Raw genomic sequence first — 101,820 nt, 5'->3', positions numbered from 1 at the left:
ATGCCCGCGATTGTGGCCGTGCTAGGAAACAAGTACCTGCATTTTTTTTAAATCTGCCCACTGGGATGCAAAGTGGGGTGAATGCCTCTCCTGCCCTTCGCCGCTCTGTAGATAGGTGTATACCAGTGGGTGTGCACCTCTGGGACACACCTACAGACCTTATCGGATGTGATACAGTGCGGGTGCAAAAAAGCACACGTGATGTACTGCCGATGGCTGTACATAGGATTTTCTTATGTGCGACGTTCATCGACTCAGATCTGATGCGCACGACTGCACATCAGATTGGCTGTTATACAGGATGCGATTTGGGACCAACCAACCAGTGGCATTCCAGCAGTTGTAAAACATCTCAGTATCCCCTTCCACATTTGTAGGATTCCTTAATAGAAAAACAGGGCATGCTGGGACTTGTAGTTTTAAAACATCTGGAGAGTCACAGGTTGGCTGGGCCTAGTATAAAGAGAAGGGTTGTGGGGGTAATGGGGGAAGGAAGTAGACAGACTTTCGGCATTGCTGGTCTAATCCTAAAATGGTTACTGCGCAGAGAATATACTTTATGGGGTCTATTCAATTACAGTCGGAACCTGCCATTGAAAAGTGACTTTTTTTCGCCTAATCCATGAGTCGACCTATTCGATAAAAATTGAATAGGTCACGAGACCAGGTGGTTTGGCAAAACGCCCACCACTCCGCATGCTTTTGTAAGAAACAGGGCCAAATTTGTCAAGTTTTGGCCCGTTTACGACAATCCTGAGCTCCCCCGCCAGCTCCGCAGGAGGGCTCACAAGCGAGTTGGCACTTGATGTGCCTTTTTTTACATGCCATAATTTGCATGCAATTTAGCACATGTAAGTCTCGGAGCTGCAGGCGGGGGGGGGGGCAGGAGAATTAAAAAAAAAAAAACTTTCAAATGAATGGGCAGCCGCTGATTGGCTAATAGAGCTCTATCTCAGCCAATCAGTGGCTGCCCATTCTTTTGTATGAGTTTCTTAATCTCCTGCCAGGGGCTTCCCCGCTCTGCAGATAAGTATATGCCAGCGGGGGTGCACCGCTGGCACACACCTACAGACCGTATCGGAAGTATATGCCAGCGGGGGTGCACCGCTGGCACACACCTACAGTCTGTATCGGATGTGATACAGCGGGAGTGCTAAAAATCACATGTGATGTACTGCCGATGGCTGTACATAGGAATTTTCTTATGTTCGACCTTTGTGGACTCAGATCCAATGCGCACAGGACCGTGCATCAGATTGGCTGTCAAACTCAATGCGATTTGGGCCGATTTCACCTAATGTCTCAGTGCGATCCACTGAAATTGGGTGAAATCGGGACAAAATTGCATAGTGTATGGAGGGCCTTAAGTCAATGGGGGATATTGACTAAGATTGGAGTTCTATTTCAGATGGTAAACCAATCAGAACAACAGACCATCTTCATAATTGACCCCAATAAGTGCAGTGTTGACTCTTCTTTTTCAATGACTCAGTATGTGGCCCTGTCACCAACTTCTGGGCATTATACTGCCTGATGGCTGCCCATTCTTGCCTAATCAGTGCTCTGAGTTTGCGAAAATTTGTGGGTTTTTGTTTGTAGACCCATCTCATAAGGATGGACCACAAGTTCTAAATAGGATTAAGGTCCAGGGAGTTTCCTGGCTATGGACCCTTTATTACTGGAGACCACAGCTGTGCAAGATTCCTTATATGTGATAAGGTCATTGAAAATAACTTTTCCTGGTAGTCGAAGCGACTTTAATAGTGGATAGACTCACAAGTTTATGCGGTGGTATGAGAACTACGGTGCAATACATTATATTACTTTTACATAGGGTTTATGTTTTCTGGGCGTTTTCTCATATATCTCAAGGATATGGTTAGGGCCATATCCTTACATGCAACTGAGCCACGGAATAAGCTGACGTTATATAATTAACTGGTAATAAAGAAATAGATCATTATTGATCCCATAAAAAGGGGGGGGGGATCAGACAACGGGATGAAAGCTGCATATGGTAAGGGTGTGTGGCCAGACAGACCAGATGGCGAGGTGGAGCCGAGAACAGACTGAGATGAACCTACATAATCTGGATCCCTTTACTAGTACATAATAATTAATTCTGGCTATTATACCTGAGTATAATTCAGCATTCATTCAGACCTATACTAGGTGCAGATCAGTCGTCCAATTATGGCCAGCAATGTGAGCAATTCAGCATGTCTGTATGCAACCACTTTCAGTAACACGCCTAGGCTGCATTTCATCTGATGTTTATTTACCTAGAAATGCCCAACACATTTCTAATACACTTGGTACATGGGTCTGAATCTACAGTAACTCTCTATGAACCCCATCACGAACAAGAATGTGCTGCGTAACTCAGATTCATGCACAGATGAAAAATGACACAAGAAAAACACGCATTGTCCCCTGCATGAAAAACCCACAGCTATTGCTATTTGTAAGCAGTTCTAGCTATCTAGTGAGATTTATTTGATCACTAGCTATAGTATCCAGCATTGCCCAGGTTTAATTGTTCAAGTTATGAAGTTATCAATGAGTTGGATGTAAAGGTGCCCATACACTGAGCCAGTTTGGGCCAATTCCGTGAAATCGACCCAAATCGGCTCAGTTTGATGTCCCCTCAGGACCAATGTGCGGTCCCATGCGCATCGGACCTGAGCCGGTGTCTGACCACCCGACCTGGCACCTCCTTCCCTGTGGGGGGAGCAGGGACGAATGCGATCCATCACAACAAATTGTGATGGATCATATGCGTCCCTGGCGCAGTCCCGGGCGGCTCGCGGGGAATCGGATGAGCGTACACTGCTAGGAGACATCACAGCAGTGTACGGCCACCTCAACTGTCAACATTTTACAAATAATTAGCAGCTCTTCCAACAAACCCATGAGGTGGCTGCCTGATGTCGTTTTTGTTTTTGGGGTGTCGCCTGTAGCCCTAATCCCCAGATGTTGAGTTATGATGGAAAAGAAGATATGCCTATTAGGTGCCCATACATGTTACAACTTTTGTATACTATATTGTATACAATATTGTATACAATAATTGTAAATTGTATGGGCACTTTTAGAGTCTTAGAACAGATTGTGACGTAACTTAGGGACCACACGCCCTAATGAGGGTACTTTGGAGTCCATCTTTGGTAAGCTGCTGGTATTAGCAGTAATCCTAGTTTTTTTCTGAGGATTTGTCTTTTACTAGCATTTGAGGCCTCTGGTTGCAGATCCACTGATGTCTTAGTGCTTGGCTGGGTGTCATGCGTGATGCTGGATCCCAATTTAAACAGCGTTTTAGAAAGTCAATAAAAAGAGCATCTTCACACCCATTTAATGCTGCAAACCAGTCTTTGCTTCCGGGAGCACCACGTATCTTGCCCCTGCGTAGCCTGCTTCTGTTTAGGACTATAGATCCAGAATGTTGTGTTTCAGAGCAGTAACGAGGGTAGCCATTGGAAGTGAAAAAACACCTGGCTTTCTTAGCTCCTTGTAGGATCTTTGGTGGTGGAGACCCAAGAAGTTCCATTATGAGAGCTAGTTGGTCGCTCTCATCCTCTCCAGAGAACAGTGGGTAGCCTGTCAGCAGCTCTGCCAAAATGCAGCCAAAGCTCCACATATCGATTGGCATGCCACAGTCGCTTCTCAGGATGACCTCAGGTGCCCTATAGTAACGGGTCTGAAAGTATGTGAGGACTCTCTGGTGCTTAAAGCAACTTGCTCCAAAGTCAATGACTTTAATTCCACTTTGCCCTGGTTTCTTCAGCATAATGTTTTCTGGTTTTAGATCACCGTGCATGATGTTATTTTTATGAAGAGCCACTAGACACTCTAGGATGGAGCGGGCCAAGTTACGAACTTCATCCATACTAAATCCCTGGAATTTGTTTTTCTCAATAAGGGCATACAAGTCCATGTCCATGAGCTCAAATGTCATGCAGGTGTGATTTCGGAATATGAAACTTTCCAGCATGTGAATTACATTCATGCTTCCAGTCTTGTCCTGCTTCCTTAGATGTTCCAGGATGCTGATCTCTTTTATTGCTTGTTGCTGGCACAGCTTATCTTTGCGGATGATCTTTAGGGCCACGTGCTTCTTGAGTTTGTGGTCAAAAACCTTTGCCACCTGACCAAAGGAACCACTCCCAATAAACTCCAGTATTTCATAGCGATAAGCTACATGGTCGTGGGGTACCAATATATAGCGTCCTTCTTTATCATCGTACCCTCTGTTGTTAGGTGTACCAGCAACTCCATGGCTCTTCTTTGCATTTTGACCCACAAAGTATATCTGAGGGAAGTTTTTAATCTCTTGCACTTCGTAAGCTGTCAGTAGGTGTTTGTATTGCTTCAGTGCTTGCTCAGGACTCAGGTATGTGGTGGCTTTGATGGACTTTGTGGAGCCATACCTGGATTTTGTGGTATCTGAGCACTTCTCCTTCCCTGGCAATGTTTGTAAACGTAATGGTGGTATTTGGGGCCTTAATATTTTCTTCTTTCCATTAGTCAAGCTTGGCTCCGCCGGACGCTGAGCTTTATGCGCTTGATCCTTATTAAAAACATGATGGTGATCTTTTAAAATCTCATGTTTAGGCTTTCCTGCTGTACCATATGAGGTACCAACAAGGAAAAGGTTTTTTCTTTCCATAACTTTTGATAATATTTGTATACTATCTAATCACTTGTCTAGCAACTCTGTCTCCTTTCAATGCTTCAACAAGACTGAGAAGAAATTCTTGCTGATCCTTGTATAAAGGGAATCCTGAAGGTTCCGTCTCTCTATGACATCATTGTGACATCATAAGTGATTGTGATGTCATCTTCCCCACACACGTTAATGTGCAGAAAGTTTTCACCCTATAAAGTTGCTTTAAAATCAATATTCAATACAAAAGCTTGAATATATATATATATATATATATATATATATATATATATATATATATATATATATATTTTGACTTGTTAAGAGGCTTTGATTTTCTTTTCTTAGTGTACAGTACTTTACCTCATGGATATACTATAGGGTATTTTTCTAAGGTCTCCACAATTAACTCTTTCAAAATAAATGTCGCTTATATAATCACACTATAAATATTACTTCTCAATAGAATTCAAAGCATGATTTAAAAAAAAAAAATCCAAAAAGCAACGTGAGGGCCATTCCATGGCAACAAACATTACATTTTTAAAACTTAACAGATCATGGGAAATATATATTTTGCTAGTACAACGAGAAGCACTTGCATCCCCTTCTAACGGAGCTCCCCCGGGTGCCCGCTGCCTCACCGCTGGTCCCCACCTCCCGGCTCCCCCCTCTCCCCCTTAACCCTGCCTGTCTCACTGAAGCAGAGACGGGCAGGGTTCGTGTCCCCCCACGCATGGTAACTGGGACGTGCATGCGTGTGGGACGCTCGCCAGCGGGGCCAATCTGGCGAGCCCCTGCGCTGGCTGAGAGGCACTCTATCTGTACTACTAATTAAAACATGATGTTTTTATTTAGCACCCTCAGGGATAGCACTGCTCCTGATCTATGCAGAGCGTTACTGCCTGCTGTAATACTCTGTTCTCCAGAGATTTCTGCTGGTGTACTGCACTTATGTGCTTGACCATGTCCATTTCCTAGCGTATAAGGCAGGCCTGACCAACCAGTGGCATTCCAGCTGTTGTGAAACATCTCAGTATCCCCTTCCACACTTTCCTTATTAGAAAATCTGGGCATGCTGAAACTTGTAGTTTTACAACATCTGTAGAGTCACAGGGTGGCCAGGCCTGGTATAAAGGGAAGGGTTGTGGGGGTAACGGGGGAAGGAAGTGGACAGACCTTCAGCATTGCAAGTCTAATCCTAAAATGGTTACTGCGCATAGAATATACTTTATGGGGTCTATTTAATTACAGTCTGAACCTGCCATTTGTTGAAAAGCGACTTTTTTTAGCCTAATCCATGATTCAAGCTATTCAATTTTTTTTTCCAGACAGGTCGGAGCATTCTGACGTTTCGGGGAAAATAAATAAAATTGAATAGGTCACGCGGTCATGTGGATTGGCAAAACACCCACCACTCTGCGTGCAGTTGTCGGAAACAGGGCCAAATTCGACAGGTTTTGGCCCGTTTCCAACAATCTTGAGTTCCCCAGCCAGCTTCTCAGGAGGGCTCACAAGCGAGTTGGCACTTGATGTGCCTTTTTTACATACCATAAAATGCATGCAATTTATCATATGTAAGTCTCAGGGAGCTGCAGGCGGGGGGCAGGAGAATTTTAAAAAAAACTCTATCAAATGAATGGGCAGACGCTGACTGGCTAATAGAGCTCTATCTCAGTCAATCATTCTTTTGTATGGGTTTTTTAATCTCCTGCCAGGGGCTTCCCTGCTCTGCAGATAAGTATATGCCAGCGGGGGGCGCACCGCTGGCACACACCTACAGACCGTATCGGATGTGATACAGCGCGAGTGCTAATAATCACATGTGATGTACTGCCGATGGCTGTACATAGGAATTTTCTTATGTTCGACCTTTGTGGACTCAGATCCGATGCGCACAGGACCGTGCATCAGATTGGCTGTCAAACACAATGCGATTTGGGCCGATTTCACCTAATGTCTCAGTGCGATCCACTGAAATTGGGTGAAATCGGGACAAAATTGCATAGTGTATGGAGGGCCTTAAGTCAATGGGGGATATTGACTAAGATTGGAGTTCTATTTCAGATGGTAAACCAATCAGAACAACAGACCATCTTCGTAAATTGACCCCAATAAGTGCAGTGTTGACTCTTCTTCTTCAATGACTCAGTATGTGGCCCTGTCACCAACTTCTGGGCATTATACTGCCTGATGGCTGCCTATTCTTGCCTAATCAGTGCTCTGAGTTTGCGAAAATTTGTGGGTTTTTGTTTGTAGACCCATCTCATAAGGATGGACCACAAGTTCTAAATAAGATTAAGGTCCAGGGAGTTTCCTGGCTATGGACCCTTTATTACTGGAGACCACAGCTGTGTAAGATTCCTTATATGTGATAAGGTCATTGAAAATAACTTTTCCTGGTAGTCAAAGTGACTTTAATAGTGGATAGACTCACAAGTGTATGCGGTGGTATGAGAACTACGGTGCAATACATTATATTACTTTTACATAGGGTTTATGTTTTCTGGGCGTTTTTTCATATATCTTAAGTATATGGTTAGGGCCATATCCTTACATGCAACTGGGCCACGGAATATGCTGACGTTATATAATTAACTGGTAATAAAGAAATAGATCATTATTGATCCCATAAAAAGGGGGGGGGGGATCAGACAAGCGGGATGAAAGCTGCATATGGTAAGGGTGTGTGGCCAGACAGACCAGATGGCGAGGTGGAGCCGAGAACAGACTGAGGTGAACCTACATAATCTGGATCCCTTTACTAGTACATAATAATTAATTGTGGCTATTATACCTAAGTATAATTCAGCATTCATTCAGACCTATGCTAGGTGCAGATCAGTCATCCAATTATGGCCAGCAATGTGAGCAATTCAGCATGTCTGTATGCAACCACTTTCAGTAACATGCCTAGGCTGCATTGCATCTGATTAGCCAACCATGTTTATCTACCTAGAAATGCCCAACACATTTCTAATACACTTGGTACATGGGTCTGAATCTACAGCAACTCTCTATGAACCCCATCATGAACAAGCATGTGCTGCGTAACTCAGATTCATGCACAGATGAAAAATGACACAAGAAAAACACGCATTGTCCCCTGCATGAAAAAAACCCACAGCTATTGCTATTTGTAAGCAGTTCTAGCTATCTAGTGAGATTTATTTGATCACTAGCTATAGTATCCAGCATTGCCCAGGTTTAATTGTTCAAGTTATGAAGTTATCAATGAGTTGGATGTAAAGGTGCCCATACACTGAGCCAGTTTGGGCCAATTCCGTGAAATCGACCCAAATCGGCTCAGTTTGATGTCCCCTCAGGACCGATGTGCGGTCCCATGCGCATCGGACCTGAGCAGGTGTCTGACCACCCGACCTGGCACCTCCTTCCCTGTGGGGGGAGCAGGGACGAATGCGATCCATCACAACAAATTGTGATGGATCATATGCGTCCCTGCCGCAGTCCCGGGCGGCTCGCGGGGAATCGGATGGGCGTACACTGCTAGGAGACATCACAGCAGTGTACGGCCACCTCAACTGTCAACATTTTAAAAATAATTAGCAGCTCTTCCAACACACCCATGAGGTGGCTGCCTGATGTCGTTTTTGTTTTTGGGGTGTCGCCAGTAGCCCTAATCCCCAGATGTTGAGTTATGATGGAAAAGAAGATATGCCTATTAGGTGCCCATACATGTTACAATTTTTGTATACTATATTGTATACAATATTGTATACAATAATTGTAAATTGTATGGGCACTTTTAGAGTCTTAGATCAGATTGTGATGTAAATTAGGGACCACACACCCTAATGAGGGTACTTTGGAGTCCATCTTTGGTAAGCTGCTGGTATTAGCAGTAATCCTAGTTTTTTTCTGAGGATTTGTCTTTTACTAGCATTTTAGGCCTCTGGTTGCAGATCCACTGATGTCTTAGTGCTTGACTGGGGGTCATGCGTGATGCTGGATCCCAATTTAAACAGCGTTTTAGAAAGTCAATAAAAAGAGCATCTTCACACCCATTTAATGCTGCAAACCAGTCTTTGCTTCCGGGAGCACCACGTATCTTGCCCCTGCGTAGCCTGCTTCTGTTTAGGACTATAGATCCAGAATGTTGTGTTTCAGAGCAGTAACGAGGGTAGCCCTTGGAAGTGAAAAAACACCTGGCTTTCTTAGCTCCTTGTAGGATCTTTGGTGGTGGAGACCCAAGAAGTTCCATTATGAGAGCTAATTGGTCGCTCTCATCCTCTCCACAGAACAGTGGGTAGCCTGTCAGCAGCTCTGCCAAAATGCACCCAAAGCTCCACATATCGATTGGCATGCCACAGTCGCTTCTCAGGATGACCTCAGGTGCCCTATAGTAACGGGTCTGAAAGTATGTGAGGACTCTCTGGTGCTTAAAGCAACTTGCTCCAAAGTCAATGACTTTAATTCCACTTTGCCCTGGTTTCTTCAGCATAATGTTTTCTGGTTTTAGATCACAGTGCATGATGTTATTTTTATGAAGAGCCACTAGACACTCTAGGATGGAGCGGGCCAAGTTACGAACTTCATCCATACTAAATCCCTGGAATTTGTTTTTCTCAATAAGGGCATACAAGTCCATGTCCATGAGCTCAAATGTCATGCAGGTGTGATTTCGGAATATAAAACTTTCCAGCATGTGAATTACATTCATGCTTCCAGTCTTGTCCTGCTTCCTTAGATGTTCCAGGATGCTGATCTCTTTTATTGCTTGTTGCTGGCACAGCTTATCTTTGCGGATGATCTTTAGGGCCATGTGCTTCTTGAGTTTGTGGTCAAAAACCTTTGCCACCTGACCAAAGGCACCACTCCCAATAAACTCCAGTATTTCATAACGATAAGCTACATGGTCATGGGGTACCAATATATAGCGTCCTTCTTCATCATCGTACCCTCTGTTGGTAGGTGTACCAGCAACTCCATGGCTCTTCTTTGCATTTTGACCCACAAAGTATATCTGAGGGAAGTTTTTAATCTCTTGCACTTCGTAAGCTGTCAGTAGGTGTTTGTATTGCTTCAGTGCTTGCTCAGGACTCAGGTATGTGGTGGCTTTGATGGACTTTGTGGAGCCATACCTGGATTTTGTGGTATCTGAGCACTTCTCCTTCCCTGGCAATGTTTGTAAACGTAATGGTGGTATTTGGGGCCTTAATATTTTCTTCTTTCCATTAGTCAAGCTTGGCTCCACCGGATGCTGAGCTTTATGCGCTTGATCCTTATTAAAAACATGATGGTGATCTTTTAAAATCTCATGTTTAGGCTTTCCTGCTGTACCATATGAGGTACCAACAAGGAAAAGTTTTTTTCTTTCCATAACTTTTGATAATATTTGTATACTATCTAATCACTTGTCTAGCAACTCTGTCTCCTTTCAATGCTTCAACAAGACTGAGAAGAAATTCTTGCCGATCCTTGTATAATGGGGAATCCTGAAGGTTCCGTCTCTCTATGACATCATTGTGACATCATAAGTGATTGTGATGTCATCTTCCCCACACACATGTTAATGTGATGAACGTCTTCACCCTATAAAGTTGCTTTAAAATCAATATTCAATACAAAAGCTTGACAAAATATATATATTTCATTTGACTTGTTAAGAGGCTTTGATTTTCTTTTCTTAGTGTACAGTACTTTAGCTCATGGATATACTATAGGGTATTTTTCTAAGGTCTCCACAATGAACTCTTTCAAAATAAATGCCGCTTATATAATCACACTATAAATTTTACTTCTCAATAGAATTCAAAGCATGATAAAAAAAAAAAAAATCCAAAAAGCAACAGTACATTGATGCTCTCTGTCAGGCCACTGAGTTACTTTGTGTATAGTATGGTGTGTCATCAGTTGGAAGCTCTTTGTAATGTGTTCTCTTATATAGCTATTTAGCTATTGCACAAATATGCCCTCTGTATTTTTGGTGGTCAATAGGATGTTCTACGTTTTGGGTACAGATAGACTCCTGAGGCCGGGTGATTTATATTTTTCTTTTACACAGATAGGAAACATTTTAACCCCACCTGTTGGTTCCGCTTATAGTGGATTTAGTGCTGTTTAAATTTTACCAGTAACATTTTTTTTCAGTAACATTTAAAATTCCAAACTGCCCCTAACCAAAAATAAATCCTGCAACAAAGAACTGTTATCATCACAAAATGTTTATTTTAAATACATGTGAAGGTAACAAACAGATTTAATCTTTTTCAGATGAAAAATGTGCAAAAACATTCAATGGCATTAAATTCCATAATAACACAACTATAAATCTGCATATAAAAGTTGAAACCAATTTGATCCATAGAAATATATAAATAGCTAAATAAACATTTAGAAAACTTTAACTGCAGTTAATGTTCAGAATGCACTGACCTACACAGACCTCATGCATAAACTGGTCTCAATGTGGAGGCAGCATGGAAGAGTAATTATGATCATCTAGTGAATGGGTCCCTGGAAAGCTAGATGTAGATAGTGGAGGTGAAGGGAAGGACCTCTCTACAGAATCCTCAGGTGTCGTCATCATAGACTCAAACAATAGGTTGACTTTCCTGTGTTGCTCCTCTAAAAGTGACATCAGTCTCACTTGTCCTTGGATGAGACTGTCTACCTTATCCTCCAGTCTGCTGTAACAGGGACAGTGCTTCTCACATTGCTTCAAGTCTGCACAATGACAAAAACCATGACTTAAGGATTGAAAGGTCTGATCTACTTGGGTTGTGCTTCAGCAGCTTCCTGGCAGTTTTGTGATCCATGCATTTAATAAAAGCAAAACCAAGGAGAATCCTACATCAATTCAGACTTTAGAACACAAAAGAACATTGGCTCAATGCAGAAGTATAGAAACCCAGATTTACTTGACTTTAGAACCCTTTGCAAAGCCACCCAATTAGTGAACCTGACTCTGGCAGACTAGTTTGAGTCAATCACTGCAAAGATCACTAGGAATTCCAGCCCTGGGCTGACTAATATGGAGCTATTTAGACTTTATGGCAAGAAGGAGATCACTTCAGCTGGTTGAGACTAGTGACAATTATATTGAAACTAGTAAGCCCGCTCAAAGCAAATGCTTCGAAAGCTAGTCTGCTACCTTGTGATTGCCTTTGTGTTTGTGCATGTGTGAAAAAGAGCTCTAATTTCAGAGACACACAAATGGACACTAAACATATATAGATGATAGTGGGTACCCCACTCCGTTTGTGCACCCTATTTTTCAATACCGGCCTAGGCAAAGAGGCCTGCGGCTGGTTATCATTCTTGAAAAAAAATACCACAGGATATTTTAAAAATATAATTTAATCCATTTTTATATAGATTGTAAACTCCACTGGGGCAGGGACTGATATGAATGTTCAAATATTCTATGATGTGCTGCGGTATATGTATGTGCTATATAATACTTTTAACTAAACAAAGCCTGCACAGATCATAGTGATCAAATCTGATTTGCTTCGCTTAAATGACATTCAAATCCCAGGCAAAATATTGTTTAGACTAGAGATGTGCAGGTTCAGATTTACCTGGATCTCAATACAGGATCTTACTGGTTATCGCTTGTCACATGTTTTGAATCCAAAACACATGACAGCCAATAAGTTCACGTCTTGAGATCCGGGTAAATCTGAACGTGCACATCTTTTGGACACCAAACCCCCCAAGGATGCCCATCGGTTTTGAATTCACAGCACAACTGACGCTTAGTATATTGACCCCAAATTGTTAATTACCTACCAGTCTATAATCTCCCCATGCTAACTACTAGTTCACTACTTTTGTTACCCACATTTTAAAGACTGCAGGAATTATATCCTGTCTTGCCAATAAATAATAAGACACTGCAACAATAACAGTATTGCAACAATAATGGTCAGGTCAGCAATGGTATGAGTAATAGACTGAGCGAGACTCATAAACAGTCTTGAAAAGATACAGTATGTTGAAACAATGCACGGGCAGGGCATATACTATACCATTGGTATGTTCTATACGGTTTATGGAAATTCTGTGGTATTCAAAACAATCAAACAATATATAGAATTGTTTGCAAAGGAGTTTGAATTTTTTTTTAAAGATTGTAGTGGCCGCACCTAGCAGATCAGGGCCTGATTCTCACACCTGTGCGCCGCCCAGCATCCCCTAGCAAGCATGCGAGAGGATGTGTACAAGAACATACCTCCTCGCATGCGGCCGAAGGAGAGACAAGTCATTCGATAATTGCCGACCATCAAATGATTCCCCCCCCATTGCCCCATTGGAAATAACGGACTGTTATTTCCTCCACAGATCGAGAAAAGCAACCACCTGCCTGCGTTCCCAGGGCAATGCCCAGTGCTTTTATGGGGACATCCCCTCCCTCCCCTACCTGTGCGAACACCCCAGTGAGTGTGATACAGGGAGTCTGCACATATACGCACAATCAGAGTTGGGGCCGGATTCAGCCTCTGCCTGTGGTGAATTCTTGTGATTGGCAAAGAACCAAGTAACATTGTATTTGTTCCGATTTTGTAACCTTTTTTCCCACTTGTTACCCTTCTATGACTGTCTGATATTCTCACTAAGCACTATGTACAGGAGAGTGATGGAATCAGACACAGTCGACATGGACACAGATTGAAGTGTACCCATCCCACACTATTTTATTCTCCCACCACGCCCTAGTGCAGGGCTGGGCAACACCGGCCCTCCAGATGTTGATGAACTACACATCCCAGCATGCCTTGCATCAGTTTCAGCATGGCCACATAGCAAAACTAATGCAAAGCATCCTGGGATGTGTAGTTCACTAACATCTGGAGGGCCGGTGTTGCCCAGCCCTGCCCTAGTGGATGGTAGGGCATGAAATACCACCCGCCGGCACATGTCAGCTCAAAAAACTGTGAAAAACACCATGTCGACCTTTTGACTGTCGACCTAGCCCATGTCGACCTAATGCTTGTGTCGACCTAATGACCTGTCCACCTTGACCCATGTCGACCTTGCTGCCTATCGACCCAATGCTTGTCAACCTAGTTGGTGTAGACCTAATGACCATATCCCATATGAGCGGAGTGACCCGGGGTGTGCCCTATGTAGAGTGATGGAATTAGGGACAAGCGGAGTGACAGTAAAGTGATGGCATTGGAGATGAGACAGGTTATTTGGTGTGTGCATTATAGGTATCGGCGGTGGAGTGGCAGCCCGGAGAAGGGGCATTCTTTTGCAGTTCATTACTGCTGAGCTGCCCCTGTCAGCCGGTATCAGTGAAGCAGGAGCAGGCTGCGGCAGCTGAAGAAGGAGATCAGATCACCATAACTCCACCTCCCATTCCCGCAATCTTTATGCTCCCTGCAGCCAACTGCTGATTCTTCTGAAATCTGTATAATCCTCGCGTCAGCACCTGAGATCCTTGTGTCTCCTCCCTTCAAATGATCCGTGGAGAATGTGATACAGCGCTGAAATAAAGTCCAGGTCATTTCTCATTTGATTTCCTCTATATCACTGCTGGTTTCTGGGGCACTGTGTATATAAGAATGCAGCACACCTCACTGAAACTGCAGAATTTGGGATGGAAAGTTTAAAATGACGATAAATCGCCACCTTTAGTGTACCCCTAAAACCAATGAAATTCAATTGAAAACGTAAAATGAATTTTAGTAAAATGTAATACACAAAACCTACATCATGAGAAACCTATGATGCATGGGAAAATGAATGAAGGGGGCCGCTGTGATTGGTTGAGTGTTCCCTTTTACTCTAATGAGAGTGACTGCTCATTTGCATTGGGCTCCCATTCTGTTTGTTTTGTACAGACCGAAGACCACCTATTCCATAGGATTTAATAATATTAATAATAAATGGTTAAACAAGGTTTCAATAAACATGTTTCATACTGTCTCTTTTTTTAAATATTTGCTTAGCAGTTGTACTACAGGTGTCAGCTGGCCCTGTTTGTAAGGTCATGCTGGCACTTGTGGTTCTCCAATGCAGTATATTTTTATGCCGCACTTGTATCAGTGAGCCCATGCACATCAATGAGCCTTAGGCATCCATGACTTTCTCTGTTTCACCGGTTGTCCAACCGATGCTAACCACTGCATACCGGGAACATCCCAAACACCTGCTGCATTGGAGGTGCTCTGACACTGGGGGTTATTCAGGTTCACTCGCAAAGGCAAACTCACTCTCTAATGGACAAAACCATGTGCACTGCACCCATGAGGGGCTGATGTAACATGTGCAGAGAGAGAATTAGATTTGCGTGTTTTATTGTTTCTGTGCAGGGTAAATACTGTCTGCTTTATTTTTTACACTGCAATATAGATATCACGTTGAAGTAAAACCCCACCCAAATCTAACTCTCTGCACATGTTACATCAGCCCCACCTGCAGTGCACATGGTTTTGTCCATGAGAGATTGAATTTGCCTTTGCGAGTAAACCAGAATAACCCCCCACAGTCGTCTAGCTGTCATACTGTCATAGTGTGATTGCAAACATCAACACCTCAAAACACAAGTATCCCATCCCCCAAGAAATATATATATATATATATATATATAGCGTTGCGGGGGGGAGTGCTGCACTCACGGCGTCTTATACAAATAAAATTCAGCAGTCTGATGTACATATATATAAATAAATAAATACCTGAGCCTCTTTGCTTTTCATTCACATCATATTTCTGGAGAGTCTGGAAAATGTAACATTTTTGTAATTAATAGTAAATCAGTTGCTGCTTTTATTGTAGCACATAAATGTCAGTTATTGCTGACTAGCATTATTCATCATGTACTCTTATTATAAGGTTTGGGTATACTGCAGTAAAGCTCAGTTACTTTTCACATGCAAAATGTCTATATATTATACAGTGTGTTTAATATATGTAATGTATAGGTGCAAAAAAATAAGCAAAATAATCACACTCTGGGAACACGCAGGGATTTTTGGAAATTATATGCATGATAATGATATCATGAACAATATTATTGTATACTGTCCTCTAGTGTGTACCCACAATATCATTAACACTGCGCGTGCTACCAGGGCTTTTGCTAGTCTAGCGTCAGGGATTGTTTTTTTTTGCTAAAAATGTATTTTAGGGGTTATTCAGACCTGATCGCAAAGTTGATTTTTTTCTTAAATGGGCAAAACCATGCTGCACTGCAGGTGCAGGTGTAAAAGGTGACAGTATCGTGACTATCGGTATACTATCGGGATGCCAATGTCGGTCTTCTGACCACCAGATCCCAATATCACCATGTTGTCAGTATATCATGGTCTGTTGGTCTAATGTTTATAAACCTTTAATGACCATATTTATGAAAACACTCCCAGCCTTTAAATCCTCTTAAAATGGTACTTTCTGCATAGTTATAGCAATGGTAAATAGCACTGCTTTTAACCAGTTCTGTAAAGCATTAAGTATCAGCGATCTTTCCTGCATTAACTACTAAACTGATCATCAGATCCCTCATTATAGATTTTTGGGGGGCGGTAAAATGGGGACCATTTAAAGTTTTTGAAAAGCTTACATTTTCTAAATATGCTGTCTTAGTACTAATAATGAGTAATATCTCAATCCATTAGATGATTACTAACTACAACAGACGACAGGACCGATTGACAACTAATGAATTGCGTGCACTAACAGAAGCAATGGCCATTTACTTTGGTTCATTGATTTACTGTACCAGAAATTGTGTACATTTTATTGTTTTCATGTATTCAATGCTGTGTTTACTGGCTGATTATTTCATGGTATTCAGTCCATTTGAAATAAAAAGTGTTTTCATTTTCAGCGCAGTAATTCCTGTTTTTTCCCAAATATACGCTGTTAGCTGTTCTGACCATTAGTTCAAATCCAGCCAGAAAAGGATCTGTTCCCCTCCCAGGAGGCTGAACTCTCCTCCCCTCCTTCCGGTCACTATTTCTTGATGGCAGTGCATGTGTAATGAATAAGCCTAAGGACTAGCTAGCACTGCACTGCAGACCAGTGAGGCACACCATCTGTCACCCACATGGAAAAACACAGACACTGGCCCCCACAGAAAAAAAAACCAAGCACCAACAGGCTTATCTGCTAGCAGAACACATGAGAGACATTATGGCAATGCCAACTGTTTTCAATGTGGAGTGCCCCGGTGTGTGAAGTTAAAAAAGCATCTCTGGTACCAGCGGCACACTTGAGAACTGCTTATGGCATACTAAACACTGCTGTCGACTGTATACAGCTGCTTACCCGTGATGCTGTAATGGCATGATGTTACTGATAAAATGGTCTGTTTCTTCATAAACAGGGCCCTAAGACAAAGGGTGGGAAGTATAATAGGAACCTTACCGCTTCAGAAGAAGGACCAGGTCTTGGAGAACCCTTAGATGTGGCTTGATCTGCACATATAGAAATATTTTTATTCCTATGAGATTAGACGGGCAGTAAGGGATAGAGACAGTCACATACAATAGTACTTATGTGGAGTAATAGCCTGCAAGCTGCAGGCTTTGCGAAAAATTTCGGTGAGTCTGTCTTTTTAAAGTGGCAATTATTTAAATGGCAAACCCAGGTTGTCTTTGCCGTTTAAATTATTGCTGCTTTAAAAACACAGGTAGACTTGCCAGAAATCACGCACAGCACAATACACAAGTCCCTATGGATTCCTTTGTATATATTTTTCACCGTTGAAAGGTTTATATACTGTATAAGCTGTATATATTTTTTTAATTAACTTTTTTTTTTCCATCCATTAGTAGGAAGCCCACGTCTTGCCGATCAGATCCACTGTACAGGTCACGAATGTGCATACCCCTTGAGACTGGTGTGGTAAGTGGTGATTTCACTGGCTCCAGGCAAAGATCATCAAAGCAGCTGAATATTCCTATTTTAATGACCGATTGCGGCAATAAGTGATTTTATAAAAATCATATCAAATATGGATTCATTTTAGTAAATAAAGCTAAACCATTACATTACAAATAAATGTATGAATATATGACATTCATGCTAAAAATCTCTATGGGGCCAATTCAGCCCTGATCGCTGGGCTGCGAATTTGCAGCACTGGCGATTATCGGAGGACGGCGCATGCACACGGTCCACAGTGCGCATGGGTGAGCTCTCTGTGCCGATATAGCCAGCTTTGATAAAGTTGTCAGTGGACGACGAAACGTGTCAGGATGCTCTTTTTAAAAGCTCCTGGACTTTTTAGGTTGATATTGTAATCCCCACTAAAACAAGCTCCATTGTGCTCATCCCTGGGCCTTGGTCCAGAAATTTTCCTGCAGTATATTATCAAAATTGGAACACCGCCCCCTGCCTATTGTGGATTACAAATATCGCAACATTGTGGGGATGCCTCTGTAATCTGAGGACTGCATTCACCCTCCAGCGCTGTTTAAATCCTGAAAGGTTTATGGACTCCCTTATTCATCACCACACTCAGATCTATACTGGGGAACTGAGCAATTGATTTTCCATAAAGCTACACAAGAACAAGCAGGACTCCACCAAAATTAAGTATACAGCCTTTAAATGTCCAATTTACAACTAGTTTATTATTGCAAATACAATTGCTGCTATTATTCGTGCATATATATTAATTTGCATATTTTATTTATTTTTTATTGATTTCTTTATAAATATATTTTTTACCAATAAAGATTTACTATTATTGTAATACCTAATATTGATACCTAATACTTTAAGTGCACCACCTTTTTTATATACTTACTTGTACTTGTTTAAGGGAAGTTGACATCCCCCTGTAGGAGCAGCTTGGCACAACACTCCAGTAGGCGCTAGGCGCCTGTTGTATTTTGAGGCTGTTTGGCTAAAAAATACCTGTTTCTTTTTTTTTTTTAACAACAATAACATGCAATGACAGCTGAAACACCCAGAACATGACATGCCGACTTTGGGGACACCCTGAAAAATGGCAGTATGTCATTGTTCTGGGCAATTCAACTGCTAGTATCACTGTGCCTGAACTATGGCACACTAACAGATGGAAGGCCCAGAACAGTGACACTTTCAGGGGTAGATTTATTAAGCTTGGTGAAGTGATAAAGTGTCTGGTCTTTATCACCAGCCAATCAGCTCCTACCTCTCATTTTTTAAACCAAGCCTGTAACTTCACAGTTAGGAGCTGATTGGCCGGGGATAAAGTACCAACCACTTTATCACTTCGCCAAGCTTAATAAATCTGCCCCTCAGTTGAAAGTCTCAGCACAATGATGCAATAACAGTTCGGACACCCTGAAAAATGTCACACTGGCAGTCGGAAGTCACAGAAAAATGGCAGAGATCTCCTAAAACTTGTTAGCTATTGTTTACTATAAAAGGGCAAATGCGTGCAATATGTGTTGTTATTTATTAGCAATAGCTCTATGTCCTTGAGGGAATTTGATTTTCTGCTAGTGTCATCAAACTTACCTTCTTTGCTGTGTGGTAGAGATTTTTTTGCAGACATTATGGGACTTTGAATCTAAAAGAAAGAATATAGCAGTACACTGGTCATAAGTAAAGAATATTTTTCACCTGGGCTAATCACTCCTAGTTCCTCCTCTGCTTGGGTGAATCGTGACAAGTGAAGAGTAGTGGTGGAGCTTGTGTGACAAGGTAGACTCTTATACCATTATACACTGGGAAATGCCTGTCTTGCACAAAGCACAAGGAATTCAGATACGCATTTCAGATTGTGACATTAACACAGTGATTGCAGAGAAGCCTTCCACCACTTTAGAACCATCTGCAAATCTGAGAATGAGTAGTAGTAAAAATAATGTTATAAATTTAGAAATTGATGATGCTACTTTGAAAATGATATAGGATGAGGGGGCAATTCTAATGATTTCTAATGAGGGGCAATTCTAATTATTCTGATTCTAATGAGGATGTTGACGATGAACGTGATGAACAAGAACTTTATAAAATTCCGGAGGTTTGGGTCAAAGTAAGTCAGACACCAGTGACAGAAATTATTGACAGGGATAATGAATTGTCATGCCTGGATAAAATACCAAAAAGGTCAAGTTTTCCATGTGGATTTTTTTTTCCCCACCAAATCCTGACAATATTTGTCAATGTATCTTTTCACTTTGTATAACCAAAGTTCTTCACAATGAGTTCATTCATATTATGTGAATCTGTAAAATTGGAGGTAAACCTACCCCTGCCTTGCGAATGATGGCACCCTTACATATGCACATCCGATGATGTCAGCTGCCCGCCACCGCCATGCCCTCATTACCATGAGAACGCCCATAAAATGCTGGGCGTTCCCATATGCTAAAGGCCCAGTCCGATTTTTCACCAGATACGCATGCACATGCGCAGAAATGCGCATGCGCAATAACAAAACATCGGTCCCCATGCGAACGAGCGCCAGTTGCGAACGGACCTAAATAAGGTCCTATGGTTGTTGTTGGGAATTAATCTTTATCACCAGTAGGGGTAGCCCATACAACAATGTATTGTGAGAAAAATCTCCAGAATGGAAGATTGCCACAATGTATAGTAAGTGTACAGGCTCCTTGTGGCTGCTTGGCTTGGGTACATGTAATTTTGTTCAGTGTATTTTTAGTGTAATGCTTGTTAACACAAATCTTGTACATATTGTGCATTGATATTTGGTTTTACACATACAATTAGACACAGAAATAAATATTTTACGTTTGCAATCTGTGTCCATGACTTATGGTATGTGCTAACCATACATGCTGTAAAAAACTATTTCAAATGGCCACATACCTGCTTTGCAATGTTGCTGAAGTTGAACTGTTTAGCAAGAGCACCTGAAAATTTTGAAAAGCACAGAAACAGATCTAGTCAGACACACAGGAACAGATCTAGTAGACACACAGGAACAGATCTAATAGACACACAGAAAAATAAAGTGCAAGAAAATACTTGACATTAAAAGTCCACAGAAGTCACTCCATTGGCATCAGCAAAGCAACAACGGAAGCATTGCAAAGTATTCCAGAGATTGGCCCTAGCCAGTTACATCATCTGAATATGGCATTAACACAGAGGTTCCCTTAGGGGACCTTAAGAACTGTGTCTGGGAACCTCTGCATTAGCCTATAGGAGACAGAAATGCCAACATCCAATCAGGGCTGAGCCCTGATTGATTGAGGGGAGTCCCAGTAAAGGACGTCACGCCAGTTATATGGCTCCTCTAGTTTGGTGGGTATGGGCCTGGGTTTTTTTTTTTACACCAGGACCCTCTATCAGACAAGCGGACCGAGCCAGCGAGGGAACCAGGCATGGTGGGTATGTATGATTGAGTGTGTGTTTTAGAAAGAAACCAAGATTTAGGGGAGAATTCATGGATTGCAGAAAATTTACTGGTTAAATGGGCTTTTGGGGAATTTTTTGCCAGATGTTTTCTTCTGTAATATGTACCCACTATTGGGCCTAATTCAGCTTCAATTGTAGTTTTGTGAAGACTCACAAAATGACAACTGCAAGATGTAGCATTCCGAGGACTGCCCCGAAAACGCTGCATTGCCTCTGCATTTTTTGCAATGTGACCGCAGTTGAAAGAATCGCACAGTGTGAGCTCCGGGTGTTTGCGCATGCGCAGATATAATAAAATCGCCAAATAGTGATTTTTGATAATCCGTATGTGATGCTGAATTTGGTCCATTGTGTAAAAAGAGAGAGATCTGGGAACTTTCCCAGGATCTATTTGTATATGAAATCACATAAGCCAGAAAACAGAACTTATGGGCCGAATTAGACCTGTCTGAATTCGACCCATGTCCGATGATGGGGGTGTGCGCATGAGCGACTATGCGCATGTGCAAACCCCGGGAGCGAGTTTTTCATTTGCCGGGGCGTTCGCAAAATGAGTGACAACCAGGGGACCATTGCTGGGGTCCGTCCAGCGTTTCATAGGTGTGCCAATGAAAATGAAGGGCACTTCCACACACATCGCCTCGCATCATAGCACGGGTATCCGACGGAGCGGTGGGTGTGCGTTCAGCGGGGAGGCTAGCGAGCAGGTCTGAACGCACACCCACCGCTCCGTAGAATACCCGTGCTATGATGCGAGGGGATGTGTGTGGATGTGTCCTTCATTTTCATTGGCACACCTATGAACCGCTTGACGGACCCGAGCAATGGTCCCCTGGCTGTCACCTATTTTGCGAACGCCCCGTTTGTGTTCTAGAAAAACTGTTACATCAGCATTGCATGTTTTCCAGGATTCCTTAAATGAAATAATGAAAACCACCTGTGGGACTTTTACAATATCAGTAAGTAATGCATACACATGTGATCCAGCAAGGAAATATGGAAAATGTGCACTATTGGTAGGTCCCAGGGACTGAATCTGAGAAGCCGTTCTCTACATACTAGAACATTCAGAGTAGTCTGAGGTGTGACCTGCTTGAAAACATTTCAAAATATGGACACACCTGTTACAAGTTTTGCTGAAATCTCTGATATCTTTTCTGGACTGAGAAAATGTGATGGTTGTGCTTCTTTATCTGTTTCTGGTGCACTGACATCAGGACATATTACAGCTTGAGGTAGATCTTCCAAAGATTCATCATGTATGAGACTCATGGCTGGATGTTCCACATGTACATCTTGTGCAAGAGAGGCTGGGCACGTTCCGGATATGCCAACATGAACATCTTGTGTAAGAGACACTGAACTTGTTCCTGATATGCTGGCATGTACATCTTGTGCAAGAGGAGAGCCCAATGGGCATCTTCCTGATGTGCCACCATATATGTCTTGTGCAAGGGGAGAGCGGGATGGGCATGTTCCCGATATGCCACCATATAAATCTTGTGCAAGAGGAGAGACTGATGGACATGTTTCCAATGTGCCACCTACATCCAGTGCAATAGGAGAACCTGATGGGCACGTTCCTAATGTGCCGCCATATACATCTTGTGCAAGAGGATAGTCGGATGTTTCTGATATGACTTGTCCATTCGGGTTTTTAGTAGATTGTTCATTTAAAACAGCCAGTTGGCGTATTAGCTGTTCAGCAAAAGATGTGCATTCATTACGAAAACTCCCTGACTTTTCATCTCTGCTAATATATTCATTGTAGCCCGTAGGATCTTCATGTAATGGCTTATTAAAGAAATGGTCAGGCATTGTCGCTGATGTACGTTCACCATTAAAAGGTTCTAGAGGCTGTGCCACATACGTGTATTCACCATATGAAGAATTGATAGGTTGTGTGGCTAGTCCACCTTCACCAATGACAGCATCTATAGGTTGTGCTGTTGAACTATTACCATTACAATAAGCTATAGACTGTACAGCTGGTCCATCTAAATTCTGATCGGCACTTGTGGATCCATCAAGTGAACCCTTATGGGATCTGCCATTTGTATTAGAGCGGTTTGGGAACCGGGTGATTAATCGTCTTCTCAGACATGACATAATTTTTGGTTTGTCTGGTTCTTTTCTTATAAAAGGAAAGGGAGTAGTTGAAGAGCCCGCAGGTTGCTCTGCTGATGGTTGTTTTATAACAGGAGAAGTTCTTGAAGGACTCGAAATGACTCTGTCGATGGGAACATTATTGTCAGGCTGCTGTTCTGGATCCACTTCAAGAAGAAATATATGCAAAGGAGCAAGAGATGGTTCTTTGTCTGTGGCTACTGTGCTCGCAGTATCTTCTTCAGCCTGGTCTCCTCTCTGAAAGCAAATGAATTCCAGTAAGAATATTTCTGCATGCCTTAAACCCAAATTTATGGAGTTTAGGAATCTAGATACAGTATGAGCAATACTAAACCTCAATAATTACCTTGGGGGGATGCTAAATGGACCCATACTATATGCTATTTGGGCCAATTTCACAGAGAGACTACTTCCACCCTCCGAGTCGGACCCCTCCCGGCAATGGGGAACAGGGTTGCATCTGAAACATCACAATGTATCGCATGTGATCCTGACGCTGGGGGAAGGTCTTGGGCAGTTAAAGTGGGATTGGATGGTTGTCCATACACTGCTGCAACTTCTTGCAGTAGTGTATGGCCACCTTAATCACTTGTGCGGAACTCACATTAGAAAAGTTTCCAGGCGGTCATTTCTGTGATTTGCATGAGAAATGTAAATAGACAGTCACTCAAATGTAATGTCATTACAAATGTTTACAGGATAAATGCCAAATATAATAGCTGACGAGTTGCAGGTAGCAGCGAGATTGTCAAGATTTACATGGTAGATATGAAGCAGCAATTCCCGCCCCCTGCTGTGTCTTCTCAAAAAAGTTTTTCCTTTTCATTTTTAAATATTGTTTAAATAATTTTAGATAAGTCCTTACTAATTTTAAAGTTTTTACCCTTTGTGCCAACAGCTCTGTGTGCAATGTTCAAAATATCCGCTAAAAATGCCAGCGTTGCTCACATTTGTTATTTGAATTCCAATAAAAAATGTGTAAAAAAGATTATATTTCCTATATAAGGTAAATCACAGGTTATTATGATGAATAAAAATGTTCGCTTGGCACTTTTCACACCAATTTTGACATATTTACTTGGCACTCAAAGGGTTCAAGTTTATTAATTTGATAATATTAGATTACGTGGCATCTAAAAAACATGTTTTTGTTTTGTTTATAAAATTGTCTTGTATATGATTTAAATAGATATCTTTTATCTAATGAAATCATAAAAAATCTACAAATTAGAGATTTGTAGAAAAATATTACCCAGTGAAGTGGTTAAAGGGTATGTTAATGAGACTCATGTCACACACTGTACTGCGATGCACATATTATAACACGCTTGCAGCTCAGAATGATATACAGTGTAATATATAATATAATTGTAATATAATTCTACCATATACCAATATAATTATATGCACCAATCTTGATTATTAAATACCTGTATATATCACAAGATATCATAGTGCGGACATTACGTAATATTTATTGCTAAATGACTGTCTAATCGAATTGCACGTAGATTACACAGACTAGTACAGTGCTGGGACCGAGGGCATCAGACAGCACATGATATTTATCATAAGAGTGATGCATAGTGTATGTTTCGTTACTTGTGTATTATAACGGTGCCCCCGATGTTGGTCGCACAATGTTTTTATCGCATCGCATGCCATACACCCGATGGCATGCGATGCAACGCGATTTTACACCACTATTCAATAAAAAATTGTACAAGCACCCTAATGGGTGCTTACAATGTAAAATGCACCCCCACGCCACCCCCCCACTATAAACGTGAACCCGAAGCGTGGCGAGCGCAGCGAGCCCGCAAGGGGCAGCAGTACGCATCCTATGACCTTTTCATACCCCCACTATCCACGTCGGCGTGGAGTTGATTTTAGATAGTGTGGCGAGCGCAGCGAGCCCAAAGCGTGGCAAGCGCAGCGAGCTCCGCAAGGGGATGCATATACCTGTGAAGTTATGAGCACCCCCTCGCTGCGCTCGCCACACTTTATAAAATCAACTCCACGCCGACGTGGATAGTGGGGGTATGAAAAGGTCGTAGGACGCGTACCGCCGCCGCTCGCCACGCTTCGGGTTCACATTTATAGTGGGGGGTGACGTGGGGGTGCATTTAACATTGTAAGCACCCATTAGGGTGCATTTAACATTGTAAGCACCCATTAGGGTGCTTATACAATTTTTAATCGCATTGTATGGCATTATATGCCATATACAATGCCATACAATTTTAAAATTGTATGCCATTGTACAACATCGTGCGATATCGCATCACATACCATCGTATGCCTTATGGTATGCGATGCGATGGGTGCCGTGATAATACACAAGTACCTATGTTTCTTTTATTTTCTGCATCACTGCACACCTACCTTTCAGGGGACTCTCATTGTGACCAGTCCAGTAGTGACCCCCTGCGCTGGGTGACCAACAGGGGTGAAACCCGGTGCTGGATCACAACAGCAGATCCCCATATTATCCTTCCTTCCCTCCTCAAAGATCGTGTACTCAGGACTCTGCACCCTCACATATTCCGTTCACTGCCCACTGAGGCACACGGGTGGGTAGAAAGCAGGAGCAGAGCCGAGAGAGACTGAGCATCCTTTTGGGGATGCACTCTAATGATCCATCATTTTCTATCCTATCAATCATACTCTGCAAATAATACAGGGGTATATTAAGATAAACACAGGGTAACCAACATTTGAACATTGTGGTACCCCATCTGTGACTACCATCTTTTTTTTGTCCTTTTTTTTAAACAAAATCGTACATACTTTTGTTGGTTTATGTTGTTTATATGTTTGTCACGTATACAATAAATGACAGCTGGGTCAACAAATGACTCACAGGATTAAGTGAATCCTAGATTGAGTTCATTGAGTACTGTGGCTGATACAGCTCCTTCTTATTATTAATATTATTCTATTACATTGTTATGTTACATGAGTATACATACATCATTTGTCTCTACATGTTGTGCCAATTCTTAGATTGAGTGGGTCGAGTCTTAATGTATACCAATAAAATGTATGAATTTAAAAAATTAATTTTGGCAAAAGAAGTGCCCCAGCAAAAAGAGTCATCTTTCTCTCCCCCTTGTTGACATACTGCTATTTATGACTCTAGAGAGCACCACCAACAGAGTCACTATAACTGGCATTTGGGGTACGGATCATTGGATAGACACCAACTAGGTCGACAAGCATTAGGTCAACACCACTAGGTCGACATGGGTTTTCACTTTTTGTTGTCCTGAATGTCAACACAGTCGACATGGACACTGAAATGTAGCACCGCGTCCGCTCGCCATGCTTCAGGCACATTATTTTATTCTCCACACCTCGCTGTAGTGGATGGTAGGGCATGAAATACTGCCTGTCGGCACATGTCGGCTAAAAAATAAATAAAAAACTCATGTCAACCTTTTCACTGTCGACCTAATGCTTGTGTCAACCTTCCAACGATGTCGACCTTAGGAATGTTGACCAATTCATGTGTCAACCTAAGCCATGTCGACCTAATAGGTGTCGACTTAATGATGTATACCTTTTTTCCATTAGCAAGAGTAAAGGAGTCTATGTTACCGCATACAATCAGATGTTCATACCTTCGGGTCAGTGCTCCTCTCTGATACATGCTTCCTGTCCTTTTCTGGAAGTTCATCTATAAAAATGCATGATTAGTGAAAGTACAGTACAAAGGCGTCGATGTAGCAAAGAGAAAAAAAAGTTGGAGAAATGGACAAGTGGAGAAGTATCCCATAGCAACCAATCAGCTCCTACTTAACATTTTAAATAATGTACTTAATACATGTTACCTTGATGAGGACTGGATGCTAAGGCAACTTCCTCACTAGTGCACTTCTCCACTCTTTTCAATACTTAATACATCAACCGCATACTCTACAGGTGCCATCAAGCCCTGTATGCTCTGGCCTGCTAGCACTTGTGGTTCTGACAGGGCAAGCTTGGACCTGTAGTTCTCCAGTGCTGCCAGTTAGGGGGTGGTGCTGACCTGTGCGCTAGGCTGTACACAGGTCTGAATCAGGCCCTTGGTGTGGATTTAAAAGGGACATGTTTACACTAATGACAATCTCAATGCAGATAAGTAGTATGGCTGTCTGGGAATTCCTCACTCTTCATATGGCAGCTCCCACTGTCTCAGGAGACGGACAGGTAAATGTATGCAAGTGCCCCAATATGCCATGTAGATACTTAAGAGATAATTCAGAGACTTTAACATTTAAAGAGGATATTCCAACTTTAGGGTAGTTTCAAAATGTATAACAACTGTTTTCTAAAGTATGCAGTATAAAGTGATATATACAGCATGTACTGCAGTTGATGTCATCTGCAAGCATCAAACAGCCAATGAGAAAGTTTTCTGAAAACTTGAGTCTAAAAACAAAGGTTGGATGCATTTACACAAGAGACGACCCAGGACCTAAGAAAAACCCTGGTACAGAGCAGGGCTGGGGACTCAGGACTTCGACCAGAGTCATTTCTGTTCACATAGAGGAAAAATGGCAAAACCCTGTCTGAAAGGCGCAGTAGGGTTGGGCAATAGCCCAAGTGCTATCAAAATATAACATGTTCTGATATCATAACAAGCAGAACTAAACATGCAATACTGTACTCACTGAGAAGGTAAGTCCCAGATCTTTTTGGACTCAATAAAGATTCGCTTGATTCTGAATTACTACTTGATATGCTGAAAAATAATATTCAGTTATCTTAGTACATAACAGTGTTTCTCACTTTCATTACCTTATTCACGTAAAATGAGAATACCATTATTATTATTATACAGGAAATATATAATTTTTTTCTCAGTGTAAAGATGGAGCGCCTCTCATTCTTGCCGCCAGCCCGCCATCGCAAAGTTTTTGACGATCCTCTTTTCTCCTTGAGCTCCTGTCCGCCAAGTGGCATGTATGCTCACTATGCTATACAAATCGCCACCGCTGGGTGGCTAATGCTCCACCAATCTAGAGGCAGATTGATATACTGTAACGATGGAACCCTGCCATTCGCTGAGCGGAGCGCGTTTACACTACAGGATGAGATGCTTGTGCGTCTCATCCTCATGAACATCGCTGCGAGAAAATGGGCTGTGTAGTGTCACGGTCCCATAGGCAAATAGGCAAATATTAACCTTCACGTTCACGCAGCCGATACTGAATATTTTGAACATTGGGGCATTAAAGTAGTGTAGTAAAACAAAACAATGAGATGCATTAGCGTCCGTGCCCGTGCAGACGCACAGAAAGCTTTATAGGGAGGCAGGATTCTTTGTGTGTTAAATATACAGTAACTGACTCAAACTAATCAAACTCAGGCATACTGTACTTTAATGCAGAGCGGCGCACTTGCAGTATCCACTATACTACACACCTGATAAGAGCGGCCAAAGCTTCCACCCAGATCCATCCTAGCGCCTTTCGACCAAACCAATGAGATGCATTAGCGTCTCATTATAACTTGCCCATAGCAAGCCTTGCCCTCGCCAAGCTGTTCAAATGTATTGTGACGCCTTGCGGGCTGGGCAGCCATGGCGGGCTGGAGGTACAACGTAGGTTGCATGAGCGGCACTACATCTGTATACCAGAAATGAAAGGATTGTTGTTTCTTTCCTAGGGCTGTACTGATGGTGCTAGGCCAAGGACCTTGCAAGGTTGCTGACAATGGTAATTACAAATTTCTTGATTCCCAGCTTCCAATTCCTGCCCCCCCCCCCCCTCTTCCGTCATGCAAGGACCACACCAGGGTGCAGAACTGCCCTGGTACAGCAGCATTCATTTCAGTAACATGACAAAATAACAAGCTCTGCTGTATTATCTATAGCTGTGAGTACAGAAGCCAGAAAGAAGGAAAGCAAAATATTCTGTTGCAGGGTGACAGCTGTGGACTACGAGACAGCTGGTTGTGACTTCTCTCGTCAACCTAGTGTCTACCCTGTACAAAAACTGCACTACATGATGAGTTCATATATCTTCACGATTGCCACTGAATCCTGTGCATAATGCTGGCATCAGTTCTAAGCCCACTGTCAGCATCAATACTGGTCAGCTGGTGATTACAGCAATCAGTGCACTTGTTAATATCCAAGTATATAACACTTACCATCTACGCGGAGATGAATAGAGAGCTTCCTACAAATGTAAAAAAAGAAACACTTTATATTCATACTAAACTCTATACTTGTGACACTTGGGAATTATGAAGCAAGTGGGTGTACTCAGAAATATTAAATCCATAAAACAGGAATTATGAAGCAAGTGGGTGTACTCAGAAATATTAATTCCATAAAACAGGAATTTTTCAAAATTAATTTAGAGGGGAAAAAAAGCAATTACAGACAATCACAGATTGAGTTTTATACATCCATAAGGCTGGGGCCACACACAGGGCCAGCTGTATCAAGCATCAAAAAGTGATAAAGTGGGGAGTGATAACCAGCCAATCCACTCCTGACTGTCATTTGTCAAACACAGACTGTAACATGACATTTAGGAGCTGTTTATCACTCCATTTTATCACTTTTTGAAGCTTGATACATCTGGGTTTTTTTTCTAAATTATTTCATTTTTATTTATTTCAACAAAATTTGATATACAAATTATGTAGTATAAAGACAATTGTACATGTTTGTAAAAATGGCACACAAAGATTAACAATTAAAAAGTGTACACACAGTACAGAGAAATCAGTAAAAGATCAGTTCTTTGCATTGAAACAAAGAGATGGAGCACACAGGGAAGATTATAAATTGAGAAAATTAATCAGTCTTCAAGGATAAAACATAAGACCCAAATAAGTTATAGATAAAAAGACAGATGCACAAATAAATATAGAAGCATGTAAGAGAAAATACAACATATCTACCCTCTCTGTATAAAAGGCCTATAAAAATAATACAGGGGTAAAGGTGAGTATCAGTATAGTGAAAATACATATATATATATATATATATATATCTTAAAGGTAAAACAATAGATTACACCACATTTCAGAGTAGTTAGCAGACAAGTCGCCAGCCAATACCGAAGAATTCCATCTGTCCCATTTCTTAAAATAGTTTGGCAATGCGCCTCTAATTTTTAAGGTCACCTTAAACTATAAAATATTTTATTGACGAGGGCTCTCCAGTGAAAAATATTGGGCGTCTCCTGGGCAAGACGGCCCATAGCGTTCTAGTGGGTCCCATTCAGCAGACTTTCTGAAACTCTTTACTTTATAGAATACATTTTTCTATAAGGACGTCCTGGTCCGTAGGATTTTGCTGGTCTACATTGATATCTTGAAGATATATCCATAAACCTGCTACGTCTGTCTGCACTTGCTCAGACGCTGCCCGGCTTTAGACTTCGAAACTCAAATCCCGGGATTGAAATCCCGGCGTTTTAGAGGCCAAATCTCGGGATCCCCCCGATCCTGGGATTGGCCACCCTAGTCCTGTCCTCAAACAACATATAATCCTGTTTTGCCATCTCCTTATAATTCTAAGACTTATTTAAATTATTTAGGATGACCTCTAAATCCAAATTAAACATCCTGAAATCTTTGACTACTGCACCAGATTCTGCACGGGATAACACCGTGACCTCTTCATCTGACAAAAACCCAAGGGACAGAACTTCATAATCATAATCTAGACTGGTCAGAGACCTAGATCTTTTAACACTTTGAAAAAATTCCTCCTTAGGAACTAAAGACTTCTTGATCCACTCCATTAAATCTGATAATGTATTAGGGGTACAGACAGAATCCTTAACACAAGATACTGTAACAAGTTAACCGGCTGGAAACTGGAAGTGCACCATGGAATGCACAGGCCTCCTGGAACGCGCAGGCGTCCAACGCATTACCTTGTAGCCGCGGCTGCGCCAAATGCCATGCCAATCATCAACAGGGCATGAGGACTGCACTGAGCTCCACACCACCACGGACACCCACATTATTGGTCAACACCACCGGCATAAGTGCACAGAGAGGGGATAGGGTAATGTCGCTGCCGACGTGGCCTCAGCCCCAGGAGCACAACTGGCCTAATATAATAAGCTAACAACAAAAAGAACGAACCACCTGACTAACCTGACTACACACTAGGGAGAAAGGAAACAAGACTGGGAGGAGCGAGGTTATATACCGAGGTGGGCATGAACTTTCCTACCATGAAGTAGGAATAATAAAAATGATAACTTGGTTTCGCCACCTAATCCCAAATAAGTGCTGGCATTGGGGCAAATGGGACTTAATTAGCGAAAGTAAAGCCCAACATGTGAGGCTGCCAATTTAATAGCAGAGGATCCCACGTTTGAGCTGCCTGGAGGACAGGATCGCATGTGATATCGCATGCAATCCTTTTGCATGCGATATATCACATGTGATCCCTGCCAAGCAATCCAACAAATTGCTTTTACAGCAGGTGCAACTCGCAGGTTCCGGTGCAATGTGCATGCTGTCAATTACATGCAATTTGGACTCGTTTCATGCAACTGCCCGTCGCAATCGCAGTAAAAAAGCATAAATTGCAAGTGAATCGCCCTAGTGTATGGGAGCCTTAACTTTAAATATGTGCAACGTCTCCTGGTAAAAAAAATCCAATTTAAAAATGTACTAGGATGTACGGCATTTCATGTAACTTTGTCACCTACAATCCCACTAATTACTGTTCTCTGCTTACTGCCATATTATGGATACAAACAATTATCACATACGTCAGAGGATCAGAACAGCATAGATAGTGGAAAGCAGATAGTGGGAAATGGTCCTGTAAATTACTTATACATAAATAGCAGAACATCACAACCATCAATAATTTATTCACAGGTACATAAAGTAAGTAGATTGTTGATTGTGCATCAATAATAATTTTTGCCATTTACTTACTTTTATTTGTTGAGAAGACGGACTGGATTTCACGGACATTTTTTCTAAAAAATCAGTTGGGAATAAAAAGATTTCATCCATTTTTTATGAATGCACATTGCACAACATGAAACAGTTCTAATCATTATACACCTGATCATTTTCGTATGTAGATCCATTTAATTGCATGATGTTTTCCAATATTCCTTAAAACTGCTGGAAATTGTTGGGGCATGGACATAGTTAAAGTGTAATGCTATGGGGTTTATTCAGAGCTGAGTGCTGTTGTTTGAATTTGCAAGCCAATTGATTATTGAATGACTGTGCATGCATATGGATTGTACCGCGCGTGCGCGAGGCCAAACCGTCAAAAATCAACAATTACTTTTTTCGTATTTGTCTGGCAACTTGACTGACAGGAAGTAACCACCATTTTCTGTGAGTGTCTGGAAAAAACGCAGGCATGCCCAGGTGTTTTCAGGAAGGGGGTGCTGGATGACCGCAGGATTCCGACAGTTATTACACCAATGCCAGAATCTCAACTGTTAAAACCCCGTCAGTCGGGATCCTATTTCACAGGGGCTATTCTCCCTCGTGGAGGTCCACGACCCCCATAGTGGGAGAATAGCATAGGTGGCGACCACAGCAAGCCACCTAGTCTGCAAGGGGCTTTGTTGCGCTTGCCCCACTATCTGAGTCTCAGCAGTCGGGATTCAGACATCGGACTAATGAATTTGGACTCATCGGAATCCTGAGTGGTGGCGCGCTGTACCCCACCCAGCTCCGGCCTCAATCCCCCTGTCTCTTTCACAGAGTTGTGGAAGAGACAGAGTTACGCACACTGGCAGAGACTGGGAAAATCGATGGTGAGTTAGTTGCGTATGGACTTGCTGATGACATGCAATTGGTGATATTTTCGCTAGCCATTCGCAGACTTGAATGGGGTGGGTTTTCACTCTGAGTTGCAACTATCTGCAGGCAGGCCTTTGCAAAGCAGCGATCAGATCTGAATCAGGCCCTAAGATGCCGGCATTTGCTTCGGGTAATTCTCTGCTCTGAAAATCTCACTCCATTCAACTACACAGAGGGCCAGCTGTAATAGCCTCAGAGTAAGGCAGCTATGCGGGATGCCAGCCTAACTTTTTTCTTAAAGGTGCAATCATTTACAATAACTACATTTGTCTGTCAGGCAAGGGGGATATATTAATGATACATTGTGAGGGAAGGGGAGGAATTTATTCATAACAATGAATAACAAAGAAATTCTCTCCCCCATAAACTCAGCCTGATCTGTTAATGGAAATTTGGAATAAAAACCAACCGCCATGTCCTCATTGGTTGCTGCCATCACCAAGTCATGGCTGGTCCTAAGGCTTTGGTGGACAGTACCATGATACCGCTGCATCATGGCAACATGGTTTTTTTCCAGATACAATGTTAGTAGTTTTTGTTTTTTTGCCTTACTTCCCAATCAAAATAAGTCCCATAGAGACAAAACTACTCAAAAATCATAAACCCACCAGCCACACAAAAATGCATATCAGTGAATCCTACACAACATTAGGGTTCTACTACTGTGGTCAGTACATAGGATGCAAAATATAGGTCAGACTAACAGCTACAAACTCCTCATTTCATTACACTTTCATTGTCAGTTACTGGAAAGACAAACTAAAACAACCGTATCAGTGTGCCAGTGAGTGAGTCTGTATCTGGGGTACAGCATACAAGCCTACCGTTTATCATAGTGGCCTGATACCGCTGCAACCACCCCGTTATCACTTTCCTTTTGTATCAATCTGTGACGTTACTGGCACTCAATCTAGAATAGATGTCTCCTCAAGAAGATACAGTAGAAAATTAGGTACTTGTGTAATATCTGGGCGCACGATTTTGTGATTGTATGCCTTACCTTAAGGCATACAATCAGATGCGATGCAACGCGATTTTCGGAAAAAATCGCATGCGATGCGATTCGATTTTGCATAGGATTCAATGTTAACAAGGTCCTGTTCCACTATCCAAGTGGGCATAGAGTTGATTTTATATAGCGTGGCGAGCGCAGCAAACGGACGTGTAATACATTTTAAGTAATCCGCGGCCCCTCGCGGGGCTCGCCACGCTTCGGGCTCGGTGGCTTGCTGCGCTCGCCACGCTATATAAGATGAACTCTATGCCCACTTGGATAGTGGGGACATGAACAGGACCATGTTAACATTGAATCCTATGGAAAATCGCATCGCATGCGATATTGCATGCGATATCGATGCGATTTTCCGACCCGATCTTAAAATCGGGCGCCCAGTTATTACACAAGTACCGAAAATTATATTATATTGCATTTTACTTATTGTGTGGTCTGTCCATACTACATCTATCTGTACATGTGTAGTCCTGTACTAATTGTCACTGACTGCATCATTTTGTTGTTTTATTGTTAAAAAATGGTATTTATCCAAAATAATGTAATACAATAATGTGCTAAACACAATTAAAATAAAAAGTTTGAATCCAAACTAATTTATTTTTTAAATCCACAATGAGTTACTAAATGAAATGCTTACGGCTCTGTGAGATATTGCAGCCATCAAACACAGGTAGATCTGAATCATCAGAATCAGAATAACTTCTCAGCACAGTCTGTCTGCAGAAAGGAGATCATGGTTTGGTATTAGCACTTCTACATTTTCACTGGTTAGTATGGTGGCCTGTGATATAATCATCTATATACTGTATATGTCTAATGTCCGTGTGACTCCTAAACCATCTGTTGGCAGAAAGTGAAACTACAAGCTTCAAGTGGGCTTACTAGTAATACCCTGTTCTCACTGCCGCAAAACCCCGGGTTTTTGCCAGGGCAAGCAGTAATTTCCCGTGTCCTGTCTCAGTGTAAAAGGGTCTTTGTGAAATTCCCAGGTGTTATGCCGGGTTTTTTGCAGGGTTTTTCCTGGATAATACACAGGTGTATGGCAGTGTGAACAGGCTAGACCCGGGTTTTTCTCACAAAATGCAAAAGGGGATTTTTGTAAGAACTTACCGTTCGAATCCCTTTCTCTGATATGGTCCTGGTGACACAGCTCAACACTGGGATGTAGGAGGGTCCGAAGGAGCCAGGCACCTATCCTAAAGCTTTAGAGGGTAGGCTCCTCCCCTACTGCATCCCTGGACTCTTCAGTTCAATCTTTCAAAGCCACTGGAATACATTAACTCAGTACAAACGCCTGCACATATTATATGCACATTTTATAACAGAAACTGTTAACTTTTAACCATTTTAACATGAACATCATGAACTTCTGGCATACTTACTGAGCGTAAGGGAGGGATCGCTGTGTCACCAGGACCATATCAGAGAAAGGGATTCGAACGGTAAGTTCTTACAAAAATCCCTTTTTCTCTTTCAATGGTCCTGGTGACACAGCTCAACACTGGGACGTTCCAGAGCCGGTCCTTTGGGAGGGTACGCTCAGGTCTGCCGCTCTTAGCACTGCTCGCCCGAATGATGCGTCCTCCGACGCGAACTCATGGAATCTATAGAATTTGGCAAAGGTGTGAACAGATGACCAAGTGGCAGCTCTGCAAACCTGCTCAGCTGTGGCCCCATGTCGAACCGCCCAAGAGGTGGCAACTGACCTGGTGGTATGTGCATTAATTCTGGCCGGTACAGGCCTACCCACTTTGGTGTATGCAAAGGCTATCACAGATCGCAACCACCTAGCAATAGTCTGCTTAGATGCAGGCCAACCAATTTTGTGTATGTCATACAATACCAATAATGTGTCAGTCATTCTGACACTCTTTACTCTGTCCACATAGATGCGTAAAGCACGCACAACATCCAAAGTCTTCAACTTGTCCCTTTTCTTAGAACCCTCTGGGGGTTGAAACACAGGTAGAACTATCTCCTGATTTAAATGAAAGGCAGAAACTACCTTTGGTAAAAACTGAGGTACTGTTCTCAAAACAGCCCTGTCATCATGAAAAATTAAGAAGGAAGATTTGCATGACAAAGCTCCCAACTCTGACACTCTTTTAGCAGATGCTACTGCCAACAAAAACACTAGCTTCCACGTGAGAAACTTAAAGTCCGCCGACCTTAAAGGTTCAAATGGTGCCTTCTGAAGGCAATCCAAAACCAGTGACAGATCCCAAGGCGCTACTGGTTGCTTGTATGGGGGTTTCAACCTGGATACCCCTTGTAAAAAGGTTTGAATTTCCGGCAAAATGGCTATCCTTTTTTGAAAGTAGATGGACAAGGCCGAAATCTGCACCTTCAATGACTGAAGGCTTAGGCCCGATGAAAAACCATCTTGTAAGAATTCCAACATTCTTGCTAACTTGAAGTGAGATGTGTGAGCCTTTCGCCTCTCACACCATCTAATGTAAGTCTTCCAGACTCTATAATAATTTGCCGATGATACAGCTTTCCTGGCTTTTATCATAGTCTGCACTACTGCCTCAGAAAACCCTTTCCTTTTCAAAATGGCGGCTTCAATAGCCAGGCCGTCAAAATCAATCGATCGGAATCCAGGTGATTGAATGGGCCTTGTCTTAGCAGATCTGGTCTCAGAGGTAGACGCCATGAGTCCACAGACAACCTCTGAAGTCTCGAGTACCAGGACCTCCTTGGCCAATCTGGGGCCACAAGGATCACCGGAACCTTCTGGTCCTGTATTCTCTTCAAAAGTCTTGCTAACATTGGTACTGGAGGGAATGCATAAAGAAGATCTCCCTGCCATTGAGTAGTCATGGCATCCACTGCCTCCGCTAGTGGATACCTTGTTCTGGAATAGAACCTGGGCACTTGATGATTGAACCTGGATGCCATCAGGTCCACATCCGGAGTTCCCCACTTCAAAGTGATCTGTTGAAACACCTGAGGGTGTAGGCTCCATTCCCCTTCCTTGAGCTCCTCCCTGCTCAGGAAGTCGGCTTCTATATTCTCTACTCCTGGAATGAATATAGCCGATACAGCTGGAACATTTTGTTCCGCCCATAGGAAGATTCTGGACACCTCCCATATAGCCAATTTGCTGCGTGTACCTCCCTGGTGATTTAGATACGCCACAGCTGTGGCATTGTCTGTCTGAATCCTCAAAGGGAGGTTCCGTAACCTGTCTCCCGCCAAGGAAATCACTTTCCAGACGGCTCTCAGCTCCAAGATGTTTATTGGTAATACTGATTCTTCTGTCGTCCACAGGCCCTGCAGCCTGAGATCCAGGACTACTGCCCCCCAGCCCCTTAGGCTGGCGTCGGTAGTTACTACCAACCAGTCCCAGGTCTGTAATGACCGGCCCCACTGAAGGGAATTCACATCTGTCCACCATTTCAAGGAATCTCGAGTGTCCGAAGACAACACTATCATCTCCGACTTCATGGTCAGAGTGTTACCTGACCATGCTGACAAAATGTTCCATTGGAACACCCGAGAATGGAACCTGGCATAATGAAGCGTCTCGAATGACGCCACCATTTTCCCCAGGAGCTTGAGACACCTCCACACTGAGATGCTCCGCGCCCTGAGAATCTCCTGGACTAAGGTGACCAAGTCCCTGGCCTTTACCTCCGGGAGAAATACCCGGTGGAAATGGGTATCTAGTATGACCCCCAAGAATTGGAGCCTCTGTGATGGTATCAACTGAGATTTTTGCAAATTTAAAATCCAGCCGTGAGCTTGTAAAAAAACTGATGGCCTCTGCCAAGTGACTCTGAAGCATGGCTGCTGACATTATTTTGGTGAAAACCCTTGGTGCGGTTGCCAGCCCAAAGGGTAACGCCCGGAATTGTAAATGCAGGTCTCCTATAGCAAACCTCAACAGGGTCTGATGTTCCGGGTGTATAGGAACGTGCAGATATGCGTCCTGGACATCCATGGACGCCAAAAATTCTCCCTGGTCCAAACTCAGGAGTACTGACCGTAAGGACTCCATTTTGAAATGGTCTACCCATAGATGAACATTTAGGGATTTCAAATTTAGTATTGGTCTGAAAGACCCGTCTGGTTTGGGCACCAGGAACAGCGTGGAGTAAAAGCCTTTCTTCCACTCTGCCCTGGGAACCGGAGTAACCACCCCTTTTTCCAAAAGGGAATGAGCTGCTCTCATAAGAGCTGTGCGAAGGAGTGCCTGTTTTGGCAAGGATGTGGGGATGAACCTCTTCGGAGGCGGACCTCTGAAAGGGATTTTGTAACCCTGGGTTATAATATCTAACACCCAGGCATCCTGGCCTAGAGAAGCCCATGCGTCCCTGAAGTGTGTGAGACGCCCCCCCACCTTTATCCCTGTCGGGCACATCCCCTGACAGTCATGCGGAGGGTTTGTCCTCTCCTTTGGAGGCAGGCTTCTTGTGAAAGGAGCCAAACTTGGGCTTTTGTGTCTTGCCCCTAGAGGACTGAAACTTTCCCCTGAAAGACTGTCCTTGAAAGGACGCACCACCTCTAGGGGAGGGCCAAAAGGACGGCCTAAAAGCAGAGAATCTGGACGTCTGCTTTGCTGAGGGAGCCGGCAGAAATGTACTCTTGCCGCCCGTGGCTTGTTTTATAATCTCCTCTAATTCAGTACCAAAAAGTAACTTTCCCTTGAAAGCTAACATCTCTAGGGCCTTCTTGGACTCATTGTCCGCTTCCCAGGCCTTAAGCCAGAGCACTCTCCTGGCATTAATGGAGACTGTGGACACTCTGGTAGCCATTTTAAGAGCTTCCTCCTCTGCTTCCACTGCATACTCTGCAGCAGCTTTAATTTTTTCTGCTAGAAGCAAAGCACCAGGGTCAGCCTGCAGCATGGTGCATAATTCACCAGCCCATTCTATCATGGCCTTAGAGACCCAGGCTGAAGCAATAAGGGGCCGTAGAGTAAATCCCACCCCTTCAAAAATAGCCTTGAGGTTTCCCTCCAGCTTTTTATCCACAGAATCTTTAAAAGCTGCACCGCCCTGTACTGGCAATACCGTAGCTTTGGATAAACGTGCCACTGAAGCATCCACAACAGGCACCTTTTCCCAGAGCTCCGCATGAGACTCTGGCATGGGGTACAGACTAAGGAATCTCTTAGGCATCTGTAGCCTCTTATCCGGGGTTTTCCAAGCCCCTTCCAACAATTCCTGCAACCCCTCATCTGAAGGAAAAGTAACAGCCTCCTTCCGCTGTCGCTTAAAAACACCTTTAACAGGAGTCTTATCCTCCACAGACAGTTTTAAAGCCTGTTTCACAGCTACAATAAGATCCTCTATACCAGCAGAAGAGGTCTCTTCAAAATCCTCACCCTGATCCCAGGGGGTGTCAGTATACGCTCCCTCCTCCTCATCTACCACAGGAGGCATAGCATAAGACCTTTTAGGGGTCCCTGTAACATCAACATCTATTTTGTCCAGTATTTCACTGAACCTGTTGATCCCCTTAGCAGTATCCTGCATCACCTGAATAAGAGCAGGATCTGCCTGGGTAAGAGGCAAGGAGCCAGAAGACTGCTGAGATGATGGCATAGGTCTCTGTGATTCTACCAACACATCACTCTGCCTGTCCAGAAGCTGCACCAAAGCGTTTACTGACCTGCCTAGGGCCCTGGCCCACGCGGGTTCAATCTGCTCTGCCCTATGGGGTTCACTGCCCATGGGTCTCACATCAGCGCAAGTAATACATAAGCCCCCCTTGGCCATCTGCTCAGGGACAAACTTTTGTGTGCAAACATTGCACGCGCTCAGTGCACTAAGGGCTCCCTCCCCCAAAACCACAGCCTGATGCTCAGACATGATGCAAGTGAAAATATATAAATATATACAGTGCAAACAATGTACCAGCGTTTATACAGAGTCAATGCACCCAATCACTTAGCTGTCTGTTGGTTTCAACTGCGGGGAAACGATGCCCAGGAAATCCAACTCACTCTGCCAGGATCAGTAAGCCAGCTCAGCTCCGCTGCAAGCGTTCTGAAAGGCGCCAAAGTCAGAGTGAGGGAAGAGACCAAAAGTCCCTGCTGCTGCGGGGTCCGTGACTTTTGGCGCCAACCACCCCCAGTCAGCCGCTCCCTAGGTAGGATTTCCTAGTTCCAGTGTCTCCCCCTCGACTGGGGACCACTTGGAACATGCCTGTCACAACGCTGCTGTCCTCTCATATAGGAGCTCAGCGTGTAAGCTCCGCATAAAATGGCCGCCGCCATCACAGAGCGCCTGTCCCCCATGATCCCCACCTAAACGTGGAGCCGGTTTCAGGGTACTCCGGAGCCCAGGCAGCCTCTTAATAGAGGCTGTAAGCGCTGCACAGGGAGACCAGACAGCGTCTCCCCTGTGCACAGTGAGCTGACAGGACGCGATTCTGTCAGCTCCTGCTGCGCTAGCAGTGTGAGGATTCACTATGAGAATCCTCACACTGTGCCTACCTAGCTAGGGTGAAAGTTAATAAAACAATAAAAATTCCCTAACTACTCTAATTCTTCGGCTGCTCCCGCAGCCCTTTAGAATAGTACCCACTCCAGTGGGCACCTAACACGAACTGAAGAGTCCAGGGATGCAGTAGGGGAGGAGCCTACCCTCTAAAGCTTTAGGATAGGTGCCTGGCTCCTTCGGACCCTCCTACATCCCAGTGTTGAGCTGTGTCACCAGGACCATTGAAAGAGAAAAAAGCAAGTTCATTGCATTGCTCAAAGCTGCTTTTTAAACAGCCAATCAAAGATACTTTTTAAACATCCAATCAAAGCTGCTCTTAGATGCCACACACTTGATGGCAGGCATATCAGGGGAAGCAGTGTGAACGAGGCAGACACGGGAATTTCCCTGGTCTAAGGTGCAGTATGAATGGGGTCTGTAGAGCTGAGATGCTCTGTGCCCCGCCAAAAACACAGGAACAAAAACCCAGGATTTTGCAGGGGCGGCAATGAGAAAGCAGCATAACTGTATAATTTCCCTTTCACATCAGAGAGCTAGGTCAACACTTTCACATTAAAAGCCCACTATACAGTGGGTGACTCATGTTTAACTCTTACCTGGGTCGAATTGCAGGATTGGTCGACCTGGGTTATAAGCTGTGGCACTTTCACACCGCACCTCAACCCAGGTCCGTCACCAACCCGGCAATAACCCGGGTCTGAGGTGTGAGGTGAAAGGGGTATAAAACACATTTAGGTCACATAATATTCTCATTACTTCCTCTTGCACCTTCAACAAATAACACACTTCCTCAACACACTTCACATGTGGCCTATGGCAACCAATAAGCTGCTCTGTATAATTTTATATTATGCAAATTATAGATGTTACTTCAGTGTTGATTGGTTTCCATGGGCCACTTCTCCTCTGGCTCACTTCTCCTCCCTTGTTACTGCTTTATACAGTACATCTACCCCTCAGTTACTATGATTTCGAGTTGGGGCATCTGCGGGTGATTTTCCTACAGTTGTGGTATTGAGCTTACTTTATATGCTACTACAGCAATACCCCAAAGTTGTGCGATATGGGGCATGGCCTATTTCAGCAAGGCCACGCCCCATTTTCGCCGCTGTGGGGGCATGGCTATTGGCTCTCTGAGCTGCTGGCTATGTCATCTGTCCTCCAAGTACCGGTCCGCGCAATGGTGCATGTAGAAAAAATTTGGATTAGTAGTTCGTATGGTACGCTTTACCTAGAACGGCGCCCATCGCGGGCATCACATGTACATCGCATGCCATTATAATGGCATGCGATGCAACCGATGCGATGCCCGCGATTTTATATAGAAATGCATGTTAAAATGTAAATCGCGTCGCATCGCATGTAAAATCGGGTCAATTGGGCCAGTTAACATTGTTTCCTATGTAAAATCGCGGTAATCGCGACGGTCGCATCGCATGCGATTTTTTTTGGTCGCATGCGATGCGACCGACGCAATTTTTTACCTTGCGAAGCCTAAGATCAAAATCGTGGGCGCCGTTCTAGGTAAAGAGTACCATTCGTATTACTGACTGTGGGACAATGACATTGATAGTAGGGATGTAGCAAGGAAATACAGTATATCACATGGGCAAAATCGAAGTCCATCCTGCTCCTTACCCACCATTTTGTTTTAACTTTTATGGCAAAGAAGATTCATTTGATAAATAAAACAATAGTGGGGAAGATATATACTGTAAGTACAGCATACATAGCAAGTGTTTGAAAAGTGAATACAGACTCTACACATGGAAATTGGTACATACAAGCATCACAATAAGATACCTCCATACTTTCACATGTGGGCTTCATTGAGAGTTGGGTGCATACCAGCGGGTCTCTAGCTGGGGAGCCCCAGGGGGCAGCATGGCCTGGCTCTCTGCTGCCACATCGTCATTACTGCTGGCCTTCCCTACAGGGAGCAGGTGCCCATTACCAAAGCTGGCATCGGGGGGCACCATGCTGCCGCTGCTGCGTGGGCTCTGAGCTATGGGGACACGGAACAGTGAGCTGCGGGGTGAGGGGACAGAGGGTGGAGGGAGCAAGGATTGTGCACTGCATCCCACTGTGTCCTGGCTGGCATGTGCTGCACTGACAGTAGGAGGTCACTGCCGGGTGGCAGCACGCAAATCAGCCTGCTCCGAGTGGCAGCAAGACGCGGAGGGTGCTCACTGCGCATGTGCATGTTCGTGCTGTGTGAACCTGCGCATGCACAGTGAGTGCTCTCCGAGTCATTTGTTATGGCCGTACCGCCACACTTGCACCACTGGATCCGCGGGAGAAGCTGTGTGCAGCCGCGCATGCACACCAGCCCTCCCACGGCCATTTTAAGTTTGGGCAAGCCAGGGCTGGCAGCGGCCATGTCTATGTTTAATGATGGCATAGTGCTGCGGCCCAGCAGGGAGGGTGAGCGGCCGCATTATAACTTATATGAGCCGGACCACCGGGAAAATACCCGGTTTCCCGGCAGGCCAATCCGCCCCTGCCCCAGTCCCATGCTGGATGCAAGCTATCCATCCATCTGAAACAGGCTTCCCTGAGCTGTACACATGAAGATGAACATAAAGCACTCCCACCAGAAAAAGCATGTCCATGGGTCTCACAGACCAGTCACTACCCAGAGACACCTACTTCCTGTTAGTCTGCATTTGCACAAGATGCTCAACATACGCATATACTTGGGACACACTGGGCTGGATAAATTCCAGTGGGAATCCGGCAGCCATGCGGGATGTCAGACAAAGGGGCAGTAATTTACATGGCATGGTTTGGCATTGAAAATAATTGCCCCTTTACAATCCTCAAACTTCATTACGGCATCTGTCACATCCACTGAACTTGCACCGCAATACTTCCGGCCTCATTGTGCCACATATTCGTGCCATGTGTTACGATTTCGATGCATACGTAAGCCGGCTCGATATCGGGACATGTGTCGGTGTTCACAGATGTCTCTATACTCTAACTGCATTTATTACTTTATGGTTGTTAGAACATGAAGACTCACCGAGCGGATGCAGATGGTCCTGGTGCTTCCTAAACATAAACACACATCGATAGTTACTATTATTATGAAGGAACAAAGCCACGGTAGGCTTCAAACCAGACCCAATACCAGGTTTCCACATGCAGGTATAAACACCAGCCACATCTATGACGTTATAAGCTCCACAAGCAGCAACTACAACTCTTGGTGGGTAAATTCATCAAGCAGCGATTTGGTAAAATGGTCATTTGTCACCATTTATTTTGGCAGATAAAATGTCATATTTCTTTAAATCAGTGGTCGCCAACCCAGTAGCTCGCGGTAGCGATCCGGGTGGCCCGACCACTCTGCGCCCGCCTGCCCGTCCCTCCATCACCCGCCGCCTTCCCCTGAGACAGACGCTAGAGGTAATATCACCTCTAGCGCCTGACAGGGTGCACAGCGCTAGGCGCTCCCGGCACTTCTGGGTATCGCTGCAGCGCTATGCTCACTATCAGATGCTAGAGGTGAAATATTACCTCTAGCGTCTGTCCCCCCCGCTCAGCCGCCCGTCCAGTCATCTCTGCTCCCCGGGCACTACGCTTCCCCACATCTACTCTGCTCCCCCCATAGGCTATGGTGCCCGGACACTCCGCTCCCCCGCAGCAAGAGGCGAGAGGCTTAAAGGTTAAAACAGTCGCTGCCCAGACCAGCAGACAGGCATCAATGACAGCTGCTGGGCATCCTCCCTCTGTCAGTGTAAGTGTGTGCAATACATGTTTGGTGTGATGGAGAAGTGCAGGGGGGAAAGAGAGGTGCAAGGGGGACAGGGGCTGAAGGGGTGCAGGGTGGACGGAGATGTGCAAGGGTGATGGGAGTACGGAGAGGTGATGGGGTGACATAGTCGTCCCACCTAGACATGCGGTAATCTGATCAATACTGTATTGTGTTGAAAAATGTCTCTATGGACCATAGAGAAATTTTTCAACACAATGAAGTATTGATTTGATAACACCAGACTCCACAGATATATATCCCCCATGCCACCACAGCGGAAAAAATGGGGGACATGGCCATGCAGGAGTACCACGGTAGTAGGTCATGCCCCCTAATTTCGGGCAGATGTCCCTTCTCTAACTCCAGTGTTGGGAGGCATGTATGCGACATATTGGACATTGCAGTGTGTGGCATATTGTGTCTGGGGCATTGCGGTATGTGGCATAATGTGTTGGGCATTACAGTGGGTGGCATAATGTGTAAAGGGCATTTTTCGTTTATTAGGCAGATTTCTTTTTTTTTTTACTTTAGTAGCTCTTCAGGCGGTTTAGGTACTTGTGAGTTATCCGGGCGTCCGATTTTTAAATCGGGTCGGATCGGGACATCGCATCGCATCGCATGCGACCATCGGATGCGATGCGATGCGATGCGATGCGATGACCCGATTTTTCCATAGGAATCAATGTTAAAATGGACTGAGTCCATTTTAACATGGAATTCAATGGGAAAAAGGGTCCTTTTCATACCCCTACTATCCAAGTGGGCATGGAGTTGGATATAAACCTGTGGCGAGCGTAGCGAGCCACCGAGCCCGAAGCGTGGCGAGCGTAGCGAGCCCCGCGAGGGGACATGGAATACCGTCCCCTCGCGGGGCTCGCTTCGCTCGCCACGCTTCGGGCTCGGTGGCTCGCTACGCTCGCCACAGGTTTATATCCAACTCCATGCCCACTTGGATAGTAGGGGTATGAAAAGGACCCATTTTTCCATAGGAATCATTTTAACATTGATTCCTATGGAAAAATCGGGTCATCGCATCCGATGGTCGCATGCGATGCGATGCGATGCGATGCGATATCGCATCGCATCGCATCTGATTGTATGCCTTAACTTAAGGCATACAATCAAAAAATCGGACGCCCGGATAACTCACAAGTACCGCGGTTTATGTTGTCTCGAGTAGCTCACGTCCCAAAAAAGGTTGGAGACCACTGCTTTAAATTCAAAACTACTGTAATTGTGTGTACATATGGAACAATTCTGGCTATTAATTTTGAATTAATTTTCAAAGTCAAAATTGATAGCAAGTTATGCGGGGTACACACCAGGACGACCGGCTCACGATGCATATTGTGAGCGGGTCGTCAGTGTTTTCTTCCGACCCGCTCACGATGACGCGGGGGGCACGACCCGCTCAGGATGTGCACCGTTGAGGCTACAAAATCCATCAAAACCCACTTAAGAAGCTGCTGGGAAATTCTGCCAAACATAAAAGGGGTTTAGCAGGAAAGGTGGCTGACACTGCACAGCCTAAAGGCTGATGGTGCTAGTCATGTAACTCGAGGCTGGAGCTGCTGGAAGAACCATTAGTGTGAATGGGGCTACTGGTCTGCAATCACTGGTGTTTATTGTGACATACTGACCTCATTATCTTCTGTCATTTGTGTAACAGCTGAACCATTTCCCAGGATGGGTTCCGACCGTATCCTTCTCTTGGGTTTTTGTATGACTCCTGCAAAACAAATCCCCAATATGAATGATGTCATAGAAACCATAACCCAGAAGTTTGTTGGTAAATGAGAAAGTCTGTCTCTCGGAACATAGGTTACTACAATACAAGCACAAACAACACATTGCACTTTGCTATAACACTTGAATAAAAACAAATTATTTATATAACAAAAATACTGTAATTTTTATGTCTCAGCAAGACCCCATAATGAAATATTGTTACAGTCTCATGTGGGGTCCCATAAAAGGAGATGAAGAATAAACTTCCCTCCCTACCATGCATGGTAATAACGGCAACAGCCGGGCAAATTGGTGGACAACTTACCCGTGCTTGGGCATGCACATGACATATGGGGACATTGGAGGACTGGATTTTATTTTATGCTTGCAGCTGTCTTTATGTGCTTGGGCATGCACATGCCATGTGGGGACATATTTCATGTTTGTTAAGGGGATGGACACCATTTTCTTTTCAGAGACAAAATGATGCTCATCCCCTCAACAAACCTGATGTACTCACATGGCATGTGCATGCCCAAACACAGAAAGAAAGCTGCAAGCATAAAATAAGATCCAGTCCTCCAATGTCCCCATATGTCATGTGCATGCCCAAGCACATAAAGAAATCATTAAGCTGCAAGCCGTGCCATTGATAACCTCCACTTCTCCCATTATGTATATTATATTTATAAACTTTCAGGTCTCAGAGGTCACTTACTCTGAGATAGTGGTGGCAGGGATTTGGGGAAGAGGCAGCAGAGGAAAGGCACAACTTTCATATGTAAAAACTCTGAGTCCCCTTCCCGACCTCATTAGAAGCAGGCAGTGGCAGGGGTAGCCGCCCGTGACTCCAGCCACTCACCTGCTCCAAAGAACATATCTCCTGCTGCGCAGCATGCTGGCCACCTCCACATGTTGTTGGTGGGCCGCGGTGGTGTCGTCCTGCCCCCGCACTTTGCAGCGCAAAATGTAAGTGGAGTGACGTCTTGATGTCCGGGCAGCCGCTCATTAAATATGCATGAGGGAGGAGCCGCATCCAAGAAGCAGCAGACAGTGCTCTCCCAGCGGCCGGGATCCCGTACTACATTGCCCAAGATGCCTTGCGCCAGAAGTGACGCGTCGTTCTCCAGAGTCTTTGGCTCTCCCCTGCCCGAGGTCGCAGTGCAGCGTGTGTCCCTGCTCTCCTCAGCAGCAGCACAGATAGGGCACAATGACAAGCGGCTCAGCCGTCAGGCCGCTTGTCATTGTGCTACAGGTTTGAGTGGCGGGCCAGTTGTAAGCCTTTCGCGGGCCGCATCCGGCCTGCGGGCCACCTGTTGCCCACCACTGCAGTAGATTATTGCAGTTCTGAGGTGGCAGTGACTTGCAGTTGGCCATTGCTTTTAGTGGGCTGCCATTTGTGCCATAACAACTTGCCTTTATTTATGTGTGACAGCACATTATGGGGGTTATTCTAAGTGATTCAGTCCCCGTGCAAAACCAATGTATTGCACACGCGCAGACGCATTCCTGCGCATGTGCACATGCAGGGTGCAAGCAGGTACAGCAAATTACATGTTCGCCATCCCACTCGCACCTAGCAGTTCCCAGGGAAATCCAGCGATGGTGCGGGCAGCTGACATCAGTGTGTGTCAGCTTCCCGCATGGGGCGCTCGCAGATCAGAGACACCATAGAGGTGTATGATTGTACATCCATTCGCACCCATACAGGGGATTGCAGCGTGCATGTGGACCAGAATAAGGTCCTATATGTTGACCAGAATAAGGTCCTATATGTATATTTGTCATTATTGCAGATGATTGGTTAATGAGCAGTACTTAGGAAACCACCAGTGGCAGCACTTACACAGTACATACTGGGGAAATGGGCATATTGGTTCCACAAGATACTCTATGAGGATTGTAAATTACCTAAATGTGTGTAGTTCACATTTCATAGCTACAGCTAGTATGTAAGTGTTGCAGCTGATATATATATATATATATATATATATATATATATATATATATATATATATATATATAAAACAGTTGCAAAATCTATATCCATAAAAATACAGCGCCTAAAGGATATCTCACCGGAATCATATTCTGTTTTAATTTTCTTCCTGTACAAAAGAAAAAAAAATATTATAAATCCCAATAAGATACGAAGTTAAAAATGGCTACTGCTTACATTAAACACAGAATCTAGAGGTGCCCATACACTAGTCCGATTTTGGTCCCTAATCGGATGTGTTTAACATCCTGCTTTGGTTCAATGCGAGGTCTGCATTGGACTCAGACTCACTCCCGGCGGTGGCGAATAGGGTCCTGTGTGAAAGAACCACATGCGGGCAGCTCAGGGGGGTCTGATGGCCATACACTGCTACAATACATAGCAGTAGTATATGACCACCTTTACGTTTCATACTCCATGTAATTAGCATAACAGAGTTTAGCAGTCCTAGGGATATATTTACTTAAAGTCGATTTTGGATCAATTTTGTGTGGATGATCTTACAAAAAGGACATTTATTTGGATCCATGGCAAAAACGCCGCCATTCTGACCATCATCGAACATCTGTCCTACATCTGGTAATGCTGCGAGCATATGACAATCAGCCATTTGGTCCCTGGTCAACACTGGTCATATTTGTTAAATCAAATCTAGTGTTTGGGAGCAAATGGTTGATTGTAACTTGCCATTTATAGAATTTAGCAAATGATAAAGAGGGTAATCATCAATTACTAAAGATGTAAATGGGACTAAGGGTCTAATTCAGCTCTTGACAGCAGCATGCTGGACACCCACGATGCTTTCAAAAATATTTTCCAATTGCATTGCTACTATTTGAGCACTTTGCAATACAGTGACTGCATAACGCCAGTAGCCACTTAGCTGCGCAGCCTAGCGGCAAAGGCAGGTGCAGGGCCACCATCATTTGGGTCGCAGCAGCTGCATGTGACATCACACAGCCCGACATGCCTTGACTGGACCATACCCCCAAAACGCGAAGCCGCCGCCCCCGTTGTCTTTCAGACTGGGGTTGCATTTTTCGCAATAAAAAAAACGCAGTTTAAAGGGTCACACATCAAACATGCACAGGATAACAGAATTCACAGATTTTCACTATTCTGGTAACTGTGCTGAATGGGCCCTAAGTTTCATATAAACCAGACAGGAGACATCAGAGAGAACTATATTACAGGTGAGGATTGAGGGGCAGATTTATTAAGCTTGGTGAAGTGATAAAGTGTCTGGTTTTTATCACCAGCCAATCAGCTCCTAACTGTGAAGTTACAGGCTTGGTTTGAAAAATGATAGGCAGAGCTGATTGGCCGTTGATAAAAAAACAGACACTTTATCACTTCACCAAGCTTAATAAATCTGCCCCTGAAAGGTCTACAGTGTCTACACAGTCAATAGGTAAATACCAAAAGGGTATAAAATTGGTTGACAGAGACAAAAGGTCGACATGCACTAGGTAGACACTGACAAAAAAGTCACTAGGTCCACACGAAAAAACTGTCGACAGATGAAAAGGTCAACATGAGTTTTCACAAGTTTTTGGTGTTAATGTTGACACCTGTCGACATGGACTCCCAATTAGTGTAGCGCTTTGCTCGGCATGGCCCGGTGCCTCGTTGCACTTTACAACTGGAAACAGTGACAAATCAATAGGAAGGTCCTATGTAATAAGCTGTTGAAAATCAACCAAGTAGTCTCTGGTAGTAGTGTTATGGGGAGTAAATATGGGGCGATTGTGAGTACATCGTCAAAATTACTTAGTGGGTTTGCCTGAATCGCCCCGTGTGTACACAGCTGCCCCGTAGCGTTGCACTCGCCCGGCCAAATAGACAGTGCAGACAAGAATATTCTTGCTACACTGTATATTTGGCCGCTGCTCCCAGGGCTGGCAGGATGTAGTTATCCATCTCTCTGATGACTTAACTACATCTTGATACACACGGGGCTCAGCCGAAATCACCGGGACGGAGTCTAGTGTACATGGCTTTAGATGTATTTTGTGGATGTGAAGGGGTGTACACACAGTGAGATATTAGATAGTCTAAATCTCCTAGAAGGTTAGCCAAAATCTCCCAGTGTTTCCCCTGCTAGATACCAACGTCAAGGGGTGTACACACGTGCTATAGCTGGGAGATTTTGACTTAGCGATCTTGTTTAGTCAAAATCTCCCTGTTGCTACCGGAGATAAGCCGGCGGCCATCCCCAGCAGCAGCCCGTGTGTACCGCCTAATAAACACTGCAGATCTAGCAGGAATATTCTTGCCTGCAGCGTCTATTTGGCCAGGCAATAGCGAAGCTTCCGGGCCGTGCATCGCAATCGCCCGCTGTGTACACACAGGGCGATTCAGGGACACAATCTAAGCGATTTTGACGATGTAGCCCTGTGTGTACACAGCTTAAGTCAGCATCTCCAACTATAGATAGACTGCGCAGGCAAGGCATTACTCTGCGGATTTGAACTGTCCATTGTTGAGTTTCTTCTGTCTCTTCACAACATTATATGGCATTCTGCTCGTTAGTTTAGTTTGCTTTGTTATTCTGTAAAAAGAAACAAAACAAATGAGAAACAATTAGTGCCTATGACAAAGCCATGGTGAATATTTCAATGTCAATTATTATTCTAACAAACCTTTCACCACTTTCTTGATCACAAAGGGTGTCGAGTACAATATACTGAATGTTTTAACTAAATAATAGGAACGGTATTTTATTTGTGTTACAAGATGCTGATATATATTGTTTTAATGATGCATCTTTCGATACACTGGGATCCCTTTGTGCCAGGGCAGGTGACAGGTGCACGTGTAAGTATACAAGGCACCAAGGGGACATATAACTTGGTTTCACTTTTTTGCCGCTGCGCATGTACGCTGCGAACCTAGGTGCATGCGCAATCGTTCGATAATCGATCGGCTTGTGAAATTGCACAACAGCGGCCTGAATTAGTCCCAATGTCTATTCTTTTGTTTTACCATGAAAAAGAAAAAAAATGTTACCTTCCCATTTTGGTCTTTCCATGTTTCCTTTCTGTGTTTTTTTGCTTGCTTTTCTAAAAAAGGGAAAAAAGGAAAATGTGTTGCATAGGTTCAAATTGTGGCCAATAACAGTAAATATAGATACCAATATGCAAGCGTATCTTCATTTTATTGTAATGTATTAGCAAAGCACATCCAAGAGTGCTAAATATGTTATATATAGATATATATATATCTATATATATATCTATATAACATATGTAGCACTCTTGGATGTGCTTTCACACTACAATATATGCGTGCCTTTGTGTGCGTTGTGATGCAACACCTCAAGGCGTGTGTACTAGGGCGGAGTGAAAAAACTGAAATTGAGAAATTCAAAATCGGCTAGTGTGGGAAAGTTGTGACTTGACCTGAATAAGAAACGTGCAAAAGCATTTTGATCTGATTTAACATCTTCTGTTCTGGCAAGAGGCCTGAAGTTTCAGTTTTTAGGTGAAAATAACGAAACCTATGAAGATGCTCTGATCTAGTTATAATTATGTCAGGATGTCTTAGAGTGGTTCATTAATATACTTTAGCATGGTAAAAAACAGTACGAGCTTGTCCTAGTGCAAAGTGACTGACTGGCGGGAGAAAAAATCCCTAATAATTGACCCATTTTCATGGTCACAATTGTGAATATTGTGTGTTTCCTCCTGAAAGTGTTTATAATAGAAGAAGCACATATACTCTAAATGGAATTTCAGTGACACTGTGTGAAATATAACACTGCATAATGGCCCTTAATCAGACCTGATCGCAGTACAAATTTGTTCTCAAAATGGGCAAAACAAATGCTGCATTGCAGGTGGGGCAGATGTAACGTGCTGAGAGAGTTAAATTTGGGTGGGTGTGTTGAAACTGAAATCTAAATTGCAGTGTAAAAATAATGCAGCCGGTATTTACCCTGCACAGAAACAAAATAACTCAACACAAATCTAAAGGTGACCATACATCTACAGATCGATTGTCAGATCTGGCTGGTTGGAACAAATACCTGGTAATATCTGAATGACAGGTTTTGGCAGTTTTCCAGCATTTCAAAGCAAAGTGCTCTCATCCATTACCAGTATTTTGTTCCAAACAGACAGAACGGACAATAAATCTGTAGATGTATGGCCACATTAACTCCCTCTGCACATGTTACATCTGCCCCACCTGCAGCTGCATTACAGCATATAATTATGCCAAAGATAAGCCAATATATTAACAGTTAAATACATTAAAGTGCATTATGCTGTAATAAGTATTGCTGATCAATCCTACCAAGCAGGGCCATCTTTTTGTATGGGCTTAATGGGCACTTGCCCTGGGGCTCCAGGCGTATAAGGGCTCTATATTGATAGCTGAGGATCCCCTTTTTCCAGGGATACCAGAATTTTGAAAATCGGCCCTGGAGAACTGCAGATATCCAACTTCAAAGCAGCAGTCCACATCCGACCTGTTAATTACAATTTCCAGTCATATTTCTCAGGTTCTCTCTGACACTAGCGGCTTGTCTCTATCATACCCAGAACCAGAGATATCAGCCTTCAAGCAGCCGATCCCTGCTCCAGCTCCAAACGTCTGGTGTAGTTTTATATTTTTGTCAATGGATTGCTCTGGCTCCTGATCTCTGATACCCAAGTTCCCAGCACCTCCTGAAAGTTGGGACTTGGGAAGTTTTTATACTAGGCTAAGAAATCTATTTCCAGATAATGGCGATATTTGCAGTCAAACAAGCTGCCCTTCGACCGGAAAATGACGAATATTAAGCCCACTCCATTATCCAACCGTCCCCTGTGTATAAAACACCCCCTACCTCCCTGGAAGTCATTTACAAGGGACCCTTCATACAGCTCAGTGCCCCCTTCCACACGTTAGTGTTCACCCTCCCACCACCTGTGCAGTAAAGGAGTAATTAGCAGAAGTTACTGCTCCAGGTCCTACATGTTGAATGGAAGATAGAGCACCCCCTGCCACCCGTGGGACATCAAAGCTGCTGCTGATACCACCCCCCACCCCTAGGAGGGGAGAATGGGTAAGGGCCCCAGTGCATTGCTTTGCCCAGGTGCCCACACTGCTGTTAAGACGGCCCTGCTACCTAGAAATGAACACAGTGATTGGCATATATGTACTGCTGGACACCACTCATAGAATGATTAACCTGTTATTTTTTGAATCAATGTTCTTGTTTTTTTTCCCCCTAAACATTAGATGTATTTGTTTATTTATTTCTTTATTTACAGTTTCTTATATGTTTTTCCCTATCACATTGTATGTATTATTTTAACCACACCTTCACCTCCTTACATAGCACTTATGTGCTTCTTATTAACCCCTACTAATTTTCATTTGTGTGCTGCCCTGGAGTAGTCAGCCTGTGCTGGCATATTGTGGGCCCACACCCCAGACCCATACCCAGTGTTAGGGACCCCCAGTGACAGAGATGCCTTGACGTACGGCCTGGGGGCTTAGCCCTTTTTCTGCAGATATATGCAACCAAGATCTCTGTATTATCTGATTATTATTTGTATATTTCTCATTCAGTGTGCAATTGGGATACAAACTGTTTTTTTTTCCTAACCAAAGTTTCTTATATAGCTCAGCAGATTCCGTTGCGCTTTACAATAGTAGACAGTGATAAAACAAACTGGGTAATGACAGACAGACTTGGGGGTTAGAGGGCCCTGCTGCAAGCTTACAATTTATTACATCATAATGCACTTCAACGTATTTAACAGTTAATATATTGCCTTATCTTTGGCATAATTATATGCTGTAATGCAGCCCAATCATGTTCCCAGTATAGGGGATGCAACACTGTTTTTCTGTCAATAAACAGAAGTGATATGTAAAATGATACATTAGACAGTTCACACTGTTACTTGTAATACTTATTGTAACAGTTACTGTTTTTCAATAACAGACTGCAATAGTTATTTCTTATTTATATACACAGGATTGTCTATCTTTGTATATGCACTGCAAATAGAGCAGCATAAATCCAATTTCATGTATTTCAGTGACACTGTGTGAAATATAACACTGCATAGTGGCCCTTAATCAGACCTGATCGCAGTACAAATTTGTTCTCAAAATGGGCAAAAAAATGGTGGACTGCAGGTGGGGCAGATGTAACATGTGCAGAGAGATTTAAGGTGGCCATACATCTACAGATTTATTGTCCGATCTGTCTGGTTGGAACAAAATCCTGGTAAAAGATGAGAGCAAATGACAGTTGACCATTTGCTTTGAAGTGCTGAAAAACTGTCATTCAGATATTACCAGCTGTTTGTTCCAACCGGCCCAATCTGACAATCGATCTGTAGATGTATGGCCACCTTTAGATTTGTGTGAGTTATTTTGTTTCTGTGCAGGGTAAATACTGGCTGCATTATTTTTACACTGTAATTTAGATTTCAGTTTCAACACACCCCACTCAAATGTAAATCTCTCAGTACGTTACATCTGCCCCACCTGCAATGCAGCATTTGTTTTGCCCATTTTGAGAACAAACTTGTACTGGGATCAGCTCTGATTAAGGGCTATTATGCAGTGTTATACACAGTGTCACCGAAATTCCATTTAGAGTATTTGTGCTTCTTCTATTATAAACACGTTCAGGAGAAAACACACAATATTCACAATTGTGACCATGAAAATGGGTCAATTATTAGGGATTTTTTCTCCCGCCAGTCAGTCACTTTGCACTAGGACAATCTCGTACTCTCTTTTACTATGCTAAAGTATATTAATGAACCACTCTAAGGGCGGGATGTATCAACATACATCCCCGCCCTTCGCACGGCAGCTGCCGCGATGCTACCGCATATGTACTAACATATGCGACCAGCATCGGGCTGCGGTAACGGAGACCCCCGCGATACCTGTGATGTGGGCTGCGGGGGTCTCCGTCACCTCCCGGCGGCTGCCAGCGTCCCCCTGCATCTCCTCCTCCCCCCTGAAGCCGGATGTCCTCCCGGCTGTCACACCAGGGGGAGGAGGAGGTTAAAGGAGGACGGGAGGGGGGGCGGCGCGCGAACGACGTACGTCGGGCGGCGAAAGAAGCCCATAGGCTTCTATAGGGTATCGTGGCGATACCCTGGCCTGCGAAAACGGGGCGAATCGGTGATAGTACATAGGAAAATGCGGTAAAACGGGGGTTTTACCGCATTTTCCCTTTAGTACATCCCGCCCTAAGACATCCTAACATAATTTTAACTAGATCAGAGCATCTTCATAGTTTTCGTCATTTTCACCAAAAAAGTGAAACTTCAGGCCTCTTGCCAGAACAGAAGATGTTGACTCAGATCAAAATGCTTTTGCACGTTTCTTATTCAGGTCAAGTCACAACTTTCCCACACTAGCCGATTTTGAATTTCTCAATTTCAGTTTTTTCACTCCGCCCTAGTGTGTACGTCTGAGCATAACCGCAGTTTTACACAATGCAGGCTCCGTGCCCCATGTTTTGGGTCACATCGGCTGCGTGTGATGTCACACAGCCGTTGGCCCATAAAACGATCCTGACATGCCTGCGCTGTCCGGACCGTGCACTCCTGAAGTCGTATGTATGTATATGTCATAAAATAGTCCCTGTTGTGAGTAACTAAATCTACAGTATGTGAGGTGATGTAGGGTGAAACAAAGACAGAATAGGAGGAAAACGCAATTATGTTCAAGTTCTTTAAAGGTACAGCAGCATACCAAGCAACAGGAAGAAACAAGTAGCAAGTACAGGCATATACAACTGGCACACAGCTACAACTCCTGCGGCTAACATGTGGCAATGCCTGAAATGGGATGCTGTTCCACAACCTCTAACCCTCTTTCTTTCCCACCGGAACCCTCTGGCTCTTTCTCTTCATTTGAGCTCACAAATGAAAAGGAAGTTTCCACACTCTTCTTATCCTCCTACTCTACTACCTCTCCCCTTGATCCTATACCTGCACAAGTCAGTTAAGCTCTGTCTCCTGTTCTTATCCCAACCTTAACTAAAATCTGCAATCTCTCTCTTGCTACTGGTACTTTTCCTTCTTTGCTCAAACATGCAGTGATTACTCCCATTCTGAAAAAAACACAATTCTGACACTAATTCTCTCTCTAACTATTGTCCTATCTCTCAGCTCCCATGCCTCTCCAAGCTACTGGAGAGACTTGTCTACTCTCACCTCACACACCCTATTAGACCCGCTTCAGTCAGGCTTTCATTTCCAACACTCCAATGAGACAGCACTGACTAAAGTGGTTAATGATCTGGTAACTGCCAAGTCTAAAGGCCATCACTCACTACTTATTCTTCTAGATCTTTCTGCTGCGTTTGACACTGTTGGTCATACGCTTCTCATATAAACACTACACTCCGTAGGTCTTAATCAGGGCTGGGCAATTGAGGCCCTCCAGATGTTGAGGAACTAGACATCCCAGGATGCTTTGCATTAGTTTTGCTATGTGGCCATGCTGAAACTGATGCAAGGCATGCTGGGATGTGTAGTTCCTCAACATCTGGAGGGCCGCAATTGCCCAGCCCTGGTCTTAATGATACAGCCCTTTCCTGGTTCACATCTTACATATCTGATTGCTCTTTCAGTGTTCACTTCTCTGACTCTACTTCCTCTTCACTACCTCTGTCAGTCATGCAGTGAGTTATGCAAGGCTCAGTCTTAAGTTATCTGTTTTTCTCCATCTATACCTCATGTCTTGTCAAACTCATCAGCTCTTTCGGATTTCAGTATCATTTATATGCAGATGAGAGTTGTCACCAGTGGTTTTGGGCCGAGTCTCTGAATGCCTCTCTGCCATCTTATCTTGGATGTTTTCTCACCACCTCAAACTCAATATTTCCAAAACAGAATTACTTATATTCCCGCCAGCTAAGAACAGTTACCATCCTGATATCTCCATCACCGTTGACAACTCGGCAATCTACCCAACCACACAAACTCATTGCCTAGGGGTCATCCTCGACTCTGACCTGTCCTTTGTTCCCCACATTCAATCTGTCACCAAATCATGTTACATGCATCTAAAAAACATATCTAAAATACGACCCTATCTCACAGAAGACACTACTAAATCTCTTATCCATGCACTCATTATATCCCGCATTGATTATTGCAATAGTCTCCTAACTGGTCTTCCCAAGAACAGACTCTCACCACTGCAATCCATTCTAAATGCTGCTGCTAGGCTGATCTTCCTAGCAAGACGCTCATCATCTGCTGATCCGCTCTGCCAGTCCCTCCATTGGTTGCCTGTATCTCACCGTATTCAATATAAAACCATTCTGCTAGCATATACAGCTATTAACCATACTGCACCAGCATATATCTCTGCACTTTTCACAAAATATCTCCCATCTCCACCACTCCGCTCTGCACAAGATCTGCGTCTCTCTTCTGCACGTATAACCAGCTCCCATTCACTATTACAGGACTTTCATCAGGCTGCTCCCACCCTATGGAATGCCCTTCCATGCACAATAAGACTCTCCACTAGCCTCCAAACTTTCAAGCGTTCCCTAAAAACTCACCTCTTCAGGCAAGCCAATCATATTTAAGTTCCACACGCATAACCCTCTGAGGCACTTACGTATTATATAGCTTCCCTTCTGGACCTACAAGCTATGCTATTACTGGTGCCTGTCCTTGTGTTTCCCTCCTATGTCCCTATAGATTGTAAGCTTGCAGCAGGGCCCTCCTACCTCCAAGTCTGTCTGTTGGTACCCAGTTAGTTTTATCTCTGTTTACAATTGTAAAGCGCAACGGAATCTGCTGCGCTATATAAGAAACTGTGAATAAATAAGGTCGCTCCACAGTTCTACAATCATGAATGCAGGCTCCGGGCCCCATGTTTTGGGTCACAGTGGCTGTGTGTGATATCACGCAGCCGCTGCGGCCGGCCCAGAAAAGCTGTCCAGACCGTGCACTCCTGAAGCAGTGTCAATACCCTGAAAAACACCACCCTTTAGACTTTGGTCAAATTTTCTCGAAGGAGATTGCACCACAAAGCTAAATCAAAGTACTGTACTGACCTAGGTCAATTAGAAACATAGGTTTGTTACATTTGATCCATTGATTTCCCAACAGGCCCCTCTGACTAAAGAACATTGCTGCAGACATAATAATAATAATCATCATCATTTCTCCTACCTGCCATGTCTCTTCCTGAAACTCGTCAGATGTGTCGGATTTAATTCTAGTGTCAAAGTCATCATCCAATTGTTTGTCTGAGGATTAAAAACACATTTTTGTACTTTCAAAATATCTAGATTCAGAGACGGACGCTATGTGACATTTGCGGATGTTAGTGATGATACTTGGTCTGCGCATGCCTCATATTAGCACTGTTAGTGCTGATTATTGATGTTGGAGGAGGTGAAGGTTTACAGGGTTATTCAGATCTGATCTGCAGGCTGGCTGGGTGCTAATTGTTTTAGCACTGGCTGTATAAATGCTGATTGACAGGAAGATGGTACAAAGATAGGACTGGCCCACAAGGGGCAGAACTAGGGGGCGCTCACCAAGAGTGGAGTTTCCTGCAGCTGCTCGATACATGGGACAGTTCCGTAAAAAAGACAATAGAAAAGTTTCACCACTCTAGGTGATAAAGCCAGCTAGAGTGGTGAAACGCGTCACGGAGCTGCTTGGACACCCCTTCCACTTGCAGTCTGAACCAACCCCGGGATGTACCATACCTATTTTCAAACACAGGACTTCCATTAATCACCATCCACCAGCTGTCCATCTGGAAAGCATCCACTGCTCATCAGCATACCAGAATACCATTTTATCCTGTGGATTTACTGTCATTTGTGCCATTTCTGGACCGACCACACAGAGATCTGGTGTTACAATCCTGCCTGAATCCTGTGTATCTGGCCTGTCATTCTGCTATTCACTTCTGTGTATTCCAGCCAGCTACAAACTGACTGAAATCATGTTTCCTAGAGAGACTATGCTTGCTAGTAATTAACACCTGTGGTAGGCTGTGTGAGATCTTCTGCTGCCAATCATGTGTAGTCTGGTTCCCTGTCATAATTGCCCAGCCAATCCCGGCTTCTCAGCCTCCCAGCAATGAGCCTGCAGAACCTTTAGTCATGCAGCTGCCACTGCCCTCCCCCGGAGTGGCCCGGGCATGCCTGCACTTTCCATACCACTCCCAGAAAATGCTGCATCCTGCCCACTCAACATCGCATCTGCACCCATGTCATCATCGCATCGCCACCCCTGTCCGTCGGAACTTAAACTGAGCTTGGCTACATCTGTAAGCAGAATGGTATTAAATGATTACGGGCGGAAAGTTACGACAGTCAGAGCCCTACCCTGTTTTCAGTCTGCTCGCCAGTTTATCGGCAGGTGGAATTCACTGTTTCACCTGTCGAGCTGCGAAAAGGGAGCATATTGGCGTAAACGGGCGTGGATTGTCGAAATCCGGCCGTGAACTCCACAATCCAGTCGAGCCCATTCTGGCAAGCCGCCTCTTCAATGCTGTTGGAAACGACAGCATTGAATAGGTGCCTGTCGCTATTTGCCCTGTCGGAATTACCGGCGGGGATTGAATACCCTCCTAAATATGGAGGCAAGGTACTGGAAGAATGGAATATGAGACATATAAACAGGCAATAGAACTCTAGCAAGCAATAATATTTCATCTACATAGATAGAGTAGTTGGTAGAATGAAATCTATATATAAAACTTACTGTTTGCAACCTTTGCTTGTTCCTTATGCTTTGCACAAAAAGCTCTGTAATAGGACAGGAAACAATTAACATATAAATATGCTAATATCAGTCAAAGTACATGGTGAGATAATTGATGTAGGAACACAAGAAAGAGATTTTAAAAAATGTATGACATTTACAGGACAATTTCAGACACACACTGGTTACCTGTCTTTTCTACCTTAACTGTATGAAAGTGCACATTTATCTAATACCAGATATTTAGGTACTTGTTTCCTAGCACGGCCACACCGATTCTAATCGGGGGCATCGCAGGTAAAAAAATCAAATCGGTCGCATCGCATGCGTGCTAAAAAATCGCATGCGATGGTCCCGACGCGATGCCCCCGATTTCCCATAGGGAACAATGTTAAATGCCTCAATTTACCCAAATGAACAGGGAACAATGTTAAATGGTCCAGAAACCCCCCAAAACACCCCAGAACAGTGAAATGGCCCCCCAAAATTAGTTAACGCCACCCCACGATCAACGTGAACCCGAAGCGTGGCGAGCGCAGCGAGCCCGCGAGGGGCGGCGGTACGCGTCCTCCGACCTTTTCATACCCCCACTATCCACGTCGGCGTGGAGTTGAGAATAGAATAGTGTGGCGAGCGCAGCGAGCCACCGAGCCCGAAGCGTGGCGAGCGCAGCGAGCCCCGCAAGAGGACGCGGATACCTTCACAGTTATACCTGTGAAGGTATCCGCGTCCCCTCGCCACGCTTCGGGCTCGGTGGCTCGCTGCGCTCGCTACACTATTCTATTCTCAACTCCACGCCGACGTGGATAGTGGGGGTATGAAAAGGTCGGAGGACGCGTACCGCCGCCGCTCGCCACGCTTCGGGTTCACGTTGATCGTGGGGTGGCGTTAACTAATTTTGGGGGGCCATTTCACTGTTATGGGGTGTTTTGGGGGGTTTCTGGACCATTTAACATTGTTCCCTGTTGATTTGGGTAAATTGAGCCATTTAACATTGTTCCCTATGGGAAATTGGGGGCATCGCGTCGGGACCATTTAATGCTTATTTAGCCGCATGCGACGCGACCGACGCGATTTTTTAACTTTTCAATGCATTTCAATGGGGAATCGGGTCCATCGCATCGGGGGCCATCGCATACCACTATTAAGGGCACAAGATCAATGCGATTGTGGCCGTGCTAGGAAACAAGTACCGATATTTATAGTACCATCGGTATATATATGTGTACCTGAAATCATTTAATTTGTATGACATAAAAGCTTTGTGTTATTTTTTAAGTATTTTTTGGACATCCTAAACAAACAAAATAACGCAATTCCACATCACTTATAACAGCCTATAAAACAATATCCAAGTATTACAGTTGGGTTATGCCACAGAACACCCGGAATATAAACTGCCCACTAAAGTTGTTGTTAACCATTTATCTGGCTAATATTTTGAACACAGTTTATTATAAATTGTAAATATTAATATTTTTTAATTGTGTGATATGTGGCTCCGACTCTGTGGAACTCTCTTCACTGCATAGTTGGAGAAGCCCCCACTGTAGAATCCTTCAAAAATAAACTCAAGACTTTCCTGCGCTCCCAGGATTTCACTAATATCCACTGCTAAGCTGGTTTTATTTTTTGTGTACTGTAAAGGCAAATATAAAGCACTTTAAGTCCTATCAGGAGAAAAGTGCTATATAAAAATAACATTATAATTAATATTGTTAATTGTCTTTGAGGCTGTGATGTTACTGCGACCAGGGTCTCAGTGCAGGGGACACCACATGCTGCGGAGGCATTTGGGGAAGAAGACATGGAGTATTCAGAAGGGGGGGGTTTGGTCAGCCCCATTTTTTGGCATGTCACAACTGGTTTCATTAGCCCCAGCATTAGACATCCAGAGGGTTACTCAATGGTCAGATACTGGGAGAAGTTGATCCAGTGCTGCGGTCATTCAGTCATGGTTGGGATGAAAGTTACGGGGCATACGCATGGGGCGATTTTTGGCTGTTTGCTAAGCGATTTGTCTAGATTTCTTAGGAAACAGCTAAACATGTCATGGAGTGTCATGGGCAAAAATGTCCATGGCACACCAAGAAATTGGGTTCAATATGTCCTACTTGTTTGGAAATGCTGTTTTTTGCCACCCCCTTCCCCGCCACTGCAGCATGGGGGGGTAATTGGCATACATGGTGTCGCTAACGATACTGTTAGGTCTCTGCAGTACATGAAACCTGACATCGATAGTGACCGCAAGCACGAGCATATTGGGCATACACACTGCACCAAATTAAGAGATATGTTGGTCCAAACAGCCCGGTCATATAACATATCTCTCAGGGTGTACCCAACTTTACAAACTGATTCAACAGTGTATTGACATCAGTGTAGCCTCTATCTCAGGACCATATATATATTATATTATAAAATAAACAATCAATTGTAAGCGTTAAACAAGTGTATACTAAAGCACTTTTACAACTTAAGTGTCAAATTAAAAGTGCCCTTCAAATGTCCCAAAAAATCCCAAACTGGAGTGCTGCACACTGTACTTTGTCCCCTCGTGTGGCCCGCTGCTCTCACCATACTTTGGGCGTGGATTACCCTTGGAAAGAGATATAAATAGTAGGACTCACGGCTGCTCCCAGAGAAACAAACTGGATATTTTGTTAAATAGAACACTAAAGGAGGGGACAGATATAAACGAAAAATCGCATATATTCAGAGAGCGCCACACAATCGGATTTTATCGTAATAAAATTAATTTATTAATAAACCAATGTGTACAGTATAATATACATTGGTTTGCTAATAAATTAATTTTATTACCATAAAATCCGATTGTGTGGCGGATCTTTCTAGTGTGTGGGCATGAAGGGTTAAAATTTTGAACCCATGTAGCATATAAGAATTTGCACGTAGAACTGTTCTCATTATGGTTTTTCTATGGCTACATTACAAGGTCATACTGTAAGCCTAAGCGTGTCTTATCTAAGTTTCTACTACTCCCCCTTTTGTGGTTTCGTATGCAGCGTGCACCTGCATAAACTCCCTTATAATGAAAACCCCCCCTCTCTCACCCATTCTCTTGTGTATAATATCTTGTATGTCTCCTGTTTAATCTGCCCAGCAACTGTTAAACAGCCAATAACAAAGTACCATACATTTGTCCACACCCATGTATCATGTCTTTTAACCTACTGTTAAACTCTTAATAAACCAGAATGTTTCTTGACTCGCCACCGTGTGTTTGGTGTGTAGGGTTAAATCACATTCTCACTGGTACCTAAGGGGCCACCAGGTCGAGGGGCTACACATTTATCCTTACAATTTGAGGGCTTCGTCTGGGATTCAGCCGGCCGTCCCCTCCACGGGATTGCGGCCACCTGCTGAATTTGAGAATCTGAACTCACTCCGTGTTCCGGGAACACGTGACAAGGTAATATTTAAGTCCGGGACTTAATATTACGTAATTGTATGTAAGGAAATTTATGACGCCATAAATGTATCAGGGATACAAGGACCAGGGGTCCACGTCATAAAAAAAGGACCTGGGGTCCACGTAAAGGTAATTCAAGTCCGGGACTTGAGATTACGAAACAGGTATCCGGGATACCGCAATTGAACCAGGGGTTCACAGAGAAAGCCTCCTCGATCTGATCGCCTAAATATATGTATGTACATGTTTGTCTGTTAATGTTGCAACTGTGTATTTGTTTAAACACTCAGTGAACGGATGGTAAGTGCACGTACGCTGAAGTGTTCTGTCTGTCTTACATACAATTGTACTGCATATTTTTGTATTAAGGATACTCAGTGGACGGTTGGTAAGTGTGCGGCCGCTGAGTGTCATTACTGTGTAGAGCGATTCTAAGTAGATTTGCAAATTGATTTGGCTACTGAATGTCATTTTGTTTAAAGTAATTTTAAGTACAATTGCGACTTGACTTGTGACAGATATTATTGTGACCATATTGACTGACATACTGTTATATTATGGGATTATATTAGAGTAAAGAAACAGAATATCCCCCGCTTTTACCAGGAGAGACATGTAAAGAATATGTTGCCCGTGTCTCCCCCACAAGTTACTATTTCATTAACCCTTGAGTAGACAATTTAGCGGGATAGATAGGATAATTAAAAATCGTCCCAAACCAATAATAACACCAATAGGATGTATAATATATTTAAAGAAAGCATGCAAAGGACGCAGCTTTACCCAAGGAGATATGAGACTCATTGTTGATGGTATAATTGACCATTACAATAAATGAGACTGGGAAAAAGTTCCACTTATCAGTGTACCCTCAGTCACACAAACAACTGTAGGTTACCCACTTAATACACAAGAAGGCATAGATGCTATGTGGGATCAACTTGCTGCACATATGAATGAAGTGTTTAAAGCACGCTCATCTCTCCCCATAGCTGTAAGTTGTAAACAGATACAGTGACAAATTTCTGGAAGAGATTCAAGAAGTGCTGGACCGAGGAAGCAGGTCTGCCGCTTCTGCATAATGATAATTTACTTGTTTCCACTTTCATTAATAATCTGCTGCCGATGTATAGCCTCGCTGTGAAGCAGAGTGTTTCAACTTGAACCTCTGATACAGTGAAGGATTTTAAAAAAACATTTGTATGAAAAGGAAGCAGCAGGTTGTTTTGAAGTTAAAAGAAACACTGTCACACCATCACATACCCCGTTCACACGCTTCCAAAATCAAAACAATCCTAGGAGACAGAATAAACCATTCCGTTCTCCTAGAGACAGACTACCTCAGAGGGCTCCTGCGGGACCCCCACCCAACAGGCAGACAAGCTGCTATAACTGTGAAAGGGATAGCCATTGGGCTAGAGACTGTCCGTTCCCTTCAAACAAACCCCGACAGGTCAGTAACCCCATGCAGCCCAGCCAACCCAGACCTAGAGACAACCCCAGATTTCAGATTGACTGGCAGGGACAGACCTTAAAGGGCCATGACATAGAAAAACATGAATTTACTGTAATACCTGACTGCCCAATCAATTTGCTAGGCAGAGATCTTCTCTCTGTGCTAGAAGTCACAATTAGTCCATCAGAAGCAGGAAAGGAAATTGATGTTTCATCACCACACTTGCTCATGACTGACAGTTCTGACCCAAACACAGAATTAGACACTGTAAATCCTCAGACATGGTCAACAGGACCTCAGAGCAATAAACCAATTAATTGTTCCCATTGCACCCACTGTACCTGATATAAACTCACTCATCTCAGCCATCCCTGTAGATGCCGCCTACTTCTCAGTAACTGATTGGAAAAATATATTTTTTAGCATACCTGTGGACACCCAGACACAACTGTTATTTGCATTTTCTTTGAGGCCAGCAGTTAACATGATGCAGGCTGCCACAGGAGTATATTGACTCCCCTGTTGTGTACAGCATCGTGCTCCAAGCCACAACCCCCCTGGCACCCCCCCTATGGTTCAGTCCTGCTACAGTATGCAGATGATCTGCTTATCTATAGTTCAACAAAGGAGGCATGCCGAGAGGATGGTATATCACTGTTAAACTGGCTCTGTGAATGTGGGCACAAAGTGTCAAAAAGCAAAAATGCAATGGTGCAAAAAGAATGTTGATTATTTAGGTTTTGTCTTGACAAAAGGGGAAAGGAAAGTCAGCCCACAACGCATACAGTCTGTACTGGGTCTGGTCCGCCCAGCCACTCAGAAAGAAATGCTGTCTTTTCTGGGAGTGATAAATTATTGCAGACAGTGGATTTCTGACTGTTCCTACTATGATAACATTTTGAGACAAGCCACACTCAATGACAAACCTAAACAGATACAATGGTCACAAGAAATGTTAAATGCATATGAAAGCCTTAAAAATGTATGTTAATGAAAAGTCCGGCATTGACCCTCCCAAACTATGTTCAACCATTTCATTTATATGCAAGGGACAAAATGTAAAACCATGGCGGGTGTGCTGACACAAAAACATGGAGGTAAGCTGCGCCCCGTGGCATTCTTTTCCAAAGTGATGCCGGTGTCGGTCCAAGGTATGCCTGCCTGTCTTCGGGCACTGGCGGCCTGTGCAATGGTAGCTGAGATGGCAACCACACTCACCCTAGGCTCACCCACTGTTCTCCATACCACACATAATGTTGTAGCATTACTTAAAGGGCTACACACACAACATGTCAGCCCAGCGACTTAGTGGATATGAGGTTCTGTTGCTAGGAAGCCCCTCACTCACCATTAAGTATGCAAACGCATCCTCAGGCCCCGCACCCATTCTAAATGCACTTTTAGGACTAAAGGGCTCCCAGGATGACATTCCTGACGATCATGACTGTTCTGCATCAATAGAGTCAGAGACCTCCCCTAGACTTGACATTTCCCCTGTACCAATACCAGGTTCTGACCATGTATTTATGGATGGTTCTTGTAGTAGACCCAATGACTCGACATATCAGGCAGGCTACGCAGTGGTACGCCTCCCAAATGACATTTTAGAAGCGAGACCCATTCCATATCAATCAGCACAAGCTGCAGAACTCATAGCGCTCACAAGAGCTTGCCAAATGTAGAAAGATAAACCTGATCACTGAACTACAAAGCTCAGCATCACAAAAAGACTTGGATGACTGGTTATTTCCAATATTGCAGAAAAATCCTATAACAGGATTGATCTGCAAAGAGGGGAAGCCATGCATACCACAATCAAGCGCCCCATTGTTCATTGCTTACTACCATGGGGTAGGACTTTATAGCAAAAACACCACAGCTATGCTTTTAAACAAAGATTTTTACATCACAGATGCAAAAACGGTTGCACGCATACTAACACAAGAAATCATCCCTAGATGGGGATGCCCGCTGCAAATAGATAGTGACAAAGGAGCTGCATTCACAGCCAAAGTCACACAAGCTTTAGTGAAAGCACTTCAAATAGATTGGAAATTTCACATTCCTTATCATCCCCAAAGTTCAGGAATTGTGGAAAAAATAAATAGGACTTTAAAGGACAAACTTAGGAAAGCAACAGGAGGAACATTTAATAAATGGAAACAAACCCTCCCCATAGTCCTAGCAGAAATTAGAATGACCCCCCCAACAGACTCTGGGTTATTCACCCTTTGAAATTTTAATAGGAAGATTTTTTCCCACACCTTGGGCTAAGAAACCAATGATAGTCCAGGAAGGAGATCTAGAACAGATTAGAGAAGAGTATGTTAGGTCCCTCATCACCAGACTTAGTGAAATTGAACATGGTGTTATTTGTAAAAATCTTTTTAATCCACAGGAATCAACACATCCTTTCCAGGTCGGAGACAAGGTCGTTGTGAAGGTACTCCCTAGGAACAAAGGTCCAGGAGATTTCACCCACGGTCCAGAGACAGAGATCGTAGCAGTAACCAGGACGGCTGTCCTTACAGAAGAGAGTCCAGTGTGGATACACGCATCCAGGGTAAAGAGAATCCCGAGTAACGTCCCGGATAGAGAACAGATCAAGGCGAGGTACTAATGGGGGCAGACAGCCCTAACCTCCTACATGATGGAGAAGACGACTCACCAGCAGATGAGGTCATTCTAGAATTCTGGACGATGGTGGATAACGTATATTATTCTATTGATTCTTGTCTGCCAGATACCTTTGCACAAAAACTGAAGTGGACATGACTGAAAAGGCAGGCGTATACATTTTCTGGTACAATTCTTTCAGCACCGAGGTAGCCGCCTACCAGATAGACTTTTGCACCATTAACCCCTGTGTCTCCAAACGATGGACATAGGGATGTAATAAGAATGGTCACCCAAATGGTATAGAACAGGCCCTTGTTCAATTAGCAATCTATATATTGATTATTCTTACTATTATCTGTATTGTTGTATTTTGCATTATACCATGTTGTAGAAAACTTGCTACCAAAGGTATTGAGAACACTCTTATGTATGAATCCATTGCCCCTGCACACGCAAATTCCCCTGAAGGCTACAAACAATATCTTGCTAAGCACAGAAATAAGGAATTCCGTAAGAAGAATCATATCATCTAAATTCATGATTCTAAGAGGGGATTGAAGGGTTAAAATTTTGAACCCATGTAGCATATAAGAATTTGCACGTAGAACTGTTCTCATTATGGTTTTTCTATGGCTACATTACAAGGTCATACTGTAAGCCTAAGCGTGTCTTATCTAAGTTTCTACTACTCCCCCTTTTGTGGTTTCGTATGCAGCGTGCACCTGCATAAACTCCCTTATAATGAAAACCCCCCTCTCTCACCCATTCTCTTGTGTATAATATCTTGTATGTCTCCTGTTTAATCTGCCCAGCAACTGTTAAACAGCCAATAACAAAGTACCATACATTTGTCCACACCCATGTATCATGTCTTTTAACCTACTGTTAAACTCTTAATAAACCAGAATGTTTCTTGACTCGCCACCGTGTGTTTGGTGTGTAGGGTTAAATCACATTCTCACTGGTACCTAAGGGGCCACCAGGTCGAGGGGCTACACATTTATCCTTACAGGGCACCTTTAGTATTTGTGCACGATTGGTTCTTCTAACCTAAGGCTGTAGTGTTAAGGTGCCCACACACTAGAAAGATCTGCGATCGTAAGATGTGCGCATAAATTAGCCTAGAAATCTTTTTTCCGTCCTGGACAAAAGATTTCAGGCAAGCGTACATCTTTACCAAAGATTTTTCTTAAGATCCCGTGTGCGTTCCTATGGATCTTTTGTTAAATCTTCTGATCTTTTGTGCAGCATGTAAGATCAGAAGATTCAGCTAAAGATCCACGGGAGCGCGCATCGGGCCAAAATCGGCCGATTTTCAACAGATTATCGGTAAACATCAGACGATACATCGGCCGATTTATCGGAAATCAGCCAATCGGCCCAAAAATTGTTCTAGTGTGTGGGCACCTTTAGATACAAGCTTAATTAGCCCTATTGTTTGCGTGTCCTTATCCTCAATGATATCCAGTGAGATGTTTTGAATATCTCTGTGTTTGTTTGTGTGTGTGTGTGTGTGTGTGCGCGCGCTGGTGGTGGGGTGCTAGCTTATTGGACCCATTTGCTTTTATGGGAAAGCCATCACTGCAAATTAATCCCAGCCTCCCCCAGCAGATTGTGTGCAAATCATGGGAGCAACTCTGCAAGGCAGTAGTAGGACACATCTGTGATAAAGAAAGTGTTTGAAATCTAATTGGTTATTCTGATTCACTAGAAAAGGCACAATCACTCTCTAATGGACAAAACCATATGCACTGCAGGTGGGGCAGATGTAACGTGCAGAGAGATTTAGAGTTGGGTGTTTTATTGTTTCTGTGCAGGGTAAATACTGGCTGCTTTATTTTTAAACTGCAATATAGATATCATTTTGAAGTATACCCCCCACCCAAATCTAACTCTCTCTGCACATGTTACATCAGCCCCACCTGCAGTGCACATGGTTTTGTCCATTAGAGAGTGATTGTGCCTTTCCGAGTGAATTAGAATAACTCCCATAATGATATTGGTCGACATTGACAGAAGGTTGACACAAGTTTAAGGTCGATGAATTGAATTTTTCAAGTTTTTTTAAAAAGATTTTTTACTTTACAATCCAAGTGGGATAAGAGTAAGAAAATAATAAAGTGTGGTGAGCGCAGCGATGCACCACGCCCGAAGCATGGCGAGAGCAGCGAGCCACACGAGGGGACAAGGTACACTTATATGGTTTCCATGTCAACATACTGTAGGTTCATGTAAAGTTCTCCATGCTGTCAGTCCCTGGAGAGCTGAATATTAGCTGCAGTGATATGCAGCTGTCATAGATATAAGTAACATGCTGCTCTGTTATGCAAGGGAATCTTTATTAAGAGCAACATAAAGATTAAAAACAACTTTAGCGTGGCGTCCATCTTTATACAGAAGATAGCACAATGTAAGGTTTCAAGTCGGGAAACTAGACACAAGGCAACAAGTGCAGCAGAATTCCTGGAAAATGCAATGTTACAGTAATATGAAGTAACTTACATATATAATTGATTTTTCAGATCTTCAATGCATTTACCGCCTGCATCTTCTACGCATACATAGTGATAGGATTTTTTGCACCTTTTTATGTCACAGCCAATAGATGCTCCATTTGTGTTGCAATGAGAACATTTCTACCATTTGCCATTGGGGGAGGAGAAAAAAATATTAACTGTTATTATTTATACTACATGGAGTGAGAATCAACACAACATAATAAAACAAACAACTCTATAAAACTAAAATAATATAACCATTTGGCACAGTCTCACTCAAAGGGGTCAATTCAATTCAGTGCACTGTGAATAGCAACGGGAGGGAGCCATGTTTAACCTGACTAGTACCGGCACTCTCCAACATTACCATAAACTGATTTGAATAGTTCTGAAAGCTCCTCCCGGCACTATTCACAGCACTCTAAATGGAATCGGCCCCAAAGGAAAAGACTAGTTTGTTTAAGTCAGTTGTGAGGATCCCAATTTTTCACTCAGATCCATTAAACCACCATGCATGTATAATAACTGGGCGGAAAAAATCAACACAAAAAAGCAGTCATGGTATAGAAGTGATACAAGGAGATATGGGGGGAATTCAATCAGGTGACAGTTTGGTCTCGCAAAGGGCAATTCACTGCAAATTCACATTTCGAAATACATATGTAAATCAATCACAAATTATGGCCTCAAAGTACTCCAAAATCAACTACTTAATTATATATTTTGGTGTTAGTACTGCGCTCTGTCACATGAATTCTACAAATGCTTGTAAAATGAAAAGTTTTTATTTTATTTGTGAACATGCAGGTGTTAATTTATTCATTAAATTTCATGAATAAACTTAATACAGTGTACAGCTGGCTGGCTGAGACATTTACTCCATCAAGGTACAGTAAACTCAGCTTTAAAATGTCATTACAACTATACGGTGTCAATTACACAATTACACAATAATCAGTTGGTAATGTTGTCCTGCACAATTATCCGTTCAATTGTCTGTCCAATCAATTGTACAGTGTGTGCACATAAATTGGATGGTTGGTTGTATCAAAAATTTCAATCCCGAATGGTGTATAAATTGTACAAATTCTTTAACCCCTTCCCGACATTTGACGTACATTTACGTCATGGTCGGGAAGTACTTCCCGACACATGGCATAAATGTACGTCATGGATTTAAACTGTCACCGCGTCTATAGACGCGGTGACAGTTTCAACATGTCTGCTGTCCCTGACAGCAGACATGTCCCTGCATGCCCAGGGGGGGCTGCGATGCCGCCCCCCCCGTCGGCGATCGCTGTGATTGGCTGTTCAGTGTGAACAGCCAATTACAGCGTTTTCTGTGTCACCGGCGAATAACGTTCGCCGGTGACACGCGATCGGAGGTGATTGGTGCTGTAAAGTACAGCACCAATCACCGCGGGGTGTAAGGGTGACACTGGTGTCACCCCACCTCACCCCGCCCGCCCCCAAAGGCCGTGATTGGTTCGTCGGACCGACGGACCAATCACAGCCAAGGAGGGGGATTTAAACTAACGGTGACTGCACTGCAGACGCCATTCCGGTCTGGAATAGCGTGCAGTGCGGTCACCGTGCCCAGCTGCCGCCATTTACTGACCTGAACCGAGCAAAATACTTACCTGATCACTGCTTCATCACTGCTTGTAGTGTGCTGGATGCTTCCTGGATCCTGTTACTACTTGTGACTTCCTGTGTTGTGAACTTGTGCTGCTGCAGTGTAATAGCGTTAGGATAGAGAGAGATAGATAGAGAGAGATAGAGAGATAGAGAGAGATAGTGTCAGAGAGTGCTATATTTTGTGCTGCTGCAGTGTGCTATAGTTATAGATAGAGAGATAGAGAGATAGAGAGAGAGAGATAGAGAGAGATAGAGAGATAGTGACAGATTGTGCTATATATTTTTTATATAACTGACTGCTGCCCCCCCTTTTGTGCTGATCAGTATAAATTAACTGATCAGCAACTTTTTGGGGGCGCAGGTTTTTTTATATATATATATATACCTGCTGCAGTGTCATAGAGTGATAGATAGTGAGAGATAGAGAGATAGAGAGATAGTGACAGAGAGTGATAGAGACTGCTATATTTTGTGCACCCCCAGCAACTTTTTGGGGGTGCAGGGGTTATTTTTCATATATATAACTGGCAGTGCTGCTGCTGCAGTGTCATAGAGTGATAGATAGTGAGAGATAGAGAGATAGAGAGAGATAGTGACAGAGAGTGATAGAGAGTGCTAAATTTTGTGTCTGCTGCCCCCGCCTTTTGTGCTGATCACTATATCTGAGGTGATCAGCAACTTTTTGGGGGTGCAGAGGTTTTTTTTTTTTTATATATACCTGTCAGTTGCTGCCAGTTGCACTGTCAGTTGCACCAAAGGTTGTGCACCTGCTGCCCCTCACTGGTAATCAGTGTCGCATCACTGATCACCTTTTTTTTTTTTTGTGGGGTCTTTTTTAAAAAAAATTTTTACACACACTGTGATTTTGTGGGTGTCCTGTGGCCACTGTGCGCTGATCAGTGACGTACATCACTGATCAGCTTTTTCGGCACAGGGTTGATCTATTTTTTTTTTTTTTTTGATCAAATTCCTGTTGCCTTTGAGCGCTGTTCAGTGACGGACGTTACTGACCAACATCTGTGCTCAATTTTTGGCGCAGGACCTTTTTTTTTTTTTTTTAACCCCTTCAATTTTTTTTTTTTTAACCCCTTCAATTTTCTTTTTTTTTAACCCCTTCAATTTTTTTTTTCTGCACTACATACACACTACACACTACATACCCCCCGGGTTGAAATAAAGTTTGTACCCCTCCCTACACTATACACGTGTTGAAACATTTCACTACCAGTAACACAAAAATAAAAATGGCATCCCAAATGTCATCCCAAATGTCATCCCAGTCATCCAGAAGAATGTATTCAGCAGAGGAGGCATATGCCATGCTTGCTTCTGACTCTGACACAGCCAGTGATGCAAGCGGGGAATTTGAAGGATTCGCCTTAAGCTCCTCTTCCTCCTCTGGTGATGAGGGACCCCCTCAAAGACGCCCCCGTAGAGCAGCTGAGACCCCCCCCCCCCCAATAATTGATCTCGTATGGACCCCACCACCAGACAATTTTGGGTACTTGTGTATTTTGGCGGCGCCCACGATGAGGATCGCGTCCATCGTGTGTGAAAAATCGGGTCCATCGGGTCCATCGCGTCGCGTCGTGTGCATTAACATGGCACACGACGCGACCGACGCGATGGACCCGATTTCTCCATAGGCTTCAATGTTAAAATATTTTAACATTGAAATCGTGTCGGTCGCGTCGGTCTTGTGCCATTATAATGGCACAAGATAAGATGGACTTGATAAAGTCCATTTTACATGGAATAAAATGGGAAATGGGCCAATATGGCCCATTTTTCATTGTATATGTCCCCGTCATGTCCAAATATAACTGCCCCCCCATTGTGAGCGGCACCCCAGTATTGACGTCAACCCGAAGCGTGGCGAGCGCAGCGAGCCCGCGAGGGGCGGCGGTGCGCGTCCTCCGACCTTTTCATACCCCTACTATCCACTTCGGCGTGGAGTTGAGAATAGAATAGTGTGGCGAGCGCAGCGAGCCACCGAGCCCGAAGCGTGGCGAGCGCAGCGAGCCCCGCGAGGGGACGCGGATACCTTCACAGGTAAACGCGTCCCTTCGCGGACTTCACAGGTGTCCGCGTGGCCACGGACACCTGTGAAGCCCGCGTGGGGACGCGGATACCTGTGAAGGTATCCGCGTACGCTCGCCACGCTTCGGGCTCGCTGCGCTCGCCACACTATTCTATTCTCAACTCCACGCCGACGTGGATAGTAGGGGTATGAAAAGGTCGTAGGACGCGTACCGCCGCCCCTCGCGGGCTCGCCACGCTTCGGGTTGACGTCAATACTGGGGTGCCGCTCACAATGGGGGGGCAGTTATATTTGGACATGACGGGGCCATATACAATGAGAAATGGGCCATATTGGCCCATTTCCCATTGTTTTCTATGTTAGATGGATTTTAACAACTACATTTGATCTTGTGCCATTATAATGGCACAAGTCCGACGCGACCGACAGTATTTCAATGTTAAAAATATTTTAACATTGAAGCCTATGGAGAAATCGTGTCGGTCGCGTCGGACGCGTCGTGTGCCTTAACTTTAAGGTACAGGACGCGACGCGATGGACCCGATTTCTCCATCGGGTTCAATGTTAAAAATATTTTAACATTGAAGCCTATGGAGAAATCGGGTCCATCGCGTCGTGTCCTGTGCCTTAAAGTTAAGGCACACGATGCCCACGACGGGCGCCGCCAAAATACACAAGTACCCAATTTTGAGCCCCAGGTTCCTGAGTTTTTGGCCATGCCAGGAATCCAATTTGATTCCACAGGTCTCAGAGAAATTGACTTTTTCAAATTATTTTTCTCTGATGATTTTATAAATTTAATGGTGGACCAAACTAATTTATATGCCCAGCAGTTTATTGCTCAAAACCCCACGTCATCATTTGCTAGGTGGACCCCTGTAGATGCAGTAGAGATGATGACATTTTGGGGTCTGGTGTTTCATATGGGCATAGTAAAAAAGCCAGAAATTAGGCAATATTGGAGTACAGATGTTCTGTACAGCACCCCATTTTACCGTATGGCCATGCCCCGGGCTCGATTTGAGACGATCCTTAAATTTTTGCATTACAACGATAATGCACAGTGCCCACCCAGAGATGATCCCACCTTTGACCGGCTATTCAAAGTCAGGCCGGTCATTGATCATTTCAGTGCCAAATTTGAAGAGATGTACATCCCAGATAAATTCATTTGCATAGACGAGTCCCTTATACATTTTAAAGGAAGGGTTAAATTCCGCCAGTACCTTCCCAGTAAGAGGGCAAGGTATGGCATAAAAATGTATAAGCTGTGTGAAAGCACCTCAGGGTACACCCACAGGTTTAGGGTATATGAAGGGAAGGATTCAAGAATTGAACCGCCAGAATGCCCCCCCTCCCTCGTAGGTGTTAGTGGAAAAATTGTCTGGGATTTAGTGCACCCCTTCCTGGATAAAGGTTATCACCTCTATGTGGATAACTTTTACACCAGCATCCCCCTGTTTAAGGCCCTTGGTTCAAGAGGTACAGCAGCTTGCGGTACTGTGCGCAAGAACCAAAGAGGCCTCCCAAAAACGCACATTGCCCAAGTAATGAGAAGGGGTGAAAGCAGGGGAATATGCACCGAAAATATGTTGTTGGTCAAATATAAGGACAAGAGGGATGTCCTTATACTGACAACAATTCACGGAGACAGTACCACCTCCGTCCCTGTACGAGGTACCAGTACCCACACCTCAAAACCTAATTGTATCCTGGATTACAATAGGTACATGGGCGGAGTGGATCTTTCAGATCAGGTACTGAAGCCGTACAGTGCCCTGCGGAAAACAAAAATCTGGTACAAGAAGCTGGCCGTGTATATCATCCAGATGGCACTGTATAACGCTTACGTGCTATTCCGTTCTACCGGCCAGAGGGGGACATTTATGCACTTTCAAGAGGAAGTCATAAAGGGCCTAATATTTGGGAACCAGCAGGCAGAGGGCCCCAGTACTTCTAGTACTGGCCCCCGTATTGTACCAGGGCAGCATTTTCCTGATGAAATCCCCTCCACTGGAAAAAATGGCAGGACACAAAAAAGGTGCAAAGTTTGCTATAAAAAGGGAATAAGAAAGCAAACTATTTCCAGTGTGACACTTGCCCCGACAAACCCGGCCTATGTATAAAGGAGTGTTTTAAATTATACCACACATCTATGGATTATTAGGTTCATAATTTCACCGTGCTTCGGGGGTCTTGCTAATGCCACATAGCACCCACCATTCATTCCACCAGAATCTGAGCCGCAAAATCCAAAAATCACTCCTTCCCTTCTGAGTCCTGCCACTTTTTGGTCACACATGAGGCATTGCCGTACTCGGGAGAAATTGGGGCACAGATTTTGGGGTGCTTTTTCTCCTTCATACCTTCTGAAAATGAAAAATTTTGAGCCAGAACTGCATTTTTGTGTAAAAAAATGTAATTTTTCATTTTCACTGCCCAGTTGTATCAAAATTGGTGAAACCCCTGGGGGTTTGAAATGTACACTATACCCCTAGATGAATTCCCTGAGGGGTGTAGTTTGCAAAATGGGGTCACTTGTGGGGTGGTTCCACTGTATTGGTGCTTTGGGGGTCTTGCTAATGCGACATAGCACCCACCAACATTCCACCAGAATTTGTGCTGCAAAATCCAAATATCACTCCTTCCCTTCTGAGTCCTGCCACTTTTTGGTCACACATGAGGCATTGCCGTACTCGGGAGAAATTGGGGCACAGATTTTGGGGTGCTTTTTCTCCTTCATACCTTCTGAAAATGAAAAATTTTGAGCCAGAACTGCATTTTTGTGTAAAAAAATGTAATTTTTCATTTTCACTGCCCAGTTGTATCAAAATTGGTGAAACCCCTGGGGGTTTGAAATGTACACTATACCCCTAGATGAATTCCCTGAGGGGTGTAGTTTGCAAAATGGGGTCACTTGTGGGGGGGTTCCACTGTATTGGTGCTTTGGGGGTCTTGCTAATGCGACATAGCACCCACCAACATTCCACCACCAAAAATCACTTCTTCCCTTCTGAGTCCTGCCATGCACCCAACTGGTATTTTTTGGTCACATATGAGGCATTGCCATACTCGGGAGAAATTGGGGCACAGATTTTGGGGTGCTTTTTCTCCTTCATACCTTATGAAAATTAAAAATTTTGAGCCAGAACTGCATTTTTGTGTAAAAAAATGTAATTTTTCATTTTCACTGCCCAGTTGTATCAAAATTGGTGAAACCCCTGGGGGTTTGAAATGTACACTATACCCCTAGATGAATTCCCTGAGGGGTGTAGTTTGCAAAATGGGGTCACTTGTGGGGGGGTTCCACTGTATTGGTGCTTGGGGGGTCTTGGTAATGCGACATAGCACCCACCAAAATTCCACCAGAATCTGAGCTGCAAAATCCAAAAATCACTCCTTCCCTTCTGAGTCCTGCCATGCACCCAAATGGTATTTTTTGGTCACATGTGAGGCATTGCCGTACTCGGGAGAAATTGTGGCACAGATTTTGGGGTGCTTTTTCTCCTTCATACCTTCTGAAAATGAAAAATTTTGAGCCAGAACTGCATTTTTGTGTAAAAAAATGTAATTTTTCATTTTCACTGCCCAGTTGTATCAAAATTGGTGAAACCCCTGGGGGTTTGAAATGTACACTATACCCCTAGATGAATTCCCTGAGGGGTGTAGTTTGCAAAATGGGGTCACTTGTGGGGGGGTTCCACTGTATTGGTGCTTGGGGGGTCTTGGTAATGCGACATAGCACCCACCAAAATTCCACCAGAATCTGAGCTGCAAAATCCAAAAATCACTCCTTCCCTTCTGAGTCCTGCCATGCACCCAACTGGTATTTTTTGGTCACATGTGAGGCATTGCCGTACTCGGGAGAAATTGGGGCACAGATTTTGGGGTGCTTTTTCTCCTTCATTCCTTGTTAAAATGACACATTTTGAGCCAGAACTGCATTTTTGTGTAAAAAAATGTAATTTTTCATTTTCACTGCCCAGTTGTATCAAAATTGGTGAAACCCCTGGGGGTTTGAAATGTACACTATAACCCTAGATGAATTCCCTGAGGGGTGTAGTTTGCAAAATGGGGTCACTTGTGGGGGGGTTCCACTGTATTGGTGCTTTGGGGGTCTTGCTAATGCGACATAGCACCCACCAACATTCCACCACCAAAAATCACTCCTTCCCTTCTGAGTCCTGCCATGCACCCAACTGGTATTTTTTGGTCACATATGAGGCATTGCCATACTCGGGAGAAATTGGGGCACAGATTTTGGGGTGCTTTTTCTCCTTCATACCTTATGAAAATGAAAAATTTTGAGCCAGAACTGCATTTTTGTGTAAAAAAATGTAATTTTTCATTTTCACTGCCCAGTTGTATCAAAATTGGTGAAACCCCTGGGGGTTTGAAATGTACACTATACCCCTAGATGAATTCCCTGAGGGGTGTAGTTTGCAAAATGGGGTCACTTGTGGGGGGGTTCCACTGTATTGGTGCTTGGGGGGTCTTGGTAATGCGACATAGCACCCACCAAAATTCCACCAGAATCTGAGCTGCAAAATCCAAAAATCACTCCTTCCCTTCTGAGTCCTGCCATGCACCCAACTGGTATTTTTTGGTCACATATGAGGCATTGCCATACTCGGGAGAAATTGGGGCACAGATTTTGGGGTGCTTTTTCTCCTTCATACCTTCTGAAAATGAAAAATTTTGAGCCAGAACTGCATTTTTGTGTAAAAAATGTAATTTTTCATTTTCACTGCCCAGTTGTACCACAATTGGTGAAACCCCTGGGGGTTTGAAATGTACACTATACCCCTAGATGAATTCCCTGAGGGGTGTAGTTTGCAAAATGGGGTCACTTGTGGGGGGGTTCCTAACTTTTAGCATCTTATGGTGCCTAGAAACCTACATGGTGCCTAAAAAATAATCTCATAAAAAGGAGGCTCCAAAATCAAGTAGGTGCTCCTTCTATTATGAAGCCTGTGGTTTGGTCAACGTGCACACTAGGGCCACATATAGGATATTTATGAAAACAAAAGAATTGGGGGAATCAATTTTTAGTCACATTTCTCTAGTAAAATCTACTGTGTTCCTTAGAAAAATGTATTAAAATTGAAAATCTGCAAAAAAAATGAAATTTTGAAATTTCACCTACACTCTGTTTTAATTCCTGTGAAACACCTAAAGGGTTAACAAACTTCCAAAATGCTGTTTTGAATACTGTGAGGGGTGCAGTTTTTGAAATGGCATCATTTATGGGGGTGTCTCACATACAAGTCCCTCAAAGTCACATCAGAACTGAACTGGTCCCTAAAAAAATCAGTGTTTGAAATTTTCTTGAAAATTTGAGAATTTGCTATTCATATTGTAAGCCTCCTAGTGTCCCAAAAAATTAAAAGGAAGTTGAAATAATGATGGAAACATAAAGTAGACATATGGTCTATGTTAGTTATTAACTATTTTGAGTGGTATGATTATTTGTCTCACAAGCAGAAAATTTAACATTTTGCAAATTGCTAAATTTTCCATTTTTTTCCGACATTTTGGTATTTTTCACAAAAAAACACAGACTGTATCGACCCAAATTTACCACTAATTTGAAGTACAATGTGTCACGAAAAAACAATCTCAAAATCACTGGGATAAGTAAAAGCAAAAAAAAGTTATCCCCACTTAAGTGATACATGTCAGATTTGAAAAAAAGGGCTCTGTCAGGAACGCAAAAACTGGCTCTGTCAGGAAGGGGTTATTTAGTGGTGGGTACCTGTTGTGCGCAACTTGATTGGTGGTCTGCGGGGTGGTTTTATGGGTTGGGTAGCTGGGGTTACCTGGGTCCCGGAGTGGGGTGCTGTGCCGGTCTAGCTGATGGAGCGCCGATAGCTGCGTGTGACACACGGCTAACTGTGCTACAGCGTTGCCGAACACTGCTCCCCGTCTGCTTGGAGTCCCGCAGCTCGCCGCTTCGGGATGCTTTGCCACCCGTTGCGGTGACTGTTGTGCTCCTTACGGGTCCCTCAGTGACTCAGTGTGCACACGCCAAAGGAACCGGAGCCAGAGGAAGATCGAAAGGGCGCTGGTGAGTACGGAGGATAGGAGAAGCAGGGCGAGTCACTGAGGGACCAGTAAGGAGCACAACAGTCACCGCAACGGGCGGCAAAGAATCCCGAAGCGGTGAGCTGCAGGACTCCAAGCAGACGGGGAGCAGTGTTCGCTGTAGCATGGTTAGTCGTGTGTCACACACGGCTATCGGCGCTCCATCAGCTAGATTCAGTGCGCAGGTAAAAAAAAAAAAACTTTTTCTCAACTACTTAATTATTTTATGCTTCCCAAATTGAATTAAATGAAAATTATATTTAAAGGAAAAATAATAGCTTTTCAACATTTTGGGTTTTTTGTTTTAAACAAAAAGGGCCTCAAATTATCCCCGAATCAACTTTTTATCTAATTTTTCATTATATTCCTTTGTAACTGCATAAACATTTGTAAGTGTTTTTCCTGATTTTATATTTGTTTAAAAAAATCAGCACAAATCAGCCATTGAACACCTTTTAAAAGGTACCTGACTTTCCTTATGCCCACTAAAAGTCATCTTGATGATTCTGCCAAGGAAGTTGTCACTTTTGAGGGGGTCTAAGCAAGGTTTACCCACTTTTCATGCTCTTTTCTCAGTTCATCTTATGGCCAAAATTTGCAATTTTGGGTGAATTGTCATTTTGAAATGAATTGTGTGAATCTCGGGTGCGCACAGAAAGAAAAATTCTGTGAATTTATAAATGCGTGAGTTTACCACCTTTTGTAAACTTGCAGCTAATCGAATTCCACCTAAGTCATTTATCTATCATGATCTTTGCAATGAGAGAAGCTGATTGGTTGGGTCAGAATACAAACCCTTTGTAGGCACTCTGGAAACGCCCAACAGTATATAGGTACAGGTTTAGGAATAGGGACATACTTGCTGCCCCATAACCACAGTTTTGCAACATTAGCTAAGATCACCAGAACATTAGCTAAGATCACCGGAACATTAGTTGCCATCACCGGAACATTAGCTGCCATCACCGGAACATTAGCTGCCATCACCGGAACATTAGCTGCCATCACCAGAACATTAGCTGCCATCACTGGAACATTAGCTGCGATCACCAGAACATTAGCTGTGATCACCGGAACATTAGCTACGATCTCCGGAACATTAGCTACGATCACCGGAACATTAGCTGCCATCACCAGAACATTAGCAGCCATCACCGGAACATTAGCTGCCATCACCGGAACATTAGCTGCCATCACCAGAACATTAGCTACCATCACCGGAACATTAGCTGTGATCACCGGAACATTAGCTACGATCACCGGAACATTAGCTGCCATCACCAGAACATTAGCAGCCATCACCGGAACATTAGCTGCCATCACCGGAACATTAGCTGCCAACACCAGAACATTAGCTGCCATCACCGGAACATTAGCTGTGATCACCAGAACATTAGCTGTGATCACCGGAACATTAGCTGCCATCACTGGAACATTAGCTGCCATCACTGGAACATTAGCTGCGATCACCAGAACATTAGCTGTGATCACCGGAACATTAGCTACGATCACCGGAACATTAGCTACGATCACCGGAACATTAGCTGCCATCACCGGAATATTAGCTGCCATCACCGGCACATTAGCTGCAGCCACCAGGTTAGGGTTAGCATGGCAACATTTTATCAGTAGTGACGTACTCAATGTCAATATGGTCAATGTTGATGTGCTGAACATGTCAACATTTTGATCATGTCGACATGACGAATGTCGGCTTCCTAACCATCAACAAAATATACAGAACTCTTCTGATGAACTATTTCTGTTTAGCAGTTTGAGGGCGCACTTTGTACCCAGCACCCCCCCCCCTATCTAAATGCATGTAGCTTTCAGCTAATATAGGTCCTACCAGCATTACCCATGACCTGTAAGCAACTGTACTGCAGATGATACACAGCACATTAATAAGCTCTTACCAGTTTGTTTGCCCTTTTTATCTCCTTTTTCACAGTGTCAATATCAAATCCTCCAAACACATTTTCCGACTCGGACTTCGCTGAAACCACTTTAGGCGAGAAGAGCTGGAAAAAAAGGAGACAATTCTTACCCCAGCTGCTCGGAAAAAGTTATATAACCCTATTTAGGTCCAACGTCTAGTCAGGCTCAACAGCCCTAGCGCTAGTAGCAGATCCAGTATTGAGCCACTTTAAAGTAAGAACATTAACATCGTTCAACATGCAAAGTAGACCATTTTTTTTAATTAAAAAAAATAATGACAATTCATTTAAACATTAAAACCAGACTGTTTGAATTGCAAATAGAAATTTGGACTGCAAAGGTTAATATGTATTTGCCACACTAAATATGTAGCTATATCACAACTGATGCCCATTATACTGTATCTAAACTCTGACTTTTTGGGGCTGATTCAGTGGTGGACGCAGCTGCATTAGCGCATCACGGCCGCATCACGTATCACCCCCCCTCCCCCCAGGAGCAGCACGGCGGCCATATTCCTCCCCACCCATGGAGCGGGTGAGCGCCGGGGCGCCCCCGCCTGCGGCGCTCTGGCGCCTTGCACCGGCACTGCACAGCTGTGATACAACAAGCAAAGGCACAAACTGAATGACATCACAAAACATAAACAAAACTATTCCTTATATTATTTCTTTAGTGATTGTTATATAGCGCAGAAAGTTCTGTTGCACTTTACAATTTGAAATAGGGATAAAACAAACTGGGTAGTTACAGACACTGAAAATGGTAAGAGGGCCCTGCGCGCAAGCTACAGCTGGCCATACATCAGAACGATTCTAGGCCTGAACGCACAATTTTGATGGATCGTGCAATCCATTGTGCGCACATGGTGAGGTATTTCGGTACGATGACTATGCATTGCGCAGTCCAGCGGTCGCTCCTATGATCTTTTGCGCTGCGCATATGATCAGTCGGGATGGCTTGCGGTTGTAAGCAGATCATATGCAGATCTTATGTGTTTTTAGTGCAGACGATCAATCGATCATACAACCTGCATACCATCTGCATCGTATGCAGGTGGTTCTAAGGTATGGCCAGCTTTACAATCTATAGATATCCTGAGTAACATCTAAATTAGTGCCCAAACTACTGATTCATTTAACATAAAATGCAAATTTGTCGACAATCTCTCTTTAGACTGAAATCCACTAACTAACAGCAAAAGAAAAATCTATGAAATGAAGATGAAATCTCCCCAAAAAGTGCTAATAATGTAATAAACAACATACATGTTATCGGGGTGATGGGTATGATATGCAATCTGTGTTTATGACGTAATGTCATACATACAGTTTAACATCAGTGGGGATGATGGCGGACAGTAAATAATTCTAAAAGAAAATAAATAACATTAACTTTCCCTCCATTGTGGGATCAGTGGGCTCCTTCTCTGTTGTGACATCTGGGACTATCACTGCCCCTCAGCTGACTGGGTCACAGAGAAGGAGCCCACAGATCACTGATCCTGGTGCAGGGCAATGTCGTGTTCTATAACTCAGCAATAGTATGGAGAAGAATCAGGAGCACAGTGGGTGTAGGGAGAGCCGAAGTATAGTGGAGGGGTAGTCAGGCCATGCGTACACATTGGCCCTTATTCACATCTGATCGCAATACAAATTTGTTCTCAAAATGGGCAAAACCATGTGCACTGCAGGTGGGGCAGATGTAACATGTGCAGATGTGTGAACATGTGTGACGTGAATTTTTTATGTGACGATTAACCCTTTGAGTGCCAACGTTGCTGTGAAAGATCCTCAAAATATCTGTAAAACATTTCAGTGACGCTCAGAGTTCTTTTTTTGGGTGCAATATTTAACTAAACTTCAGTTAATTGACTTGGCCGCACTTGTATTTATTTATACTAAAAGAACAGTCGCTGTGAGTGACACCAGTGGCGGATCTAGACTTCTCTTCTAGGGGGGGGGGGGGGGTTTACTGTTTAAACTTGACCCTCCCCCTCCAGTCCTGACTCCTCCCCTTCCCATTCCTGACTCCTCCCATTGTAAGACTGTCCCCCCCAATAATAATAGTAAAGGAGCCCATACACGCTCTGTTTTAAAGCTCCGTTCTGTACTTTGAAAGTACACATCGTATCGGATGGCATCCCTAGTGCATTCCGCAGTGCATGCACTGTGATCCGATACGATGTGCACATACCGTACTATGTGATGCGCGGGAGCGCGCATCGCATAGTACAGAACGGAGCCGGCGAAAACGGAGCGTGTATGGGCTCCTTAATAATAATAATAATAATAACAAAAAACAATAATACATTTCAAAGAAAAAACCCTGCATGGGGGTCTGCATTGCAAACACACTGTATGTGCAGCCGGACACACCAGCAGCCAGACAGTGCACACACAAGGGAGCTCCAGCCTGTGGCTGCTCCCGTTCATCAAGCGACTTCATCCTGAAACCGGGCACACACCCACCTTATGCCCCCCGGGCAGTGCTGCAGACACAGCCCACCCCACACTGTCTGTGAGCAATCAGGATGGCAAGCCACCAAATTTACAGCCCATCAACCAATAGGATGGCAGGATGGGGAGATAAAGCCACGTTATATCAGCTACTGTGGGTGGGCTTCACTAATAACCCCCGCAGCACATCGCCGGCATTCGCATTGTTAATAATCGCATATGCACTAACATATGCGATTATTAACTCAAAGGCGATGGCTGGCGATGTGCAGCGGGTCCCCCCTCCCTCCCTGAACCCTTACCCGGCTTTAAGGGCTCCGTTTCCTCCTCCCTGCACTCAGAAGAGGTGCAGGGAGGAGGAGGTCACTGGTCCGGGTAGCACAGCAGGAGGCTGCCCGGACACAGGTGAGGGGGGTGCGTCGCGGATCGGCGGGGGCGCGCGGGGCAGCAGGGGACGCGAAGGGAAACCCATAGGCTTCCATGGGGTTACGCCATATAGAACTGGCGCAACCCCCCGCAGCGAAGCCCCAGCGGTGGGGCTTTGCTGCATATTTAAATGCGGTAAAAACCCCGAAAACTGGGTTTTTACGGCATTTGGTACTTGTTTCCTATCTGGGCGCCCAGGTTTTCTACGTACGGCACCGTAATGAAATCGGATCGCATCGCATCGTACACATACACAATATTGAACGATGCGATGCGATCCGATTCGATTTCCCATAGGAAACAATGTGAAATGTCTCAATTTAGCCAAATTATAATAGGAACAATAGTAAATGGGCCAAAAACACCCCTGAACATTGAAATGTCCCCCCAAAAGTAGTTGACGCCACCCCGCCATCAACGTGAGCCCGAAGCGTGGCGAGCGCAGCGAGCCCGCGAGGGGCGGCGGTACGCGTCCTCGGACCTTTTCATGCCCTACTATCCACTAGGGGTGGAGTGAGAATAGAATAGTGTGGCGAGCGCAGCGAGCCACCGAGCCCGAAGCGTGGCGAGCGCAGCGAGCCCCGCGAGGGGACGCGGATACCTTCACAGTTATACGCGTCCCCTCGCGGGCTTCCCAGGTGTCCATGGCGACGCGGACACCTGGGAAGCCCGCGAAGGGACGCGTTTACCTGTGAAGGTATCCGCGTCCCCTCGCCACGCTTCGGGCTCGGTGGCTCGCTGCGCTCGCCACACTATTCTATTCTCACTCCACGCCCTAGTGGATAGTAGGGCATGAAAAGGTCGGAGGACGCGTACCGCTGCGCTCGCCACGCTTCGGGTTCACGTTGATGGCGGGGTGGCGTCAACTACTATTGGGGGGACATTCCACTGCTCTGTGGGTTTTTTTGGTGTTTCTGGCCCATTTACCATTCTTCCCTATGCTGATTTGGGTAAATTGATCCATTTAACATTGTTTCCTATGGGAAATCGAATCGGATCGCATCGCATCGTTCAATATCGTGTATGTGTACGATGCGATGCGATCAGATTTCTCTACGGAGAATAGCATGGTGCGCAATGAACTTAGCGGGCGCCCAGATAGGAAACAAGTACCCGGCATTTTTATTTTGGTGAATCTTGCCCTGGGTGAGAGAGGCGGCGTCATCACCTCCCCATCATCACTACAATCATTACTTAGTAGGTGCGGGTGCAGATGCGGCCGGCAGCAGTGAGGAGTATACCCCTCGCCCCCCGCAGTGATTCCACTGGCCTAAGGGGGGGCAACCGCCCCGTTCGCCCCCCGTAAATCCACCCCTGAGTGACACTGGCATTTTTAGCAGATATTTTAGGATCTCTTACAGCAACTTTGTCACTTAAAGGGTTAAGTAATGAATAGAGATCTATGCACTTTGCATACTGGTATACTTTTTAACCTGTGTAACTCTACATTCTGTAATACACCACTTAACCGCTAACACCTGTACCAACATCCATATATTCAACTAACAAATAGCGTAAAGTCTGTGTAAAATAGCTGTAAAGGTGCCCATACACTGAGGCGATTTGGTCCGATTTCGACCGATTGTGAGCAATCGGCCCGTTAAATCGGACCAAATCGGCCCTCCCTTACATGCCGTCGGCTCCGATGCGCGGTCCCGTGCGCATCTGACCCAACCAGGTGGTCGGACCGGCAGGCCGTTCGACCACCCGTTCCTCCTGACAGCAAGGCGGGTGGGAAGCAGGGACGCATGCGATCCATCACAACGGATCGCATGCGTCCATGCTGACGGGAAGGTCCCGGCAGCCTCCGTACACTGCAGACATCGCAGCAATGTATGGGCACCTTAAGAAGTCCCTGATGTATCACAAAGGATAGACTGTATACTTGCACTCTCCCTTACCCCATACACAAGTGATGGCTAGAGGGGCAGATGCTGCTTCTCCTTACCATTGATAGCCTGGGAACATAACTGATGCGCTCTGCTTCCAGCCAATCAGTGATACTGAGCAGCAGCAAGGTGGGAATCATGTGGCCAGACATGTGTGTGTTTAAGTGTATTTGTATTATCTATATATATATATATATTTTTTTTTTTTTATGTACAAAGAAGACACTATAAAACAAACAAACAATATCTGCTAACAATAATGTTATATACACAAATATGAAATAGTCAATAATGGGTGATATTTTTTTACAGGCAACCAAACTGGATAGCACGGAAAAAATATCAGAAAAACATCAGGAAATATAGCGAAAAAACTCTATTTTCCACTCCTGGTGTTTCTTTGAAGCTAATTGGATTCCCCCCAATGCATAGTTGCCTACCCTCCTGCATTCTGCAGGAGACTCCCTGAAATAGCAGCAATCTCCCTCTCTCCCTCATTAGTCTAGCAATCTCCCTCATTTCACCTAGCCCACATTACACCATTAAATATTTTGGGGAAAAGGGAATGAGAGGTAGTTACATTTACATTGATTCATCTGCACCATTTCCCAGCACTTTACCAAGTATAGTAGCTCTTGCTAACTGCTTTGGGGCTCATCTACATTTGGATTTAAGTCATTTTAAATTTCACACCCATGCTTCTAGGTGCCATGTTCACAAAATCTCAAAATGTCTCCATATATGGAACTTGACACGCCCTTTGGGTGGAGCATGACACGCCCCCTGAATGGGGCGCTGTGCAAAATTATGTTATAAACTATAATCTCCCTGAAACTAGTTTTCAAAAGTAGGCAAGTATGCCCCAATGTAAAGATTCTACTGTAGCCGATGTGTATAATAGATATATACTGTATATAGTCTTACTAAATGTGTGTGTTTTGCGTGTCTCTGAAACACTGCCATCTGTTGGCAGCGAGTGAAACTACATCTCTTTCTCTCTCACACACAGAGGCAATGACAAGGTAGCAGCAGTCACCAGGCTGTTTGAAAAATAACAGCAGGAATGTATTAAATTATATTGAATTTCAATATTCATGCCCCTGTATTTCATGTAAACAATTAGCTGCAAGGCAATCACAAGGTAGCAGACTAGCTTTCGAAGCATTTGCTTCAAGAGGGTTGACTAGTAATAAAATAATGACCCAATAACACAATGTCAATAATAAACAATAATAACAATAAACATACTACAGTAACCAGATGTGAAAAGTAAATAAGAATTACAGTCATAGATGATAGAGGTGGCCAGTGCACTCAGGCACCGGGGGGCTGCTGGGCCCGGGCGCTGGGGTTCCTCTCCGGGCGGTGCTCGGGTGATATGTGTTTGCGTGTGCGGCACATCATGCGGGCAGTGCGTGACAGTATACAGATGTATCATTGGTGCGTCAGGCCGCTGCCCCGCACCTCCCCCTGCAGCCACTCTCTCACCAGCGGAGTATATGTACATACCGTGCAGTTGTAGTGCGCCATGATCTCGCCGTCAGCCGTCCTCAGCATCCGCTCAGTCCTCGCAGTGGCATGAGGCTGGCGGCAGAAAGCGCAGACCCCCGCGGAGGACATGGTGCAGCAGAGCAGAGTCGCACACAAGTCGCTGCGACGGATGTTCCGTGTCACTTCCAGACTGTCCTGCGGACACTTTCAGTTTCGATTCGCGTAGCGCTGTACACAGTGATGGCGCTGCGGGCTCCTGACTCATTCCTATGGGATGGGCTGTGGGAAGTTATGGCTCCAGCAGCTGCTAAGTACAGCACTCAGCATTGCAGTTACTGTATGTAGCATGTGCATGGACACTACACTGGCAGAGATCCCCCGGGCGGCGGGCACTCAGTGCTGTACTGTACCAGTGCTGCTGGAGCATACAGTAATGGAACATACAGTAACCGGGATGCTGACACACGCTACATACAGTAACTGCAATGCTGACACATGTTACATACAGTAAACTGCGATGTTGGCAGCAGCCAGATAAGGGGGCAATGTAGGGATCGCCTCAGCTCTCCCCATACGCAGCTCAGAGACCACGCAAATCATTATTCAGCTATTACAGTTTTACAATCTGTAACCGAAATATTGCTGAAATCATCCAATTTATATGTATACTGATGGTAAGGGGTGTGGGTTGTTAGGTCTACAACAACATTAGGTCGACAGGCAGCAGTGTCGACATGGGTTTAGGTTAAAAGGACATTAGGTCGACACAAGCATTAGGTCGACATGAGCAAGGTCAACATGTTTTTTTTTTACTGTTTTTTTACCCGAATGTCGACATGGATGGACACAGTTTGAAGTGCACCGCATCCCCTCGCTTCGCTCGCGATGCTTCGGGCATGGTGCCTCGCTACGCTCGGCACACTATTTTATTCTCCCACCACGCCCTAGTGGATGGTAGGGCATGAAATACCACCTGTCGGCTCATGTCCGCTCAAAAAACAGTGAAAACCCCCATGTCGACCTTTTGACTGTCAACCTTGCCCATGTCGATCTAATGCTTGTGTTGACCTTGTCGACCCATGTCGACCTTGACCCATGGCGACCTTGTTGCCTGTCAACCTAGTGGCGTCGACCCAATGCTTGTCGACCTAGTTGCTGTAGATCTAAGGACCGTATCCCATGGTAAGTACAGACCGGCAGGGGAAACGGTCATCTGTCAGAAGAGACTTAGGTCGACCCCGGAAGGTCGACTGGCCCCAAGGTTGACATGACTTAAGGTCGACATGGGCCAAGGTCGACAGTCATTAGGTCGACGTGAGTTTTTCACTGTTTTTTGTGCTGACAGGCGGTATTTCATGCCCTACCATCCACTAGGGCGTGGTGCGAGAATAAAAAAGTGTGCCGAGCGTAGTGAGGCACCGTGCCCGAAGCATAGCGAGCTATGCGAGGGGCTGCGGTTCACCTGCAACTGTGTCCATGTCGACTGTGTCGCCATTCGGGTAAAAAAACTGAAAAACTCATGTCGACCTAATGACTGTCGACCTAGAACCATGTCGACCTTAAGTCATGTCGACCTTGACCCATGTCGACCTTTAACCCTGTCGACCTTGGGGCCAGTCGACCTTTCGGGGTCGACCTAATGACTGTAGACCTAAGTCTCTTCTAACAGATGTACCGATTCCACTGGCAGATATATTGGCTGACCAATTAAATGGCTGTTATATCATTATGGGCGAGAGAAAATGCCGTAAAAACCCAGTTTTCATATGCAGCAGAGCCCCATTGCTGGGGCTTCGCTGTGGAGGGTTACGCCAGTTCCTATTTGGCGTAACCCCATGGAAGCCTATGGGCTTCCCTTCGCGTGCCCCGCGCCCCCCCCCTTCCCCGCCGATCCGCGCCGCACCCCCCTCACCTGTGTCCGGGCAGCCTCCTGCTGTGCTGCCCAGACCAGTGATTTCCTCCTGCCTGCACCACTTCTGAGTGCAGGGAGGAGGAACCGGAGCCCTTACAGCTGTGTAAGGGTTCTGGCAGGGAGGGGGGGACCTGGTGCACATCGCCGGGCATCGCTTTTGCGTTAATAATCGCATATGTTACTGCATATGCGATTATTAACTATGCGAATGCCGGTGCACCGGGGATTATTAGTGAATCCCGCCCATTGTGATTGGTGTATTCCTGCGATATGTCTGTAAACAACATCGCTCACAGACATCAAGGGCCTTATTCTGGTTGACTCACAAAGCTGCGCAGCTTTGCGAGTTATTGAAACGCCGCCCTCACAGCCCCCTCGCATGCCAAGTCCCCCCCCCCCCACGCTTGCAGATTGTTTATCAGCTTGCATGCGGGAAGGAAATCATTTGATGGCCCCCGACCATCGAATGATTTCTACAGCGCTCGCAGATGTAAGACATCTTTCTGTTTTGCCGTGCCTGCTCGCACCAAGCGACTGCACATGCACAGATGCTCACCATCGCTCCCCTGCACAAACACGCAGGGGAGCGTGCGGACCTGAATAAGGTCCCAAGTTAGCTGTGTAACACATATCCATACACCCTGCCCGATCCATAACAACTGGTGCATGTAAGTTGAGCAGATCTCCAACACACACAGCAGGATGCTCCGATATATCTTTTGTTATGTTGGCCGTGCTACACAGTGATATGTGTTCACAGACATATAGCAGGTACGCCCCCATCCAGGGAAGCTTTAAGAGAGAAGGGGGCTTGTTTGCAGCCTTTGATTGGGCCCACTCCTCTCTGGCGGTACAGTAGACTCTGGTCCAAGCCTAGTTCTGAGGACATCTACATTGCACAGGCACTGGATCAACTGAAAGGTTAGTGTGGTCAAATGGGTGTGTGGACCCCACTGGAACTCGGGTCCTGTGTGCACTGCACACTTTGCACCCATTACAGATATGCCAGTGCACGCACCGATCACTTAACAATATAGTGGCCAATCAATTGATCAACCAATATATCTACCAAAAGCACAATATTTGGGGTGACTGAGCGCTGATTCACTGCCACGTCCAATCTGCTGCTGCCTAATAAGGGGAAGTCAACCTTTATTAAAGGTAATAAACAAACAAATAGTAATGGTGGTGCTGATTTGGAGATGGAGATTTTTTTTAACATTTATTGTTATTATTTTTTTAAAACAATTATATTTAATAATAAACACTGTCTGGTTTTAAAATTTATAGTCATACCATATGTAAATAAACCAGTAATGGATCACTCTAATAATTATGTTAATTAGTGGATTCAATAAGCAAATTCAAAGTGGAGTCCTTAAGCAGCAATAAATGAGTAGTGTTATCATTAAGGAAAGTCCCTCATTTGTGTGACTTTATCTACCAGTGTGTACCCACCGTAACACTTGAAAATTATATGAGTCTGAATCAAACCTCATTCTGCACCCATATCGCTGTTGGCACAGTGAGTATGTTCCACTATATCAGCGGTTCCCAAACTTTTTTCTCTCCTGTACCCCTGGATTGGGCTTTTCATTTGAGTAGCCCCTCCTCTCAATTTGTAATATCCACAGTACTTACGCATACCTCCCAACTGTCACGATTACAACGGGACAGTCCCGATTTTCGGGTCCTGTCCTGCTGTCCCACCCGCGGCAGGCATTGTCCCGCTGCGGGGGGTGGCAGTTGGGAGACCCCCCAATCTAATAGAATAGACGCTGTGCGCATGCGCACAGTGTCTATTCTCGTATGAAAATGAGGTAGCGGCTAATTAGCATAAGCCGCGTCCTCATTTGCATACGCCCCGTCCCCTTTTCGGGCGCTCGAACGGCTTCGCCACGCGAGTGGCCCTATTTCACCAACACAGAAGTTGGGAAGTATGCTTACGAGTGAAGTGAAAGTGAGCGGTATGCTATCATATTAAGGAATAGTGTGCGGTCAGGAATCCTGTCCCTCTGTGTCTGGCTGCTGGCTGTGTGCTGTTTCCGGGGTTCCCTCTAATATCTGTACGATTAATTCTGCTGCTTCCTCCACCTGTGTCATCATGGGGCAGGGCCGGATTATAATGGGGGCACAAGGGGTCAGTGCCCCTGGGCCCCCCTCTAGCTAGGGGCCCCCTGTGGTTGGCATGTATTTAAAAAAAAAAAAAGGTTTTGTGCATGGGAGTGGGGTAATGCTGCAGCTTCACCTATCTGCCAATCTGACAATGATTAATGGTGCTGATCATCGGGAGCCAAGTGTGCAGTGCATTACTGGGAGTTGACTAGGTCCCATGACACTTTGCACCAGAGGGCAGAGGCTGAAACGTTTGTGCTGAGCTCTGATTAGTGGAGCTCAATACATGCTTCTCAGGCCCATGGATAACAGCAGCAGCAGCAGCCTAGTCATGGGAGGGTTTTTAATCAGAGGCAGCACTGGGACTGTGAGGTCTCCTACAGAGTAAGGTGCAGAGGGACAAACACAGGCTTTTCATGTGGTATGTATGTATGTATGTATGTATGTATGTGTGTGTGTGTATGTATATATCCCCTGAAGTTACCCATTGACCAAGTTTATACTGCCTTTACTCTGTGTTTTGACAGTGTAATATTCCCCCATGCAGTTTGCGGCCAGTAATCACAAGTGCAAGGGGGCCCCCCTGTCTAAAGTGCCCCGGGCCCCCCGAAGGCTTAATCTGGCACTGCATGGGGCACATGATCGCTGATGTCTGAGGGCAGTGCGGGTAGCACCAAGTGTATTGCAGGTCGGGCAAAAGCACAAGGTGACGCTGATGACGTGATGAAGGGATTCATCTCCACACCAATGGGAGACGTTTTGCACCATCGTGAGAAATCTACCTCTTCTGCCATTACCAATATTATTTTCAAGTACCCCTAACCGGTCTGCAGCCTACCCTCAGGGCTACACGTACCCCACTTTCCGAACCACTGCACTATATGGTCAAAGACACAACAGTCCACGGCAGGGTACATTATTATTATTTAAACAAACCCAGTTTGCTACATCCTTACACATACACCTACCAACATACCTGGGCAGGCAAACTGATGGTTTGCGCCTTACATACTAGAACAATAGTTTATTACAGTTTTTACATCCACCTATGCGACACTTTCTGGTATTAACAACACTGCATTTCTCAGCACTAGTGTATTTATTGTATAGCGCTGTACTGTATATCCCCCACAACTGCTGCCCAGTGCCTAGGTGGTGATGAGTTAGTTATATTTTGTCGACATGAGAATGTTGATATGTTTAGAATGTTCACAAAACATTCCTGGATTTCTAGCGGTGAATTATCTGGTACAGCACCTCCAGTGATGTCAGCTGGTGAGAAATCCCGGTTCATCCTGCTGCACTAAATCAAACTCTTCCTACTCGTTGCCGGACCCCAAATATCCGGCCCCTACAGAATGTCCACAAATCACATTGGAATCATGGGCCTGATTCAGCCTGATTGCAGGGCTGAGTATTTGCAGCCCTGACGAGTGTTAGCTGACCGCGCTTGCATATGGTCCGCGGTGCACATGAACGAGTCGCCTGTGTGAACAAAGTCAGTGATGGCTAGCCATTACTGGCTATTCGCAACTTGAGTGATGTGCGCCGGGCATTTGGCGGCTGCACGCTGGTGTTTTCTGGAAGTACTCTGGAAAATGCAGGTGTTGCCCAGCTGTTGGGAGAGGCCTGCTTCTCCCCATGGCCATCGCAGCGCTGTGTACATAAGTCTAGACCAGTGGTAGCCAACTCCGGTCCTCGAGAGCTACCAACAGTTCACATTTTCCAGACAACCTAGCTGCTGCACAGGTGCACTCATTACTCACTAACACATTATAAATGATCCACAGGTGGAGCTAATTACTTCACCTGTGATTCTGTGAGGAGATCTGGAAAACATTATTGTGAACTGGAGTTGGCTACCCCAGGTCAGTGGCAAACGCAGGATTTTCAGAAGGGGGTTTCCAGAGGGGCGGAGCAAAGCACAGAAATGGACACTTAGGTGACCCAGTATATGCCGGTTCATTTAAAGTATTATAGATAGACCAAATGTATATAAATAATAATAATAATAAATATATATATATATATATATATATATATACACACACATATATATACATACATACATACATACATACATACAAGGGCGTCAACAGCAGTGTAGACCCCTGGGCATAGCAATGTATTGGGGCACCTACCGATCCTCCAGCGGTAGGGGTGGGGGAAGCTTTGATGTCCCGGGGATGGTAGGGAGTTTTATATCAACCGCTCAGCATGTAGGGCCTGGATCAGTAATTTCCATTAATTACCCCTTTACTGCACAGATGGTGGGAGAAGGGGGCATTCAGTAGCGCACGCAGGGGGGGTTTCTGAGTACCCAGAAACCCCCCAGGAGTCTAAGGGCCCTAGGCTGAAAGCTAAGGGTCCCCTCTTTCTAAGGGTATAAGAATTTTAAAAATCGGCCCTTGGGAACCGGAGATATCTGACTTCAAAGCAGTGGTCCCCATCCAAGCCTGTTTTTTTTTTTTTTCAAAACATTTTATTTGAGAAAGTCACATAGTAAAATTGACAAACATCAAGGCGACAAATCACTCCTTGTTAGACTTAAAGACACCGCGCAGGGTGACCACATTTTCATTATTTTCTCCTCCAACATAATACAAACATACAAAAATATAAACATACAGAATTGAATAGGTTTATGCGTATAGAAGTGCAGAGCCACGGTAAATAGGTTTTTTTGGCAGTACATATTAATTTTACTTTCCATAGTACTAAATATCTTTGCTCGCTTTCAAATCCAATTCCATATAATATCAAAACTAATATTTAAAATTGGACAAACTAGACAAGACACAGGGAAGGTGTGGGGGGGGGGGGGTGGGGAGTGAGGCTACTGCTATTAGTTTCTAAGAAATACCTCTAACCATGATACTATGCTATCCTTATACATTTCGAGCCGCCTACTTCCATTTATCTTGTTTAGGTGAACTGGTCATGTGTGGCTCAGTTGACGCACCAAATACCATGACGTGTTTTCATACAAACTTAGAATTTGTGATTGTGTAGTACTGGGTAAGGTCTCGATATAAGGGCCCCATTTACGATAAAACCTCATAACGCCTGTTTCTATGTCCGGTAGTGTGGCCTGTCTCTCCATGTACAAGATATTTATTATTGTGTTCTTTGTTTCAAGAATGGAGGGTGCCGATTTCTTAATCCAGTATTTCATTATTAGTTTTTTTGCTATTCCTAAGATTACCGTTATCACAGGCAACAAAGATTTTTTCCGGCCTCCCCAATCCCATTCGTTCAATACTAGTAGAAGACATGCCGTAGGGTCTTTAGTTATGTTTAATTGGAAGGTATTATTTATGAACATTATCAATTTATTCCAATATGTGGATATCTTGCCACACCGCCAAAGATTGTGGAAAAAGGTGGCCCGTCTCTGACCGCATTTGGTGCAAGAATCTGGTGCATCATGTGTGCTCTTTGTATCGGGGCCACATACGCCCTGTTTAGTACTTTCCAGTGTACCTCTTGGAGAGAAGCTGAATGTAAATATTTCATGGTCTGTTGGCAGTGTTTCATGACCTCCCCATATTCCGGGATCGAAGGAATCTCTAATTTCCAGGCATTTAAAGTTCTATTCCACTTCTTACCCCCATCTGTAACTTCCGCTATTGCGTAATAGTATCTTAGTCTATACGTTCCGGTATGAGCCAGTGTCATGATGGTGGCAACTGGGTCAGTCTCCGCTCCCTCCGGACCAGCCGGGGGGAGGGACTGAATCATGTGCCTTATTTGTAGAAACATAAAGAAGTGTTTTTGTTGTAATTTATATTTTTCTTTTAGGTCCGCGAACGACATAAGATGGCCTCCCGGGTCGTACACATCCCTGATTGCCGCCAAACCAGCCTTTCTCCAAGTCAGAAACTGGGAGTTATCCATTCCGGGGGGAAAACCAGGATTACCCCAGAATGTTATAAATCTTGAAACCTGGGGAGATCTTTTCAGTGCTTTGTTCGTGTCTATCCATGCCTTGTAGGTGTCCTTAAATAAAATATTATCTTTTATGTTTTGGCTAATCATTTTCCTAGGTGTATGTATCAGTGCTATTGGTGAATATGGAGCAAATAGTGCTTCCTCGATGGTTCGATTGGTGAAGGTTGAATGTAGCCAGCTCCAGTCTGTTATATATCTAAAGAGAACTGCCCTGCTAAATATCGCCGGGTCTGGGATATTGAGTCCTCCCTCAGACCTAGGTAATTGCAGTTTCGCATAAGCAATTCTCGGCTTTTTGCCCCCCCATAAAAATTTAGAGAACACGGTTTTAACTATGGCGCAGTCTTGTTTGGTAAGGGAAAGTGGAATCATCTGTAGCAGGTATGCTAACTTGGGGAATGCTATGCTTTTGATGACCGCCGCCCTTCCCATCGTTGAGAGGGGAAGGGCGGTCCATCTATGTAGCAGTGCGGAGATTTCCGCTATCACCGGTCTAAAGTTAGCCGAATATATTTCGGATACAGAGTGGGGTATGCGGATTCCCAAGTACTTCATTGTGTTCTTTACTATAGAGAATTGGGCCAGTGGGGAGTCTATGTCTGACAAGGGTTTTGGATCGGATAGAATCATCGCCTCAGATTTGTTGTAATTTACTTTGAGACCGGAAAATGATCCAAATTGTTCTATCAAAGGGACTATTACGGGGACAGTTTCCTTAGGATTTGATAGAAAAACCAACATGTCGTCGGCGAAGAGGGCCAATTTAGCCTCTTCTCCACCGACTTTAATACCAGTATATGCTGGGGCTGCTCTAAGGGCTATGGCTAGTGGCTCCAGTGCCAGGGCAAATATTAGTGGAGACAACGGGCATCCCTGTCGGGTGCCACGTTTTGTATAAAATGGTTGTGAGAGGAAGCCATTATTAAGGATTTGCGTGGCAGGGTTCGTGTATAAAGTTTTGAGCAGAGTCAGAAATTGGGGCGGGGCTCCGAATCTATGGAGTGTTTCGAATACATGGTCCCATGTGACTAAGTCGAAGGCTTTCTCCGCATCCAGGGACAGAACTACGTTCTGCTCCCCGGATGGGTGAGTTCGAAGCCACTCCATTACTGCCAGTAATTTTCTGATGTTCACCACCGACTGACGCCCCCAGATAAACCCGGACTGGTCCGGGTGTATCAGGTGTGGAAGAATCAGCTTAAGTCTGTCTGCCATAACCTTAGTAATTAATTTGTAGTCACTATTTAACAGTGATATAGGTCGGTAGGAGCTTGGGTCTTCCGCATCTCTACCTGGTTTGGGGAGGAGTCTTACTACTGCCGAGTTAAAATGTAATGGGAGGGCCTTTCCTGTCATAATTTCATTAAACATTGCTGTCAAGGGTGGGGCCAGTTTGGGGGCCAATATTTTAAAATATTCATTGGCGAACCCGTCGGGTCCAGGGGATTTTCCGTTTTTAAGTTTCATTATTGTCGCTTGTACTTCCTCTATTGAGATGGGGGCCACCAGGGATTCCTTTTGAGCCTGTGAGAGGGTGGGAATTTGGAGATTTGACCAAAAATTGTTCTTGGCCTCTGTATTTATTGTAGGGGCAGAATAAAGGGAAGAGTAAAAATCAAAAAACACCTTGGATATTTAGACATTTGATTTTTTAAGTGTTCCCATTGGGTCTTTGATGGATTTCACTATCGTGGGTGGGCGTCTACCTGCTAATAGGTGTGATAGTAGTTTCCCCGCCTTATTACCAAAGCGGTGAAATTTACTGTTTTTATGAAAACTAAATTTCTTTTCTATGCCCGCCAAAACATTGTCAAATGTTGTTTTGTCTTTATAGTAGCGTGTTTTATTGGGCACTGTAGGGTTATTTTTAAAATTGGAATAGGACTGTGTTAATTGGGATTGGGCTTCTAGGTAGTTTTTGTCTAGGTCTCTGTCTCTTTTCTTGCAGTAGGACATAATATTACCCCTTAGTACAGCCTTTGAGGTCTGCCAAAATAGTAAAGGATCTGTAGTTTCCAATTCCGCATGATTGTGCTTGAAGTCCATCCACGCCGCCTCCAGCATGGCTCTGAATTGTATGGAACTTGCCAGGTAGGCTGGGAAGCGCCATTGGCGTATCGGGCCTTTGTCAACCTGGGCGGCGAGATGGACCCAGCACAAAGCATGGTCAGAGATGCTAATTGTCTCTATCTTTGTGTCAGTAAGCTTGGGAAACATGTGGCGAGGGATCAATACGTAATCTATTCTGGAAAGGGTACCATGGGCTGCAGACAGACATGTGTAATCTCTTTCCAGTGGATTGCATGAACGCCAAGAGTCCACCAATTGAAATTGATCACATAGGGAAGCTATAGTGTTATCTGGATGACGATTATGCTTGGGTATGGGTGTGTTCCTATCTAATGTTTGTGATGCCACCACGTTAAAGTCCCCCCCCAGGATCAGAGAATGCGTTTGCATAGATTCAAGCTTGGCAACCAGGGATGTGTAGAACCCACGGGGGTTAGTATTGGGGGCATAAATGTTACACAAAGTATATGGTACATCCTGCACTGTTACATTTACAATTACGTATCTGCCATTTTCATCAATCTCAGTCGACGTTATTGTATGGTTAATAGCATTCCTGATAAGAATCACCACTCCCCGTGATTTGGAGTTAAATGATGCCGATGCCATCACAGACCATCTTAGCATATTAAGTTTTAAAATTTCACTTGGGATAAGGTGGGTTTCCTGTAGGAAGGCAATATCCAGGGACATTTTATTCAAGTATGTTAGTATTTTCCTGCGTTTAGCAGGGGTATTAAATCCGCCCACATTTAGTGAGCCTATCTTAAGCATTAGCATCATAGATCTTTACACATATCTTTGTCGCAGTACCTCATACCCTAACAGTACCTGGGGGAGACACACGGAGGGAAAGAGACAAACTAGGGGAAGACACACCACATACAACATAAAAAACACACAAACAGTAAGACCTCCCATCATGAAGCAGTTGCTCCCGTGGGGGTCACATAATACTCTAATCAGAACTTCCTTATTCACCTCCCTCCAATCTAGCGATAACTCCTAACGAAATCCCCTTCCCCCCCCATCCCCCCTAAATCCCCCCATACATCTCTCCCATAATAACCTATAATAATAATCTGATTTATCTGACATTATTATATACCTTTAGAACCTTATTCTAACTGTATCAGATATACCGATCTTATAATAACCAGGTGAGCAACCAGTAGTGCTCAAACTAAGTAACTATGCATTAAGTCTGGCAGTTTCCTTTATCTATACATATCCTAAACAGTAGCGATACTCATGTCTAACAAAAATTATATCAAGATTTTTACTTTAACCTACTATTCAAGAAAAATTAACTTTAGAGGCCAATATTGCAATTCAATCAACAGCATATTCTGCAAGATGTTAAATCTATCATGTGTTGTGGTAGATCCTGACTGGTCAGACATGCCTCTCATCTACCCTCCAAAATATCTTATCTACCAAACCTATTCAGTTCCCAGAGGCGGATGCCCCCTGGGCATCAGGATCAGTCTCTGAAGCATTATCCTGTTCTGCGATGTAGCGGTCTGCGTCAGCAGCTGAGGTGAAATCCTTGACTTTGTCTCCATCAAATATTCTCAATCTTGCTGGATAGAGAAGCGCAAACTTCTTTTTTGCGTTGAATAGTTTGGTGCATATTGGAGAGAACTCCTTACGGGCCCAGGTAACTTCCGCAGAATAGTCCTGGAATATGAATATTTTTGAGTCATTCCAAGTCAGGTCTCGGTGTCTTCTGGATGCCGACCATATAGCGTCTTTATGTAGGTAATTCAGGCAACGAAATATTACAACCCTCGGTCTATTTCCCTTTGTGGTGCGTGTCGGGCCCAGGCGGTGTGCCCTCTCGATCACCATGTCACCGCACTGGTCTGATAACTGCAGCATCTCAGGTAGGGAAATTTGTAGAAATTTGTATAAGTCTGGGCCCTTTATGCTCTCATCTAGCCCCACAATCCTCAAATTGTTCCTTCTCGATCTGTTTTCAAGATCGTCAATCTTATTCTGAAGGTCATAACACGTTTGCTGGAGGCTGGAAGAGGAGTCTTTGAGTGTGGATACATCCTGAAAAAGTTCCCCCACCCTGCATTCGGTGGCATGTTGCGTCTGTGCTACTTGTTTCAACTGTGCTGTAACGTCTTTAATAGCCAAATTAAATTTGGCAGCTTGTGCCTCCATCAAGGGACCCATAGTTTCTTGTATAGCCTTCACCACCTCAGAGTAAGTAACAGGGGGCCCCTCTAGTGTGTCCGAAGCCTGGGAGAAAAGTACCTGTGAGGTGGAATCCCCTGTCTTGTCTCGTGTGGCGGCCATCTTAGATCTAGATAGTGACTGTGATCTGGAGCTGGACTTGGCTCTCTTCTCTTCAGGTTTTTGTGACCTCCTCGGCATCTGTGGAGAGAGAAATCTCTCCATCCACCGCCTGAGGTGGATATATGGGTGCTGTGTAGCGTGGGCCTAGAATTATGGCCTATTATGTCCTGTCCAGCAGGCACTGTCTTCTGTAGTGGTCCGGCACTATATGAGCTCTGTCCCCAATGGGAGAGATCTGCAGGGTATTCTGCCCAGGCTATCTATTAGTATGACTGCTATCACAAATGTCTGGCAGCCTTGATAAGTTTTTTGTAACAAGTAGCCAGCAGGGCTTAATGGCGGAGGGGGGTCTGGCGCCTAAATGGCTGCCCAGGTGAGGAGCAGCGTGGGCTCTACGGGTGTGGTAGTCTCTGTAGCTGTGCGGCACTGTGGTCAGCGGGCTTGTCACTGCTCGCCTAGGGGTGCTGGCGAGGGGCTCCGTGAGGCGAATGTACCTGAACGCCGGCACCGGGTGCACACAGCGTGTCCGTCACTCAGTGTCTGACCCGCAGCAGGCCGCAGCTCGCCGCGGCGTCTCGTGGTGCTGCTGATGGCCGCGATCGAGCGGCTCTTTGCGTGGTAGGGATGTCCCAGCTGGCTCCGGAGTCGGGTGAGGGTCTTTTCAGGTGCTCGGGGGGAGCAGGGGGACGGATGGTGCCGGGGATGTAGCGGAGGTCTCGCTAGCCGCAGCCGCCTACATCGGGACCGGAACCGGAAGTCCCATCCAAGCCTGTTAATTGCTCTTCCCAGTCAGATATTTCAGGAGCTGGAGCAGTAACCAGCTGCTGGAAAGCTGATATCTCTGGTTCTGGGAACAGTAGAGACAAGCTGCTAGTGTCAACCAATGGGGGAGAGTCCCAGCTTTTGGAATCTACCCTCAGAGAAATGCTGAGTCAGACAGAACCTGAAATATCTGACTGGGAAGAGCAATTAACAGGCTTGGATGGGGACCACTGCTTTGAAGTCAGATATCTCCGGTTTCCAAGGGCCGATTTTTAAAATTCTTGTACCCATGGAAAGAGGGGACCCTCAGCTTTCAGACTAGGGTCCTTAGACTCCTGGGGGGGGTTTTCTGGGTACCCAGAAACCCCCCTGCGTGCGCTACTGCAGGTCTAGACTTACTTGGTAGTTCAGCAAGGGGGCACTTTCACGTGCTAGGGAGCAAAAGAACATTGCTTAGAGAGCGGCGGGTCCGAGTCAGGGTATTGTGCATGTCAACATTTAAATAATTCCTTTTACTAATTACCTTGGTGACACACAAGATTGTGCATTGTGTTAGGACAGGGGCATCCAACTCCTGTCCTCGACCAACAGTTCACGGTTTCCAGCTCACCTCACAGGTACACAGGTACACTCATTACTCACTGACACATTTTAAAAAATTCCACAGGTGGAGCTAAATACTTCACTTGTGAGGAGACCTGGAAAACGTTAACTGTTGGTAACGCTCGAGGACTGGAGTTGGCTATCCCTGTGTTAGGATTTTACAGCCCTTAATCCAGCTCTATTTGGGATCTGAATATACAATATATAACATCATCAGATCCATTTCTTCTAAGCCCTTCTCCCAGGGCCGGCGCCACCACTAGGCAAGTCTAGGCATTTGCCTAGGGCGCCGGCCACTGGAGGGCGGCATTTCGCCCCCCCATGCCACCGGTACCTGTTGTGCCGTCTGGGGAGGAAGGGGTGTCTATGTCGGAATCTGACAGGAGCCCGCGCGGGTACCTGTCCTGCGACGCTTTGTGACCAGCACGGGAACTAGCATATAGCTAACTGCTGATGTTTGCGGATAGCAGTGCCCTTATGCACAATATTCCCAGGCTCTGATTTACGTTCTGCCACTTATACACCTACTGGTCGACACAGGTGTATCACAACCTGGCAGCGGCGGTGGCGGGGGTCCCT

The 101,820-nt window shown here is 44.4% G+C and overlaps 1 protein-coding gene and 2 pseudogenes across 3 annotated transcripts; all 3 read right to left on the bottom strand.

Moving 5' to 3' along the window:
• Nucleotides 1–3,099: 3,099 nt before the first annotated feature.
• LOC146058547 (dual specificity tyrosine-phosphorylation-regulated kinase 3 pseudogene) lies at nucleotides 3,100–4,721 on the bottom strand (annotated as a pseudogene).
• Nucleotides 4,722–8,437: 3,716 nt separating this feature from the next.
• On the bottom strand, nucleotides 8,438–10,058 carry LOC146058546 (dual specificity tyrosine-phosphorylation-regulated kinase 3 pseudogene; annotated as a pseudogene).
• An 800-nt stretch (nucleotides 10,059–10,858) lies between these two features.
• Nucleotides 10,859–87,954, bottom strand: LOC146057878 (uncharacterized). Of its 3 annotated transcripts, none has more exons than XM_083169674.1 (21): nucleotides 87,540–87,951; nucleotides 81,235–81,339; nucleotides 69,560–69,693; nucleotides 59,550–59,593; nucleotides 57,999–58,075; nucleotides 50,848–50,900; nucleotides 50,297–50,389; nucleotides 47,919–47,947; nucleotides 45,752–45,840; nucleotides 43,377–43,405; nucleotides 34,537–34,616; nucleotides 31,994–32,037; nucleotides 29,225–29,253; nucleotides 27,742–27,812; nucleotides 26,710–26,765; nucleotides 22,081–23,323; nucleotides 20,408–20,451; nucleotides 19,091–19,142; nucleotides 17,003–17,052; nucleotides 15,313–15,355; nucleotides 10,859–11,350 (listed from the first exon to the last, which is right to left on the bottom strand). In XM_083169674.1, exons 1-21 carry the CDS (start codon nucleotides 87,648–87,650, stop codon nucleotides 11,088–11,090), a joined length of 2,739 nt encoding a protein of 912 aa, XP_083025800.1. In that variant the 5' UTR covers nucleotides 87,651–87,951; the 3' UTR covers nucleotides 10,859–11,087. The 3 variants fall into 3 exon arrangements, with proteins under 3 accessions (XP_083025800.1, XP_083025801.1, XP_083025802.1); XM_083169675.1 differs by lacking the exon at nucleotides 87,540–87,951 and adding an exon at nucleotides 87,315–87,447; XM_083169676.1 differs by lacking the exon at nucleotides 10,859–11,350 and adding an exon at nucleotides 13,509–14,182 and having other exon boundaries at nucleotides 87,540–87,954.
• Nucleotides 87,955–101,820: the final 13,866 nt, after the last annotated feature.

The sequence above is a fragment of the Crinia signifera genome, chromosome 2 (assembly GCF_055691185.1).
Source record: "Crinia signifera chromosome 2, ASM5569118v1, whole genome shotgun sequence".
Classification (NCBI taxonomy): domain Eukaryota; kingdom Metazoa; phylum Chordata; class Amphibia; order Anura; family Myobatrachidae; genus Crinia; species Crinia signifera.
The sequence above is the reverse complement of the archived record's forward strand: the minus strand, read 5'-3'. Positions and strand labels throughout refer to the sequence as shown.

What these genes read in the sequence shown, in the direction of transcription:
- LOC146057878 (XM_083169674.1), bottom strand. Translation starts at nt 87,650, where the DNA reads ATGTCCTCCGCGGGGGTCTGCGCTTTCTGCCGCCAGCCTCATGCCACT. An exon ending in GGACCATCTGCATCCGCTCG is followed by an intron (nt 34,617 to 43,376) that starts GTGAGTCTTCAT and finishes TCCTTTCTGCAG; the next exon opens with ACAGACTGTGCTGAGAAGTT. An exon ending in TGAAAAGCAAAGAGGCTCAG is followed by an intron (nt 11,351 to 15,312) that starts GTATTTATTTAT and finishes GTCATTGTGCAG; the next exon opens with ACTTGAAGCAATGTGAGAAG.